This window comes from Bos indicus, chromosome 20 (assembly GCF_029378745.1).
Source record: "Bos indicus isolate NIAB-ARS_2022 breed Sahiwal x Tharparkar chromosome 20, NIAB-ARS_B.indTharparkar_mat_pri_1.0, whole genome shotgun sequence".
Classification (NCBI taxonomy): domain Eukaryota; kingdom Metazoa; phylum Chordata; class Mammalia; order Artiodactyla; family Bovidae; genus Bos; species Bos indicus.
Genome location: NC_091779.1, coordinates 21,912,063 through 22,056,241, shown reverse-complemented (window position 1 = coordinate 22,056,241; position 144,179 = coordinate 21,912,063). Strand labels below are relative to the sequence as shown.

General features: G+C 39.2%; 2 protein-coding genes across 4 annotated transcripts; one reads left to right on the top strand and one right to left on the bottom strand.

The window, feature by feature from the left end:
* Nucleotides 1-33,986: 33,986 nt before the first annotated feature.
* Nucleotides 33,987-34,394, bottom strand: LOC109574753 (small ribosomal subunit protein uS8-like). The gene has a single exon (XM_070774956.1). The coding sequence runs from the start codon at nt 34,392-34,394 to the stop codon at nt 34,002-34,004; it is 393 nt and encodes a 130-aa protein (XP_070631057.1). The 3' UTR covers nt 33,987-34,001.
* Nucleotides 34,395-73,689: 39,295 nt separating this feature from the next.
* On the top strand, nt 73,690-139,032 carry GPBP1 (GC-rich promoter binding protein 1). 3 transcript variants are annotated; one of them, XM_019982838.2, is made up of 13 exons: nt 73,690-73,908; nt 75,103-76,079; nt 108,293-108,412; nt 120,154-120,277; nt 120,410-120,633; nt 121,511-121,577; nt 122,623-122,682; nt 129,537-129,721; nt 130,328-130,468; nt 132,269-132,436; nt 132,892-133,079; nt 136,282-136,384; nt 138,063-139,032. In XM_019982838.2, exons 3-13 carry the CDS (start codon nt 108,350-108,352, stop codon nt 138,219-138,221), a joined length of 1,482 nt encoding a protein of 493 aa, XP_019838397.2. In that variant the 5' UTR covers nt 73,690-73,908; nt 75,103-76,079; nt 108,293-108,349; the 3' UTR covers nt 138,222-139,032. The 3 variants fall into 3 exon arrangements, with proteins under 3 accessions (XP_019838397.2, XP_019838395.2, XP_019838398.2); XM_019982836.2 differs by having other exon boundaries at nt 73,693-73,908; nt 75,103-76,065; XM_019982839.2 differs by lacking the exon at nt 122,623-122,682 and having other exon boundaries at nt 73,703-73,908; nt 75,103-76,065.
* The last annotated feature ends 5,147 nt before the right edge of the window (nt 139,033-144,179 follow it).

The following is a 144,179-nucleotide window of genomic DNA, read 5'->3' as shown; positions in this document are numbered from 1 at the left end:
AAGGTAATGCATACTTAATAGATAAGGTCCAAACTGAACCACCGAAGTAATTTAGAATGAACATAAACAGCTTCCGATATTAGGATCGAGTGTGATGTGTTTTGAGAAAACAGCTCTCTCCGTTTCTGACAAATACCACATCTGAGATGACATCTGAATAATATATTTAGCATCAATAATACATTTTTAGAAGGGATGTGTTATCCTGGATGCAAATTTTCAAATAATAAACAGCACTTCTTATTGCCACCTCCCATTATGTGTCTTTCGTCACCTATTTAGCCAGATGTGCTGCTATGCAAGCAAAAGCAAACATGTAACAGATGTTCCTAGAACTCAAAGCATGAGATGTTTTCAAACATGGCTAGCTACACTGGTTGGAGATGAAAGGTGTCTGCACTAGAGAACAGCTTAGTTTATCCATTAAGACTGGTAGATAATGGAATAAAATCCACCACTTGCTAGTTATGTGATCTTGAGCTAAGTTACTTAACTTTCCAAGCCTCAGACTTCTCATCTATAAAATGAGAAAATAGGACTTCCCCAGTTCTCCAGTGGTTGAGAGTGAACCTGCCAACGTATGGGACATTTGTTCAGTCCCTGGTCTGGGAACTAAGGGACTAAGTCAGGGGGCAACTAAGCCTGTGAGCCACAACTACTGAAGCCCATGTGCCTAGAGCCCGTGCTCTGCAACAAGAAAACCACCGCAATGAGAAGCTCACCCATTGCCAAGAGTAGCCCCTGCTTGCTGCAAGTACAGAAAGCCCATGCACAGTAACAAAGACCTAACACAGCCAGAAATAAATAAAATAATTTTTAAAATAAACTGAGAAATTATCTCTAATAATAGTATGTACTTCCTAGGATAGTTGTGACAATTGAACAAGTTAATCCATGTAAACCCTTAATAACAAACACACCTGGTACAGAGTAAACGTTCCACAGACGTTACCTGCTTATTCTTCCACGTTTCTGAATTGCATATGTAAGCGCTTTGGCTTCCCAGGTGGCGCAGTGGTAAAGAATCCGCCTTCCAGTACCGGAGATGCAAGAGACTCGGGTTCGACCCCCGAGTCAGGAAGATCCCCTGGAGGAGGAAGTGGCAACTCACTCCAGTATTCTTGCCTGGAAAATTCCATGGACTGAAGAGCCTGGTGGGCTACAGTCCATGGAGTCACAAAGAGCTGGACCGGACTGACTGAGGATACACACACAAGAGCTTTAAACAGCAAGGCAAGGATGTGAAGAAAGCAAGTTTGTTTAATGCAATGGTTCTATAGAGCTGCTGCTGAGGCTGCTGCTTGGTGGAAGAAGGAGAAGGAGGGGAAGGAGAAGCAGGAGGAGGAGAAAGCGGGGGAGGGGAGGGGCAGCAGAAGCCAGAAGAGGAGGGGGAAGGAGTGTGAGTGGAGAAGCTCAACTTCTATCCTCTATATATGACAGTTCTGTGTAAAATTTCAATTAAAAAATAACTAGTTATTTTAAAATAATTCAAAATAAGGGATAGTGGGAACAGCCTTTGACTGTAGATCTGCAATTATATGTCTATAATAAACTCTAAGAAAACTAGGGATTAAAAAGGACTTACATAATATGACAATTGATATCTACAAAAAAACCTAGAACAACTATATACTTATTAGTAAAACGTTGAAAGATTTCTCTCTGAGGTAAGAATGAGAAAGGGATGTCTGCTCTCCATTCAATGTTGCACTAGTCAGTGATGCCAAGCAGGGCCCTGTGGGACTCCCAGGCCCAGAGAACTTTTCGTCCCCCATTTCTTACAGGTAAAACTTCAGTCTTCATGACCTTCTCTGAGTTCCAAAAGACAGAACAGTTGCTGTTCAAGGTAGGAACAGTCATGAACCCACCTGAGACAAGATTAAAGGGACCAGAGAATCTCATCAAGGTTAGGAGACCTAACCACCTGATACTCTTCACACGCCCTGTCATAAACCTGTCAGCAAGCCCATTCTTTCGAAACTTTGCAGAAGAAAGAACACAAAACTGTTACTGCCTTAACCCTTATCACATAGCCCTGACTGACTATATAACCTCTCCCTGTTTCCCAGGGAGAGGGATCCCAGTTCTTGAGGCACTAGCCTACTGTGTTCCCCCTTTCTCCTCCATAACTCTGTCTCCCTATTTCTGTTTGGCATCAGGGCACAGACAGCCAAGATTTTGACAGCACCAAGAAAAAGAAATAAAAGTTACAAAGATTGGAACTGAAACAATGTGTGATTAATTTCAAATAATATAATTTTAAACATACAAATTCAAAATAGCCCATAGATAAATTGGAATTAATAAAATTTCATTAAAATTGATGGGTACAGGACTTCCCTGGTGGTCAAGAATCCGCCTTTCAATGCAGGGGATGTGGGTTTGATCCCTGGTTAGGGAACTAATATCCCACATGACGAAGGGCAACTAAGCCCACAAGCAGCAACTGCTGAGCCTGCTCGCCACAATGAAAGAACCCACATACAAAGATCCTACATAGCCAAATAAATCATTTTTTTAATCAAATAAAATTGATGGGTGTGAAATCAATATACAAAGCTCAATTCTATCTTGATACCCAAGCAACAAATAGAAATAAGTTTTTTTAAAGACAATTTTCTACACTTTCAAAACATCAAATATGTGGTAGCAAATTCAGCAAATGAAATGTTATTGGGATAAATTAAAAAAAAAACAAAATAGAGAGATATAACATGTTCTTAGATTAGCAGGTCTAATGTTAAAAGGATGTCAAGTCTTCCTAAATTGACTTTCAGTTTAATGTAAATTCAATCAAAACCTCAACAAGAATTTTGTCACTTGAGAAGGTAATACTAAAATTTACATGAAATTACAAATGGCTAAGAATAGTCAAAAACCTTTTAAGAAGATTGGAGGGACTTCCCTGGTGGTACAGTGGATAGGAATCTGCCTGCCAAAGCAGGGTACAAGGGCTCTATCCCTGGTGCAGGAAGATTCCACGTGCCACAGAACAACTAAGCTTGTTGTCATATGTCAGATATGTTAAAGAAAAAAAAACTCCCATTAAAAAGCTCAATTTTTAAAAATTTATATCCATGAAAAAATGGGCAGGAGACTTGAAAGTCACCTCACACAAAAAGATACACAAATGGCCAGTGACATATGAAAATATGCTGGAACTCATTAATAAAGAAATCCAAATTAAAGCTCTAGTGATATACTCGTTGTGTTTAGTTGCTCAGTCATATCAGACTCTTTGTGACCCATTGGACTGTAGTCTGCCAAGCTCCTCTGTCCGTGGGATTTCCCAGGCAAGAATACTGAAATGGGTTGCCATTTCCTCCTGCAGAGTATCTTCCCAACCCAGGGATCAAACCTGTGTCTCCTGTATTGCAGGCAGATTCTTTACCCACTGAGCCACCAGTAAAGTTCCAACATTAGACTACACCTTTAAATACAGCTTAAAATTAAAATGATTCACAGTATTATGTTTCAACGAACTTAACTCTAACAGACAAACTTGCTGAAGCTGAAGCTCTAGTACTTTGGCCACCGGACACAAAGAGCGAACTCATTTGAAAAGACCCTGATGCTGGGAAAGATTGAAGGCAAAAGGAGAATGGGGCAGCAGAGGATGAGATGGTTAGAAAGCATCACTGATTCAAGGGACATGAATCTGAGAAAACTCCAGGAGATAGTGAAGGACAGAAGAGTTGGAGCCTGGCATGCTGTGGTCCATTGGGTTACAAAGAGTCGGACATGACTTAGCAACTGAACAACAACAAAAGTTTTAACAAGGATGTGAAGCAAAGAAAACTCATCTGCTCCTAGTGGGAGTGCACAATGGTAGAAATATGGGAAATATTTGGCATTCTCTACCCACTCCAGTGTTCTTGCCTGGAGAATCCCAGGGACAGGGGAGCCTGCTGGGCTGCCGTCTAGGGGGTCACACAGAGTCGGACACGACTGAAGTGACTTAGCATAGCATAGCATAGCATAGCATTAAAGCCAAACATGTACATACCTATGTCCCAGCAATTCCATTCCCAGATACATATCTAATAGAAAATTAACCGAGACATGTACTGAATTGTCTATAGCAATATATTTATGATATTCAAAAAATAACACAATGCCCATCAAAAATGTAATGTATAAATAAAGTGTGGAATGTACATACAGTGAAATACTACATAGAAATAGCTACATGAATCAATATGGATGAATCTTACAAACATGAGTAACAAGAAAAGTCAGACATTGATTACGTACTGCATAATTCTGCTTACATAAATATTGATGAAAAATTAATCAGTTGAACTAAGAAAGGAAAGGAAATTTTTATTTGAACTAAATTTAGGGATTATTACCCTGGAAGAGCATCTCAGAAAGCTCTGAGAACTGTTCCACTTTAAAGAAGTCAAGATACAGTTATATAAATTCCTTGACACAGAGGGCTGTACATCAAATGGCATATTATTGACAGTTTACATAATTCAGATCTAATCGCCATCATGGTGGGTCATGTGTCCCTTATAAGATCAAGAAGGAATGTTATCTTCTAAGGAGTTATTTTGTTGGAACTGGGAGAATGTTGCTCTTTATGGTTGAGCAGGTATTCTTGCTGGTGGGAAAGAAGGTCTGGTTGATACTTAAAATGCAGATACACACTGCATAGTGGGAGAAAGGAGGCCAAAGGGCAGAGAACTTTATGTTTAAATTTTTTCTTGTCATGCCACAAAATATGAGTTTTATTTCATATAAAGTTTAAACAGGCATAGCTAAGCTGTGGTGTTAAAGTCAAGAGATTACTTTGGGGGGTAACTGGGAAGGAATATGAGAGGGGCTTCTTGGCTGTTAGCAATATTCACGTTTTTGACCTGGAAGATGGTCAGCTTTATTTTGTGATAATCCAACACTGTTCTCTGATGGCTTGTACATTTTTCTGTATTTATTATTTCAAAATATTTTTAATTTTTAAAAGCAACTTCATTAAGAAATCATTAGCATACAATAGAATGTACCATTCTAAGACTCAGTTCCTTGAGTTTCAAGAAATATATACAAGCTGAGTAACTACCATTACAAAATCAAGATATAAAACATATCCATCACTCTCAAAAGCTTCTATCAACCCCACCTGCTCCTTAGCCCTGGGCAACAACTGACATGAGATAGATTAGTTTTAGTTTTATGGAAATGCAAGCATACACCATGTACTCTTTCGTGTCTGGCTTCTTTCACTTAGTATAATGTTTTTGAGATAATCCCATGTGATAGCATTTTTCAGCAGTTTGGTCCTTTTCACCTCTGGGTAGTATTCCATTGTATGGATGTACCACAATTCATTGATCTTTTGATTTATTGACAGACATTTATTTCCGGTTTGGAGATATTATAAATCAAGATTCTCTGAACCTTTTTACACATCTTTGTGTCGACATATATTTTCATTACTCTTGGGTATATGTTAACTTTTTAAAGTTAAAAATAATAAAAAGTAAAGTAATTCAAGTGTGAAAAGGCACAGAGGGCTGAGAGTGGTGGGAGAGACTTGAACACGTGTAAATGTGGCTGGAGGCAGCCCTCTTTGCATGGTGAGCAGCACCTGTCTCATAAACACTGCTGATATCTCCACTGATTCATCCTGTGACACTTGGTGACATTGGGTCTCAAGTGCCTCCTTTTTGAAATGAGAATGATTGCAACCCTTGACCTATTCGCCCGACAGCTGGAGGAATCAAATAAGGTTAAGTATGAGAAACTGCTGTGGAAATATAAGGTTTTCCAGTGCTACACGAAAGTGTCAAGTTGAGCATCTGTTTTCTTCAGAGGGTTAAAGTACAGAAGCAAAAGCAGGAGCAGCTTTGAATGGGAATGCAATATATGTGACCTTTGAGGCCCTGTCATATCTGTAACTGAGGCCCTGAACCAACAAATTACTTATGCCTGACATAAATCAAAACAGTTTTGCCGAAGTGTGAGTCAGCTAACAAATGACAAAGCTGTGTTTAATATATTAATACAGTGAATCTAGAGGTAGACCGAGGTCCAGGTATACGCACTCTTTTTGAAAAATAATAAAAAATCATAGCTCTTATGATTTTTATAAGGTACAGAGCTTAGCAAGCTTTTAAATGTATTTTTATTGTATTCAACCAAAGTTCCACTCTGCTGAACTTCTTAATGCAAAAAATGGACCATGTTGTAGAAAAGGCTATACTGAGAAACTCAAACAGAGGACTTCCCTCATGGTCCAGTCGTTAAGAATCTGCCTGCCAATGCAGGGGACTTGGGTTCAATCTCTGGTTGGGGAACTAAGATTCCACAGGCCAAGGAGCAGCTAAGCCCGAGGGCCACGACTACTGAGCCCGCACTCTGTAGCTCATGCTCCGCAACAAGAAAAGCCACTGCAATGAGAAGCCTGTGAACCGCAAGGAACTAGAGAAAGCCCACACGCAGCGGTGAAGACCCAGTGCAACCAAAAATTTAATTAAATAAATAAATCTTAAAAAAAAAAAAAGGACTAACAAAACACCAGACTTTCTTATACCCCAGCAAGCAATTGAAATTGCCTTCTTAAGAGTCTGACTTGAGCAAATCCAACACTGCAGCAAACCCACTCACCTTGGTGCCTTTCTCACAGTTTCAGGAAAGCAACTTATAATCCGTCAGGGTTCATCTGCCCCCTGTGAGAAGTCAGCATTGGATTCCGGAACTAGCCCAGTTCTGGATGATCGTAGTCACAGTTTTTCTTTAGCAGCGCATTTTCCATTCTCACTAGCGTTTGTCACAAGGTCCCATCCAGCAGGGATGGAACTGGTCTTCCGGATGTTTATCCTCGAAGGTTTCAGTCTAGAGGGTCATGGTCTCTTCTTTAGAAGAGTCATTTAAAGGGTTTTGCTAGCAATTCAAAATTGGGGATCCACGTGGTGGCAAACCCAGCCATCCCCTGGAACCTAGGCAGTTGTCCTGGTGGGACCTGCAATCCTGGCTCAAGCGTCCCTCCCATCAGGCAGCAATGCCTGTCTTTGAGTTCAAAACTGCAAAATATTTAAGAACAGGGTGAGAGATATGCCTTTTTCCTTCAGGTGACTCCGCAGCCAGGGTGCACATATCAGCATGCAGGTGTCAGCAGGGGAGATGCCTTTGACCAGAGCTGGGCCACACTGATGTGGAGTCGGTGAGCCAGAGATGGGGTGTGGAGGGGCACTTGACCTTGTGCCCGGAAACACTTAACAGGGGTTGTGGGGGAGGAAGCATGAGACCCTGAGATTGGAGGCCAGGCGAGCTTGTGACCTTGGAAGCGGGGGAAGTGTGCTCGGGCGCACATGTGCATGTGTGTGTAGGGGGGCGTGAGAGGGGATGGCGTGTGCCCCAAGGCCAGGGAGGCACGTGACCCTTGGAGAAGGGTGGAGGGTATATGACCTAGAGGCAGGGGTGGCGCACGTGACCGGGATGCTACGTGGAATGTAATCCCGAAATAGGCGTAGGGGAGCACGTGAGCCAGAAGTTGGGGGTGGAGGAGTAATCTGGAGGCCAAGGGGCCTGTGACCCGGATATAGGAGTGTGGAAGTACACAACTCCTGGAGATTGGAATCACGTAACACAGACCCCAGGGGTACGTGACCTGGGGATAGGCGTGTGTGTGCACATGACCTAGAGACCGGGGAAGCACATGACCGGGAGAGCCAGGTGAGCGCGCAATCCCGGAGCAAGTAGACCTGACTGGGCAGGGGCATGAAGGTGAGCCGCACTGGGCATGGAAGCGTTTAAACTTAAATTCTCCTCCAAAAAGTCCAGGGGCTGGGATATTTATTATGTGGAAAAATGAGTGAATGAATGAAGAATGAGTGATACTAAAAAGGGAGTGACATCTCCCAAATTGCTATTGAGTCTAGTAAAGAAGTCAAAGATTGAAGGGGTGATGATAACCACCTTGATGCATAATGAATTTGATTTCATTTCTGTTCCTGATGGCAGGTTTATGAACAGTTTGCAGTGGTATGAGATATAATGGGATATACAGTTATCCTTCACTTAGTACAGATTTTCGATAACTGAAAGAAATCCGATGACAATTTCCTTTTACATGAAAAAAAAAAAAAAAGGCAAAAATAGCATTCAGCGTTTGCTTTGTGGCAAGCAGGGCGCCCTCAGCAGCTAGAGTGACACCGCCAAACTCATTCCCAGGAGCTTACATTCATATCTCAGCATCAAGCCGCCCTAGCTTTGAACTGTGTCTGTGAGCATCCTTGCTTTTTCTCCATTTATTTTGTGCATCCCTTAGCAAGATGTGAAGTAAGATAATTGCTTCTTCGCTTTATGCTGTTTCAATTTAGGAAAAGCTTCATAGGAACTCTACTTGTGGATAGCAAGAGAAACCTGTACACAGTAAGGAAATCAGTGCTTGTTTTATGATTGCTTGGCTAAGGAAATTGCCTGTCTGGAAAGAGAGACGCTCTGGGTCTCAGCTTCCAGTCTAGGCTTTGAAGGCTTCTCATTTGTCTTTTCTCCCTGAATTGTCTCAGTCCTGCCAATGTTTCCAACTGTAACCTTTACATGGATATGCCCCTCTCTATGAAGTCACTAACTTCATCTACTCTCTGAGCTATAGACTTAATGTCACAAATAACCTCCTGATTATAGGGTGACCAACTGTCTCATTTTGCCCAGGAATGAGGGGACTTCCAGGACATGAATTTTCATTGGTAAAACCAGGCAAGATCCAAGCAAACTAAGATAAGTTGGTCACCTTACTATTAAATAACTCAAATGACTTTGGAGGCACCTAATACTCAACATAGTTGAAATTCATTGATCTTCTTCCTCTTCAATATGATTTCTCCCAGTATTCTTTCTAGCAGTGTGCAGCATCATTGTCCACACTGACTACCATGTTAGAAACTTTGGGGAGTCTTCACAAATCTTTCTCATTTACCTCTCCCACTAAATGGAGTCCTTTTGTGGCTATTTTAGAAACTGTATCTTTTTAGTTGGTTTAACTTCATCATCTCTTTCATGGACTCTTGCAAAGGTCTCCTATTATGAAATGATACCAAAAATATTCTCCCCAGCACATCTCATTACTTATATTATTTGTGTTGTGTTTATTCATAAAAATTATTAATATATCTTTCAATGAATATTCAATGAATATCTTTCAATGAATATTCAATGAATCTTTCAATATATCTTTCAATATTTCAATGAAAAGTTGAAGAAGTGTTCCAGAGTAATGAGACAGGACAGAATTCTAGATTAGGGGGAGAGGGGAGTTGCCATTAAGGATAATATTGAAGCAATCAGCATAAAGTGAATATGGACATATATTAGATAATAGTATTTTATCAACATTAAATTTCTTGAGTTAGATCATCACCCTGCAGTTATTTTTAAATGTTTAGATTTTTTCCCAAGTTAATTAATTTATTAACTGCAACACACAAGATCTTTCTTGGTCATGCCAGATCTTTGGTTGTTGGACACAGACTCTCTAGTTGCGGCACAAGGGCTCAGTAGTTGCAAGTCAAGGGCTTAGATGCTCCAAGGCATGCAGGATCTTAGTTCCCCAACCAGGAATCTAACCCATGTCCCCGGCATTGTAAGGCAGATTCTCAATCACTGAACCACCAGGGAAGTCCCCACTCTGCAGTTTTCTATCTGAATATTCTTGTTCTTGAGATTTACTATCAGTGGGAGGAGGGGATAAGTCAGGAGTTTGGGTTTAAAATATACACACTACTCCATAGTGTAGATAACTGACAAGGACCTACTGTATAGCACAGGAACTATACTCAGTATCATGTAGTAACCTATATCAGTATCCAGTAATAACCTATAATGGAAAAGAATCTAAAAAAAAATATATATATATATATTAATGTATTAAAAGAATATATATGTAGCTGAATCACTTTGCTATATACTTGAAACTAATACAACATTGTAAATCAACTACATTTTAATAAAAAAATTTATGAATATTTACCAGCTGAGTGACAGGCCATGATCTCAGCAACTTACTCTCATATTTCTAACAAAATAATAATAATTGGAATAAAAAAGGAATGAAATAGAAAAGGGTATCTTAGGTGTGTGTAAGTACTTGGCAACATGGGTGAAACATTAACTAATCACAAACTACTTAGTGCCCAAATGTCTTGTGTCAGGCAGTGTGTTCAAAGCTCTCACTCATGGCAAATGCAATGAAGATCTGAAGTCTAGTGCCAGATCAATGTAAGCTGTAAAGTCAGAGGTATACCAGAAGGCTTTTCCTGGCCTAAATGAGAACGTTGGGGTCCCATGAGCCAAAGTTCTGTGGAAGAACAAAAGGATTTGCCAAGTAAGTGCTTACCAAAGTAAAGCTTAGAAGAATAAAATAAAGGCAGAAGTAGCAGATATTGTCTGTTGCAACACTGCCTTCCACTTCCTGTTGCATCCATTCACCATTGCAACCCAACTTTCTGCTTTCTGAATTTTTTCGAATCTTTGACACTAAGAAGTAAAATCTTAAAAGGGTATACTGCTACTGTTACTGCTAAGTCACTTCAGTCGTGTCCGACTCTGTGTGACCCCATAGATGGTAGCCCACCAGGCTCCTCTGTCCCTGGGATTCTCCAGGCAAGAACACTGGAGTGGGTTGCCATTTCCTTCTCCAGGGTATAAAAGGGTATATAAAAGGGTGTATCTAACATATAGGGTCAACTAGCTTTATGTCTTAAAGAAACCAGAGCAGCTGCTAAGTCGCTTCAGTTGTGTCCAGACTCTGTGCGACCCCAAAGACAGCAGCCCATCACGCTGTACCATCCCTGGGATTCTCCAGGCAAGAACACTGGAGTGGGCTGCCATTTCCTTCTCCAATGCATGAAAGTGAAAAGTGAAAGTGAAGTCGTTCAGTTGTGTCCGACTCTTAGCGACCCCATGGACTGCAGCCTACCAGGCTCCTCCGTCCATGGGATTTTCCAGGCAGACAACCTTGCTAATAATATAGCACCCATGAATCACTGAACCATTGACTAGAGATCAGCTCTCATGGGGCTGACCCATGAGAAAAGCACCTGTTTTGTGAATCTGAGGCCTTCAACAACTACCTGCACAGAGAGTCACTTTCTAAGATGTGGGACTGGAATGACAATGTGTCATCCTGACACTGCATTTGAGTTTCTCTAAAGCTCAAGTCTAAAGCTTAAATGTTCTGCTGCCACATTCAAACTCTGAATAACCCGGCTTTGAACTCTGCCCTATGTCTAATCTCTATGCCTACTATCCCTGCAAACATAGCTTAACTTTCAGCCATATCTAAATACCCTGCCCAACACTTAGCCGTGTATGGCCCCATACTCTTACTCCCATACTCTTACTTCTACTGGATCACCCTTGTCCACCAGATACGCAAGAAACCTCACTTTGCTTGAAGTTTATCCCAAATACTTTTCTGTCTTTGAAATATTTTTTTCTTTTTATTTGGCTTATTTTTATTTTTTATTGGCCCCACAGTGTGGCACATGGGATCTTAGTTCCTCAACCATGGATCAAATCCATATCCCCTACATTGGAAGTGCAGAATCTTAATCACGGAACTGCCAGAGAAGTCCCCTGCTCTTGAAATCTTTACTAAACATTTTTCTAATTCTTCCAAACAGAGGTTGACTCTCTTATACAAAATTTTATACAAACTTTTATTAAAATTTTATTTTGTATTATTGTAAGTTTTCCTGTCTGCCTCCTTTGATAACTCCTTCAAGGCCCAGACTGGGTCATAGCAATTGTTCAGGTCATTTCCATTCCTCTCCTACAGCACCTTTAACCTCTCATAGCTCTGTCCTTATACTGATACAATGCCAGCTTTCCAGTGTTTTGTCCTGCCCACTTCAATATCTATACCAGTCCTTTTCAGGGAATTTGTTCTCTTCTTATCCAGATCTGGTGTTTTACTAGCTACTGACCTCCATATACTTAAAGTGAGGGAGAAACAAGTATAACTCCATCACTCCAGGTAGCCGGAACCTCCCCGGCGTGTGGTACGCTTTCCTTTAGCACCGCTCAGCCTGAAGGTTCTCACGGTTCGCTGACTATTGCACCAGGTATCTGTGGTGCTTAGCTCCCAAGCTGGTGTGAAACCTACCCATTTCCCTGCTTATTACAGCAGACTGGATACTCGGTGTGGGATGGACCCCCTCAGTTAGATGAAGCTATAAACAAGCACAGAAATGCAAATAGAAGTGGAGACTGTAAGTAAAAGTCCGTTGTGTAATCAGTTTGATTGCTGAGTATGTACAAAGCCAAGCATGAGACTGGATCAATCCCTGGGACAGGAAGATACCCTGGAATAGGAAATGGCAACCCACTCCAGTTTTCTTGCCTGAAAAATCCCATGCACAGAGGAGCCTGGTAGGCTTCAGTCCATGGGTCAAAAAGAGTTGGACACGACTAAGCGCAAGCATGAGCCACTGCCGACTGGAAGAGACAAGAGCCATACCAGCCCATCACCCCCACCCCACGCCACCCTCCCACCCCACCACTGCCTGTTGCTTGGACTAGACTTGTCCCTTGCTTTCTCTTGCAGTCACTTGGAGGATGGTCCGTGAACCTTATAGTGCAGCTTGAGTTTTCTCCAGAAACAGATTAAAGGGTGGAGCCCTATGGAATAGAAAATACTGGGATGTATGCCATGGTTACAGTTAAAGGAGTGTCTGGTTTGGGGAGTAAACTATACGGCAATTCTGCCATGGGTGTATGGATAACCAGTTTTCTTGGCAACAGATGGAAGAAAAGAATAATCAGTTCTTATAGTATACCAACCCTTTGCATTCATGACCTGATTGAATCCTCAAAATAGTCCAATGAACCATGAATTATTTTGATTTCACAGATGTGGGAAGTAAATCTTAGGCCAACTTATTAATTATTCTAACAGCAAATTCGTGATAGAGTCAACACTGAAATTCAGATTCATCTAACTCCAAAATCACCATGATGTAATACATATCCAAACATAGTTTATCCAAACATATCCAGAACACATATCCAAACATAGTTTATTCATTTATTCAAAAGATATTTGTTGTGCTCCCACTGGCAGCAGGTACACTCTGGGGATTTAATAATAAGGTAAAATAAAACAAAAACATACTTGTCCAAATGAATCTTACAGCCTAGTGGAAGAATACACATTAATCAAATCATCACACAAATAAAACTATAAAATTACAGCTGTGAATAGTACCAGAGGGAAAAGTCCATAGTGCTATAAGAGTGTGTAATAAGATTCTAACCTAACAGAGTAAATGTTTATCTTCACCCCTTCAGCATTCCCTCTTCTAGAAACTACCCTTCAGTTTTCTTCTAGAGAAACTCTCTTCCTCATCTTCCAATGGTACTTCAGGTGGAACTGACCTCAACACTGACCTCACTGGTGGTCACATGACCTGGTCCTGACTAATGAAAGTGGAGGTATATCACATTTTAATGCGCTTCACTTTATAGTGCTTCCAGATATTGCTTTTTTAATAAACTGAAAGCTTGTGGGAACTCAGCATTGTCAGATGATGGTTAGCATTTTCCAGCAATAAAGTATTTTTAAATTAAGGTATGTACATTTTTTTAGACATAATACTATTGCACACTTAGTGGCCTACGGTATGGTATCAGTTCAGTTCAGTTCAGTCTCTCAGTGTGTCTGACTCTGCAACCCCATGGACTGCAGCACGCCAGGCTTCCCTGTCCATCACCATCTCCCAGAGCTTGCTCAAACTCATGTCCATGGAGTTGGTGATGCTACCCAGCCATCTCATCCTCTGTCGCCCCCTTCTTCTCCTGCCTTCAATCATTCCCAGCATCAGGGTCTTTCCCAAGGAGTCACTTCTTCACATCAGGTGGCCAAAGTATGGTATAAACATAACTTTCATATGCACTAAGAAATCCAAAAATTAACAAGTTGCTTTATTGCAATATTTGCTTTATTGTGGAAGTCTAGAACCAGACCTACAGTGTCTTTCAGGAATGCCTGTACTGCAGCATGACCATGGTGACTTGTTCAAAAATGCTACCTGTGAGCTGTGGTTCATATATACAATGGAATACTACTCAGCTATAAAAAAGAACACATTTGAGTCAGATCTAATGAGCTGTGTGAACCTAGAGGCTATTATACAGAGTGAAGTAAGTCAGAAAGAGAAAAACAAGTACTGTATATTAAAACATATATATGGAATCTAGAAAGATGGTACTTATGAACCTATTTTCAGAGCAGCAATTTGCAGAAACACAGACATAGAGAACAGACTAATGGACAAGGGCGGAGGAGAGGAAGGAGAGGCTGAGATGAGTGCAGAGAGTAACATGGAAGCATATACACTAACACATGTAAAATAGAAAGCCAGTGGAAATTTGTTGTATGATTCAGGGAACTCAAACTGGGGCTCTGTGACAACCTAAAGGAGAGGGGACGTATGTATCAGTTCAGTTCAGTCACTCAGTTGTGTCCAACTCTTTGTGACCCCATGGACTGCAGCACGCCAGGCCTCCCTGTCCATCACCAACTCCCAGAGTTTACTCAAACTCATGTCTGTTGAGTTGGTGATGCCATCCAACCATCTTATCCTCTGTCATCCCCTTCTCCTCCTGTCTTCATTCTTTCCAAGAATCAGAGACTTTTCAAATGAGTCAGCTCTTTGCATCAGATGACCAAAGTATTGGAGTTTCAGCTTCAACATCAGTCCTTTCAATGAACACCCAGGACTGATCTCCCTTAGGATGGACTGGTTGGATCTCCTTGCAGTCCAAGGGACTCTGAAGAGTCTTCTCCAACACCACAGTTCAAAAGCATCAATTCTTTGGCGCTCAGCTTTCTTTATAGTCCAACTCTCACATCCATACATGACTACTGGAAAAACCATAGCCTTAACTAGACGGACCTTTGTTGACAAAGTGATGTCTTTGCTTTTTAATATGCTGTCTAGGTTGGTCATAACTTTCCTTCCAAGGAGTAAGCATCTTTTAATTTCACGGCTGCAAGCACCATCAGGGAAAGTCAAATGTAACAGAGAAAGAGCACACCCCAGGAGCAGACCTCAGCCAGTGACAGACAGGAATTGGTAACTAACTACTGCCAGTCCCTTGCTCCTTAGGCTGCTGGCTAGGAAGTGGTCAAACAGGAGATGGCAAGAGTGAACATCGACATTTTAGGAATCAGTGAAATGGACTGGAATGGGCAAATTTAATTCAGATGACCATTGTATCTACTACTATGGGCAAGAATCCCTTAGAAGAAATGGAGTGGCCATCATAGTCAGCAAAAGAGTCCAAAATGCAGCTCTTGGGTACATTCTCAAAAATGACAGAATAATCTCTGTTTATTTCCAATGCAAACAGTGTCACAGATTACTGTGATTCAGTGTCACAGTAATCCAAGTCTATGCCCCAACCGGTAACGCTGAAGAAGCTGAAGTTGAACGGTTCTATGAAGACCTACAAGACCTTTTAGAACACCCTAAAAAGATGTCCTTTTCATTATAGGGGACTAGAATGCAAAAGTAGGAAGTCAAGAAACATCTGGAGTAACAGGCAAATTTGGCCTTGGTGTACAGAATGAAGCAGGGCAAAGGCTAATAGAGTTCTGCCAAGAGAAGGCACTGGTCATAGCAAACACCCTCTTTCAACAACACAGGAGAAGACTCTACATGTGGACATCATCAAATGATGAACACCAAAATCAGATTGATTATATTCTTTGCAGCCAAAGTTGGAGAAGCTCTATACAGTGAGCAAAAACAAGACAAGGAGCTGACTGTGGCTCAGATCATGAACTCCTTATTGCCAAATTCAGACTTAAATTGAAGAAAGTAGGGAAAACCACTAGACCATTCAGGTATGACCTAAATCAATTCCTTTACGATTATACAGTGGAAGTGAGAAATAGATTTAAGGGACTAGATCTGATAGACAGAGTGCCTGAAGAACTATGGACGGAGGTTCGTGACATTGTACAGGAGGCATGGAGTAAGACCATCCCCAAGAAAAAGAAATGCAAAAAAGCAAAATGGCTGTCTGAGGAGGCCTTACAGATAGCTGTGAAAAGAAGAGAAACAAAAAGCAAAGGAGAAAAGGAAAAATATAGCCATTTGAATGCAGAGTTCCGAAGAATAGCAAGGAGAGATAAGAAAGCCTTCCTCAGTGATCAGTGCAAAGAAATAGAGGAAAACAATAGAATGGTAAAGACTAGAGCTCTCTTCAAGAAAATTAGAGATACCAAAGGAACATTTTATGCAAAGATGGGCTCGATAAAGGACAGAAATGGTATGGACCTAACAGAAGCAGAAGATATTAAGAGGTGGCATGAATACACAGAACTGTATGAAAAAGATCTTTACAACCCAGATAATCACGATGGTGTGATCACTCACCTAGAGCCAGACATCCTGGAATGTGAAGTTAAGGGGGCCTTAGGAAGCATCACTATGAACAAAGCTAGTGGAGGTGATGGAATTCCAGTTGAGCTATTTCAAATCCTGAAAGATGATGCCGTGAAAGTGCTGCACTCAATATACCAGCAAATTTGGAAAACTCGGCAGTGGCCACAGGACTGGAAATGGTCAGTTTTCATTCCAATCCCTAAGAAAGGCAATGCCAAAGAATGCTCAAACTACTGCACAATTGCACTCATCTCACATGCTAGTAAAATAATGCTCAAAGTTCTCCAAGCCAGGTTTCAACAATATATGAACCATGAACTTCCAGATGTTCAAGCTGGATTTAGAAAAGGCAGGGGAACTGGAGATCAAATTGCCAACATCTGCTGGATCATCAATAAAGCAAGAGAGTTCTAGAAAAACATGTATTTCTGCTTTATTGATTATGCCAAAGCCTTTTACTGTGTGGATCACAATAAACTGTGGAAAATTCTGAAAGAGATGTGAGTACCAGACCACCTGACCAGCCTCTTGAGAAATCTGTATTCAGGTCAGGAAGCAACAGTTAGAACTGGACATGGAACAACAGATTGGTTCCGAATAGGAAAAAGACATATGTACACCTATGGCTAATTTATGTTAATGTATGACAAATCAATATTGTAAAGCAATCATCAATCAATTAAAAATAAATATAATTTTTTTAAAAATGCTTCATGCAACTCAGACCAACAAGAGCACTGGGACTTTCTCTGGAACCATTAAGAATGAGACTATTCAACGACCAGCAATGTTAAAACAAGGCATTCGGGGACGTCTGTGGCCACTGCATGAGGCAAGAAACCTGAGACATGAGGCCTAGACCTGAGGATGAAGCTAACTGAGGAGAGCAGAGCCAAGAAAGAGAGAGTCCAAAGATACCAGTTAAACACATGGACCTCGCATCGCATCAACTACCAATAAAACAATAAGCAGTTTAGAGGTGTCAGCCAACTCATTGCCTTCTTCCTACTTACGCCAGTTTCACTGAGTGACTGCTCTTTCTTTTTTTCTTTCTTTCTCTCTCTCTTTTTCTTTCTTCTTTCCTTCCTTCCTTCATTTCTTTTTCTTTTTTTGTCACTTGGAACTGAAAAAGTGAAGACTCCTAACTGGGTAGTCAAGGATGGCTTCCAGAGGAACGAAGGTGATCTGAGATCTGAAGAAGTAGACGTGAATTAGACAAAAAGGAAAAGGAAGAATGTCCCAGTCAGAGGAAATACCAAGCTGTGGAGCCTTGAGTAAGGAAGGAGCCTATGACTGAAAGACGGAGAGACGGTCAGTGTGGGTGGAACACAGTGAACGTAATGAAATGAAGATGGACTAAGATGGAAAAGCAGTTTTCTGCACACCATGTTCATGGTTTTTTGATCTCTGGATTTACAGCCACAGGACACACCTGAGGGTTTTGAAGCATTGCAGGAGTAGTGTAGTGGTGATATCTGATTTACATATTTTTAAAAGTCACTTGGATGTTATCTGGAGACTAGCTTGCAGGGTATCAAGAACAGAGTGAAGGTAACATTTCTTTTTTATGCTCTTCCCTCAAAGAGTAGACACAGTAAAGCAAATTAGAACACCAGTATCGTCATCGAGTGAAGGGACAGCCTGGACTGGGGGAGTGGCAGCGGAAAATGCATAGGTTTATTTTTAAAGGGACTGATGAAATAGAATTCATATTTCATGACAAGATAAGAAAAATTTAGAGATAAAAATTTTCTTTGCCTGTTTTGTCCTCTCTTCCTGTCAGTGTGTATTCTGCATCCGCATTAACCAGAGCTCCCTAGGAGATAACATTCCTTATTAATCTCATCAAGGGTCACAATTCCTTAGAAGATAACCTTCCTTCTTAATCTTCTAAAGGGCCATGATGACCCGTGACCCACTACCCGCTTTGTACTATAGACCTGGATTATATAAACTGTCAAAAATACATCGTTAATGTACAGCCCTGTGTCTCAAAAACTTATACAACTGTGCTTTGACCTCTAACAGGCCTGAGCAATTCTTGGAGGTTTCTGAGAGGCTGTTCCCAGATATAATCGTAGTTCAGTTCAGTCGCTCAGTCGTGTCCAACTCTTTGCAACCCCATGGACTGCAGCACACCAGGCTTCTCTCTGCATCACCAACTCCTGGAGCTTGCTCAAACTCATATCAATCAGGCAGGTGATGCCATCCAACCATCTCATCCTCTGTCGTCCCCTTCTCCTCTCGCCTTCAATCTTTCCCAGCATCAAGGTATTTTCCAATGAGTCAGTTCTTCACATCAGGTGACCAAAGCATTGGAGTTTTAGTTTCAACATCAATCCTTCCAATGAACATTCAGGACTGGTTTCCTTGAGGATGGACTGGTTGGATCTCCTTGCAGTCCAAGGGACTCTCAAGAGTCTTCTTCAACACCACAGTTCAAAAGCATCAATTCTTCGGCGCTCAGCTTTCTTTATAGTCCAACTCTCACATCCATACATGACTACTGGAAAAACCATAGCCTTGACTAGATGGACCTTTGTTGGCAAATTAATGTCTCTGCTTTTTAACATGCTGTCTAGGTTGGTTATAACTTTTCTTCCAAGGAGTAAGCGTCTTTTTATTTCCTGGCTGCAGTCACCATCTGCAGTGATTTTGGAGCCCCCCAAAATAAAGTCTGCCACTGTTTCCACTGTTTCTCCATCTTAACTTTAACTCAAATAAACTTTTCCATTTCTTGGACTGATTAGCTTTTTCATTGACAGTACTGTTTACAAAGTTGTGGATGTGGGAAAACCCACGAGGGATAGTGTAGTGCTGGTGGCAGCCTGGAGGCGGGTCCCTTATGTATGGAGATTTGAGAGGAGGCAGCATTAACTGGGAGCCAGAGCGGAGAGTCATGTGAAGTTGGCCTCCTTTAGAAAAGCAATGACCTGTAGTGAGGAGCACAGTCAGCTCACTGCGGGGGAATCAAGGGAATCAGTGCCTTGACCCCAGCTCATCCTTTTGTCCTCTTTGGGGTAACCAGTGGCTGAAGCCCAGTGAAAAACAGGCACAGAGCCCATAGTACAGGCCTCACGGGTCTGCCTCCTGGGCACTGAGCAGGGTGGAGAGAGCATTGAGAGGTACAAGCACAGTATCCAGCACGGGCGTCAAGCCTTTAGCATGACCTATGTTATGAGGTTCACTGCAATCTTGTTACTGAAAGCTCAGCCTCTCTGTATACTGGTGTGGAACTAAATCCTAAGAGACAGAATTTTGGGTGAAGTAGAAAAGGACAGTTTTATTGCTTTGCCAGGCAAAGGGAGACACGGGGGCTTCTGCTTTGTAAAACTGTGTCTCACCTCCAAAGAACTTGATGAGGGTTTTTGTAACAATGGGTCAAAGGTGGGATCTCTGACAAGATCAAGGCTTGGACTCCTTTAATCTCATCTCAGGTGAAAGTGAAAGTCATTCAGTCCTGTCTGACTCTTTGTGACCTCGTGGACTATAGGGTCCATGGAGTTCTTCTAGGCCAGAACACTGGAGTGGGTAGCCTTTCCCTTCCACAAGGATCTTCCCAACTCAGGGATCGAACCCAGGTCTCCCACATTGCAGGCGGACTGTTTACCAGCTGAGCCACAAGGGAAACCCAAAGATGACCCAGCATCTCAGGTGGTTGGTCTTCAGATCTTGATGTGCTTCTCTGGTCCCTCCAATCTTGCCACAGGTGGTTTCTTGGCTGTCCTTCTCTTGATTGACAACGTTCAGACCTGCCCTTTGGAACTCAAGGAAGGTCATGGAGGCTGAAGTCTTGCCTACAAGAAATGGGGGGCAGAAAGGCCTCCATGCCTGGGAGCCCCACAGGGCCCTGCTTGGTTTCCATCTGAATACCATCTATTTGTCTTGCCTCTTCTGGCCTGTCAAATGCGGATGACAAGGGATGTGTGCATGTATGTTAGTCGCTCAGTCCTGTCCGACTCTTTGTGACCTCGTGGACCGTAGCCCACCAGGCTTCTCTGTCCATGGGATTCTTCAGGCAAGAATACTGGAGTGGTTGCCGTTTCTTCCTCCAGGGGATCTTCCTGACCCAGGCGTTGGACCTGAGTCTCCTGCGTCTCCAGCACTGGCAGACAGATTCTTTACCACTGAGTCACCTGGGAAGCCAATAACAAGCTATCCCAGTGACCAATTCATGACTGCTAATCAAACAAGCCTGGCCGGCTACAGTCCATGGGATCACAAAGGGTCAGACACGACTGAGTGACCAACACACACACACACAATCATATCATACAAGAATTAAGCCAGTTAACCTGTATAAAGCATTCAACTTGCCACAGTTCTTGGCAACAATAAGCACTCTAATATATTATCAGCAAACTTTTCTGGACATACTCTCTCTCTGAATTTTTGTTTCTTCCAAAATACCCTAGGATACAGATCTTTTTTTCTTTTTGTTTTGTTATGTTTTGCTTTGATTGATATGACCACCATGCTGAAGCTCCAGTACTTTGGCCACCTGATGGAAAGAACCGACTCATTGGAAAAGACCCTGATGCTAGGAACTATTGAAAGCAAAAGGACAAGTGGGTGACAGAGGATTAGATGGTTAGATAGCATCAGTGACTCAGTGGACAGGAAGTTGAGCAAACTCTGGGAGATAGTGGAGGACAGAGGAGACTATTGCTTCAGTCCATTGCGTCACAAAGAGTCAGATGTAACTTAACTACTGAACAACAACCACCAACATCATTTAGCACAGTACCTAAAAGAATAGGTACTCAACAAATGTTTGTTCAGTGAATTAATGCTCACTCAGTATCTGTGCAGGCATTTAATCTGCATTATCTCAAAAATCCTATAAGGTAAATGCCATTCCATTTTACAGATGAAGCTCCTAATACTTGGTTCAGCAATGCTCAAACTTGCCCAAAGCAGATGAAATTCAAAGTCAGGCCAGTCTTAGTCCAACAGCCATGCCCTTTGCCCTATAGCAGTGGCCTCTGCAAGGCGGGCTTTCTGCACAAAATGACTATGCACCGGTGAAGTGTCACCCTGACCCTCACTTCCCCGTGAATCTCAAAGGATGGGTCTCCGCGCACCAGAAGCCAGGTGACCATATGCTCCTTACCTGCCATTAGACTTTTGGGACAGAGGGTCTCAGTCTGAATTATCTTTGGGTCCCCACAGGTCACCCCATTTATTAGGTGCTAATTAATGTCGGTTGAATTAAATAATATAATAAAAGATAGGCCATCTTCTGCTATTGCTGATGCTGTGTCCTATGCACTTTGCTCATTCCTGGGGGCTTAGGGAGGTCAGCCTCCAACTCCCAGTCTAGAAGGGCCAGGCCTAACATTCATTTGGGGCTTCTCAGATGGAAAGAATCTGCGTGAAATGTGAGAGATGTGGGTTTGATCCCTGGATGAGGAAGATCCCCTGGAAAAAGGAATGGCTACCCACTCTAGTATTCTTGCCTGGAGAATTCCATGGACAGAGTAGCAGGGCAGGCTACAGTCCATGGGGTCGCAGAGAGTCAGACATGACTGAGCAATTAACGCTTTCACTAACATTCATTAAGCAATTTCATAGCTGGGCATTGCTTCAGGTGCTTTAGTGGTAACAACTCATTTACTCATCTTGACTAATTTACAGAGTAAGACTTGTCCTTATCCTTGTTTTAAGTTTCAGGAAACTAGTTCAAAAGAGTTAAGTGACCTTGTTCAAGGTCACACAGCTAGAGACAGAACCAGGATTCTGTATCCAAGCAGACTAATCTAGAACCTGTACCCTTAAATGTTAATAATGAAGAGCTTTCAGTCTTCCTGTTGGCACCCTGACCTCTCCTGTGCTGTCCACCTCCTGTAGCTCCACGGCCTCTCATTGCTGGCCTTTGGCACATCCCAGCTCACCATTAGCCTAGGGGGCCACCTTCACGTTCCCTCTGCTCTTACTTACTGCTCACAGTCAAGAGCAGAACAGGGTAGAAGGATCTTGCCAGCATCTTTGTTGCCCACTTGCTTGACATAGACGAGTCTTCTTCCTTATCTTTGTCAAGCACATTTAGAGATGAAGCTACTGAAAGGGAATTCACTTAATTTTTTTCCCCCAAAGATGTTTGGCCAGGATGCTCCCGGGAACAAACCAAACCCCAATTTTCATGGCAAAGAGCTGTCGATTGGAGAAAATTGAGGAGAGAAACATAAAGCAAATGGCACAACTGTTAGAATGCTCTGTAAATTTTGCTGAACACAATGTTAATTTTATTGAAATGATCACTGACACACCAAGTTATTTTATGGAACAAAACAGTAATAAACAATTTTAAATTCATGACACTAATTTATGTTCTTTTACAATTCAGTAATCGCTACCTATTTTCCCACTCTATGTTTTCATCTTTCCTTCTTTTTACTCTTTCACTGAATTTATGTTACAAAATAAGCATAATTAATGTGGATTTGACGTGTCTGTTGTCTGAATGAACAGCAGTAAATTTACAAGATAATAGTAGCTAATTGACATGGAACCTTTTCCAAGCTGGGTTTCTCAGAAATAGACTCTGTGGCAGAAGTTAGCATGTGATTTCCATTAGGGAGTGCTCTCAGGATCAACACCTGAGGAAAGGAAGGTGGAAAGCAAGATTGGGAAATCTAGCAGATACGCAGGTCCAACAAGGGCGTCAGTGGGCCACGCAAAGTTATCCTGTAGCTTGATGGCCCTTCAGAGTTATCCAAAGCTGGGGAGAAAGAGTCTGTATGCTCCAGATTTATTAGTCATTGGCTGCAGAGCAGCCCTGAAAGGACAGGTGATCTGAAGAGAGACAGTTTTCTTAAAGTCCCAGATCAGATCAGATGAGATCAGTCGCTCAGTCGTGTCCGACTCTTTGCGACCCCATGAATCGCAGCACGCCAGGCCTCCCTGTCCATCACCAACTCCTGGAGTTCACTGAGACTCACGTCCATCGAGTCAGTGATGCCATCCAGCCATCTCATCCTCTGTCGTCCCCTTCTCCTACTGCCCCCCATCCCTCCCAGCATCAGAGTCTTTTCCAATGAGTCAACTCTTCACGTGAGTTGGCTAAAGTACTGGAGTTTCAGCTTTAGCATCATTCCTTCCAAAGAAATCCCAGGGCTGATCTCCTTCAGAATGGACTGGTTGGATCTCCTTGCAGTCCAAGGGACTCTCAAGAGTCTTCTCCAACACCACACTTCAAAAGCATCAATTCTTCGGCGCTCAGCCTTCTTCACAGTCCAACTCTCACATCCATACATGACCACAGGAAAAACCATAGCCTTGACTAGACAGACCTTTGTTCACAAAGTAATGTCTCTGCTTTTCAATATGCTATCTAGGTTGGTCATAACTTTCCTTCCAAGGAGTAAGCATCTTTTAATTTCATGGCTGCAGTCACCATCTGCAGTGATTTTGGAGCCCAGAAAAATAAAGTCTGACACTGCTTCCACTGTTTCCACTGTTTCCCCATCTATTTCCCATGAAGGGATGGGACCGGATGCCATGATCTTCGTTTTCTGAATGTTGAGCTTTAAGCCAACTTTTTCACTCTCCACTTTCACTTTCATCAAGAGGCTTTTGAGTTCCTCTTCACTTTCTGCCATAAGGGTGGTGTCATCTGCATATCTTAGGTTATTGAGATTTCTCCCAGCAATCTTGGTTCCAGCTTGTGTTTCTTCCAGTCCAGCGTTTCTCATGATGTACTCTGCATATAAGTTAAATAAACAGGGTGACAATATACAGCCTTGACGAACTCCTTTTCCTATTTGGAACCAATCTGTTGTTCCATGTCCAGTTCTAACTGTTGCTTCCTGACCTGCATACAAATTTCTCAAGAGGCAGATCAGGTGGTCTGGTATTCCCATCTCTTTCAGAATTTTCCACAGTTTATTGTGATCCACACAGTCAAAGGCTTTGGCATAGTCAATAAAGCAGAAATAGATGTTTTTCTGCAACTCTCTTGCTTTTTCCATGATCCAACGGATGCTGGCAATTTGATCTCTGGTTCCTCTGCCTTTTCTACAACCAGCTTGAACATCAGGAAGTTCATGGTTCACATATTGCTGAAACCTGGCTTGGAGAATTTTGAGCATCACTTTACTAGTGTGTGAGATGAGTGCAATTGTGCGGTCGTTTGAGCATTCTTTGGCATTGCCTTTCTTAGGGATTGGAATGAAAACTGACCTTTTCCAGTCCTGTGGCCACGGCTGAGTTTTCCAAATTTGCTGGCATATTGAGTGCAGCACTTTCACAGCATCATCTTTCAGGATTTGAAATAGCTCAACTGGAATTCCATCACCTCCACTAGCTTTGTTCATAGTGATGCTTGCTAAGGCCCACTTGACCTCACATTCCAGGATGTCTGGCTCTAGGTCAGTGATCACACCATCGTGATTATCTAGGTCGTGAAGATCTTTTTTGTGCAGTTCTTCTGTGTATTCTTGCCACCTCTTCTTAATATCTTCTGCTTCTGTTAGGTCCATACCATTTCTGTCCTTTATCGAGCCCATCTTTGCATGAAATGTTCCTTTGGTATCTCTGATTTTCTTGAAGAGATCTCTAGTCTTTCCCATTCTGTTGTTTTCCTCTATTTCTTTGCATTGATCGCTTAAGAAGGCTTTCTTATCTCTTCTTGCTATTCTTTGGAACTCTGCATTCAGATGTTTATATCTTTCCTTTTCTCCTTTGCTTTTCGCTTCTCTTCTTTTCACAGCTATTTGTAAGGCCTCCCCAGACAGCCATTTTGCTTCTTTGCCTTTTTTTTCCATGGGGATGGTCTTGATCCCTGTCTCCTGTACAATGTCATGAACCTCATTCCATAGTTCACTCTGTCTATCAGATCTAGGCCCTTAAATCTATTTCTCACTTCCACTGTATAATCATAAGGGATTTGGTTTAAGTCATACCTGAATGGTCTAGTGGTTTTCCCTACTTTCTTCAATTTCAGTCTGAATTTTGCAATAAGGAGTTCATGATCTGAGCCACAGTCGGCTCCTGGTCTTGTTTTTGCTGACTGAATAGAGCTTCTTCATCTTTGGCTGCAAAGAATATAATCAACCTGATTTCGGTGTTGACCCCCATCTGGTGATGTCCATGTATAGAGTCTTCTCTTGTGTTGTTGGAAGAGGGTGATTGTTATGACCGGTGCATTTTCTTGGCAAAACTCTATTAGTCTTTGCCCTGCTTGAAGTCCCAGCAATCACCAAAGAAGGCTGACAGCCCAGGGCTGACTCCTCCCAACACCCCTGGCAGCTGGGGGAATAGGCCCTTCCTTTCTGAAAGGACTCTTACGTGCTGCATGGCAGTGTCCATTGCAGAAACAATGGAATTCATTGTTTGGTTTCCAAACTCCAAGGAAAATCACACAGCTGCATCTCCTAAGCCACAACACATTGTGTGATTCAAGTCCAGTCAGCCATCATTTTTCAGGCCTGTTCTGAGACCATGGCAGAAGCAAAAATCTTAAGGCAAGGCTCATCCATAAAGCAAAGGGAAACATTTATGACTCAGTGTCAGGCAAGGCCCCTCCCTTAAGAGCCACAGTATAGACAAGGCCACTTGCTCTTGAGAACAGACAGGAAAAAGATGGATTCTGAATAGATGATAGGTTTCATATATATCTTATCACCTTTTGAAGAAGCCCAGAATTCTATTTGCAGGGCATGAATAGAGATGCAGATGTAGAGAAAGGGCTTGTGGACACAGTAGGGGAAGGAGACCTATACACCATCATGTATAAAATAGACAGCCAGTGGGAAGCTGTACCACACAGGGGGCCTGGCCTAGTGCTCTGCGACAAGCTAGAGGGGCGGGATGGGAGAGGGGAGGCAGGTTCAAGAGGGAGGGAATATATATATAGTTTTATCTGTAACTATATATCATAACTATATTTATATATAGTTATATACATAACTATATATCATAACTATTCCTGTATAGCAGAAACCAACACAACATTGTAAAGCAATTATCCTCTAGTTAAATAAAAAAGATGATAGGTTTTTATAGGCAGAAATGAGGATGGGGAAGGGCATTCCAAGAGAAGGACCAGAGTAAGCGCAGCCCTGGGCAGAATGTGAGGGTACATAAAGGGAATGACTGTTCTGGCTTTGTCATCGAAGAATATGATATGAGTGCGTTCAGTTAACCGGAGCCTGAAGTGGAGAGGAGGTTGTAAGTAGGACATAGGCCTGATCACAGGGGGGTTAAGTAAGTGAGTGAAGACGCTCAGTCATGTCCAACTCTTTGCGGCCCCATGGACTGTAGCCTACCAGGCTCCTCTCTCCATGGGATTTTCCAGGCAAGAATACTGGAGTGGGCTGCCATTTCCTCTTCCGGGGATCTTCCTGACCCAGGGATCGAACTCGGGTCTCCCACATTGTAGGCAGATGCTTTACCATCTGAGACACCAGGGAAGTCTTTTTAAACCACAGTGGGGTTAGATACCTTTAATTGTGTAACAGGCGTGAATCTCAGCCCATGAACTCACACCCGAAAGATATGTCACAATCCATTAATTTTCATGAATGAATTTAATTATTTCTTTAAGATCGATCATGTTGGGCTGACAAGAGATGAACAGTCACTCTTTAGTTTCACCTAGGTATATTCAACAAAGAAAGTGCCAACAAAGTCAAAGCTGCAGAGGTGGAGTAGGGGCCTCTGGTCACTGACTCTCTCTCTGTGCACAGACCACAGTGGAGCCGGCCCTTGTTCCTGTCCAAGTAGCTTGTTCCAGTCCAGTGGCTTTGTGCAGTCCTGTCACACTTGACATATGGGACTCAGTGGATGATTTTATTTGGGCCCATATAGTGGCATTTAGACATGTGCATTAACTGCAACATTAACAATCAGGAGATTTGTTTTGTAGCATCCAGATTTATTAATTGTTTTAATTGAGAGAGATGGTAATTTGGATTCCACATTCTCACATGACAACACTAGGCTGGAACTAAGTAGTGGCTTCGTGCTGGAGAGCCTTTTTGCTGATTAGTGGAAACTTCCTGGCCCTACAGCTATTTGAGTTTGTAGTCCCTGCCCTACATGTCCCCTGCAATCATTTCTCTTGGAAATCTTACTGCATCCTCCGGAGATGCTGCCTGGGACCACCATGGGGCTCTCTGCTACTCAAACAAGCTCCAGAGACGCACCCTGTCTGCCCTGCAGCCTGTGACATCTGTCTGCACCCTGGATGAAGAACCATCTCCCTCTCAACAGCTTTATCCAAACTCTTTGTCCCACACACTCTTTCCTTTCTACTTCTGGAAAACTCTCAGTTCCTCATGGGATTGATTGAGATTTTGGAGATATACAGGATATCTTATGGGCTTGTGTTTTCTGACCTGTTGCAGAAATGAAGAAACAGCTATCTGCTTGAATGAGGAAAGAACAAGTGGAAAATATGGGGAGAAATTTGAAACTAATATCTCAAAATATTATGAGCTGCCCATATTAAAGAGTTTGGGGACTTCCCTGGTGGTACAGTGATAACAACCTGCCTACCAATGCAGGGGACATGGGTTCCTGGTCCAGAAGATTCTACATGCCACAGAGCAACTAAGCCCTAGTACCACAACTACTGAGTCCATGCTCTGAAGGCCTGTGCTCTGCAACAAGAGAAGCCTCCACAATGGAAAAGGCCTGCTCACCGCAACAAACAGTAGCCCTTGCTTGCAGCAACAAGAGAAAGCCCACACACAGCAATGAAGACCCAGTGCAGCCAAAAATTTGGCTTCTCTGGGTCTTAGTTGCAGCATGTGGGATCTAGTTCCCTGACCAGGGATCAAACCTGGGCTCCCTGCATTGGGAACGTGGATTCTCAGTCACTGGACCACCAGTGAAGTCCCTGTTGGCAGCACTAAGTCACCGGAATCAAAGGCCAGGTGAATGTATGTTCCATCAAGCCTGATCAGGATGTCAATTTCAGCCATGTCAATGTTGTGAGGATTTTTCAGAGAATGCTTGATCCAAGGCTTGTTGACCTTGGCAGATATAGGAAACACCAGTGTGCCGTTGTCCATCTTCTTCGTGTGTTGTTCCTGGTATACTCCTTGGCCCTTGCGCTTCCTTTAGAGTCACAGTGTGTTATACATCAAGAAGACAAGTAACTAGTGGGCCTTCTGTGGCTGTCTTTCCATTTGCCTTCTTGGCCTTAAAAGTCCTTACTTTTATTTTGATATCATGATAGGCTGTGTTATCCTTTGTCTATGATGTCATCTTTGTATAAAAGTCAGAACTCATTTCAACTTCCATTTAAGATGACTTTACATTTATGATGTCTTTGCTTTGTTTATAAGAAATGCCCAGTGAGAGAGACAGATGGTGACTGGGGAATAGCCACATATAACGGCAGAACTTTGCTGTGTTCACCACAATCTAGAATTGAGCCCTCAAGTTCAAAAATTCCATCTTTTTGTATATACCAAGAGAATGAACTTCTCATTGTCCAGAAAATGTACAAAAAGCTAGAACCAGCATCCTAAATGTGCAACTGCCAAATGGAGAATGTATTAATATTGCCTGGACAGAATACTCTGTATCTTGAAAATATATATGCATAAGTACATATACATATAACTGTTTGAATGTGGTATTAATAAAAGGGAAATTGTATGGTTTTAATATGTACTGTGATCAGGCTGTAAAAAAAAAAAAAAGACAGGTCTATGAAAGAAAGATACACATATGTATTAAAGACAGACACATATGTATGGAATACAGGTACACCAGTCTGCATTATAGGGGGATCCTCTCGGTGGCTAGTGTGCCCTTTTGGCTGCTCAGATATGGAGGCATGATACCCACTTTAGCCCCGAGAAGGCAGAATAATTCCCTCTTCAAAGATGTCTATATCTTAATCTCTAGAATCTTTAAGTCCTTTTGCGTTCTATGTAAAAGGGGAATTAAAGATAATAGATGGAATTAAGATTGCTAATCAATTCAGTTCAGTTCAGTCACTCAGTCGTGTCTGACTCTTTGTGACCCCATGGACTGCAGCACGCCAGACCTCCCTGTCCATTACCAACTCCCGGAGTTTACTCAAACTCATGTCCATTGAGTTGGTGATACCATCCAACCATCTCATCCTCTGTCATCCCCTTTTCCTCCTGCCTTCAATCTTTCCCAGCATCAGGGTCTTTTCAAATGAGTCAGCTGTTCGCATCAGATGGCCAAAGTATTGGAGCTTCAGTTTCAGCATCAGTCCTTCCAATGAATACTCAGGACTGATTTCCTTTAGGATGGACTGGTTGGATCTCCTTACTGTCCAAGGGACTCTCAAGAGTCTTCTCCAACACCACAGTTCAAAAGCATCAATTCTTCGGTGCTCAGGTTTCTTTGTAGTCCAACTCTCACATGACTATAGGAAAAACCATAGCTTTGACTGTATGGACCTTTGTTGGCAAAGTAATGTCTCTGCTTTTTAATATGCTGTCTAGGTTGATTATAAATTTTCTTCCAAGGAGCAAGCGTCTTTTAATTTCATGGCTGCAGTCACCATCTGCAGTGATTTTGGATCCCCCCCAAAATAAAGTCTGTCACTATTTCCACTGTTTCCCCATCTATTTGCCATGAAGTGATGAGACCAGATGCCATGATCTTAGTTTTCTGAATGTTGAGTTTTAAACCAACTTTTTCACTCTCCTCTTTCACTTTCATCAAGAGACTCTTTAGTTCTTCTTCATTTTCTGCCATAAGGGTGGTGTCATCTGCATATCTGAGGTTATTGATATTTCTCCTGGCAATCTTGATTCCAGCTTGTGCTTCATCCAGCCCAGTGTTTCTCATGATGTACTCTGCATACAAGTTAAATAAGTAGGGTGACAATATACAGCCTTGACGTACTCCTTTTCCTATTTGGAACCAGTCTGTTGTTCCATGTCCAGTTCTAACTGTTGCTTCCTGTCCTGCATACAGAGTTCTCGAAAGGCAGGTCAGGTGGTCTATTCCCATCTCGTTCAGAGTTTTCCACAGTTTGTTGTGACCACACAGTCAAAGGCTTTGGCGTAGTCAATAAAGCAGAAGTAGATGTTTTTCTGGAACTCTCTTGCTTTTTCCATGATCCAGCGGATGTTGGCAATTTGATCTCTGGTTCCTCTGCCTTTTCTAAATCCAGCTTGAACATCTGGAAGTTCACGGTTCACATACTGTTGAAGCTTGGCTTGGAAAATCTTGAACATTTCTTTACTAGTGCATGAGATGAGTGCAATTGTGTGGTAGTTTGAGCATTCTTTGGCATTGCCCTTCTTTGGGACTGGGATGAAAACTGACCTTTTCCAGTCCTGTGGCCACTGCTGAGTTTTCCACATTTGCTGGCATATTGACTGCAACACTAGTCAGACTGCAACAGCAGACCTTAAAAAGAGAGAGAGAGATTATTTCAGATTATCTTGGAGGGCCAATGTACTCACAGTGTCTTTAAACATGAAAGAGGCAGGTGGAAAGCTCAGTGTCAGAGTGACACAAGATGAGAAAGACTGAATCAGCCATTGCTGGATTTGACTATAAAGGAAGCAGCCACAAGTCAGGGACTGCAGGCAGCGTATAGAAACTGGAAAAGGCAAGGCAATAGATTCTCCCATGGGGCCTCCAGAGGGACCACAGCCCTGCTAAACATCTTGATTCTAGCCCATTCTAGACCAATTGGGATTTCTGACCTCCAAAATTTTAAGATAATATATCTGTGTTGTTTTAAGCCACTAAGTTTATGAAGCAATAGGAAAAAAACTGGTCTCTGAACTCTTTTTCTTAACTGATCTTTTATACAGGCAATGCAGACCATTCTGTATATGCTAAATATTTCTTTAGAAAAAAATAAAGCACAATTATACAGCGGTAGTGTTAAGTGTCCAACACAACACCTGCACAGGCACTATTAAAAGGTATGTTTCCTTCCTTCATTTATTAATTCCACAAACATGGACCGACTTTCTACTGTGTTCCCAGCACCATTCAAGTCACTGAGGTGACATCCCTGCCCTCACGGAACTTGTGTTCTACAGTGCTTAGCACTGTAATTATAATTTATAGCCCATGGCTAGCTGACATATTTTATTTGGCCGAGATAGGCTTTCTTTTTTTATTTAACTTTTTACTATAAGAATTTCAAACATACAGAAAAGGAGAAGGGATATATAGTGAGTCACTGTATGCCCATCACCTAGCTTCTACATTTGTCAACATTTTGCTCATCTTTGCACAGAATTTTTAAAATATTTAAATTGGTTAATGATAAGTGTCAGGGTATTTTAATGAAATTTCAGATTTTAAAAAACTAGAGCATTAGACAATACTGGACCCACATTCCTGTGCAGCAACAATTATCTAAACCCAAGAAACCTCTGACATTAGCTTATCTCAGCTAATACATATGTGTGATTATCTTATTTATCACTTCCAATTGTCTCTCCTTTACTGAAGTCTACTGACAGATACAATGTTGTTGTTGTTGCTGCTGTTTTTAATTGTGGCAAAATACACAGAACATAAATTTTGTCATGTTAGCTATTTTTAAGTAGACAGTTTAGTAGTGTTGAATACATTCACATTGTTGGGCAGCTAATCTCCAGAACTCTTTTCATCTTGCAGTTCTGAAACTCTGCACCCATTAAAAAACAAGTCCCTGTTATTACTCTCTTCCTCAAGTCCTTGGCAACCATATTCTACTTTCTATCTCTATGAGTTTGACTGCTCAAGCTACCTCAAATAAATGCCATTATCCAATATTTACTTTTTGGTGACTGGCTTATTTCTCTTAGCATAGTTTCCTTAAGATTCATCACTGTGACAGTATGTGTCTGAATTTCCTCCTTTTAAGGCTGAATAATGTTCCATTGTATGCATATACCACATTTTGTTTATCTAGTCACCTGTTGATTGACACCTTGGTTGCCTTCATCTTTTGGCTCTTGTAAATAATGCTGCTAGGAACATGGGTGTACAGATATCTTTTGAATGAGTGTGTGTGTGCATGCGTGTTCAGTTGCCAAGTCGTGTCTGACTCTTTGAGACCCCATGAACTTAGCCCACCAGGCTCCTCTGTCCATAGGATTTTCCAGGCAAGAGTACTGGAGTGGATTGGCATTTCCTCCTCTAGGGGATCTTCCTGACCCAGAGATTGAACCCATGTCTCACGTGTCTCCTGCATTCAGGGGGATTCTTTATCCTCTGAGCCATCAGGGGCACCCTATATTTTGAGTACCTGCTTTCAATTCTTTTGGGTATATACTTACCCAGAAGTGGAATTGCTGAAATCATATGGTCATTCTATTTTGAATTTTTTGATGAGCTATTATATTGTTTGACTGTACTTTACATTCCTGCCAGCAATACACAAGAATTCCAATTTCTCCATATCCTTGCCAGCGTTCCTTATTTTCTGCTTCTTAAACAGTAGCCATTCTAATGGGTGTGAAAAGCTATCTCAGTGTGGTTTTGATTTACATTTTTGTAACAATTAGTAATATTGAGTGTTTTCTCAAGTACTTATTGGGTTTTTGTAGGCATTCTTAGAAATATCTAGTCAAGTTCTTTAAGTGAAAGCGCAAGTCGCTCAGTCATGTTCGACTTTTTGAGACCCCATGGACTATACAGTCCATGGAATTCTCCAGGCTAAGACACTGGAGTGGGTAGCCTTTCCTTTCTCCAGGATCGAAATCCCAACCCAGGATCGAATCCAGGTCTTCCACATTGCAGGCGGATTCTTTAGTAGCTGAGTCACAAGGGAAGGCCAAGTTCTTTAACCATTTTTTAAATTGGATTATTTGTGTTTTTAAATTATTGTTGAGTTACAGGTTTTTTGTTTGTTTGTTTGACCATGCCTCACAGCTTATGCGATCTTAGTTTCCGAGCCAGGGATTGAAACTGGGCCCTCAGCAGTGAGGCCACAGAGTCTTTTTTTTTCCCCCCATATTATCTATATGGTGAAATTTTAACTTTTGAACACAAAATGTTATTTTAAGAAAAAAAAAAAAGTTTCTCTTTCCTTGTTTTAATGTGGCTTCCAGAAGTTTTGAATACACATGTGGCTCTTGTTAGATGCCTACTGCACAGCACTGCTCTTACTAATTCTGCCCAATTCCAGAATACACTTGGTGATAGGTTTACAGTACTGGTTTTTTAAAAAGAATGGCATTTTATAAGCACATACTGCTGGCATGTCCCCAATATGCCATCCAAATTTACTTTGAGTCTTAGTGAGCTGTAGAGCTCTAATTATCTGCTTCCTTATGAGTACTTACATAGTCAACTATAACTGTTATCATATTTTTAGGGCATGAAATGTGAATTCTATCAAGCTAAAAATAGGAAAGGCACCACTCATTCAAGGGTTAATTTAAGACTCCAGAAGAGGCAGCTTCACCATTTGGACCCCAAACCAGAGTCAACCATCCAGGGCCAGACACACCTTCCTCTGATGAGCCACAAGGATGATGGTGAAATTTACGCCAAGTCAAAACTTTCTTGTACTTCAAGGAAACAGCATTCACCAATTAACACAAAGGCTGTATGCTCCTGAATACGCTCTTGCTATTCTGCTGTACAAAGTTCAAAATGACTTAAGGAAGCACCAGAATCCTCTGAGGCATTTTATTTGTATGTGTTAAATCCCTAGAAAAAGAATCCAAGGATTTTCCCTCCTGTATGTTTTCGTCTTGCTGCTTCATGGTCCATGATGCCAGCTGAGGTTGTCAGTACAATGAAACCAAGCTGATAGGATGGGAGCAGTTTATTCTGCCATTTTTCTAGATCTTTAAGTTGCACATCAAATCTGGGGCTGATCGCTCCACACTTATTTAGCCTGCCTGTGAGGTTCACAACAATTTTCCCAGCCCTGTGATCATCAATGATTTCAAATTCGCCAATGTAACCATGCTTCATCATCACTGTTAGAAACTTGACGATGACTTTGGAGCATGGCCTAATAAGGACCTGGCATTTGCCTTTCTTTTTGGCATTGTTGATACTCTTGAGAACATCAGCCAGGACATTCATGTGCACCATTCTGGTGGCACAGAAAGATGGTGGAAAGAGGCAGGCCACAGAGTCTTGTCCACTGGACTGTCAGGGAATTCTCAGATTTTTTTAATATATTCTAGATATTAGCCTCTTATAGAATCTATGATTTGCAAATATATCAGTCTGTAGGTTGCTATTCTTTAATGGCTTTTAAGAATATGCGGCACTTCGTTGCAGCATGTGGAATCTTTAGCTGAGGCATGCAAGCTCTTAGCTGTGGTGTGTGGGACCTAGTTTCCTGACAAGGGATGAAATCTGGGCTCCCTGTATTGGGAGCAAGAAGTCTTAGCCACCAGACCACCAAGGAAGTCCCCAGTAGGTTGCTATTTTTTTTTTCATCTTGATTTATATTTATATTAACTGCCTGAGTCTTTATATTCTCTTTGGGTCTTTGAATTTTTGACCCCTAGCTGATATTTTCTGGGTCACAGCAGTTAACATGCCTTCCTGAAACACAAGACTCTTTGACTGGATTTAGATATTTTCTGAATTCTTCAGTTAATATTAAAGACAATTTCTTTGTTATATCATTTGTACAAGTGGTTGAACTCATCCATTACATTCTTGAATCTATCTAATTTCATTTCTCATTAACTTTAACTTGGGAAGTACCTTGCTATAATCCCCATGCATATGATATTTTAGCTTCATTGATCTTACTCTACCAGTTCTTTTAATTTTGTTCTAGTTTTTAACCACAGTACTTTCATTTTAATTGTTCTCCCCAAAGACAGAGATAATTTTCATACTGTAATTTCAGTGATAACTGATACCTGCTTGGTTAAATTTATTTTTATATATTCTTAAGTTATTGGAGAAGGAAACGGCAACCCACTCCAGTATTCTTGCCTGGGGAATCCTATGGACAGAGAAGCCTTGTGGGCTGCCGTCTATGGGGTCACACAGAGTCGGACACGACTGAAGCGACTTAGCATGTATGCATGCAGTGGAGAAGGAAATGGCAACCCACTCCAGTATGCCTGGAGAATCCCAAGGATGGAGGAGCCTGGTGGGCTGCCATCTACAGGGTCGCACAGAGTCGGACACTACTGAAGGGACTTAGCAGCAGCAGCAGCATTTTTAAATTATAAGCAACTAATTCTTCTGGAAGCAAAGCTACATACACAATGGGAAGCTGAAGCCATGAGCTAACAGAACTCTGATGTGCTTTTTATGCTGTCATTTCTCCTTAAAAAAATTATCTGTGGTATCTGTCCCATAGAAAGCACAGACAAATACAACTCACATAGCTCCTGGCCAAAAAGATACAGATTTAAAGCACAATTTGAGGGGGACAAAAACAATTTAGTAGAATAATCAAGCAAAGTAACAAAATTTAAAGAACATTGATTTTGGATCTCATGAGAAATGATAGCATTGGTTCTTTTAATCGTCATAGCAAAGGCATACAAACTTCTTCAGTTGCCAAAATCAGTCTTCAGAACAAAATTCCATTATTAGGACCTTCAGTAGACCTATTTTTTTCATTTGGAAACAGCCCTAAGAAACATTCTGGATACCATTACAATACTTGTATTCAAGACTGGATTTAAATGAAAGTCTTAGAGTTCCCAAAGATCTTACTTAGATCTCCAGTAAATTTTCCCTCAAGGTATAGCCAATTTATATAGTCATTATTAGTGCTTGGATTGACAGCAGAAATTGATTTCTTCATAGGTTGGGCACAGAAGGGAGAAAACCTCTGGGAGAGAATGACTTTCATTCCAACCAACAAAAGGAATAAAGACACATTGGGGACATTTGTGTTAGGCTGATTAATGATATTTGCAGACAGCAACCAAAAATATAGTCAAAAAAATTTTTTTAAATTTTCTTTGCTTCAGTTTTTCATCTATAAAATTATTATAATAATTATGCCTATTTAAAGAGTTATTGAGGGTTCCCTCATAGCTCAGTGGGTAAAGAATCTGCCTGCAATGCAGGAGACCAGGGTTCAGTTCCTGGGTTGGGAAGATCCTCTGGAGAAGGAAATGGGAACCCATTCCAGTATCCTCACCTGGAGAATCCCACGGACAGAGGAGCCTGGCAGGATACAGTCCATGGGATCGCAAGAGTCGGACATGGCTTAGCGACTAAATCACCATCACCAGAGTTATTGTTAAGAGCGAATGGAACACTATATGTAAATTACTTACAAGAGTTGATTTTAAAAAGAAAATATTCTTCAAATTTATTTTGGTATTTATATAAGGTATGGTTCTCACTTAAGTTTCTCTAGATTATAATCTAGTTGTCTTATGAAATCTTTCTTTCCTTTGCCTTTATTTTGCAGTATATTTTTAATTCTATAATTATGGTATGTAATAGTGTTCTGTTTCTGAAATTTCTATTCACTTATGTGGATCTGTTTTGTGCCATTATATAAATTTTTGTCGTATCATACTATCATTTGCCATCTTGAAAACTACTGTCCTCTCTTTGCTTTTCTTTTTGAAGCTATTTTTTGAGAACTTATCCTATTTAGTACACTTTAGTGAACTTTCCATCAGCTTTATCTTCTTCGAAGAAAAATCCTATTGGTGTTTTGATTGGAATAATGTTAAGCTATAAAATGACTTAGAAAGAATAACATATTTATGGTATTTGTTTTCTTTCTTTTTCCCCCTTCCAAAATCCTTTGGTGCATGTTGTCTTTAAATATCCAGTAATGCAGTTTTTCCTAAATATATCTTTACTATGTTTGTTGTAATTATCTATCACTTTTACTATAATATTTTCAAGGTGGTTATTGCTCAGTAAGCGTATGTTTTCATCATTTATCTTCTACTTTCATATTAGACCTCGGTTATAGAAAATTTAATCATACCTCTCAATTCATTGCTTAATATCAACATCATTTATGTAATGCTTATTCCTGGTCTATTTTAGTTTCTTTAACCTCAATCCAAACCCATGTTCCTCTCCTCACTCTAATGTGTTTAATACAGATTATAAAATATGCATATGTTCTTGTGAAATACATAGTTTTATACAGTATATCTCTGTGTTTTTAATTTACACAAATGATATATGCTATTTTTCTGTTCTATTTCTTACTTTTTTCCCTCAGCATTAATCTTCTGTGATGTACCCATATTGCTGTATATATCTTGCTCCTACCTGCATAGCATTTCACATTCACTGCATTTTATGTACCCATCCCCTAGCATACTTCTACCATAAACACTGCAACAGATGTCCCTGTATAACTCTCCTTCAGATCCATGCAAGAATTTCTTTGGTATGTATATTCCCTGAGATAAGTGAGTCTGAGGCATGCACTGACATTTTTACTGAATTCTGCCAGAATGCCTTCCAGAATACCTGTACCAGTTTACATTACTTCTCCATATCCTTGCCAAACTGATATGCATCATCTTTTCCAATTTTTGCCAATTTGATGGCTGTAAAATTGGTGTATCATTTTTGCTTCAATTTTGATATATCAGCTTACTAGTGATGTTGAGTATCTTTTTATTATTTGTTAGCCCTTTGGGCTTCCTTTGCTTCAAATTGCCTATTCATATCTTTTATCTATTTTTATAATCAGTTTCCAATTTTATTCCTGCTGATTTCGTATATTCTAGCTTTTCTCTTTTGGCTGCACTGCACATCGTGTGAGATCGTAGTTCCCAACCTGGGATTGAACCCATGCCCCTTGCATTAGAAGCATAGCGTCTTAACCATTGGACCACTGGGGAAATCCCTCTAGTTTTTTGTTTTTAATTGAAATATTTATGTTAGTTTCAGGTGTATAGGAAAGTGATTCAGTTGTATATGAATGTATGTGTGTGTATATATATATATATATATATGCATATATACTTTTATGACAGCTTCCCAGGTGGTGCTAATGGTAAAGAATCTGCCTGCCAGTGCAGGAGACATGAGATGTGGGTTTGATCCCTGGATCAGGAAGATCCCCTGGAGGAGGAAATGGCAACCCACTCCAGTATTCTTGCCTAGAGAATCCCACTGACAGAGGTGGGCTGCAGTCTGTGGGGGGTCACAAAGAGTTGGACAGACCTAAAGTGATTTAAAACACACACACACATATACTTTTACAGATTCTTTTCCCTTATAGGTTATTACAAAATATTGAGTATAGTTCACTGTGTATACAGTAGGTCCTTGTTGTATATTTTAGTTTTAATGCCCTGTAGATTTTAGTCATTGCTGATAGATATCTCCTCTTAGTCATTTGTCTAAGTTTATACTTCATTGAACAGAAATCTTCAAATTTTATGCAGTGATAATAATTATTTCTTTATCTCATGTTTATTATTTTGGGGTCTTGCTTAAAAAGATTTCCCCCTGGTTCATAAAGATAGTCCTTTCATAGTCTATTACGTTAATAGGTTGTAAAATCCAGTTTGAATCCTCTTAGCATATAGTAAAAATGCAGGATCAAGCTCAATTTTTCTTTGTACAGTGATCCAGTTTTCTCATACTACCTAAGAAGCCATCTATTTATTCATTCCAGATTGTTTTGTGGTGCTGCTGCTGCTGCTAAGTTGCTTCAGTCATGTCCGACTCTGTGCGACCCCATAGAGGGCAGCCCACCAGGCTTCGCCGTCCCGGGGATTCTCCAGGCAAGAACAGTAGAGTGGGTTGCCATTTCCTTCTCCAATGCATGAAAGTGAAACGTGAAAGGGAAGTCGCTACAGTGATCCAGTTTTCTCATACTACCTAAGAAGCCATCTATCTATCCATTCCAGATTGTTTTGTGGTGGTGGTGCTGCTGCTGCTAAGTTGCTTCAGTCGTGTCCGACTCTTCGAGACCCCATGGACTGCAGTCCACCAGGCTCCTCCGTCCATGGGATTTTCCAGGCAAGAACACTGGAGTGGGTTGCCATTTGTCAAATATCAAGTTTATATTTTTAAGCTCTCCATTGTGTTCCTCTGCTTTGTCTGTCTGCCTACACTAACGCTATACTATCGTTACCATAGATTTTCAGTGAAGTTATACTACCACTATATTTTCTTTACCCTTGTTGTATTAGGAACACTTTATCTTATAGTGAATTGCAGAGTGATTAGTGTGGCTTCCTTAAGAGTAATAGAGAGCAATAAGTTTTTAATGACACATATTTTCTCACAAAATGGAAGAAATATTGATTACATCATGAGTGTCAGAGAGTCTTCAAATCCATATCAAGCAGCTAGGTTGTTTACTTAAATCCTTTTCACATGGATTTTTCAAGGTTGGGGTTTCTTCCACATCCTTTCTTCTGGCCCCACAACACAGGTACCAGGAATATGGATGTGCTTTATCAGGTCCCCTAGGGCAGTCAGCCCTCTGTATCTGTGGATACCGAGACCAATTGCACTACACCATTTTATATAAGGGACTTGAGCACCACCAAGTTTTAGTACCCACAGGGGCTCTTGGAACCAATACCCCATGGCTATCAAGTGAAGACTATAATTACATGGAATTGGTTGATTATCTTACCTATTAGCTTCATTTTGGGGGTCTTGTCTCTACTCTTTCTTTAATCTGCTTTGGATAAAAGTCTTAGTATGTATTAGTAGCAGTGAAGTTGCTCAGTCGTGTCCAGCTCTTTGTGACCCCATGGACTGTAGCCTACCAGGCTCCTCCATCCATGGAATTTTCCAGGCAAGAGTACTGGAGTAGGTTGCCATTTCCTTCTCCTGGGGATCTTCCCAACCAAGGGATCGAACCCATGTCTCCCACATTGCAGGCAGATGTTTTACCATCTGAGCTACCAGGGAAGCGCTTAGTATGTGTTATTCCCTACAAACTGAATTCCTCTAAGTTTGGGGCTTCCAGACTGAAACTACCATGTTACTACAGATACTTTTGTCCAAATGTTAATCTCTTCGCTAGGATGCTCCACTTCTCTCCCAGTGTGTCTTCCTCCCTGTTCAGTTCAGTTCAGTTCAGTTCAGTCGCTCAGTCGTGTCCAACTCTTTGCAACCCCATGAATCACAGCACACCAGGCCTCCCTGTCCATCACCAACTCCTGGAGTTCACTCAGACTCATGTCCACCAAGTCGGTGATGGCATCCAGCCATCTCATCCTCTGTCGTCCCCTTCTCCTCCTGCCCCCAATCCCTCCCAGCATCAGAGTCTTTTCCAGTGAGTCAACTCTTCACATCAGGTGGCCAAAGTACTGGAGTTTCAGCTTTAGCATCATTCCTCCCAAAGAAATCCCAGGGCTGATCTCCTTCAGAATGGACTGGTTAGATCTCCTTGCAGTCCAAGGGACTCTCAAGAGTCTTCTCCAACACCACACTTCAAAAGCATCAATTCTTTGGCACTCAGCCTTCTTCACAGTCCAACTCTCACATCCATATATGACCACAGGAAAACCATAGCCTTGACTAGATGGACCTTTGTTGGCAAAGTAATGTCTCTGCTTTTGAATATGCTATCTAGGTTGGTCATAACTTTCCTTCCAAGGAGTAAGCGTCTTTTAATTTCATGGCTGCAGTCACCATCTGCAGTGATTTTGGAGCCCCCAAAAATAAAGTCTGACACTGTTTCCACTGTTTCCCCATCTATTTCCCATGAAGGGATGGGACCGGATGCCATGATCTTCGTTTTCTGAATGTTGAGCTTTAAGCCAAGTTTTTCACTCTCCACTTTCACTTTCATCAAGAGGCTTTTGAGTTCCTCTTCACTTTCTGCCATAAGGGTGGTGTCATCTGCATATCTGAGGTTATTGAGATTTCTCCCGGCAGTCTTGATTCCAGCTTGTGTTTCTTCCAGTCCAGCGTGTCTCATGATGTATTCTGCATATAAGTTAAATAAGCAGGGTGACAATATACAGCCTTGACGTACTCCTTTTCCTATTTGGAACCAATCTGTTGTTCCATGTCCAGTTCTAACTATTGCTTCCTGACCTGCATACAGATTTCTCAAGAGGCAGGTCAGGTGGTCTGGTATTCTCATCTCTTTCAGAATTTTCCACAGAATTTATTGTGATCCACACAGTCACTCTACTTGCCTGGAGCAAAAAAGAAGTGGAAAATGAAATTTACAACCACAGTGTAAGGAGAATGTTGTTGTTTAGTTGCTAAGTCGTGTCCGACTCTTCTGCGACCCCATGGACTGCAGCCTGCCAGGCTCCTCTGTCCATAGGATTTTCCAGGCAAGAATACTGGAGTGGGCTGCCATTTCCTTCTCCAGGGGGTCTTCTCAACCCAGGGATCAAGCCCACGTCTCTGGCATTGGCAGGTGGATTCTTTACCACTGAGCCACTGGGGAAGCCCAAGAAGGAGAATGGAGCATGGCAAATAAGAACATTTTTGCTTTGTTGAGTATTTCTATAGGTTTGGATATGCAAAAGTGGGTCCGGACCTTAGCTTGGAAGTAGACCCCAGCCAGAACTGTGTGCTCTGCATAAAGAATTAAGAATTTGCATGGGAGGCTGCAAGCCAGGAAGGAGAGGATGCTGAGGAAATAGCACCCAGGGGAAAGGAAGAGAAACAAGCTAGCTAGTGTGTTGCTGAGCCCTTATATGGATGAAAAGCCAATAGAACAATTCCTGGGAAAAGAACTTTAAATAAGAATCAAGTTTTCAAGTGGAAGGAGTTCATTTTTTAAAAAATTTATTTTATATTGGACTGAAGTGACTTAGCAGCAGCAGCAGCAGCACAGCTGATTAACAATGTTGTAATAATTTCAGGTGGACAGTAGGAGTTCATTTTTGAGTTGTAAATACTCATACTCCATTTGTCACCCTCAATTTGCACTGAATTCTGATAAAACAAAAAAATCTCATGTTAACAGATATATACACATCTGTGTGTATTGAGGGGGAGAGGGAAGTGGTAGTGTTATTAGTGTGTATCAACTATGAAAGGAAATGAGATTCACAGATGGATTTGCCTGGTGCAGAACATGACAACTTGAGTAAGAAATAGTGAAACATGGGCCGAAGAACTAAATAGGCATTTCTCCAAAGAAGACATACAGATGGCTAACAAACACATGAAAAGATGCTCAACATCACTCATTATCAGAGAAATGCAAATCAAGACCACTATGAGGTACCATTTCACACCAGTCAGAATGGCTGCGATCCAAAAGTCTACAAATAATAAATGTTGGAGAGGGTGTGGAGAAAAGGGAATCCTCTTACACTGTTGGTGGGAATGCAAACTAGTACAGCCACTGTGGAGAACAGTGTGGAGATTCCTTAAAAAACTGGAAATAGATCTGCCTTATGATCCAGCAATCCCACTGCTGGGCATACACACTGAGGAAACCAGAAGGGAAAGAGACACGTGTACCCCAATGTTCATCGCAGCACTGTTTATAATAGCCAGGACATGGAAGCAACCTAGATGTCCATCAGCAGATGAATGGATAAGAAAGCTGTGGTACATATACACAATGGAGTATTACTCAGCCATTAAAAAGAATACATTTGAATCAGTTCTAATGAGGTGGATGAAACTGGAGTCTATTATACAGAGTGAAGTAAGCCAGAAGGAAAAACACCAATACAGTATACTAACGCATATATATGGAATTTAGAAAGATGCTAACAGTAACCCTGTGTACGAGACAGCAAAAGTGACGCTGATGTATGGAACAGTCTTATGGAATCTGTGGGAGAGGGAGAGGGTGGGAAGATTTGGGAGAATGGCATTGAAACATGTAAAATATCATGTATGAAACGAGATGCCAGTCCAGGTTCAATGCACGATACTGGATGCTTGGGGCTAGTGCACTGGGACGACCCAGAGGGATGGTATGGGGAGGGAGGAGGGTTCAGGATGGGGAGCACATGTATACCTGTGATGGATTCATTTTGATATTTGGCAAAACTAATACAATTATGTAAAGTTTAAAAATATGGTATGGGGAGGGAGGAGGGAGGAGGGTTCAGGATGGGGAACACATGAGAAATAAAGGAATAAAAAATTAAAAAAAAAATAAAGGCAGAGAATGATGTCAAAAAAAAAAGTTTAAAAATAAAATAAAATAAATAAATAAAAAGAAATAGTGAAACAATCTATTAACTGACCAGTGTCCAGTGGAAGCAGGAACTCATAACCAGAGGTCATCACAGTAACAAGGGGAAGGAGGAAGAAGCAAAAGAGAAGGAGAAAGGAAGATGAAGGAGGGAAATAATGGTCATTTGTAAAGTGTGCCAAGATTTGTCCAAATGCTTTGCTTTTAACAGATGAGGGTGACCACAAGAATGTAATACCCAGCACTTGCCTCTTCTCTCCCAGAGATTGCCAGCAGTCTCAGAGAGGGATTGGACTTCCCACAGTAAGCAGGCCAATCCTGTCTATTAAATATAGAAGGCCTCAGTTAACATCTGGGTGGCTTTTAACTAAGCATTAGCCCTTACTTACTCCCAAACATACTCCAAGGGAGCTTGAAGGCCTGGTACTGTGATAGATCACAACTATCTTCTGGCTTCAGGCCCTAAAAGCATCCCCAAATTCATCCTTAGAACAAACCTTTGTTGTAATTTCCAGTGTATCATAATGACTGTGAATATTTTTAAAGGAAAAATACTTTATTAAAAAATAGAAAAAGCCAAAAAAAGAAAAAGCTTGTGAGTCGATCTGTTCTTTTTGTGGAGCTTGATCTTGTATCATCTCTCAGTTGACTTTGATTTAGGCCAGCAACCTTCTGCTTTCTCTTAATCTCACTCTGGGGTACCTGAGCTGGTACCCTAGCTTCCACTACTAACCGTCATTCCTGGTCGAGTCAAGTTGGAGCTCATCAGGCCCCAGACTCTGGGAACTTCCATAATGGACAAGAGTCTCTTTCATAGTCACCCTCAGTCTCAACCGAGTCTCTCCTCAGCTCTTGGCTGCCCTCTTCTGGGACAGGTCCCTCAGCCACTGCTGTGGGCCAGAAAGCCCCTTCTCCCAACTTCCCTCTGACCTGGGACAGGTGGGATAATCACAACCGTGTATTTGTGCTGCCATAAGATCGAACAATGCTATCTTACCTGTATATTCACCTCTTAAATGTTGTAGCTATTTCACCAACAAAGAAGATTTTATGGAAGAAAAAAAGAAACGCTAAGACCTCTAAAATAATAAACCATTGTGTGTGTGTGTGAACGTGCTCAGTCGTGTCTGGCTCTTTGTGATCCCATGGACTGTAACCTGCTAGGCTCGTCTGTCCGTGGGATTTTCTCAGAAAGAATACAGGAGAGGGTAGCCATTTCCTCCTCCAGGGAATCTTCCCAACCCAGTGATCAAACCTGTGTCTCCTGAGTCTCCTGCATTGGCAGGCAGATTCTTTACCACTGAGCCACCTGGGAATCTCAATAAACATTAAGTGAATTCAATAAAAACAGATAATATTATCTGGTACTATCTGTTATCTCTTCTAAAAATGTCACTTGTAGGTTGCACATCATCACCATTGATAAATATCTGAACGTTTTAAATAAAATAATTTCTTGCATTATTCTGGAATGGCTAATATTTTAAGATTAAATTGAAATATGAAGAGTAGGGGAATATGCTTGATGTTTTTAAAGTTCTCAGTTGAGTGGGAACTTTAGAAATATTTGTTCCTAAAGTTAGTTGGCAGTATGAATTATCTAAGAACACATGAAATACACATGCTCCCTCCATACACACAAACACACTCACTCACACACACGAGTGCATCTTTTGTACATATACACAATGGATTATTACTCAACTATAAAAAAGAATGCATTTGAGTCAGTTCTAATGAGGTGGATGAAACTGGAGCCTATTATACACAGTGAAATAAGCAGAAAGAAAAACACCAATACAGTATATTAATGCATATAAATGGAATTTAGAAAGATGGTAACAATGATCTTATATGCAAGACAGCAAAAGAGACACAGATGTAAAGAATGGACTTTTGGACTCTGTGGGAGAAGGTGAGGGTGGGATGATTTGAGGAATAGCTTTGAAACATGTATACTACCATATGTGAAATAGAATGAGCGGTGCGAGTTCGATGCATGAGACAGGGCACTCAAAGCCAGTGCACTGGGACAACCCAGAGGGATGGGATGGGGAGGGAGGTGGGAGGGGGGTTCGGGACGGGGGTATACATGTGCACCCCTGGCTGATTAATGTCAATGTATGGCAAAAACCACCACAATATTGTTAAGTAATTAGCCTTCAATTAAAGTAAATAAATTGTTTAAAAGAAGAATTAATTGCTTAGGACCCTCAGATTTTCAAATCCTCTTCTTAGCCATGTACGTAGTTTGTTCCTAAATTAAGACCTTTCCTCTCAATTATATGGAAATGATTATGAAGCTGGGGAAGCAAGGAGGCAAAACAAAAGGAAAAATAAAAAGAATTTTCATACATTGCTAGAGTATTTAAAAGTTTTAAATTTTTATTTATTTGTTTATTTTGGGTATGCTGGGTCTTCACTGCTTTGAGAGGGCTTGCTCTAGTTGCAGCAAGTGGGGGCTACTCTCTGGTTGCGGTGCTTGGGCTTCTCATTTTGGTGGCTCCTCTTGTGGTGGATCATCCAGCACTCTTGCCTGGAAAATCCCATGGACGGAGGAGCCTGGTGGGTTGCAGTCCACGGGGTCGCAGAGTCAGACACGACTGAGCGACTTCCCTTTCACTTTTCACTTTCATGCACTGAAGAAGGAAATGGCAACCCACTCCAGTGTTCTTGCCTGGAGAATCCCAGGGACAGGGGAGCCTGGTGGGCTGCCGTCTATGGGGTCGCACAGAGTCGGACACGACTGAAGTGACTTAGCAGCAGCAGCTTGTGGTGGATCATGGGCTCTAGGCACATGAACTTCAGTAGTTGTAATGCATGGGCTCCAGAGCTTGGACTCAGTGGTTGTGGCCCAAGGGCTTAGTTGTTCTGTGGCATGTGGAATCTTCCTGTACCAGGGATCAAACCTATATCCCCTATGCTGGCATGCTGTTTACCACTGGACCACCAGGGAAGTCCAAGAGTGCAAAATTATATAACTACTTAGGCGAAGTGAAGTCTCTCAGTCGTGTCCGACTCTTTGCGACCCCGTGGACAGTAGCCCGCCAGGCTCCTCTGTCCATGGGATTCTCCAGGCAAGAATACTGGAGTAGGTTACCATTTCCTTCTCCAGGGGATCTTCCTGACCCAGGGATTGAACCCGGGTCTCCTGCAGTGGAGGCAGATGCTTTAACCTCTGAGCCACCAGGGAAGCCCACTTGCAATTTCTACTCAAGTACAATATATGCCACTCTATGACATGCCTGAGGCCAGGGGCAACGGCCATGAGGAGCTACCCCACGCCCACACGCCCGAGGTCAGGGGCGGCGGCCGGGAGGAGCTACCCCACGCCCAAGACCAGGGGCAGCAGCCAGGAGGACCAACCCCACGTCCAAGGACCGGTGGCTGCATGGGCATAGGAGGGCCTAGAGGAGCTATCCCACTTTGAAGGTCAGGAAGGGCGATGGTGAAGAGATACCCCTCGTCCAAGGTAAGGAGCAGCGGCTGCACTTTGCTGGAGCAGCTGTTAGGAGATACCCCACGCCCAAGGTAAAAGAAACCCAAGTAAGATGGTAGGTGTTGCAAGAGGGCATCAGAGGGCAAACACACTGAAACCATACTCACAGGAGACTAGTCAACCTAATCACACTAGGACCACAGCCTTGTCTAACTCAATGAAACTAAGCCATGCCCGTGGGGCAACCCAAGACGGGTGGGTCATGGTGGAGAGATCTGACAGAATGTGGTCCACTGGAGAAGGGAAGGGCAAACCACTTCAGTATTCTTGCCTTGAGAACCCCATGAACAGTATGAAAAGGCAAAATGATAGGATACTGAAAGAGAAACTCCCCAGGTCAGTAGATGCCCAATATGCTACTGGAGAACAGCGGAGAAACAGAAAGAATGAAGGGATGGAGCCAAAGGAAAAAGAATACCCAGCTGTGGATGTGATAGAAGCAAGCTCCGATGCTGTAAAGAACAATATTGCGTAGGAACTTGGAATGTCAGGGCTATGAAACAAGGCAAATTGGAAGTGGTCAAAAAAGAGATGACAAGAGTGAATGTCGACATTCTAGGAATCAGCGAACTCAAATGGACTGGAATGGGTGAATTTAACTCAGATGACCATTATATCTACTACTGCGGGCAGGAATCCCTCAGAAGAAATGGAGTAGCCATCATGGTCAACGAAAGAGTCTGAAATGCAGTACAATTGCAAAAATGCAATCTCAAAAATGACAGAATGATCTCTGTTCATTTCCAAGGCAAACCATTCAGTATCACAGTAATCCAAGTCTATGCCCCAACCAGTAACACTGAAGAAGCTGAAGTTGAACGGTTCTATGAACCTACAAGACCTTTTAGAACTAACACCCAAAAAAGATGTCCTTTTCATTATAGGGGACTGGAATGCAAAAGTATGAAGTCAAGAAACACCTGGAGTAACAGGCAAATTTGGCCTTGGGATATGGAATGAAGCAGGGCAAAGACTAATAAAGTTTTGCCAAGAAAATGCACTGGTCATAGCAAACACCCTCTTCAAACAACACAAGAGAAGACACTACACATGGACATCTCCAGATGGTCAACACTGAAATCAGATTGATTATATTCTTTGCAGCCAAAGATGGAGAAGCTCTATTCAGTCAACAAAAACAAGACCGGGAGCTGACTGTGGCTCAGATCATGAACTCCTTATTACCAAATTCAGACTTAAATTGAAGAAAGTAGGGAAAACCACTAGACCACTCAGGTATGACCTAAATCAAATCCCTTATGATTATACAGTGGAAGTGAGAAATAGATTTAAGGGCCTAGATCTGATAGAGTGCCTGATGAACTATGGACTGAGGTTCGTGACATTGTACACGACACAGGGATTAAGACCATCTCCATGGAAAAGAAATGCAAAGAAGCAAAAAGGCTGTCTGGGGAGGCCTTACAAATAGCTGTGAAAAGAAGAGAAGCAAAAAGCAAAGGAGAAAAGGAAAGATATAAGCATTTGAATGCAGAGTTCCAAAGAATAGCAAGAAGAGATAAGAAAGCCTTCTTAAGCGATCAATGCAAAGAAATAGAGGAAAACAACAGAATGGGAAAGACTAGAGATCTCTTCAAGAAAATCAGAGATACCAAAGGAACATTTCATGCAAAGATGGGCTCGATAAAGGACAGAAATGGTATGGACCTAACAGAAGCAGAAGATATTAAGAAGAGATGGCAAGAATACACAGAAGAACTGTACAAAAAAGATCTTCATGTCCCAGATAATCACGATGATGTGATCACTGACCCAGAGCCAGACATCCTGGAATGTGAAGTCAAGTGGGCCTTAGAAAGCATCACTACGAACAAAGCTAGTGGAGGTGATGGAAATCAAGTTGAGCTATTTCAAATCCTGAAAGATGATGCTATGAAAGTGCTACACTCAATATGCCAGCAAATTTGGAAAACTCAGCCGTGGCCACAGGACTGGAAAAGTTCAGTTTTCATTCCAATCCCAAAGAAAGGCAATGCCAAAGAATGCTCAAACTACCGCACAATTGCACTCATCTCACAGGCTAGTAAAGTAATGCTCAAAATTCTCCAAGCCAGGCTTCAGCAATATGTGAACCGTGAACTTCCTGATGTTCAAGCTGGTTTTAGCAAAGGCAGAGGAACCAGAGATCAAATTGCCAACATCCGCTGGATCATGGAAAAAAGCAAGAGAGTTCCAGAAAAACATCTATTTCTGCTTTATTGACTATGCCAAAGCCTTTGACTCTGTGGATCACAATAAACTGTGGAAAATTCTGAAAGAGGTGAGAATACCAGACCACCTGATCTGCCTCTTGAGATCTGTATGCAGGTCAGAAAGCAACAGTTAGAACTGGACATGGAACAACAGACTGGTTCCAAATAGGAAAAGGAGTACGTCAAGGCTGTATATTGTCACCCTGCTTATTTAACTTATATGCAGAGTACATCATGAGAAACTCTGGACTGGAAGAAACACAAGCTGGAATCAAGACTGCCGGGAGAAATCTAACCTCAGATATGCAGATGACACCACCCTTATGGCAGAAAGTGAAGAGGAACTCAAAAGCCTCTTGATGAAAGTGAAAGAGGAGAGTGAAAAAGTTGGCTTAAAGCTCAACATTCAGAAAACTAAGATCATGGCATCCGGTCCCATCCCTTCATGGGAAATAGATGGGGAAACAGTGGAAACAGTGTCAGACTTTATTTTTGGGGGCTCCAAAATCACTGCAGATGGTGATTGCAGCCATGAAATTAAAAGACGCTTACTCCTTGGAAGGAAAGTTATGACCAACCTAGATAGCATATTCAAAAGCAGAGACATTCCTTTGCCAACAAAGGTCCGTCTAGTCAAGGCTATGGTTTTTCCTGTGGTCATGTATGGATGTGAGAGTTGGACTGTGAAGAAGGCTGAGCGCCGAAGAATTGATGCTTTTGAAGTGTGGTGTTGGAGAAGACTCTTGAGAGTCCCTTGGACTGCAAGGAGATCTAACCAGTCCATTCTGAAGGAGATCAGCCCTGGGATTTCTTTGGAAGGAATGATGCTAAAGCTGAAACTCCAGTACTTTGGCCACCTGATGCGAAGAGTTGACTCACTGGAAAAGACTCTGATGCTGGGAGGGATCGGGGGCAGTAGGAGAAGGGTACGACAGAGGATGAGATGGCTGTAGAGATTTTGGAGCCCAGAAAAATAGTCTGACACTGTTTCCACTGTTTCCCCATCTATTTCCCATGAAGGGATGGGACCAGATGCCATGATCTTTGTTTTCTGAATGTTCAGCTTTAAGCCAACTTTTTCACTCTCCACTTTCACTTTCATCAAGAGGCTTTTGAGTTCCTCTTCACTTTCTGCCATAAGGGTGGTGTCATCTGCATATCTGAGGTTATTGAGATTTCTCCCAGCAGTCTTGATTCCAGCTTGTGCTTATTCCAGTCCAGAGTTTCTCATGATGTACTCTGCATAGAAGTTAAATAAGCAGGGTGACAATATACAGCCTTGACGTACTCCTTTTCCTATTTGGAACCAGTCTGTTGTTCCATGTCCAGTTCTAACTGTTGCTTTCTGACCTGCATACAGATTTCTCAAGAGGCAGATCAGGTGGTCTGGTATTCCATCTCTTTCAGAATTTTCCACAGTTTATTGTGATCCACAGAGTCAAAGGCTTTGGCATAGTCAATAAAGCAGAAATAGATGTTTTTCTGGAACTCTCTTGCTTTTTCCATGATCCAGCGGATGTTGGCAATTTGATCTCTGGTTCCTCTGCCTTTTCTAAAACCAGCTTGAACATCAGGAAGTTCACGGTTCACATATTGCTGAAGCCTGGCTTGGAGAATTTTGGGAAACAACCCAAACGTCCATTAACACTGGAATGGATGAACAATTTCTACCTGCAACAGCATGGATGAATCTTAAAAAACATTACACAAACAAATACTCTGTTTTCTCTTTTTTAAAATTATTTTCTTGCTGTTGTTGTTTTTAATTACTTTTTGTTTCTTTTGTTTTTGTGAAGTTCTAGAAAAGCCAAATAGGCAAAGAACACAAACTTTGGATAGTGATTGGTGGCTACTGACTGTTAATGGGTACAAGAGAATTTGCTTGGGTATGGAACTTTCCATATTGTACCTATACATACATAGTTGGATATATAGGTAAAAAGTCAGTCAACTGTACACTTAAGATCTGTGTTTTGTACTAAAAGTCAATTATATTTCAATTTAAACTAGAGAAATAGAATATATAAAGAAACAGAAATTAGAAAATCAAACAGTGACAGGAGTTAAGGGAGAGAGTTGCCAGTTAGCAATATCTAAATTTTTGACCCATAATTCTATTAAATATTCTATCCCATACTAAAGTAAAATGATTTTAAAAATTTATTTTGATTCCAAATGATGTCGCCAAATATCACAGTAATTTCCCAGGCTCTTCTTTTTGCTCAGGACCTGGTCAATGTGCTGAGAAGGCTGAATCTGAGCTCTGGAATGAGAGTGGGCTTCCTGGACATACAGCCTATACAGTTACATGGGATAATGAGCTCCCAAAGAGTCTAATGCTCTGCTGTCACAGTCTTGAAATTCTTAAAAATTTTATCTTTGAACTTGTGTTTTGCAAGAGAAATTTGTTGAGACAATGAAGCCTGTGTGTCAACAGAAGAGATATGTACAATAGATGTGTCTGCTACTTGTTGCTGTTCTGTTTGCACATACAATTTGTGAGGCCCATGGTCACAAAATTTCCATGGGTTCACAATGTGTGAACGTTCCATAAGACTCAAACCAAGGGCAAGATAGCATACTGCATCTATGACTGAGTAAGGAATGAAGCCCCCAGAGCCCAGGTTATCTGCTTGAACTGGAACTAGTTTCCAAAACAGGAAAAAAAAAAAAAAAAAGGCAGTGGTGTTCTAAGAAACAATAATCCTTGTATTGTGGTGGTGGTTTAGTCACTAAGTCATGTCTGATTCTTTGCAGCCCCATGGACTGTAGCCTGCCAGATTCTTCTGTCCATGGGATTTCCCAGGCAAGAATACTGGAGTGGGTTGTCATTTCCTTTTCCAGGGGATCTTCCCAACCCAGGGATCGAACCCATGTCTCCTGCATTGTAGGTGGCTTCTTTACCAACTGAGCCACCTGAGAAGCCCAATTTCTTGCATAGCCAAGTGAATGGTGGCATAAAAGGAAAAGGAAATATAAGGCAACTCATGTTTTCTTTTTCTTTCCTTCTTAGTCACTCCTTATTTATCAGAAAGCTGAAAGTAGAATGTGTTGATAGACTGTATGCAAATCAAGAAGTGAAATACGGGACTTCGCTGGTGGTCCCGTGGTTAAGACATCATGCTGCCAATGCAGGGGGTGCAGGTTCAATCCTTGGTTCAGAAACTAAGATCCCACATGCTGAGGGGCATAGCCAGAAGACTAAAAACACAATGATAAAAAAATAAAGAAGTTAAATAATTGTGCAGTCAATCTAGTTCTAAGACATTTCTATCATTCCAAAAGAACCTGTGTACTCAGAGAAGTAGTCATTTAGTAATGATCTCTTTCTTCAGATTCCGCTGTCATTCTGGCTTTTTATGTTCTACAAGATAAAGTTTTATTTTATTTCTAACCAGAAAAAAGAAAAATCAGCAGCACAAAGAGTGGAGGTCATGCTGAAAGCCCACCTGGCGGATTTGAGCCTGTCAGATAAGTGTGTCATCTCATGCTTCCATTCTGTAACTGTTACTCATTTTATATTACTTGGTAAATTATTAATATAAATGTTATAGATGAACTTAAGATTATGGAAACATAAGTATTATGTTTTTGTCTGCACTATTCTGTACTTTTACCATCTCAAAGTTAAAAATGAAACCACACAATACCTGTTTATTGTTTGAAATCTGGAAGATACAAAATAGTAAAATAATTACTCATAATTTAACCACCTGGAGGTTACTCTTAAATGTCAGTACCCATCTCTTCAGTTCAGTTCAGTTCAGTCGCTCAGTCGTGTCCGACTCTGCAACCCCATGAATCGCAGCACGCCAAGCCAAGACTCACGTCCATCAAGTCAGTGATGCCATCCAGCCATCTCATCCTCTGTCGTCCCCTTCTCCTCCTGCCCCCAATCCCTCCCAGCATCAAAGTCTTTTCCAATGAGTCAACTCTTCACATCAGGTGGCCAAAGTACTGGAGTTTCAGCTTTAGCATCATTCCTTCCAAAGAAATCCCAGGGCTGATCTCCTTCAGAATGGACTGGTTAGATCTCCTTGCAGTCCAAGGGACTCTCAAGAGTCTTCTCCAACACCACAGTTCAAAGGCATCAATTCTTCGGCACTCAGCCTTCTTCATAGTCCAACTCTCACATCCATACATGACCACAGGAAAAACCATAGCCTTGACTAGATGGACCTTTGTTGGCAAAGGAATGTCTCTGCTTTTGAATATGCTATCTAGGTTGGTCATAACTTTCCTTCCAAGGAGTAAGCGTCTTTTAATTTCATGGCTGCATTCACCATCTGCAGTGATTTTGGAGCCCCCAAAAATAAAGTCTGACACTGTTTCCACTGTTTCCCCATCTATTTCCCATGAAGTGATGGGACCAGATGCCATGATCTTTGTTTTCTGAATGTTCAGCTTTAAGCCAACTTTTTCACTCTCCACTTTCACTTTCATCAAGAGGCTTTTGAGTTCCTCTTCACTTTCTGCCATAAGGGTGGTGTCATCTGCATATCTGAGGTTATTGAGACTTCTCCCGGCAGTCTTGATTCCAGCTTGTGTTTCTTCCAGTCCAGAGTTTCTCATGATGTACTCTGCATATAAGTTAAATAAGCAGGGTGACAATATACAGCCTTGACGTACTCCTTTTCCTATTTGGAACCAGTCTGTTGTTCCATGTCCAGTTCTAACTGTTGCTTTCTGACCTGCATACAGATTTCTCAAGAGGCAGATCAGGTGGTCTGGTATTCCCATCTCTTTCCACAGTTTATTGTGATCCACACAGTCAAAGGCTTTGGCATAGTCAATAAAGCAGAAATAGATGTTTTTCTGCAACTCTCTTGCTTTTTCCATGATCCAGCAGATGTTGACAATTTGATCTCTGGTTCCTCTGCCTTTTCTAAAACCAGCTTGAACATCAGGAAGTTCATGGTTCACATATTGCTGAAGCCTGGCTTGGAGAATTTTGAGCATTACTTTACTAGCCTGTGAGATGAGTGCAATTATGCAGTAGTTTAAGCATTCTTTGGCATTGCCTTTCTTTGGGATTGGAATGAAAACTGACCTTTTCCAGTCCTGTGGCTGCTTCCAACAACACAAGAGAAGACTCTACACATGGACATCACCAAATGGTCAACACTGAAATCAGATTGATTATATTCTTTGCAGTCAAAGATGGAGAAGCTCTATACAGTCAGCAAAAACAAGACCAGGAGCCGACTGTGGCTCAGATCATGAACTCCTTATTGCCAAATTCAGACTTAAATTGAAGAAAGTAGGGAAAACCACTAGACCATTCAGGTATGACCTAAATCAAATCCCTTATGATTATACAGTGGAAGTGAGAAATAGATTTAAGGGCCTAGATCTGATAGATAGAGTGCCTGATGAACTATGGACTGAGGTTCGTGACATTGTACAGGAGACAGGGATCAAGACCATCCCCATGGAAAAGAAAGGCAAAAAAGTAAAATGGCTGTCTGGGGAGGCCTTACAAATAGCTGTGAAAAGGAGAGAAGCAAAAAGCAAAGGAGCAAGGGAAAGATATAAGCATCTGAATGCAGAGTTCCAAAGAATAGCAAGAAGAGATAAGAAAGCCTTCTTAAGCGATCAATGCAAAGAAATAGAGGAAAACAACAGAATGGGAAAGACTAGAGATCTCTTCAAGAAAATCAGAGATACCAAGGGAACATTTCATGCAAAGATGGGCACAATAAAGGACAGAAATGGTATGGACCTAACAGAAGCAGAAGATATTAAGAAGAGATGGCAAGAATACACAGAAGAACTGTACAAAAAAGATCTTCATGACCCAGATAATCACGATGGTGTGATCACTGACCTAGAGCCAGACATCCTGGAATGTGAAGTCAAGTGGGCCTTAGCAAGCATCACTATGAACAAAGCTAGTGGAGGTGATGGAATTCCAGTTGAGCTATTTCAAATCCTAAAAAAAAAAACCCATTTCTTAGTGAAGGGAAAATGGACCAACCATCTAAGCATTTTATGAAGGTTAAAGTGGTGGCATCTGAAAGCAAAATATCAATGACTAGTGAAGTCACTCAGTCGTGTCTGACTCTTAGCGACCCCATACACTGTAGCCTACCAGGCTCCTCTGTCCATGGGATTTTCCAGGCAAGAGTACTGGAGTGAGGTGCCATTGCCTTCTCCAGGGGATATTCCCAACACAGGGACCGAACCCGGGTCTCCCACATTGTAAGCAGATGCTTTTACCCTCTGAGCCACCAGGGAAGTCCAAGAAGGAAAGTGAAAGGGAAGTCCCGTCTGACTCTTTGCAACCCCACAGGCTGTAGCCTACGGGCTTCTCCGTCCAAGGTATTTTCCAGGCAAGAGTACCGGAGTGGGTTGCCATTTCCTTTTCCAGCGGATCTTCCCGACCCAGGGATTGAACCCAGGTCTCCCACATTGTAGGCAGACGCTTTACCATCTGAGCCACCAGGAAAGGAGGTTTCAAATCGCGCTTGACCAGCTAGCTGGAAGCAGAAGCTGCTGAAAGTTAAGCTCCTCAGGCAAATGTCCTCCAGCCCCACCCAGTCCTTGGGCACAGCAACACTGTCCTAAAACATGGTAGGGACTGTGGCTTTTGGCTTTAAAATAGGACTCCATTTTCTCTCTCTCCAATTTCATCCACTGGAGACCACACTCAGCTGGGTTGGCATCCTCCTGCTTGGCAGTAGAAACCTTCCTTCAGCATTCCACCTTGTCCTCCATAACAGGGTGCCAGGATGCATGCTACTGTAGAAAGCTGTTGCTTTGGCAGGTGAGAAAAGCAAGGAAATGGAAGGATTATACAACTTTTTCTCACTGAAGTAGGAACTGAGGTAGGAACTTTACCAAGAAACATTCAGCTGACATTCAGCTGGAGTGGAATTGGTTAGAGGGTTTGGGGGTCAGAGTTGACGAAGATGAGAGAAGCTGACGTGAGAAAATATGCTGCTCCAAGGGACCTGAAACGGAGACAGGTAAATCTGTAATAAGGTCAGTCAGCATGGTTCTGGGATTTTCTGCAGGAGAGTCCCCAAATACAGACAGAGAATCTCCTAAAAGCAAAATCACTAAAAAGGGAGGGTTGAGAACCTGGGTGACTTGGGGAGTTTTAGGCTTCCTCTGGTGGCTCAGATGGTAAAGTATCTGCCTGCAATGCAGGAGACCCAGGTTCGATCCCTGGGTTGTGACAATCCCTTGAAGAAGGGAATGGCTACCCACTCCAGTATACTTGCCTGGCAATCCCATCAACAGAGGAGCCTGGCGGGCTACAGTTCATGGGTCAGACAGGACTGAGCGACCAAGCACACACAAAGCATCTAAAACATAATCAAGATTTGGCTTTCTGTGTAAGATGATCAGATGTCAAGATCTTCTCAATTTTTCTAAAAGAAAAATACTACAAAGTGGTTTCTCTTTAATCCAGAAATTCCCCTTAAACTGGAAAGGTAGGAGGGAGGGGGAGGCAGGAACTGAAAAGGCCAGAGGGAGAAGTGGGACTAGATGACCTTAAAGGGCCCTCCCAGAGCAATAGCACCCAAGGGCAGGATAGTCCCCTGAGGGTGAGCTGGAAATTTGTGATAGTGTTTTTTGAGCGTTACAAAGATAGCATTTAGTAAAGCTAAATGTAATCAATGTAACTTCTTTTAAAAGATAAACACCAAATATTTCTTGCTTGACTGTAATGTACGTTGAATTTTCTGGGATTGCAGCTACTGAATATACTGAAGGAAAATTATACCTCCTTTTATGCAGAACGTTACCAAAAAACATTCAGAACTTTTGAAATAATACCAGTAGTAACATGTCAGCTAATGTTTTTTAAATCAAAATAATACACTTGTTTTAGTGTGCATTTATAGCTTTTGCAGTCAAAAATTCCACATACAGAAACTGTTAAGAAATTACTGAGCTATATAAAAAATTTTAAGTTTGGGCAAAAAATGCTTAGAATTGGGCAGCATCCAATCTAGCAGATAGAAAAGAGCTCCGAGGAGCTGTACAACATGAAAGATTCATCCGTAGAAGGGTGGAGGAACAAGGAAGTTAGAGGAGGCAAAAAAATAAAAGCATTGCAGGGTTACTTTCCTTCAGTTGATGGCAGGAGTCTGTCAAGCAGTTTACCCAACTGGTGCTGATCAGATGATTCTTGATTAACTAGTTTAAGATTCCATTTCTGGGAGAACAGAAACTGTAATTAGGTTTTGGTTTGGCAACATGGGCCTTGGCATAACTGATTCCATTTTGGGCCTGTTGTCTTATTTTTTAACACTACAGACATATGACGATTCCATTATGCATTCCAGTAAAACTGTGACTAAGCATTTACACATCCAACTGTGTGTTTTATTACAAATTACTTCCAGTTTTTTAAAGTAAAGGGGGTGACACAAAACACTTATTATTTAAAAAGGGAGGAGGGTGTAGATATGTAGAGCTTAGACCCATTAGCCTAGGGTAAGATTTTTTTTTTTTTTTACTTTGGGATCAATAGACCTTTAAGAGCATCATGAAAACCAGGAGACTTCTTATACATTTACATTTAAGCATAAACACTTGCATAAGCACCTTACCCTTTGAATATGCAAATAGATTCATTCTAAAGGGACATTTGGAAGAGGAGGTACTGGATGAATGCGTGTGAATAGTTTACTAAACTATTAAAATTGGACCAGTGTAAACAGAAAACAACCCTTATTCCTTTGCAGCCTTATGTTTAAACTCTACTCCTGCTGCGTGCTAGGTCATTTCAGTCGTGTCTGACTCTTTGCGACCCTATGGACTATAGCCCTTCAGGCTCCTCTGTCCAGGCAAGAATATTAGAGTGGGTTGCCATGCCCTCCTCCAAAGGATCTTCCCGACCCAGGGATCTAATCCACGTCTCTTAAGTCTCCTGCACTGGCAGGCAGTTTCTTTACTAGCGCCACCTGGGAAGCCCCTTCAACTCTCTAGAATGGCCCTTGTCTGTCTCAGTACAATATCTTGGGCAGTATTTTCACTGTCACTTTCACATGAGTTTTGACGAAGTTTCTCTTCTGGACTACATTTCAGCCAGGCACTTCTGAGCCCTCTCTTGAGTAGGCCTCAACCTTGGCCTGCAAAGATTAGAACAAACACAAACATAGTTTCTAACAGCTCAAGGCCATATCCCTAGGATGAGTCTCACTCCCTTCAAGTGCCTCCCTAGAAAACTCCATGCTGCCAAAAGAATTGACTGTTGCGGCCAACACCTGAAGATAGAGCCTTGCCTCCCTCTCTGTGGGAGAAGAGACTTTGATAAGGGCCAACTAACAAACACAGATGGGTTTCACAGGCACCACCCCACCCTTCTAGTTTTTTATAATTTTTCACTTCCCTGACTCTGCTAAGGCCCTCCCCTCTCCCTATTCCATTTTCTCCCCTTTAACTGCCCAGCCACCTCTGCACAAATTCCACTAAAAGTTGGGTTCAGTTTACACTGGAATCTTCTCCCTATGGCAATGCTAAGTCACTTCAGTCGTGTCCGACTCTGTGCAACCCCATAGACGGCAGCCCACCAGGCTCCCCTGTCCCTGGGATTCTCCAGGCAAGAACACTGGAGTGGGTTGCCATTTCCTTCTCCAATGCAGGAAAGTGAAAAGTGAAAGTGAAGTCGCTCAGTCGTGTCCGACTCTTCGCAACCCCGTGGACTGCAGCCCACCAGGCTCCTCTGCCCATGGGATTTTTCAGGCAAGAGTACTGGAGTGGGGTGCCACTGCCTTCTCCGCCTATGGCAATAGTGTAATACTAATTAAAATTTGTCCTTACCACTTTAACTAGCATCTGGCTTTGTTTTTCTTTGATAGTTTTTAGGATTCAGGCGACCCACCCTTTTGCTGAAGTCACCACACCCTTTCGGGTGATCATCTTGGGCCAAGTCCAGCTCCCTTTCCTACGTCTACATCTGGTTTTTGGGTCACTTATGCACCCCCTAACCCACCAAACTTCAGGTTCAGGCCATTCCCAGCAGAGTTCTCTTGCTTAACTCTGTTGTCAGAAAAGCAGCTCACCACAACACTGAGACCCTCAGGTCTGAGTCAAGTGTCCTGTCCTCCAAGCTTCCTTCTTGGTTGGTTTCAGAATGGCCTAAGCACCCTCCTGGGATTAGGAGAACATCAACACAATGATACAGTGGACTCTTGCTATTCATTTCTCTTTCCTTCCTACAATCAATTTTTTTTTAAACTCATCTGGTCTTTATTTAAACTTTTTTTTTCTATGTTTTATTGATATATAATTGATACAGGATGCTCTGTAAGTTTCAGCTGTGCAGCATAATGATTTGAAATGAAAACGAATATCAGGAAATGATTACCACAGTAAGTTCAGCGGGCATCCATCATCTCATATAGAAACAAAATTAAAGAAATAGATATATTTATAGATGTGTAGATATATTTTTCCCTTGTGATGAGAATTCTTAAGATTTACTGTCTTATCAGCTTTTATATATAACATACTTTACCAATCCCTGATGGATCAATGATCCTTTAATTTGGGTCCTTTGCCTGGAGTTGTAAATGCCAATCAAAGGAAACGGAGTTTGGTATAGCAGAGCAGAAACTTTATTCATTGACCAAGGAATGGAGAAGAGAGAGTTCATGCTCTAAAAACACCTTCTTCCCAAGGAAATTTTCAGGGGTAGGAGGGAGACCTGTCATCAGGGCTCTAGAAAAGTGGTGGAGATAGATTTCCTTGAGCAGCCAGGGGCAGCTGGGGCTCACACAGTCTTCCACAATTCTTTGCACATGGTACAAATTGTGCCTAGCAGAGAACAAATCCCTCCTTGGGCAGAGATCTTAGCATGGTAATGAAGCAAAGGTAACTTTCGGATACCTCCAGGTCTCATCTGCTCAGGTATGTTTCTGTGATTAAATCAGAGCCAGCTGGTTCAGAGCAGTTGACCACAGCATTTCTCTTAAAGCACAGATGGAAAACATCTCTGTCAAATGCCAGGTGCTTTAGAAACAAACACAGGGATAAATTAACACAAGCATACTTTAGCTCTCAGGGGCTGGTATGGATGACAATGCAGCAGCATTGATTATGTTTATCATGTTGCACATTACATTGCTAGGACTTATTTACCTTATAACTGGGCGTTTCTTCCTTTTAAGCACCTTCATCCAGTTACCCCTCCCCCATCTCCTACCTCTGATAACCACAAATCTGACCTCTTCTTCTATGAGTCTATTTGTTTATTTGTTTTGAAATATAATTGACATACAACACTATTTAATCCCTGGTACAATATAGTGATTCTGTATTTCTATACATTTCAGTATGATCACCATGACCTTTATACCATATGAGGACACAGTGAACCAGAAAACAGACTCTCAGCAGACAGTGAAACTTCTGGTATCTTGATCTTGGACTTAGCCTCTAGAACTTGGGTAATAAATTTCTGTGGCCTTCTGGGAAGGCCACCCAGGTGGGCTTCCTCTGTGGCTCAGCTCGTAAAGAATCCACCTGCAATGCAGGAGACCTGGGTTCGATCCCTGGGTTGGGAAGATCCCCTGGAGAAGGGAAAGGCTACTCACTCCAGTATTCTGGCCTGGAGAATTCCATGGACTGTATAGTCCATGGGGTTGCAAAGAGTCGGACACGACTGAGCAACTTTCACTTTGACTACTTTCAGTTTATGGTATTTTGTTATAATGACCCAAACAAACTACCGGGATTTCAGTTTTTCTGTAATTGTTGAAACTTGCCTGTGATCTAACGCTAAATGCTGAGGATGGGTGTATTCAGTTGCTCGAGTGCAGCCCACCAGGCTCCTCTGTCTATGGGATTCTCCAGGCAAGAATACTGGAGTGGGCTGTTGTTTCCTTCTCCAGGGGATCCAGTGATCAAACTCACTTCTCTTGCGTCTCCTGTATTGGCAGGTGAATTCTTTACCAGCTGCACTCAATATGCCAGCAAATTTGGAAAACTCAGCAGTGGCCACAGGACTGGAAAAGGTCAGTTTTCATTCCAATCCCTAAGAAAGGTAATGCCAAAGAATGTTCAAATGACCGCACAATTGCACTCATCTCACAGGCTAGTAAAGTAATGCTCAAAATTCTCCAAGCCAGGCTTCAGCAATATGTGAACCACGAACTTCCTGATGTTCAAGCTGGTTTTAGAAAAGGCAGAGGAACCAGAGATCAAATTGCCAACATCTGCTGGATCATGGAAAAAGCAAGAGAGTTCCAGAAAAACATCTATTTCTGCTTTATTGACTATGCCAAAGCCTTTGACTGTGTGCATCACAATAAACTGTGGAAAATTCTGAAAGAGATGGGAATACCAGACCATCTGGCCTGCCTCTTGAGAAATTTGTATGCAGGTCAGGAAGCCACAGTTAGAACTGGACATGGAACAACAGACTGGTTCCAAATAGGAAAAGGAGTTCATCAAGGCTGTATATTGTCACCCTGTTTATTTAACTTCTATGCAGAGTACATCATGAGAAACTCTGGACTGGAAGAAACACAAGCTGGAATCAAGACTGCCAGGAGAAATATCAATCACCTCAGATATGCAGATGACACCACCCTTATGGCAGAAAATGAAGAGGAACTAAAAAGCCTCTTGATGAAAGTGAAAGAGGAGAGTGAAAAAGTTGGCTTAAAGCTCAACATTCAGAAAACGAAGATCATGGCATCTGGTCCCATCCCTTCATGGGAAATAGATGGGGAAATAGTGGAAACAGTGTCAGACTTTATTTTTCTGGGCTCCAAAATCACTGCAGATGGTGACTGCAGCCATGAAATTAAAAGATGCTTACTCCTTGGAAGGAAAGTTATGACCAACCTAGATAGCATATTCAAAAGTACAGACATTCCTTTGCCAACAAAGGTCTGTCTAGTCAAGGCTATGGTTTTTCCTGTGGTCATGTATGGATGTGAGAGTTGGACTATAAAGAAAGGTGAGTGCCAAAGAATTGATGCTTTTGAACTGTGGTGTTGGGGAAGACTCTTGAGAGTCCCTTGGACTGCAAGGAGATCTAACCAGTCCATTCTGAAGGAGATCAGCCCTGGGATTTCTTTGGAAGGAATGATGCTAAAGCTGAAACTCCAGTACTTTGGCCACCTGATGTGAAGAGTTGACTCATTGGAAAAGACTCTGATGCTGGGAGGGATTGGGGGCAGGAGGAGAAGGGGACGACAGAGGATGAGATGGCTGGATGGCATCACTGACTCGATGGACGTGAGTCTGAATGAACTCCGGGAGTTGGTGTTGGACAGGGAGGCCTGGCGTGCTGTGATTCATGGGGTCGCAAAGAGTTGGACACAACTGAGCGACTGATCTGATCTGAAGACACCTGGGAAGACCAGTTGATGATTTTTAGTGATGTTCAGTATATGCTTGAAAAGAATGTGTAATACTGCTTTTTTCAGTATTGCTACTGCTACTGCTAAGTCGCTTCAGTCGTGTCTGACTCTGTGCGACCCCAGAGATGGCAGCCCACCAGGCTCCCCTATCCCTGGGATTCTTCAGGCAAGAACACTGGAGTGGGTTGCCATTTCCTTCTCCAATGCATGAAAGTGAAAAGTGAAAGTGAAGTTGCTCAGTCCAAATTTATATATAAAGATACATACACAAGTAATCTATTACATATAATAGATCACATAATTATGCATTATAATACTAGATTATATTATTATACAATATATGTGTATAAAATGTTATATATTATATATAATATGCTAAAAATTATCACTATATTAAACTTAGTTAACATCTGTTACTATACACAGATATTACATAATTATCAACCATATTTCCCACACTGTAAATTTCATACCCGAGACTTATTTTGTAAGTGGAAGTTTGCACCCCTTAATCTCCCTCACCTATTTCTCTCCTCTCCTCAATCCTGCCTACAATCAAACTTTGATTTTTATAAATATAGATGGTGTTATGGGTATCTTATTCCTTATTGCATCCTCAGCATTTAGCCTCTGCCTAGGTCGGAATAGGCTTTATAGGACTTTGTTGTTTGTTTTTAATGGATGAATGATTATGGAATTGATAAATAAATTTTTTACATGTAAGTTAAGGCAAAGAACAACAAAGAAAATTCTAAATAAGGTTATTTTTCTGTTTCAGTTTTCTTCTCTCTTATCCAGTTTATTTTCTTATTCCAGTTATGCTTTTCTCTCACTCTTTGAGTCACCAACTTTTTCCCCTTAAAGTGATTGCCTTCCTTCACCTATTCATTTTACACTCCAGAAGTCTGGCTGAATTCATTCTTTACAGTAGAAAAGAATGCTAACTGTAGGGAGACTTCCTAGAGTCTTTCTCAGATGCCCTTTTCATTCTGTGGAAGTGAAAAGAGTGTCTGCCCTGGGTAATAGAGGAAAATTGGATAGGATAAATTGCTTCCTTTTCAATTTATTTTCCACAAAAGAAATCCTGCTTTAAAGGGAAACTTATTTATAGATAGGATAAGTGAATTTGATTCTTCTTTGGGTTAGCCACAGTGTTGACACAAAAGGGAGAAAAACACCGGAATTGTTACACTTACCCCATTGGTGGTTTCAGATGGCCAGTTCCTTTACCAGAAACTGAAGGTCTTTCACAACTGACTTTGAATATCACGGATGAAAGAAAACATTGCATAGTATCAGCCAGCCTACAGGACAAAGACCCTAAATTCATAGACACTCCTAAACTGAAAGTGACAGAAATGTAAAGCAAACTAGTAAAGCAATAAAGAAAATTTGTTTGCATTACTCTTAAACCCAGGGATGGTCATTATTTCAGGTAGGACTAGGTCTAAGGACTGAAAGGACGTTAGGGTTCTGACTATGTTTACCTGTAAGAGCCACATAGTAGGCAGGATGAGAATTCCAGAGTTTCTGCACTGGAAATTCCAGATTTGGCCTCCCTCCGTTTTTAGTAACCCTAATAGAGAATGTTTTCTTGATAGTTCCTGTAAAAAAGTCTCAGAGAAGGTTCTGATGAGTCTAGCTTGAGAGAGGTGCCTCAAATCAGCACTGTGGCCATGGAGATAGTATTCCGATTAGGCAGGGATAGGATCCAGCTTCATACCTGTAACTGAGGGGTGGGGAGGCTAATGGCTAAGGGGTGGGGTCAGCCCCAAATCGTACAACACAGAATGGGTCCCTTTCGGAACAGACATTCTAGAAGTTTTCAAAAGAAAGGAGTACTGGCCAGCTCCCACTCTTCCATCAATATTTTTTTTATTGGTCTCCACTTTAAACTTTTTTCAAGTTTGACACTTAAAAGATGGCAATTTCTTAAAGTATCCTATTATTAATTCCAATATTTAGTAAATTTTTATCAGAAATCATCTCTATTTCCAATCAAGATTACTCATGCTCTAATTTACTTTTTTGTTGGAATCTTGAGAGATGTCAAACTTTGACAACTTTGTTTTAGCGACTTTATGGCCTGGAAAGAGAGAAAATTAGGAAAAAAAAAAAAAGACACAAATAAAACAGATGTAAAATAACTCCAAGAGTGCAGCAGCATAATTATTACTGAGAAAATTGGTAGCCTTAGTTATCATTGGAGTCAGCAAGGGAGATTCTGAAATTAACTGGGATATAGGGCTTTTTGTGGAAAGCTAGCTGAGTTCTCATTGCTGTCCACTGGAGTTTGTGATCTGAGATTCAAATTCACAGTAAGTCTCAATCTGAATTGGGATTCCCATCTTCCACCTAATTTGTTTCTCTGCCTTGATTTCATAACCCAGAAAATGCTACCAGCATCAACACAGATGACCAAATTAGAAGCTAGTTTTTACTTGCCCATCTTCACAAACATTTAAACATAACATTTTCTGCATCCACCCTTGAATCTGTTCGAATCTTTCCCTGTCCATTCACCTACTCCACTCACTCAATTCCTCAAGAAATCTTGAGTCCACTGGGCCAGGTATATATCAAATGAATAACCATAAAAATAACTTTAATTTATAGTTATGATCAGTGCTATGAGGGTGAGTACAAGGGGAACAAGGAGCTCAGGAATGACTACCTAAGGAAGTGACATTTAAATTGAACCTTGAAAGCTTGTAAGAACTGGCAGAAAGTGGGAGATCACCTGTGTTCCAGCCAAGAGGAAGTTTGTGTGATGACCATTTACACAGTTGTGATGTGTTATACGCAGAAGGCAATGGCACCCCACTCCAGTACTCTTGCCTGGAGAATCCCATGGATGGAGGAGCCTGGTAGGCTGTAGTCCATGGGGTCGATAAGAGTCGGACACGACTGAGCGACTTCACTTTCACTTTTCACTTTCATGCATTGGAGAAGGAAATGGCAACCCACTCCAGTGTTCTTGCCTGGAGAATCCCAGGGACGGGGAAGCCTGGTGGGCTGCCATCTATGGGGTCGCACAGAGTCAGACACGACTGAAGCGCCTTAGGAGGAGTAGGAGGAGGATGTGTTAGAAGGATCGTGGAGAATTACGGGGTGTAGGAGAAACTGAAAAATGGCTGCAGCAATCTCAAGATATCATTGTCTTTCACCTGGATGACTGCCATAGCATTTTAGCTTTTCTCTTCGTGGACTTTCATTTTCCTAATCTTTTCTTCAGAGGATCACAAGGAGGCTCTTTGTAAAGCATGAATCCAACATGTTTCTTTCTTACTTAAAGACTCTCCAAAGCCTTCGGGATAAACACCTAATCTCCCTAGCACAGAGTCAAGGCCCTTGGGATTTGTTCTCACGTGTTTTTCTGCCTTCCTCCCTCATGGTTCCTAGCAGTCTATGTGGTGGCAGTCGCTTCATCTGCGTCTTTGGAAATGACTTGCGTGTGTGTGTGTGTGTGTGTGTGTGTGTGTGTGTTAGTCGCTCAGTCGTATCTGACTCTTTGTAACCCCATTGCTCGGGCTTATTTTCATCCATGTACCTCTGACTGTGCAACAGATTCTAACTAGGAGGCCCTTCCCTCCTGGAATTATGTTCAACTCATCAGACTCAGTTTTTTAAAGGTTTCTTCTTGGAAAGCCACCTCACAGCACTCTGCATGCCTCTAACATAACACTTGGCACAAAGTCTTGTGATCCATTCATTTGACAAATATTGAGTGGTTACTATTGCTAGCACTGTTTTAGGCACTGGAGGATACAGTAGTGAACAAAACAGATATTAGGTCAGCTTTGCCCCTCAGGTTATGAGAATCTGGAGCACTGATTGTGTCTTAATCATTTCTGTATCCTCAACAGATGTACAACAGTGCCAAATATAATTAAATCTGAATTGAATTGAGCTAGTATTCAAGCCCAGGTCTGCCTAATTTCAAAGTCCATGATCTTTCCACTACTATGTGGAATCCAGATGAATCCGAGTCTATTAAAGTAAAAATAGTAACACTATTAAAGAAAAATGGCATGGATCATAAGTAATCAGGACCTGGTTCATTTTAAATGCTCAATAAATAATTTTGCCAAATCGTCCTTTTAAACTACCATCTTTGGCTCAATGAGTCACCCTCTGGCATATTACCTTAATTTTCCAACACTTCTCTCTCCTTCCTCTCCAGACACACTCTCTAAATTCAGAAACATTTATCACTATACAGTTTAATAGAAGAAAAAATTAGATACAATCTAAATGTTCTTCTATAAGGTACTGGTTACATAAGGTAAATTCTTCCAAAGGATTATTATACAATTCTTAAGTTAGCACTAAGTGCAACTGACAAAGAAAGATGACCATATATTACTAAGTTGAAAAAACAAGTTGCAGAATAATGTGTATAGACCAATTTTATTAAAATATATATGGATATGATACATACATGAATAAGAAAAAATCTACAAGGATCATAACTATTGACAAAATCTTCATTCTGGAGGTATAGTAGGATCTTCTCATTTATATATACTTTTTCAAAACAAACAACTTTTTACTAAAGTATAGATGATTTACAATGTTGTGTTAGTTTCAGGTATACAGCAAGGTGATTCAGTTATACATACGTGTATACCTGTTCTTTTTCAGATTATTTTCCATCATAGGTTATTATAAGATATTGAATATAGTTCTTTGTACCATGTAGTAGGTCCTTATTGCTTATATGTTTTATATATAATAGGGTGTATATGTTAATTCCAAACTCCTAATTTATCTATCCCCTGTCCTTTCCCCTTGGTAACCACAAGTTTGTTTTCTATAAGTAGGACTGAGATTCTTAGTTTAGAGACACCCCTGACTCTCCTAGAGCTTTGTCACCTGGGCTACGGGGGACTGGCTGTGCACCCTCTGACAGAGCATATACCTTTTGCATGTATGTAGAAATGTGCTTTTTTCCCCCGGGGATGGTGTGCATTATCATCATTAGGTTCTCACAATGATCCTTGACCTAAGATACATTGAACCATCTATGCAGAAGACGGATGCTTAGGAAGTCCTCCATGAACGTCTTTTATCTCCATTAGGTTTTTAAAATTTTTTAATGTTTTATTGAAGTATCATTGATTTTCAGTTTTTTTAAGTTTTTGGTACATAGCAAAGTGATTCAGTTGGTATGTATATGTATTTTTGGATTTTTTTCCATTATAGTTTATTATGCAGGAGACTCAGCTTTGATCCCTGGGTGGAGAAGATCCCCTGGAGGAGGAAACGGCAACTGGCTCCATATTCCTGCCTGGAGAATCCCATGGACAGAGGAGCCTGATGGGCTACAACAAAGAGTCGGACACGACTGAGTGACTGAACACAAGATATTGAACATAGTTTTCTGTGTTATATAGTAGGAGATGGTTGTTCAATTTATATACTTTTGTATTGTTTGATTTTAGAATAAACTTGTATCGTTTTCATAATTAAAAAGGAAGATAAGGGTGAAAATATAAAAGATGCTCTGATAACATAAACTATTACCATATTAATTCCTATGATTTTGTTTTAAAAGCTGGTTAGTTTGAGCATAGCTTCTAGTCTTAGCAAAGTTGAAGTGATCTAGTACTCTTGCCTGGAGAATCCCAGGGACAGAGGAGCCTGGGAGGCTGCTGCCCATGGGGTCGCACAGAATCAGACATGACTGAATTGACTTAGCAGTATTACTTAATTCTGAAACTTAAATGAGAAATCTTTAGTTTTACTTCCAGATCTATTTGACTGACTTTTGACCAGGCCATTTAGCCTCCAGTCTGTATCCCTATATGCTTATTAGGCAATTAGACTTAGTGTTACAAGTGGCATTAACACATTTAGAATTATTTGCCGGGGTGGGGTGGGGGGGGCAGTGTTGCCACTCATTTTTACTGGGAAGCTATTGATTCAATAAACCTTCTAAAGTACGTGATGGATTTCCTTTCACTGAATGAATATTCAGAGCCAAAAGAGGATGGAGCTACCCCAAGATGAACTTGGAAACCTAAGAGGAAAAAACCAGGGAAATTTCATAATGGAGAATATTCCTAAGCAGTTTCCCACATATTGATTGTACCTAGAGTCAAGAGGTAGCAGAATAGCCCAGATCTTGACTCAGTTTCTCTAAAGTCACTCAGTCAGTAACAAGGTGCAGGGGATGGTGGCTATTGTACCTCCAGGACTCCTCATGTTTCATTTTCAGAGATCACAGAGGAACATATTGAAATAGATTCTAAGACTTTTAAAAACTCTACAAAGCGTTTTCTTCACTTTATCATCAGTGATTTACATGCATTTACATGTTATAGCTTTAAATTATAGATACCATGCAAGAAGAGTCTGTGTTTTGAAAGTCACATATTGGAGAGAACATTTAAAAATTTTCTTGACAATTGTGCCCAAGCTAATGGTGTTCCTCCATATCTCCTAGAACAAAGAGAGGAACACAGATGTGGAAGTGCCAATTAGCAAAACTGGGCCACCCATAACTGGAGCCCAGAGAATATTTGTCAATTCACATATATGCTTTGAGTAAGGAGTAAGTGGTCAGTTCTCCAGCAATTAGTTCTATGCTCAGACAGTAAAGAATCTGCCTGCAATGCAGGAGACCTGGGTTCGATCCCTGGGTCAGGAAGATCCCCTGGAGAAGGAAATGGCTTCCCATACCAGTATTCTTGCCTGGAGAGTTCCATGGACAGAGGAGCCTGGCAGGCTACAGTCCATGGGATAGCAAAGGGTTGGACATGACTGAGTGACTAACACTGTCACAACTGAAAAACTCATCAAAAGGAGAAAATACATGGTAAATTTAAATTTATAATCATGAATTGAGTGAAACTTAATAGGAGCAGGGACCTTTTCTAGGGAAAGGTAGGTTAGAAAAGTGGCTCAAAAATAATGACCATCCTTATTGTGTTAAAATAAACAGATCATAAAACTAGATATCAAATGTTATGCTAATCCTGAAAATGAACCGTAGACAAAAGGAAGAATTTTTTAAATGTGGGAAGTTTTGAACATATGGAATAAAAAAGGGATATAAAGGTTAGCTTTACATATACGATGATACAAAAACATACTAAGAACAAATCCTTGAAAGGAATACATTAATAAAACTTAAGAACCATTATTTCTGGGTCATGGACTACAGGTAATTTTTATTTCTTTATACTCTTCTGTATCTGTCAAACGTTCTGCATGTACAACTTTTGTACTTAAAAATTGTTATTGGTGGTGGTTTAGATGTTATGTCGTGTCTGACTCTAGTGACCCCATGGACTGTAGCCTGCAAGGCTCCTCTGTCCATGGGATTCTCCAGGAAAGAATACTGGAGTGGGTTATCATTTCCTTCTCCAGAGGATCTTCCCAACGCAGGGACTGAATCTGGGTCTCCTGCATTGCAGGCAGATTCTTTACCAACTTAGCTACAAGGGAAGCCCACAAGTATAATAGTATGTGGCAAAAACAAAGAATAAGGCGGGGAAGCCATGCATTTAACAAATATTTATGCTGTGGCCAAAACTATACTAGTTGCTATGAATAAATATGAAAAACATAATTGCTGCTTTCAGGGACCTTTGAGTTCTGTGGTAGAGACAAGTAAGGAAACCAGCAACTGTAATTATATGTAGAGGGATGATAAGGAAGTTCCTAGACACTTTCCAGGATCAAGATAGAGGTAAAAATGGGTAATCATAGATATGAACACAGGATTGCATAATGGGAACACAGAAAAGGAACACTGGATATAGTTTGGAAAGATTCAAGGTTTCCTGCAGAAATATTTTGCTTCCCAACTGCTTTAGATTTTTGGCAATTAAGTTTTAAACATCAAATTATTATAAAATAGTATATTCAAATAGCACAAAAGTGAATAAAACAAAAAAATCTTGATCTGATGAATAGTAAAGTTATTCTTTCACTATTGCTATATACATACTTTAAAAAAGATTCTGATGCTATATATATATATATATATTGTTTTGTCACATACTTTTACCTCTTGACATATTGAATATCTTTGCATATATTGGCCTACCTTATTCTTAGCAGCTGTTTTCTACTATATGTATGCACATTAATTTTTTAACCAGTACTTGGCTGGTAGGGTCTTCCCAGGTGGCACAGTAGTAAAGAATCCTTCTGCCAGTGCAGGAGATGCAAGAGAGGCAGGTTCATTCCCGAGTTGGGAAGATACCATGAAGTAGGAAATGGCAACCCGCTCCAATATTCTTGACTAGAAAATCCCATGAACAAAGGAGCCTGGTAGGCTACAGTCCCTGGGGTCGCAAAGAGTTGGACACCACTGAGCGTGCACTCACACACACATTTGGTTGGCAGACATTTAGGTTTTCTGGTTTTCACTATTACATATAAGTTGGAATGAATACCTTCATTTACACATCATGTATACTTGAGCTAACATTATTTTGAAGCAAGTTACTTAATCTCTTTATGACTAATATTTATAAAATCACTGAAAGAGTTGTCAAATTTATCACTATTTCTTATATAAAGTGAAGCGTGTGTGCATGCTCAGTTGTGTCCAACTCTTTGCGATGCCATGGACTGTATCCCGGCAGGCTCCTCTGTCCATGGAATTTTCCAGGGAAGAGTATTAGAATAGGTTAACATTTCCTACTCCAGGGTAATCTTCCCTACCCAAGGATCGAACCTGCATCACTTTAATCTCCTGCATAGGCAGGCAGATTCTTTACCACTGAGTTACCTGGGAAGCCCTTATTTCTTATACGGGGGTTGGTTAAAAAAGCATTTTTCAAACTATTATAATGTTATGCTAACTAATAAATTAAAATAATCTATTATGTGATAAATCCTTTGTTTACATTTCACTAAATGAATAAAATAATGGAAACCATATTACTGGTTGAAGACAGATTCTTGTATTTTTTTTAGTTAGCTTGTTTTTTAATGACTGGAAAAGTTAACACAGTATAAAGATTCTCTACCTGGAAATAAACATTGGTAACATTTTGATATCTATTCAGACAATCTTTTGATGTAAAGTTTTTCTAGGTGACAGAAAATGGACAGTCCTGTCACTGATTTACTTTTCAGTAATGTCTGCTGTGAACATCTTTTAATGTTATCATTTTTTACAAAAAGTGTATCATCATTTTAAATGGCTTTTGTAATTATAAGCAATTTATCAATGGATATCTTTATAAATTGTTGGACACCTTTCCTTTTACTAATAAAAATTCTCAGATGTAGAAAGGCTGTTGATACACAAATGCCTATTCCTTATACCTTCATCTAGTTTTTATTCTTTTTAAATCTTTGCCAGTCTGCTAGGTGAAATGTAGTACAGTAGGTCACTATTAGTATTTTTTCATTTTTTCTGATTTTTAGTGAGGTAGAACATCTTTTCATATAATTACTGACACACGACTGGCTTCTTCATGTACTTTGACCTTTTTAAGAGTATGGTTGCCTGTTCCTTAATAATTTGTAAGAGCTCTTAATGTATTTATTATGTAAATTAAACATTATTAGATATTTCGAATAGTAACCAACTGTATATAATTAAATATTAACACTTTCGTCATCCATGTTACAACTGTTTCTCCATTCACTATTGGGTTTTCAGCTTTGTATCTTTTGCCATATGAAAGGTACAATTCGTGTTTTCAAAGCATCAATATTTTCCTTTGTTGAATTGACACCATGCTTAGAAACAGAAGCAGCAGCAGGTCTTGTCCCAATACGTAAGTTATTTCTATGGAAGCAATGTGGTGTGGTGTAAAGAACGTGAATTAAGACCCAAACACATTTGAGTTCAAGTCTGGTACAGCCAAGTGGTGGCACCCACATTCTATGTTGTGTAACCTGAACCAGTTTCCTCATCTGCAAAAAGAGGAAAACAACACCACTTCAGAGACTAGAATAAGAATTAAGTACTTGGCACAGACAAGGAATCCAGCAAGTGTTAATTCTCATTTCTATGCACTCAGCGAGGCATTATTAATTGCCAAGTGTTCACGAAAACGAAAAGATTGGGAGGTGTAATTTTTGGTGAGTTTATATTCAAACATTCTTTCAGGTAGCTTTTAGAAGCATTTCATTAAACTACAAACCCCATAATGCACATAAAAGAACCATAAAGTTTCCGTGTATGAAATCTTCATGGCTTGGAGGAGGGCGAAGAGCCAAGGATTTTTTCTTCTCTGGTTTTTCCCTCGTTAAGACACCCTTCCCCCACATACTTCCTAAAGAAATACGGTTACTTTTCTTACTTCGCGATACCCCTTGAAAGGCTGATTTCACAGGTTTCAACGTGAGTCTTCAGTTTCAAGGCAAAAAGGTATCGCGATTAGAAAACGGTGACGCCCACAAAATTCATTATACCGAATCTTACGAGCTGTGAGGGACCGAGACACTGCTGAAATAATCCTACCCTGCTGTAGATTTAATAAAAAGAAAAACGATAATTAACACGGTCATATCCAGTAGCCACTTTTATCCCTGAGAATCTGGGCTTCGTTCCCAACCAGCGAGTCTCGTCTCCTCAGTCACTGGCTTCGCGTATATTATTTATGTCCGACACTCTCGTATTTGCATACGACAGTGAATCCACTGCTTCACGGCGCCGGATTAGTCCTGCGCCAACTCCGCCGGCGCTCCGCCCGCGCAAGGCTGTGTACCGCCGAGCATGTGATCTCTCAGCCTCGCAGGCCTGAGAGAGGTATCCGGCGCCTCGCGCGCGCCGTGGCTCCTCAGAACATCCAGCCAGGGTAGACGCCGCGGCGCGAGCCACTCGAGCCGGCGCGGCCGCCTCCCGAATCGGCGTTCCCCTCTCGCCCTCCCGCAGCCCCACCATCCCAAGCTCCCGGGCGGCCGCGGACCCGGGGAAGGGCGGGAGGAGGGGCTCCTCAGGGAGCAGCGGGGAATTCCCCCTTCCACCGAACGTTCCCGATTGTTCACCATCCTCACGTCAGCAGCAGGGGGTAATCCCCGACTCCAGCTGCTCCTGACGTCACCGCGCGGAGCCACCGCCCCCCGCGCGCCCCTGCCTCCGGGACCTCCTCGAAGCCCCTCCCCTAAGCATAACCACGCCCTCTTCCCCTCCCCCAGCCGCTCGACGTAGCGGGCGGGGCTTCTTTGGCCGAGGCGTGAGCGGTTGCTTAGGCCAGAAGGTTCTCTGGTGGAGACGCTCCTCCTGCTGCCCCGCCCAGTAGGTTTGTTCGCACCGCTTCTTCCACACCCTATCTCCCTCCTCCTTCTCCTCGCCCCGCCTTTCCCCTCCCTTATCCTCAGCCCTTTTAGTTTCTTCCCCGCCTCGCCACCGTCCACGATCTCGCGAGACTTGGCCCAGAACATTGCGGATCGGGTCGGCGCCATTTTGGGACTGAGACTGGTTGTGGGGGAGGGAAAAGCGGCAAAAGGGGATTATTCAAAGTACCGAAAACCTCCTCCCGGGATCGAGCGCAGCGGCACCCCTAGGCCAGGGGCACCTCTGGTGTGGCAGAAGGTAATAGCGTTCTCTGCGCTCGGCGCCAGGGTCTAGGGATGGGAGGGGGTACCCGTGTCGGCGTTGAGGTTTGAGGGGTCGGGAGCGGCGTTGGCGGCGTGAGGTGTGAAGCTGCCCGAGGACGGGGGGAGGGTGGCGGGAGAGCGAGGACAGAGAGGGAAGGACGGCGCGGCGAGGCCCCTCTAGGTATTGGCTTGGTCCGGGTGGAGCGGAGGTGGCGGTTGTGGGAGGGGGTGGGTGGCTTAGCCCGGGCGGCTTGAGGGTGGGGGGTGTTGTTTGGCGGAGGCTGGGAATGGGTCCGACGCCTTTCGTGCTCGGTCTTCCTCCCTCCGGCCTCTCGCAGGCGCCCGCCTCCTTTTGCACCGCTGCCGCTGTCGGAGGGTTGAGAGAGTCGAGGCCGAGTTGTGGCCTTTGGTGATTTCTCAGCGCACCCGCTCAGCCCGCCTCTCCAGGTCCGTGGCTGTGGACCGAGGCGAGCGCAGCCTTGCCCCTCTGAGTCCTGTAGGGTCTGAGGGGACTCGGTCTGGTTGGGGAGAAAAGCACTCTTAACGTGGTATACGAGAAGGGCTCAGTACCTTCCACCCCCTCAGTGTTGAGAGAAACCTGTTTTCTTAATTCAAGGAAATGGGAACCCTCACATCTCGTGGCTGCCGGGTAAGTCTCACCCTCGGGCGAATTTAAGGAATGTTCTTGTCCCACTTCTCGGCCACTTACCTTCCTACTCTGAATGGGGGAAATGTGCCCCTTTCCTCTGGACATTCTGGTTTGGAGGGAGCGTCTTTCTCTTTATATCCCTCATTCGCTAAGTTGCATTTAGTAATGCTCGGTAGCAGCACACCTGTCTTTGCGTTTTCTTTTGGTAGATTTGAATAGAAAATACGGAAGATCTCTTAGAAGATTGTTTGCTCGTTTGTAACATTTACTCAAAGTATAGGAAGGTTTGCTTATATAATCCCTCTACCTTATATCCGCACACCCTTCCCAGTTGGAATCAGCACTTGTCTTCCATAATACCGTTTCCCACCGTTTTTTCTCCCCCTCAACATATTTTGAAGTCCTTTTCATACAGTAGACCTTTTTTGGGTGCGGAAGTGCATTTCTCTCCAGAGGTTGACTGTTGAGGATGGGGATTGATTTTTAGTTCAAAATTAAAATTCAGTGTGTAATTTAAATTTTTTTTTATAACTTTTACAGGTGATTGAATTACTCAGATATGAAGATCATCTTCTAGGTTTTGTGTAAAAGGCCCCGGATATTTCAAGTGGCCATTTTGGAATTACAATGTTTTTGGATAATTTTACCCCAGAAGTTTATTAAAATTGGCAAGAATCATCTCTGAAGTGAATTGATAGTAGTGAACAGTTCTGCAAGCTACTTAAAAAGAGATCCAGGCATTTCTTCAGTATTTTGGTTCAAACGGATTATATAACTGGTTTAAAGTGTTTTCAGCTGGTGGTATTTTTGCCTTCCCCCCAACCCCTCCCCTCTTGTTGTTCTTCAGCCAAAACTGTAAGATATGTTTGATTTGTGTACTGAGTAGTTTCGGCAGTTTCAAATTACTGTTTAAATATTGCTGAAGTTTCATGGCAGTTTATTTTTACCTTTATTAAAAGTTTTAGGAATTTTTGACCTCAGCCCTTTTCATGTCACAATGGGACCGCTTTTCTAAATGAAGACATTGAATGAATACAGAGTTTTTTTGCTTTTATCTTTTATTTACGTGGAAATTTAAGATGTGGCAGTTTCCCAGCAGCATGGTAGTATTGAGATAGCTGTGTGTCTCTTGTTTATGCTGATGTTTAGGAATGCTCTTCAGATGTGAAATTTTCTTTTTGTTTTTTCTTTTTGACTCATAAATTGGATTATTTCATCTGGAGTGGATAAGTACAACAGTGACAAATACATGGAATAATAAAGAAGACTTTAAAATCTTAAAATCCAAGGAACTTGGCTAATTCTGGCGATAGCCATATGAAAACTTTAAAACAGAAGTATGGGTAGCTGACTGAAGTAACTCTATGTCAAATAGCCATAGGTTAAGTGTCTTCAAAGAACTTGGATATTATTTCAGAGGATACAGAATAAAAAAACAAACTGGAAAACATAAAGATTACAGAGACAAATCCAACACCTTCCTGTGCAGTCCTGTTGGAATTTGTAAGTACTATATGGTGAGCAAATCAAATGTTCATTTGTAAACTGTAATGAGTCAACTTTATCCTGTGTTATTCTTTGGAAGCCTTTCAGTTTCTTGCAGTACGATTCCTTGGCTTCAATTTCCTGGGCAGTCTGAAAAGAACTGTTAAGTAAATTGAAATGCAGAAAGAATTGTTAAGAATATTTCAGATGAAACTGTTCACATTTGAAGTTTTTGTACTTCTGAAGTAGACAAATCCATACGGTCAGTATGGCTTTATGGATTAATAGAAAGGTAGGAAAAAAATCAACAAATAGTCATTTTACTTCCTAAATATGACTGTAGATTACATTCTGAATGCAGTTTAGTGTTCCAGTGTAGAATTAGGTAGTTGTTTAAACAAATTACAGGGCTTGACTTTTAATCTGGTCTTTCATGAAGTAAATTGTTTTAAGGGATAACAATTCCTATCCATTACAGAAATTTTTTGAAACAAATTTTGAAGTGGCTTTGTATTTCAGATTGTTCCTTAAGTTCCAAAAAGTTTCAAAAAGTCATTACTAGGAACAGAAACTGAGAGGAAGAGAAGGTACACTAAGAACCTTTAACTTAAAAAATGAGTATACAGTCTCTGCCTCCAGAAGGTAATGTTGCCTTAAGTTATAAACAAATCTTGGTTAAAAAAAAAACTTGTGAATATTAATTGCTGTAATGAAAATCCTTTGACAAGAGTATCTTTTAATTGTTTATTTGAGGATTGACTGGTATTATGATTTGTTACTGCATTTAATTTTTTTTAGTGAGTCATAGGCATTCAGTAGAAGTGTTTGTTTTTAAAAAATTGACTAAAATTTATTTTTGAAGCAGTTTATATTAACAGACGAATGTAGCTAAAGTTAAGGTTATTTTTTTTCACTTAATTATCTCTCTGAAATTAAAAAATACCATAATATTTGCACACTTTGCCAGGATAGCCTAATAACTGGTCATTTGGCTCATTTATTGTCTTGTTGTTGTTATGCTGTTGAATCCTGTTAGCTCCCTTAAAGCAGGAGAGGTAGGAGAGTCCAAAAGATGGTAGGTATTTAGATATACGTGGTATTTTATTTTCTGATACAAAATTGAGATTAGAGTTAAATAAATCTGTCAGAAAAGAATAGGATATTTCTTGTGTTCTTTGTCAGAGCTTTGTGTAGTACTTCTAATTGAGTTTCCACTTTGATTTATATAAACCTGTGATGAGAACAACCCCCCTTCTGCCCTTTTCTTTGCTTCGGAGAGCCTGTATTTTATATATTCCTCAAACTTAGTGGGTTTTCAAGTTACTTATCTAAGAACATACATTTTGAATGTGATTAGGAATTTGAACTGGAAGTGAATGGCCTTTTTTTTTTAATAGAAAAGAACCACATAAGATTTACTGTTTGTGATTATTTTTCTTTAAATTTCTCCTGTTGCTCCAAGCAGTAGTATCAGGATAAAGATGACTCTAGTGACCAGGATTTTTAACAATTAACTTTAATCCTTGAATAGTAACATTTGCTTACAGTAGTTGTTCAAGGGCAGCTTTATTCGACTTGAGTGTTTTCATAAATATTTCATTATTTTCTTGGCATTGAAATATACAGTACCAGAGTAATTGAAATAATGGCTGGGTTCTCCCCCCTCACCCTAAGTACCTCTATCTCCCTTCCTCCCATTTTTTCCCCTACCTCTGTGCCTGAACAATATATAGGTCTAAAATAACAATTACAATGATTAACATTTATAGATGATGATTGTGTGATACATAGTAGTGTATCGTAGAGAAAACTATTAGTTGTATAGGTGAGAAATTAAAAGTTTTAGAGAGACTGAGACTGGTGTAGGAGTCTTGACCAAGTCTCCAAGCTGGACTAGAGAGACCCAAACTTAATCACTAGCCATGTTTAATACTGTCTTCATGTGGATTTTATGTTTATTAATTCAGTTTGAACATTATCACTGATGTTTTTTTCTTCTCTTTTACTGCTTTTCTTTGGTAAATAATGATTACTGGTGGAGCTTGGAGACCAGCTAAAAGAAGAAAAACCACTGTTTTACTATTTGTTAGTAGCTATTTGAGTGCTAACTTTGTTTAGCTAAAGATTAAAATATGGTTTCAGATTATGAAATGTGAAAAGAAGAGAGAAGAAAATAAAATTCAACAAGGGAAGGGAATAAGGATGGGAACCTTTAATCTGAAAGTAAAATTACAACTGAGGATAGAACCTAAACAGGCCAGATTATCTAATTGTCTTTAACTCAACCACTTTTTAATAAACGGGTTTAGATAACAATTTAGATCCAGTTAGGGGTAGTGATGTAGGAAAAGGGTAGTTTTGGGGAATTAGGAGATTTTTGATCTAGGATTTGGAATATTAGAAAAGGGTCTTTGTGACCTTGCGTATTTACTTAAGGGCTTCCCAGGTGGTGCTAGTGGTAAAGAACCTGCCTGTCAGTTCAGGAGACCTAAGAGATGGGAGTTCGATCCCTAGGCAGGAAAGATTCCCTAGAGGAGGGCGTGACGATCCATTCCAGTGTTCTTGCCTGGAGAATCCCATGGACAGAGGAGCCTGGTGGGTTGCAAAGTAGTCCTTTGGGTTGCAAAAAAAAATAGTCCTTTGGGTTGCAAAGAGTCAGACATGACTGAAGCGACTTAGCATGCACGCACATATTTACTTAATCTCTTGGCTTTACTTTTTTCATAAAAATGATGGAAATAATGTATGTGAAGGCTTTTTTGTTAATTGTGAGGTGTAATTAATATACAGGTAAAGTTTTATTTGTAACATAAAATTCTGTTTAATATATTTTACATGTTAAACTAGTATTATGGGCTCTGAAATTATTTCTGTCTCTTGTTTCTGTTAACAGTATTACCTGCATCCTAGTCACGCTTTCCTCATTTCCAGTTTAATCTATCGTCCTAGCTTGATCTTTGGCTAAGGAAATACCCTACTTTAGTTGAGTTTGTGTGTGTGCGCTTCGTCGCTCAGTTGTGTCCGACTGTTTTCAACCCCATGGACTGTAGCCCACAAGGCTCCTTTGTCCATGGGGATTATCCAGGCAAGAATACTGGAGTGGGTTGCCATGCCCTCTTCCAGAGAATCTTCCCAACCCAGGGGTCAAATCCAGATCTCCCCCATTGCAGGCAGATTCTTTACGGTCTGAGCCACCAAGGAGGTCCTTAGTTGAGTTTACAAAGTCTTTTCCTGTGGCCAGAGAAATCTGCCTAAATTACAGTTCTTGGTTTTGTTACTTTAGCAGCCTTTCAGCTAATGTTTTTGGAATATTTCGGAAAGAGCAAGTTGCAAAGAGATTATCTTATGTCCTCCCCTCTTTTAATGTTTCATGTGTGAGAGGCTCCTAATATGAATTCTTTTTTGGCTATGTGGATGGGAGACTGATTTGAGAAGTCTTTGAAATAGATGTATTTGAAGGTGCTTCCATGTATTTTTTTGGAGAGCAGTTTCAACAGCAGGATCATGAGACACAAAATGTTATAATTACTGATAAGACCTTTTATGATTGGATCTCCTTTTCAGTTTTACCTGCCTGCTTTTCCCCTATTTGTTAGCTGTCCCACCCAGCAGAATACTTAAAGCTTATGTGCTGTATCTCTTAAAGTAATTGCTGTTTTCTGCGTCTTTTTATGTAAGAGATCATACTCAGTTTCTTTAAAAAGTTTTTATTTATTTATTTTTGGCTGTGCTGGTTTTAGTTGCTGTGTGCAGATTTTTTCTAGCTGTGTTGCTTGGACTCCAGAGCACTGGAGTAGCTGCGCTCCTGCTGTGAGGCATGTGGGATCCTCCCAGGCCAGGCCAACACATGTCCTGTGCATTGGCAGGTGGACTCCCAACCACTGGACCACCAGGGAAGCCCCAGTTTCTTTAGTCATCTTTCTGTTCACAACTTGGGCAGTGCAGTGTTTTCATCTTCATTTCCTACCTGTTAATTCAGTTTCCAGGTTATGTATTTTTAAAACCATATTTAGAAGTTGTTCCATACTTGTTTTTTTTTTTTTAAGCAAGATCTTAAAAATTCTAGTTAAATGGATTGTTTTGGTTGTACCTCGCAGATGCCTTTAGAAAATTATTTAACTGAAACATTGTCATTTTTTTTGTCTCTACGTATGTATGTATACTAGTAAAAACAAGTTAGCTTTCAGTGAACATAAATAACACAGTTGACTCTCGAATGACACGGGGATTATAGGCACCTGGATGGCATCACTGACTCGATGGACGTGAGTCTGAGTGAACTCCAGGAGTTGGTGATGGACAGGGAGGCCTGGCGTGCTGCGATTCACGGGATCGCAGAGTCAGACACGACTGAGCGACTGATCTGATTGATCTTTGAATTGGAAGATTTGCATATAGTAGGCCAGACGTCTATATCTGATGTTTCTTGATATCTGCAGTTTTGCATGCACAAATTGAACCAGTTTTGGATAGTGTAGTAGTCTAATATTTAATATTGATAAAAATCCACATGTAAGGTGGCCTGCACAGTTCTAATGACTATGTTTAAGGGTCAACTGTATGTTCTTGTTTTTTTCTTTCTAATGTCAAAACTTTTTTTTTTTTTTTTTGCTTAAAACTGTATTCTTTAAACAGGGGAGTTAAAAGAATACTATTGCACGTGGATTTTCTGTGGGTCAGAAATTTGATCGCAGTTTAGCTGAGTGGTTCTGGCTTCTTCTATGTCTTGCATAAAAATCTCAAAGGTTGCTGTCATTTGGAGGCTTGACTGGTGCCTAGAGGATCTCCTTCTAAGAAGGTGTTCCTCTTTGGGCTAGCAGGTTGCTGCTGGCTGGTGTCTAGAGGACTCAATTTCCTTAGCATATGTAGATCTTCAGCTGTTTCCATGGCAGCTGCATTTCCAGAGGAAGTCATCTGAGAAGAAAGGTAGGTAGAAGTGTGCAGTGCCTTTTATGACCTAGTCTCAGAAGTCACTTCTGCCACATTCTTTGCATTAGAAGCAGCCTATTAAGTCTAGCCCACAGTCAAGGAGTGAGAAATTAGGTTCCACCTTGTGTCAAAAGATTTTGTGGACATAGTTAAAAAAAACTAGGGGGTAATTCTTTACAACCTGTTGTTGTCAATATGGGGGCTTCCCAGGAGGCTCAGTGGTAAAGAAATCTGCCTGCCAATGCAAGAGGCAGGGGTGCGTTGGTTGATCCCTGGGTTGGAAACATTTCCCCTGGAGTAGGAAATGGCAGTCCACTCCAGCATTCTTGCCTGGAAAATTCCATGAACCCGAGAAGTCTGCAGTCCATGGGATTACAAAGAGTTGGATACTACTGAGTGACCGAGGATACCCACATGTTGTCAGTATAATTAGCTAAAGTCTTCACCCCCACAAATAGGTTGTTTTAAGTTTAGAGAAGAAAATAGATTCTAAATTTGTATCAGTTTAGCAGGTATAAGTCTTTTCTGCCTTTTGAGCCACTGTATGAGATAGAGAAGTAAAATCTTCGGCCCCCTTTGCACTAATCTCCCAATCTGTGTAATGAGGAACTGTTCTATCATGGTAAAATAAACATAAAATTTACCATTTTAGTTATTTTTGAGTGTACACTTCAGTGACCTTGAGTACCTTCACATTGTGCAATTATCACCATCCATCTCCAGAACATTGTTTTATCTTAAATTGAAACGCTACCCATTAACTGTCCATTTTCCCTTCTCCCAAGCCCCTGGCAAGCACTGTTGTATTTTCTATGAGTTTGACTACTCTGGGTACCTCTTACCTATTGATACTGTACTCTTTGAAACACTTCTTAAATATTTTGAAGGATATCTTCAAGGAAATCAGGTATGTTTATAATAAAATAGACCTTTGGGTTCTAATTAATTTGTGGCAAAATATGCATAACATGAAGTTCAGCATTTCAGTTATTTTTAAGTGTATCGTTGTGTGGCATTTAGGTACATTCATGTTGTTACGCAGTCATTACCAGCACTCACCTCCGGAGCTCTTTTCATTTTGTAAAACTGAACCTCTGTACCCATTAAACCATAACTATTCCTTGCTCCTCCCAATCCTTGGAAATCACCACTCTCCTTATGTCTCTATGAACTTAACTACTTTAGGTACCTCATATAAGTGGAATCATGCAAATTTGTCCTTTAGTTACTGGCTTATTTCCTTTGAATGTCTTTGAGGTTCATCTGTGTTGTACCATGGGTCGATCAGAATACCCTTTTTTTTTAAGACAAAATAATCCATTATATGTGTACGTACCACATTTTGTTTATCCATTATCCGTTAATGGACACTTGGGTTGTTTCCACCTTTTGACTGTAGTAAATGCTGCTGTGAACATGGGAGGACAAATATTTGTCTGCATCTTTGCTTTTGATTCTTTTGGATAGATACCCAGAAGTGGAACTGCTGATCATACAGTAATTCTATTTTTAATTGAGGAACCACCATATTGTTTTCCATAGAGGCTGCACCGTTTCTTATTTCTACCAGCAATGCACAGGGGTCCCAGTTTCCTCAAATTTTTCTCAGCATTTGTTGTTTTCTGTGTATTGTGTTCTAATGGTTGTGAAGTGATATTGTTATGGTTTTGGCTTGGATTTCCCTAATGATTAGTAATGTGATAAGTGATGTCTGGTGTGCTTATTGGTCATTTGTGTCCTTTAGAGTGATACCTATTCAAGCCTTTGGCCCATTTTTAAACCAGATTGTTGTTGAGTTATAGAAGTTCTTTATTCTTGATATCAACATCTACCATAATGGGTGGGTTAATCCATGTTAATGCTTACCGTGTTTCAAGCAGTATTCAAAGCTTCTTAACTATATAAACTAATTTGATCCTCATAGGTGCAGCTTGTGGAAAGGTTCTATTCTCATTTTATAGGTAAGAAAATGAAGTCAGAGGTTTTAAATTGCTTATTAAGGTTACACAGCCTGTAAGTGGGATTTCTGAATCCGTACATTCTGCATCCAGAACCTAGAACTCCCAACCATTATGGTTCATAATTTTAGGATGACAGTAGGAAGAAAGTAAAATTCTATTCTATTTCAGGAATTTAGAAACTTTATTCTTAAGCAGCAACTAAATTTATTTTCCTTAATGTGATACAGTTGTGACTTGTTAATAAAATGCTCACATAAGTTCTTTTTCAGGAATATTTTCCTTTAGAATCACCTCATTACTAATGTTTATATAGCAGTTTAATTTAGAAAGTGTTTTCCCCAATTATCATGTAAAATAAATGTTATTTCCGTTCAGTGGTTTAAGAAGGTCAGTCTGAAATTAAATAATTTATGTAAGCTTCTCACTAAGTGAGGGAACCATAATTTGGATTATTTGCATTGTTCTGTTACAGTCAGCTTCCTTAGCATTCTAAGGTTCTAAGTAGTAGGTCTTATTCTATCCAACAGAACTTTGTGAAAAGGTGTAAGATTCTGTGTCTCTTCTTTTAGTATAATAATCACTAGCTATGTGTCATTGGAGAAGGAAATGGCAACCCACTCCAGTAATCCTTGTTTGGAAAATTGAATGGACAGAGGAGCCTGGTGGGCTGCAGTCCATGGGGTTGCAAAGGGTTGGGCACGACTGAGCGACCAACACTTCAAGACTTCATATGTCATTATGGAGATTTGAAATGCATCTAGTGCAGATGTGGATTTGAATTTTAAGATTTGTTTAATTTTTGTTTAAATTTAAATTACAGCCTATGGCCACTAGCTGCCATATTGGATAGCACAGCTCTAGAGCAGTGGTACAGAATTCTGTCAGATTCCTAACCGTTTGTGACAAATACTTTTTAAAGTGCTCCTGAAATAAAATAGCCTATGCATATAGTAATATCACAATGTTATACAGCTGTAATAAGAAAATAGACATTTATGATAATGTATTTGAATATATAATAGCGTAAGTATGATCAGATACCCTCCTCTCTGCCCCCTAATTTCCAGACCATACTCTACAGGTTATTTGCCCTTCTTAAAAAGAAGCAGATGATCTAATAAATACTCTTGTCCTTTAAGGAAGAAAAGTTCCTCAAGTTGATTAATTTTTCCTTTAATAGTATTTACTGCTAGGGTAGTTGAATGGGTAGTTAGCCAACATTAAAGCTATCATACAGTATAGTAACATGATAAGCATCTTTTAATGTGCTTTGGTGAAGTGTCTATTCAAGTCTTTGATCCATTAAAAGATTATCTTGTTTCATTGTTAGAATTCTTTGTTTTGGCTATAAGTGTATTAGATAATGTATTTTGCAAATTTCTCCCATCTATGGTTTGTCTTCATTTTCTTAACTATGCTTTAGAGATCAAACATTTTAAAACTTGTAGTAAAATTGGTTATGTTTCTTTCATGATTTGTGCTTTTTGTGTCATAAGAAATTTGTACTTAACCCGAATTCATAGGATTTTCTCCTTTTTAGCTTTCTTCTGAAAGTTCTGTAGTTTATATTTTTAGGTCTGTGATCCATTTGGAGTGAATTTTTTTTTTTTTTACTTGTGAAAGGGTTGAGGTTCATTTCTTTCTTTTTTAAATATAGATGTCCTACTCTCCTGTTTGTTGAAAAGACTTTGTTTCCCATGAATGATGTTGAAATCCCTCTGTTGAATGTCAGTTGACTTTATACATGTGGAACTATTGTGGCTTCTCTGATATATGTCAGTTCCACAAAGCAGTAGTCGATAAATACAAATGGTAGCTTTTGACTTTTTGCTTTATTTTAAAACCTGATTGACATCTTTTATAGGAAATTTGGATTAAAAGGGGAAATTGTTTTTGTGGGGATATGAAATATGACCTGTTGCAAAATAATACCATCTTGAATTCATGGAGCAATTGTCTTTTGAATGGCTTGTGATGTTAGATATTATCTAATTTATACGTAAGCGTACTTGAAAAATAAATGACAACATTTTCATGTGGCAAATGAGAAAGTAAGATACAAGCATATCATCTTATTTATGGTAAAATATTGACTCAACAGTGGATCTGGGATTTTTATTTGAGTGTTAGTCTGTGCTAGAGATGTTTATTGCCTGGTAGATGTTTGTCTGTTATGTGCCTGTACTTTGGTGCTGGGCATTTAGTAGCAAACAAGGTGATAATATAAGATTCCTAAACTCATGTAGTTTGTCTTCTCTGAAGTTCTGTGAATATAGAGTAAACACAGTCCTTAAATTTGAATGCTGATTTCATATCATCTAGTAAATAATAACTGTTTAATGTTGGCCAGGCCAGCCTTTTTAAGACTTTATTTTCTGCTCAGGTAAAACTAGTTTTTTTTTTTCCTGTTTCACAAAGTTATCATTACAATCAAGTGAGATAATGAATGTTAAATGCTTTGAAATTGTAAAATGATGGCAACATAGTATTGTTATGGCTGGGCCATATAGATAGTAGTATTTGAGGATCATGTGATCAGCCAGGAGGGAGATTGTAGGTAAGGGAAAGTAGGGAACTGAGCAGAAACCAGGTATATTTAGATTGCATTTATGACCTGTTTAAAATTGTTGAGCCATAGTCGTTACACTCTTCTGAGGTAATTGCTTAACTTGCAATATGGTACCATAATTTTAAATGGCATCTTTATGCAAAAGATCTCAAATTTAAATCTCCAGTCCAGGCCTCCTCCCCATATTCTACGCTTGTAATTTAACCAACCTTGACCTCTTTAACATATCCAAAACTGAACTTGTCTTTGAGTCTTTCCCAGCCCCTTTGTCCCTGCTTCCATTGCTCAATAAATGGATACAGTATCCGCCTATTCAGACTAAATAATCAAGTCTTATGTTTGATTTATTTTCCTCCCATCTAGTCAATTGACTAGATGGGAGGAAGTCTCTTTGCTCTCCCAAATATATCCATTTCTGGTCCACTGTCACTGGGCTTGTTACAAGCCTTGATTTTCTCTTACTTGAACTACTTGTTGTAGCCTCGTAACTTTGTGTCATTCTTGCATTCTTATAGTTCATTATTCCCAGAGGATGGTCTTTTCATCGGACCTAAGAATAACACGCAGAGGATATAGCCTACAAGCAACTTCATTGTCCCTTCTTTTTCTCTGTAACATTGGTCACTGTCATCCTAGACCATTGACTTCCGGCATTTTCTTCCTTAAATACACCAGGCATTTTCCTTCCTGTCTTTGGGCCTTTATGCTATGCCTCTTTTTCCTTTTTTTAGCTGAGTTTTGACTCATATGTTATGTTCTGAATGACTGTCTCTAATCATTCTGTGTGAAGTGGGCAACCCCCTTCCTATAACCTTTGATTTCTCTTGTTACTGTATTACGTTCAGATCAGTCTCTTAATTATCTCCTCTCACCTATCTTTATTGCATAAACTTCTGAGGAGAGGTACCTTGTCTCGTTTGTTTATTGTTACATGCTCCGTGCGTTAATGTAGAGCAAAGACATCTTAGATAATGTAATCCATTCCCCACCTACGTCACCACCCTCGGTATTTTATTGTAGAACTTCTATTTAACTGCCTGGGGGCTAGGTAAAATTTGTTAGGGGATTATTTACAGGTGAATTTCTTTGTTGTCTGACCATTTAGAAGCGGTTTTATCTGCCTGAGAGTAAGTGTTAGTTGCTTAGTGGTGTCTGACTCTGTAACCCTATGGACTATATATAGCCTGCCAGGCTACTCTGTCCCTGGAATTCTCCAGGCAGGAATACCGGAGTGGGTTGCCATTTCGTTCTCCAGGGGATCTTCTGAACCGATGAGTCAAACCCAGGTCTCCTGCATTGCAGGCAGATTCTTGATGGTCTGAGCCACCAGCAAAGTTCTTAATGTGCCTGCTGCTGCTACTGCTGCTAAGTCACTTTGGTCGTGTCCGACTCTGTGCGACCCCATAGACAGCAGCCCACCAGGCTCCGCCGTCCCTGGGATTCTCCAGGCAAGAACACTGGAGTGGCTTGCCATTTCCTTCTCCAATGCATGAAAGGGAAAAGTGAAAATGAAGTCGCTCAGTCGTGTCCGACCCTCAGCAACCCCATGGACTGCAGCCTTCCAGGCTCCTCCGTCCATGGGATTTTCCAGGCAAGAGTACTGGAGTGGGGTGCCATTGCCTTCTCTGCTTTATCTGCCTAGACTTAAATAATTGTTACATGAACTTCTAGTCTGCTTGCTAGATTGAAGGCTAACTTTGGGTTTGCTGTAACCTTTCTGAAGGGACTGCTTGATAAAGACTTCTTTTTATTATAATCCTGGCCTTTTAAAAAAATTTCCATAGTTTTGAAATGTTCAGTCAGAGGGGTTGGAATCTAGTGGAATTGGCCTCTCAGGCTTAAGGAGATAGAACACTTTACATTTCAAGAAGTGACCTTGAAATACGTGGGTAGCCAATTTTGGGCTCATTTTCAGAAATCAGAAAGGCCATGACAATTCATTTATATTAACTGATGTCTTTATTTAAGGAGGAAACATAATCCTTTTACGTTCCGTCCTCAGAGATGGCAAATGCAGATTTATGTCCATAGAGCTTTAATTATTTTTAGTATTGCAGATTTTCTCAGTTTGGTTTTGGCTTTGAATCTTTTAGATCCCTTCCAAGGGGGCTTATTTAATAAAACTCTGGTAGGATGGTAGACTTAAGGCTGCTGTAGCAGATGTCATTAGGTGAGTAATGAAATCATTGCTTCATGAACACTAGCTAGGTTGAAAACTACTTGATTATCAAGATGTCTTAAGGACTTTTCCTATGCAAGCTTAGTTGCCTTAGGTTTTTTTTTTAACTCATAGTTTAGATCTTTCACATTATGTACTCTTTGATCTACATTTAAAATGAGTTCCTTTTATAGGCACTTTGTGGAAATGGAGAAAAGTGAGTAAAAATGTTTTCACCTTAGTACTTTAAATTAGGGCCTTCCAAGGATTGAATCTGATGAGAAAATGAGTCTTATTTGAAGATAAAGTTGGCTAGGTTAGTGGAAAGCAAGTTGTGACTGTTGTAGAAGTTTAGACTATTTGTCTTCTTTTTGCCACCTAAAAGACTTTTTGTCTAGGAGATTGAGATCTGTATTTTCTATGGTTTGATATAAAGCTATAACTCAAGATGGTGCCTGACAGGTAAGGCAGAAACTTAAAACTCAGAAAATAGAGACTGACTGAAATACTTGTTAAACTTAAAGCTAATATTTTATATAACACACCGTCTCTACCTGATGTACCCTGGGTTATTTACAGTACGTGTAGGGTGTATATAGAGGTTAAGAATTTGAGCTACCACTGATTAGTACTGTGACCCTGGGAACTTCAAAATGTACTTCACATCTAAAAACCTGTTCTTCTTGTTTGAAGAAAAGATAATATCAACCTCCTGGGGATAGTGAGAACTAAATGAGATAATACTTGTAAAATCCTAAGCAGATTGCCTAACAAATTGTGTGCGTGTGAATATATATATTTATTGTATATTTTGTCTTCATAACCAGTTTGCTGTTGTTGCTGTTGCTAAGTCAGTTAGTTCCTTTAAAAAGTTCCCTGAATTATTTTCTAAAAAATTAATTTTTTACTTTTAGCCATGTTGTGTAGCCTGAGGGGTCTTGGTTCCCTGAGATTGCCCCCTGCAGTGGAAGCAGAGTCCTAACCACTAGACCACCAGGGAATTCCCCAAATCTTTAAATTAAAGATGGATTATATTAAAGTGTTTGAGGAGTCAAGAACTGGTAAAGCTGAGTCAGACTTAAGAGGATTTAAAATTATTTTGAATACATGCACCTAGTGCAAATTACAAATCGTACACGAGTTTTTTTTTTTTTTAATAGAAAAGTCACCTCCTTTTATCCAGCTATAGTTCTTGTCTGAAGAAACTGTTTTCTATGAATTTTTCTAGAGATTTTATAGATATATAAGCACATGATATTTTTCTTTCTAATACAAGTAGTAGCATGATGTCCACTTGGCTTTTTTTTTTTTTTTTGGTCTGAGTTGGGTTTCATTGTGGTGTGCACGTTTAGTTGTGCTGCAGCATGTGGGATCCTAGTTCCTAGACCAGGGATTGAGCCTGTGTCTCCTGCATTGCAAGATGGATTCTTAACCATTGGACCACTAGGGAAAGTCCCTCCATCTTGCTATCTAACCTTTTTTACTTAAGGAATTATCTTGGAAGATTATTCCATATTAATACCAGTAGACCACCAGGAAACTCCTGAGAATGAAGATTTTATATATAAGATCTTTTTCTGTGAACTCTTTATATCCTTTTCTCATTTTTCTCTCTTTTCTATGAGTTCTTTTTCTGTTGATTTATAGGAACATTTGTGTATAAAGGTAAAAGACCTTTATATATGCTTTGTGTGACAAGTATTCCCTGCCCTCCTCCAGTATAATGATGTTTTATTTGACATTGATTGTGATTTTCATCAAATAGAATGCTTTTTGAGTTTATATGTAAATATGTTTTTATTCTCTTCTTGTGTGTCATACTTAGGAAGGCCTTTCTTCCCTTTTCTGAGATAATAAAAATTTCTCTTTTTCTGTAATGACTTTGCCTTTTTTCTCCTTTAAATCGTTAATCTGTTTGATTATTTTAAGTAAACTTTGAAGTAGGAGACTTGTCCAGACTTTCCTCTTATACTAAATTTCTGTATGTGTTGTCTATGTGGACTTTTCTTTCTTTCACTGAGGTTTATTTCTGTTCACATATTAATGTTATGGTGCCTTAAAGTCACTGTGACTTTTAAAGTTGAGTTATGTTAAATAAAAAAGGAGTTAAAAAGCCATTTAATCCGTAATTAAGGAACTGCATATTTAATGTTTAATTTATTATTTCCTAATTTTAGAAAATTGATTTGCCTTTGAAATGGAAATTATCAGGCCCATTATTCTCTAAACAGGACATGAATTCTTCCCTCCCTCTCTCCTGTTCTCCATCCAGTTCTTCATTCATTCCGTACTATTATGTGTTCTTTTGAAGGATGTTCTTTAAAGTGTTGGTTTGGAGTTTTGACTCCCTAGATTTCATTTTTGTTATACGAAAACAAATGTCAGATATTTCTTTATGGGAAGCTTAATTGTTTAATAGAATAGCATATATTTATGCTGAATCTTTTGATAACTTGTGAAATGATTAAGGTTTTTCTTATGAAAAATTTTTATGCCTTTAATCTTTTCTAAGTTTTATTGAGATATAAATTGACATATGTAATTTGTGTAAGTTCAAAGTCTACAACAGCATGTTTTCACTTAACATATATTGTGAAATGATTACCACAGTAAGTTTAGTTAGCATCCATTTTCTCATGTTGTGCATAACATCCTGAGTACTTATCTTGTAACTGGAAGTTTGTACCTTTTGATTATGCTTCTCCATTGGGTTCCTCATTCCATCTCTGTAACCACAAATCTGATCTCTTTCTAGTTTTTTTTCTTTTTTTTTAAGAGATTTCACATAAAAGTAAAATCATATAGTATATGCCTTTCCTTGACTTATTTCACTTAGCATCATGCCCTTAAGGTCTACTCTTTTTTGTTGTCACAAATGGCAAGATTTCCTTTTTTTTTGTACCACATCTGCTTTATCCATTCATCCGTGGATGGAAGAGTTTCTTAGAAAGGTAATAGTTGTTTATCACGTTGAGTTGAATTTTGAATGCTTGATATTTAAAGCACAATTTAAATTATAAACCAGTCTTAATGTATATTTATTTACTTTGCAGTACTGTAGAGTTCATATTGATACTTCCAGTTCAAGTTTAGGACCACTGGGTTTTTATCGCCTTCTGTCTTACATGTGTATTTTCCTTTTTTCAACGTTTAGAATCTTCGTTCTCAAGGACACTTTAGTCTGTGGTTTTTTTTTTTTTTTTTTTTTTTAGTAATGGGATGCTTTCATGGTAATTTGTTTAGATTTTCTCTTTACTGGGGATATTTTTAGTAAATTGTCTTTTTCTAAAAATTGTCTATTTCTGTATTTTCAGCTTTAATTACATAGAGTTGTTCAGATGGTTTATGATTTTAAATGTTGTCATTTTTTATTTTATATATTGTGCTAGTAGCTTCTCTACTGATCTGTCCGAACCCCCACCCCACAGCAGTTTTGGATTTATAGTTCTTCAGCTTTTCCAGTGTATTAACTATTGGTTTTGTGACTTTGCTTCTTTTTATTTTGTTTTAAAATTGCACGTGGAAGAGGCTTGATTTTGTTATTTTTAGTTTAATTGAATTTTGGTCAGGTAATGTCATTTGTAGGTATGTTTGAAATTTATTAAAGATTTCTTGGTGACCTGAGATGGGTGCTTGAAAAGAAGATATACTTTCTCTGTTTAGGGGTTTAGCATTTGATACATAAAATCTGTTAAAATTTAAATGAGTATGGTTTAAATCTTCTGTATGCTTACTAATTTTTTATCCACTAGGTTTGTATTGGAGTGAGCAAGATGTGTTCAAGTCGTCTGTATTTTTCTTGTATTACCTGTATTTTATGCTTTATGAAAGTGTATCACTGTTATTGGGATCATAAATATTAGAATTACCTTGTTATTGTACATTTCAGTTATAAAGTCTGTCTTTGTCCACTGCTTTCTAGTTTGAATGCTACCCTGTTAGTACACTTACTGATCATTTTCTTGTACATTATCTAATCTGCTGTTAATCCTGTCCAGTGTTTTTCACTTCAGATATTACATTTTTTATTTCTAGAAGCATTATTTTATGTTCTCTATTTCTCCTTTATGTTCCTATTTTCCCTGTCCGTAAATATTTTTATAATAGTTGGTTTAATGTTCTTGTCTGCTAATGCTGTCATATCCATCATATCTGGCTATCTCTTTAAGTAGATTCTTCCTCTTGTTATTGGTAGTATTTTCCTGTGGGGGAGCCACCCCCCCCTTTTTTTTTTTGCATGACAGATACTTTTAATTATTTTTGTTTTGTTTATTTGGCTTCTCTGGGTCTTCATTGCTGCAAGCAGGTTTCTGGTTGTGGGGAGCTGGGGCTAGTCTAGTGCGGTGCGTTGGCTTTTCATCATCGTGGCTTCTCTTGTTGCGGAACACAGGCTGTAGGTGTGCAGGTTTCAGTAGCTGCAGCATGTGGGCTCCAGAGTGCAGTCTCACTAGTTGTGGCGCACAGGTTCAGTTGCCCCACGGCGTGTGAAATCTTCTCGGACCAGGGAGCAAACCTGTGTCCCCCTGCCTTGGCAGGCAGATTCTTTACTGTTGGACCACCAGGGAAGTCTTGAGTGACTGATAATTTTTGACTGAATGCTAAAGATTATGAATTTCATATTGTTAAGTGTTAGGTTTTGTCATTGGACTTTGCTTTGGGAAACAAGCTGGAATTAGTTGGATCCTTTCAAGAAAAGTTCTAAGAGGAAATTTATACAAGTAAAACTTTGAATTTCGTGAAAATCCTGTAATAGTAAAATTGAATTGGCATGCAGTTTTTAAATTCTGGCTATGACAGAGTAACAGGTAACCAGATAACCAGATTTACCCACTCATCTCGGAAATTTAAAAAGCCAGACAAAACGTATGTTGCAGGCTTTTATACATTGGGTAACAGGAGGTGGTCAGTCTTATAAAAGCCCTCATTGCTTGAAGAAAAGTAATAGGTTGTAGCACGGGGCGGGGGAGTGGTGGGTTGAATTCAAACAGTCTGGTGGTCTTACTACAAGTTGAGGAGACAGCTGAAAATTTGGAAAGGTCAAAGTAGATAGAATTTGTGGGGCAAAGTAATAGGAAACTGTTGAGTGGAGAGAGAACTCAGAAGAATCTACTCAAGGCTTGTGACTTACAACTGGACCTGCATGTGCATGTTTGGAAGTGACTGAAGCCAGGGAATACAACCACCAGAAAGGAGTAGGTGTACCAATTCCAAAGATTTACGTAGGGTCAGGAAAAGTTTATGTTTACATCAGCTTCAGTGGAAAACCCACCTAAGATTTGGAGCATAGGCAGTAAGTAGAATATAGGCAAAATCTTCAAAAGGATTAGTTCCAATTAGTGGTGCAAAATTAACTCTAAACTACAAGCTTTTCTGGACCCACTCTAACTGGACATGGAACAACAGACTGGTTCCGAAGAGGAAAAGGAGTACGTCAAGGCTGTATATTGTCACCCTGCTTATTTAACTTGTATGCAGAGTACATCATGAGAAATGCTGGGCTGGAAGAAGCACAAGCTGGAATCAAGATTGCTGGGAGAAATATCAATAACCTCAGATATGCAGATGACACCACCCTTATGGCAGAAAGTGAAAGAGGAGAGTGAAACAAGTTGGCTTAAAGCTCAACATTCAGAAAACGAAGATCATGGCATCTGGTCCCATCACTTCATGGGAAATAGATGGGGAAACAGTGGAAACAGTGTCAGACTTTATTTTTGTGGGCTCCCAAATCACTGCAGATGGTGACTGCAGCCATGAAATTAAAAGACACTTACTCCTTGGAAGGAAAACTTATGACCAACCTAGACAACATATTGAAAAGCAGAGACATTACTTTGCTAACAAAGGTCTGTCTGTTTTTCCTTTGGTCATGTATGGATGTGAGAGTTGGACTGTGAAGAAAGCCGAGTGCCAAAGATTGATGCTTTTGAACTGTGGTGTTGGAGAAGACTCTTGAGAGTCCCTTGGACTGCAAGGAGATCCAACCAGTCCATTCTAAAGGAGATCAGCCCTGGGTGTTCTTTGGAAGGAATGATGCTAAAGCTGAAACTCCAGTACTTTGGCCATTTCATGCGAAGAGTTGACTCATTGGAAAAGACTCTGATGCTGCGAGGGATTGGGGGCAGGAGAAGGGGTCGACAGAGGATGAGATGGCTGGATGGCATCACCGACTCGATGGATGTGAGTTTGAGTGAACTTCGGGAGTTGGTGATGGACAGGGAGGCCTGGCGTGCTGCGATTCATGGGGGTTGCAAAGAGTTGGACACAATTGAGCGACTGAACTGAACTGAACCAAGAGTTTTGTAAGTTTGGTAGCTGAGTAGTTCCAGTATTTTAATTTGTTATTAAAATAGCTGGACATCTTTTCCCGTCTAATAGTTTTTTTCTTTTTTAATTTGCCTCGGGTTTTTAGTTGCAACATACAGGATCTTTGTTGCATTGTATGTGATTTTTGTTGTTGTGCCTGGGTTTTCTAGTTGTGTGTGGCTCAAGGCTTCCAGGAGTCTTCAGCCACTCTCAGTCTTTAGAAGTTGTGGCACTTGGGTGCTCTAGTTGTGGCACACGGGCTCCATAGTGGACCGGCTCCGTAGTTGTGGTGCCTGGGAGCTTAGTTGCTCCATAGCATGTGGGATCTTAGTTTCCTGACCAGGGATTGAACCTTCATCCCCTGCATTGCCAGACAAATTTCTTAACCACTATACCGCCAGAGAAGCCCCTAATGGTTAATTTTTTTAATGAACTGTCCATAAAGTGACTAGAAAATGTTGGTCACTGGTCTTAGTCTTTTTTTCTTTTGGCTGCGCCACACTGCATGTGGGGTCTTAGTTCCTCCATCAGGGATCAAACCTGCACCCCCTGCAGTTGGAACCCTGGAGTCTTAACCACTGGATAGCCAGGGAAGTCCCACTCTTCTTTTTCTTTCCTCCCGGTTGTTAGGAATTGCTTGTCTAAGAATGTATTTATCTGCTTCACTTTTGATACTTTGAGTATAGCTTTCATGATTCAAAATACTTTTTCCCTCAGCACCTTGACTGCCATTTTGTTGTCTTATAGCATGAGATGTTTAAGTAGTTTGATGCCGTATGATTTTTTTCCCCTTCATGTGGAAATGTTTTTATCTCTCAAGAAATTGTTCTGTATTTTTGGGGTTCTGAAAATTCCATTTTGCTAGTTATTTCTTGAATTATGTGTTTCCTCTGTGTTCATGGTTTTTAGTGGTCTCCTTGCTGTTGCCACTTGTCTTAAAATGTTTGGTTATTACTTCACATTTAAAAATGGTTAAAAAGTTCTTTGGGACTTTATGTGTGTAAACAGTGCTTTTTGAATGGCTGTTATGTTGAAGGACTCTGGAAAGCCAAATATCTTTGTGGTGTTAGTGCCCATTTTAGCTCTTTATTTGGAGAATCTACCCTAATTCCGTTCTTTTCGAGTACTGCTCCATACTCTATGTACATTCGTATACCAAGCAGCAAGCAGTTCTCCAGTTTTTTTTTGTGGATACTCAACTGGGTTTTCTACAATTGAATTCAGTTCGGATTTTCTGACACTTATCACCTGGAGTTAGTTTAGACTGTACAGGTTAAGGGCTCAGTCCCATAGGACTGCCCTTCTGGTCCCACTTCAGATATGAATCTCAAGTACTAGATTTTCAGGTTACCCACACTTCTGTCTGATTTGGTTTTAAAGTAGAGATGCCCATGGACACCCCTCCCACCACCACCAGTTCCCCCCTGCCATCCCCCAGGTTTCATATTTTTCTGTAATGGTTCATGGAATGCAACAGAACACTACTGTTACTGGTTTATTGTAAAGGATATTCTAGAAGACACAACTGAACAGCCAAATGAAGCAGTACATAGGGTGCTGTCTGGAATAGTCCCTTTGGAGTTTGGGGTATACCACTGCCTCAGCAAGTAGGCACATTCAGCAACCTGGAAGTTCTGTAAACCCGTTCTTTTAGGGTTTTTACAGAGGTTCTAGTACCTAGGAGTGAGTGATTAAATCATTGGCCTTTAGTGATTTGCTGCAAGTTGCCCAGTAGTTCTTGAAAATTTTGTTTCTGGTTTTCTGTTGGTAAAAAGTTTTCATTTGTAACACACATGCACTAATGGACACTGCACACAAAATTTTAAGTATGCAGTGTGTTCACAAGTGAACACCCTGTATTAACACCGTTTACCAGCACCCCCAAATGTTTGTGTCCTTCTCATTTTCTAACTTTGAAATGTTTTTCATCTTCCCTTTCTGTCTCCACATCCAGTTTCTGTCTTCACATCCAGTCCTTTGCAATCACCCACCTATAGGTTGTGTTTCTGCAGTCTCCCTCTGTCTCCCCCCCTGCACATCATTTCCATCGTTAATACCCCCTTATTCTTTGTTGTTTTTTTCTTTACTTGAAGTATAGTTGGTTTACATCCTTGTTGTTTATTTTATATATGGTGGTGTGCATCTTTTAATACCGAAATCCCAGTTTATGCCTCCCATTCACCTTTGGTCACTATAAGTTTTTTCTATGAATCTGTTTTGTAGTAAATTCATCTGTACTACTGTTTTTTAGATTCTACATATAAATGATATATAATATTTGTCTTTCTCTGACTTACGTCACTTAGTTTGATAATCTCTGGGTCCATCCATATTGCTGCAAATGGTATTTCATTCTTTCTTATGGCTGGGTAATACTCCTGTGTGTGTCGGTCGGTACATGTTCTTTATCCTTTCATCTGTATGGATAAATGTCCATGGTTGCCTCCATGTCTTGGCTATTGTAAATAATCCTTCTATGAACATTAGAGTGCATGTATCTTTTGGAATTAGAATTTTTGTGTTTTCCATATGCATGCCCAGGAGAGGGATTTGCTGGTCATACAGTAACTCTCTTTTAGTTTTTAAAGGAGCGTCCGTACTCTTTTCCACAGTGGCTGCAGGAATTTGTATTCCCAGCAACAGTGTAGGAAGGTTTACTTTTCTCCACAACCTCTCCAGCATTTGTTATTTCTAGACTCTCTGACGGTGGCCATTCTGACCAAGTAAGGTTGATAACTCATTGTTTTGGTTTGCGTTTCTCTAAGAATTATTGTATTGGGCGTCTGTTGATGTGCTTTTTTGGCCATTTGTATATCTTCTTTGGAGAAGAATATCTCTAGATATGGAGGACAAATATCTTATTTAGGTCTTCTGCCCATTTTTTGTTTGGGTTTGTTTGTTTTATGTTACTGAGTTGTAGAAGATGTTTGTGTGTTTTGGAAATTAAGCTCTTGTTGGTCACATTGTTTGCAAATATTTTCTCCCAGTCTGTAGGTTGTCTTTATGGTTTCCTTTGCTGTGTAGAAGCTTATAAGTTTTATCAGGTCCCTTTTGTTTATTTTTGCTTTTATTTCTATTGTCTTGGGAGAATGGCCTAAGAAGACACTGGTACAATTTATGTCAGAATGTTTTGTTTATGATCTTTCCTAGGAGTTTTACGGTGTCACGTATTATATTTGTCTATAAGCTATTTTGAGTTTGTTATTGTGTGTGGTATGAGAGTGTTCTGACTTCATTTATTTGCATGTACTATCTCCTTATTCTTGCTCTCTTTACTTCCATTCTTTATAAGAGAGCTTTGAGTTTGGCTTTTATATTACAGTTTTTAGAAAATTGAAGGAAGCTAGCTCTTTTCCACTGAAATTGGAATTTTTTAAGTAACACATCTTTTGAAAGCTTCTGTTATGAGTGAGTGGTAATGGGAACCAATACCTTTCCTCTCAAGGTGATTTTCTGAATCCTCCCTGCCCCCTTTATTTTACAACAAACTATACCAGATTTGTTTTTTCTAAGCACATTTCCAGACATACAGTTGTAACTTTAAAACTTCTGGGTGCTTCCTTTGCCTGCTGAATTTAGTTCCGATTTCTCATTCCTGTGTGCTGTTCAAGGCAGTACGTAGTGTCCTCAGAGTACTTTCTCTACTTGGTTTTAGATATACTGGCGTGTTGAGTGGTGTTGGTTGACATTTTCATTACTGGGTTGATGTGTTGAGAGTCTATTGGCTAGATTCATTAGTTCAAAGAAGTTTGTAACAGAATGACTTAGTACCATTGAGAAAGGAAACCCCTAGTAGTAGTGGTTGTTTTTTAAATTACTTATTTTTGGTTGTGCTGAATCTTCGTTGCTGCTCACGAGCTTTTGCTAGTTGCAGCGAGCCAGGGGCAACTCTTTGTTTCGCTGCTCAGGCTTCTCATTGTGGGAGATTCTCTTGTTGAGGAGCACAGGCTCTGGAACGTGGCCTTCAGTAGTTTCAGCACTCGGTCTCCGTGGTTGTGGCCCACAGGGTTAGTTGCCTGCATCATGTGGAATCTTCCTGGACCAGGGATCAAATTCATGTCCCCTGCAGTGGCAGGCAGATTCCTATCCACTGTACCACCAGGGAAGTCCCCCAGTGGTTTTAAGAGACCTGTTTAGAAATATTCTGTGCTTACTCTAAATTATTCACACAAAATGATTCCTTCAGGTTTTTTATTTTTTAGGATTATGTTACTGGCCAAGGTGTGGGGACAGACAAGGAGAAACAGTGATAAATTCCATTTCCTTCCTGTGTCAGTGCCAGAGAGTGTAATTTGTTTTCTGCTTTGTACTTAATTGAAACATGACATTAAACATTATGGTTTTGTGTCTTGGGCTAAATAAATTTGAAGATTTTAAATAACAAGATCTTTAAATCTTAAGGGATGGTAATTTAGAAGCTTCTTGGTAATTATTCTAATTTATAATACCGTTTTTTTTTAAAATATTCTATATTATATGAAACATTGTCAGTTGTGTCTAAGATATATATCTATATTTAACCATAGTTATACATCTTTCTGTTTTTTTTCTCATGTTTATATTCCAGTTGAACTAAGTCATCTTTGGGATTTTACCTTGTTATAGCAGTGTTTTCTCAAACACACGGTTTAAGAAACCTTAAGGTAAACCAATCATCTCTGATCCAAAGTTATTTTAGTTGAATAAGTAACTTAAAATTTTTTATATTGAAACATATATAAAGTACCGTTCAGAAATTTCATGAGTTTGTACAATAGGACTTGAGGACGAGTTGTTTTGGTTACTTTCTGAAAATACATTTTGGAGGGTGCAGGTTTGTTAACTTTGTAAGTAACTTCTGTGGGAAAAAGTTTGAGAAATATACTGATAATGAACAATGAGCATGGTTTTGAGGCAGGAAGATTTGAGTTCATATCGTAACAGGCTCTGTAGTTTTTTTTTTGTTGTTTAGTTGCTAAATTGTGTCTGACTCTGTGACCCCATGGATTGTAGCCTGCCAGACTCCTCTGTCGGTGGCAAGAATACTGGAGTGGGTTGCCATTTCCTTCTCCAGTGGTTCTTCTGACCCCCAGGGATCAAACCTGCTTTCTCCTGCATTGGCAAGCGGATTCTTGACTGAACCACCTGGGAAGGACCTAGTCTGGGGGTAAATTATCTCTTCCTATTCTGCGCCCCACCCCACCCCTTTCAGAGAACATATATAAACTGATGCCACATTTATTTTTTAAAGTATATCTGTTTACTTTATTTGAACTCTAACAATATTGGCATTTTTTTAATGGCAAAACATCATTTTTTTTCCCCTTAAACTGTATATTCTTTTAACAAGGGAGTTAAAATACTTTTGCACGTGAATTTTCTGTGGGCCAGAAATTTGGTAGCAGTTTAGCTGAGTGGTTCTGGCTTCTTCCATTTCTTTCATAAAAATCTCAAAGGTTGCTGTCATTTGAAGGCTTGACACTGCTGCCTAGAGGATCTCCTTCTAAGAAGGTGTTCTTCTTTGGGTTAGCAGGTTGCTGCTGGCTGTTGTCTAGAGCACTCAAATGTCCTTTGCATATGTAGATGTCCAACTGTGTGCCTGGCTTCTGCATTTCAAGAGGAAGTGATCTGAGAAGAAAAGTAGGTAGAAGTGTGCAGTGCCTTTTATGACCTAGTCTTAGAAGTTTCTTCTACCACATTCTTTTCATTAGAAGCAAGCTATTAAGACTAGTCCACAGTCAAGGGGTGACCTGGGTTGGGAATATTCCCCTGGAGTAGAAAATGGTAACCCACTCCAGTATTCTTGCCTGGAAAATTCCATGGACAGAGGAGCCTGGTGGGCTGCAGTCCGTGGGGTTGCAAAGAGTTGGATGGGGCTGAGTGACGAAGTGCACGTGCGTGCGCACACACATACACACACACACATAGTTTGCGCTTTTCTTTGGTTAAATACTTCAGATGGATAATTTGCTTATACCTTAACTTATGAAGGATATGAGGCAGCAACCTTGTTTCCATTTGTTAGCTGTTAAAGAGGGAAGACTGCCCTTTTAAATCTAGTATCTTCAGCAGTGTTTAGTGCTGCTTGTTTTTGCTTACATTGGCTGTTTAGTAAATGAGCTGATTTGAATTAAATTTTATCCTATATAGACCATATTGTTTGCAGTATAATTCTAAATTAAAATGTATCTTTACCAGCCCTTAAAAAAAGATCTCATTCAGGGATGACTTAAACTGTTTAGTATTGTGAGCTTGACAGAGAAGCTCAGTGAGTAAAAATTTGTTTATAGAGTAGGGGTTGTTTTTTTGTAGTGGTACATTTTGTATGAAAATTGTTAGCTCATTATAAGTTTTGGAGTACTTCAGTTATATTTTGTGTATTAAGCCTTTAGTAATCTAAAATCTCAAGAATTGAAAGCATGCTGTTTCCAGTCTTTTTTTTTCTCCTTAAATAGAATTCTTTTTGTAGGGGTGAAAGTAGCAATTTTCACATGTAGCAATTTAGCAAATAACAATTCTCATAAAATTCTTCTGTTTTGTTTTTTATTTTTATATGTAAGTAAAACAGGTTCTGAGCAACTTAATAAGAGATAAGCTGAGGGAGGTAGGGAACCTAACAAAACTCAAGGTTAAAGCAAGCCAATAATATGAAGCTTTTTAAAGGATGGAAATTTCTAATACTCTAGATTTCTTGTGAAATTTGCTGATGTTTTATATTTGAGAGTCTAATCTATAATTGAGAGTTTGATAACTAAGAAAAGATACTAGACACTTTGTTTCATAACTGAAACTGCAAAAAACAGTAGAGCAGTAGATTATTTTCCTGTGTTTAGAGGCCATGTTCCTTAGGCAAGAGTTTTTTTCTTGGTAAATATTACAGTACTTACCATCTTTTCCTGATTATCGTTACTTAAAGTACTCAAGAATAGAATTCTCAGCCTTAAGAACCGCTGAGTCAGAATCTATAGTGAAAGGATCTTTTACTTTTTATTAGGGAAATCTGGAAATCACCTACGCTTACTAAATGTTAATCAGACTTCATTAGTGGTATTGCAGTAGTGAAGCAGACACAACAGTGGAATAAGATGTCAGAATATACTTTTCAAAAGTTAAAAATATGAAACTTCCCTGGTGGTCCAGTGGTTAAGACTTCACCTTCCAAAGAAAGGGGGGTTCAGGTTGGGGAGCTAAGATCCCACATGCCTTAGGGCCAAAAAGCCAAAACATAAAACAGAAACAATATTGTGACATTCAATAAAAATTTTAAGAATGGTCCACATCAAAAAAAAGAAAAAAAACTTTAAAAAGTGTTAAAAACATGATGCAAAAATACAGAATAAACATGTCACAGCCTTATCATTTTAGAAAAATGATTTTTAAAAAAACCTGATTCTTGAAGATTTTGAGCTAGTTGTTAGAGTACATACAATGTGTCTCATATAATATCACCGCTCCAGGAGTTGGTGATGGACAGAGAAGCCTGGCATGCTGCAGTCCGTGGAGTCTCTCAAAGAGTCGGACATGACTGAGCAACTGAACTGAACTGAATGTCTCTCAAGTTAGTGCCTCTCCTGTTGAAGACAGGCTGTGCTTTGGTTAGGATATTACAGAAGTGAAATGGTGCCCTGTCTTGCTCATTGGCACACAATTTCAGTTTGTTCTTTTACTGATGATGCTTACTTTGGTCTGTTGATAAAGGATTTCCCAGGCTATGTGCCAGGCCATTTCATTGCAAAATTGTAGTAACCTTTTTTTTTTTTTTTTTTTTTTTGAGGTACTTAGAAATTGTATAAATAACCTCTTCCTTCTAAAATTTTTCAGTTGTATATATATCTGGATTCATAGTGTTTTATTCAGGGGGTTATAATATAGCACATTTATTTTTATGGGGTGAAAGCCATGTTACATGAAATTAACCATTTAAAAATGTATAATTCAGTGTCATTTAGTACATTAACAATGATGTGAAACCAAGTTCCAGAACATTTTCATTACCCTCTAAGAAAAGTCTGAATCCATTTAGCAGCCAGTCCCATTCCTCCTTCCCAGCAGTCCCTGGTTAGGTCTCTGCTTTTCATCTCTGAATTTGTCTGTTCTGGATATTTCATAAAAATTGGGATTGTATAGCATGTGATCTGGCTTCTGGATGTTTTTGGTGGCTTAGCATATTTTCATGGTTAATCATAAGAGAATATGTCTTCTATTGAATACGTACACGGTTTGTTTTTTATTCATTTATCTATAGGTGGACATTGAGATGTTTCCACCTCTGGGCTGTTGTAAATAGATCTGCTGTGGACATCAGCATTCAAGTATTTAAGTATCCATTTTCAATTCTTTTGAATGCAGTGGTATTACTGAGTCATGTGCTATATGCTTTTAGCTTTCTGAGGAATTATCAAACTGTTTCCCCAGCACTTGCATCAGTTTACCTTCCCATTAAAAATGTACCAGGGTACCAGTTTCTTCATATATTTGACGACACTTGTTATTATTTTATGTACTTTTAAGTTTCATTTTTATATTATTTATATATATATATATTTAAATTTATTTATTTTCATTGGAGGCTAACTACAGTATTGTAGTGGTTTTTGCCATACATTGACATGAATCAACCATGGGTGTACAGACACTTGTTTTTTAATTAATTAATTTTTGGCTGTGCTGGGTCTTTTCTGCACTTGGGCTTTCTGTAGTTGCTTCGAGGTGGGGCTACTCTTGCTGCAGTGGGCAGGCTTCTCATTGCAGTGACTTCTCTTGCATTGTGGAGCACAGGCTCAAGGCATGCAGGCTTCAATAGTTGCGACGCATGAGCTTAGTTGTCCTGTGGCATGTGAAATCTTCATGGACCAGGGATCAAACCCATGTCCCCTGCATTGGCAAGAGGATTCTTAACCACTGGACCACCAGGGTTGTCTAACACTTACTGTTTTACTCTTTTGTTTCCTTTCCCCTTTCTTGGAGGGATGCTGAGAAATGTCTGTTCAAGTCCTTTGCACATTTTTACATTGTCTTCAAGAATTCTTTATATTCTGAACACTGGACACCTGTTAGATAAAATTTGAAAATATTTTCTTCCATTTTGTTGTCTTTCCACTTTCTAGATGATATCCTTTGTATAGAATTTTTAAATTTTAGTGAAATCCAAAGGTGCTGTATCTAAAATTCTATTACCAAATCCAAATTAGTGAAACCTTACTTCTGTTTTCTTCTGCTAGTTTATAATTTTAGCTTTTGTAGGTCTTTGATCCATTTTGATAGATATCAATAGGAGTTTATTGGGTATCCACTTGTTGAAATCCATTTGTTGTGGTCTTAGCAGTTTGGTTTAAAAAAAAGTCAATTGGCCATACATGTATGACTTTTTCTGGATTCTCAGTTCCGTTCCATTGGTTTATATATCTATCCCTTACACTATACCAGTAAGACATCATTTTGATCATTATAGCTTTGTAGTAAGTTTCAAAATAGGGATTTGTGAGTCCTGTAACTGTGTTCTCCTTTTCCAGTAGTGTTTTGGCTATTTGGGGTTCCTTGCAGTTCCAAATGAATTGAGAATGGCTTTTCTGTTCCTGCAAAAAGGGTTTTTGGAATTTTAATAGAAGTTATGTTGAATCTGTTATTGCTATCTTAACAATACTTAAGTTTCCCAGTCCTTGAACAAAGCGTGTCTTTATATTAATTTGGATCTTTAAAATTTTCCTGTAGCAATGGTTTGTAGTTTTTAGTGAACAAATCTTAAACCTCCTTGGTTAAATTTATTTCTGGATAATTTTTGAATAGACTTGTTTATTCATTTCCTTTTGGATTGTTACTGCTAGTATATAGAAATGCTACTGAATTTTCTTTGTTGATCTTGTATCCTACAATATTGCTGAGTTTATTAGCTCTTATAGTTTTACCCACAGATACAGAAATCAGGGTTGTTTTCCTTTAGGATTGACTGGTTTGATCTCCCTGCAGTCCAAGGGACTCTCAAGAGTCTTCTCCAACACCACTGTTCAAAAGCATCAGTTCTTCGGCACTCAGCTTTCCTTATAGTCCAACTCTCACATCCATACTTGACTACTGGAAAAACCATAGCTTTGACTAGATGGTTATGTGTCTTGGTGTGAATCTTTTTGTGTTTATCTTTTTGGAGTTCAGTTAACTTCTTGGATATGTATATTTTGTGTTTTTAGCTAATTTGCTAAGTGTTTAGCCATTATTTCTTGATTTCTTTTTCTGTCCCCCTTCTTTTCTCTCCTGAAACTTTTGTTATGTGTATGTTGGTATGCTCGATGATGTCCCACAGGTTTTTGTTCAGTTTTCTTTTCTTCTAGCTCCTTAATCTGGTAATTTTAATTGACCTCTTCACTCTTCAGGTTCTCTGATGATTCTTTCTGCTGGCTCAAATCTGCTATTAAACTGTGTAGTGAAATTTTCATTTCAGTTAACGTACTTTTTAGCTCCAGAATTTGTTTGGTTCTTTTCTGTATTTCTTATCTCTTTATGATACTGTTTGTTGAGACATTGTTCTGGTTTCCTTTAGCCCTTTGTATTTAAGACAATTGATGTCTGTTTCTCATCAGTGGCAGTTTCTGCTAATGTCACAGCTCCCCCCCGGCCCCCCGGCCCCCCCCACCCCCCCACCCCCCCACCCCCCCACCCCCCCACCCCCGCTGCCCCATGGGCTGTACTGTATTGTTTCTTTGCATGCTCTGTAATGTTTATTAGAAAATCAAGCATTTTGAATACTGAATAAGTTGGAGACTCTAGGAGTCAAATATTTTTTTCTTCCCATCGTTGGAGTTGCTTACTATTGGGTTGTGGTTGTGTGTTCATTTAGTGACTTTTCTAAACTATTTCTGAAAGTCTGTATTCTTTGTTTTGGGTAGTTTCTGAGGTCTCTGTCCCTCAGATTGTAATCACCTAGTGTTTTGTTGTTTGAGAGAAATAATATTTTAATAAAGTTTAATGCAAAAAGTCCATGGTGAATAAGAAGTTATCAGGCTCAGTATATTGTCTAAAGGTTGCAAATCCTTCACACATAGGCAAGCAAGAAATCAACTTAGTGCTCATAGCACAGCTGAGACAGGTTGCAGCCTTTAATAAGACTTTACTAAAGGTTCAGTGGTTATAGAAAGTAGTTTCAAGGCAATATAATAGTTTTATTTCAGCTGTCCGTAGATATGGCTGTTGTCAGAGCTCTTCAAACAAGAGCCATTGTTACCTTGTCCAGCTTGTGTTTTGTTGCAGATACGTGTCTGGAACCTAAAGGGAATGAAAATGAAAGAAATAAGAACTCTCCCAGTCATTGTTTATTGGATCTGTGTTAGGGTACTCTGTCTTTGCTTTAAATATTTATTTATTTTTGGTTGCATTGGGTCTTAGTTGTGGCAGGTGGGATCTTTCTTTGTGGTGCCTGGGCTCTTATTTGTGGTATATGGACTCAGTAGTTGTGACTGTAGGCTTAGTTGCCCTGCAGCATGTGGCATCTTAGTTCCTCTGTTGTTCAGCCGCTAAGTCGTGTCTGAGTCTGCAGCCCTACAGACTGTAGCCTGCCAGGCTCTTCTCTCCATGGGATTTTCTGGGCAAGAATACTGGAGTGGGTTGCTGAGCCTGCCACCAGGGGATCTTCCCTGACGCAGGGATCAAACCCATGTCTCTTGTATCTTCTGCACTGCAGGCGGATTCTTTTACCCCTCAGCCACCAGGGAAAAATTTCTTTTCTCCGTTCCTGTGTTCTCTGGCTGGGGCTCTGTAAATTAAACTGAGGAAAGACATATTAACAAGAGAAAACAAACAAGTTTATTAGCATGCGGTCACTTGGCAGTACCTCTCACCGTGAGTAACTCAAAGAGGATGAGTAGAACTTGGGGTCTGTGTGTATACGTAACTTCACAGGGGGAAAGAATACTTAGTAGAAAAAAGCAAATGATTTTTGAGACAAAATGGATAACGGGGTCCTTAGGCGTTTGTGGCAGTGTCTGAGTATGGTGCTGAATTTTTTTTTTCTTTTTTGTTCTCCCAAAAAGAGAAGATGAGTTGCTCCAGGAGAGGGGATTAATAAATTCTTTTGGCAGTTTCTGCATTTAGGTTGATAAGAAATTTTAGGAACTCGCATGCCTTCAGCTCAATTTTTCTTATATCAAGGTGGCTTGTTTAGGGGATGGCATAAATGTGATATTAACTAGTATTGCTCTTTACCTTTTTTCAGAACAGGAAAACTTATACCATTAGCTATCTATGCTTTATTATTTAAGAATTGATTTAAATTAGAATTCATAAAGACACACAGAAAGAGATAATAGTAGTGGTGTGTCTCTTAGGAATAAGTTTAGTGTGTAACTTACCATTTAATCTTTGGTTTTCTGTGGTTCCCGGGGCTACTCTCTAGTTGCTGTGTGCAGGCTTGGTGTTGTGGTGGCTTCTCTTGCATAATGCAGGCTCTAGGGGCGCAGGCTCAGTAGTTGCAGCACGCAGGCTTAGTTGCCTTGTGGCATATGGGATTTTTGAGGACCAGGGATCAACCAGTGTCCCCTGCATTGACAGGCAAATTCTTAACTACTGGACCACCAGTGAAGCCCTGCTCATTTAATTATGTAAACATTTTCTTTACCTTAGTGAGTTAACCAGTTTCTGTTTCTTATATCTGACGTTTGTTGACCTTCACTCCGCCCCTTCCCCTTTCCAGTACATTGGATAGTAGAAGTGGAGTTTTTGTGTAGTATCTCGAGAATTTTTATTTTAGGAAATACTTTGGTATGACTTAAATTCTGCCATAGCACTTACATTTGAAAGAATTTTGAAAAAGGATGATTATCAGTAGTATTGATACTTTTGCTTCTTAAAATTTCCCTTTTGAGATTATTCCGCAGTTGTAATTATAAGACATTAGTAAATTTAGACATTAATGTTCAGAAAATTTTATTTCTTCATTGACTAATTTCTAAGCTCTATATTGAAATGAGTACAGTTGCCCAGTTGGCTTCTTCCCCATTTTAAAAAAATCTGTGAATTTACTGTGTTTAGATTGGGCTGGTGACTTGAAATTTTTGATGCAATTGAGAAAGGCTTCCAAAAAGTTAAATTTAGAATGTAGAAGAGTAGTGGATGCCCATTGTGATGATTGTAATTTTAAAAATCATTTTAACTGTGGAAATTTTCAAATATACATGCAAGTAGAGAGACTACTTAGGTACCACCTTGTACTAACATTTATAACACACGGACAACTTTGTTTCAGTGACTTCCATATTCCTTGTTTTTTTCCCCTAAAGCAAGTTCCAGATACATGGATTTAATTGCAAAGACTTCAGTATATGTCCTTTTATATACAGTTGACCCTTGAGTAGCATAGAGGTTGGGGTGCTGTCCATCCACGCAGTTCAAAAGTCTGACTTGAGAAATCAAAAAATCTTTACAGTTGGCCCTCCCCACTTGCTGCTCCACATCTTTGGATCCAGCCAACCTCAGGTCATGTAGTGCTGTATTACATATTTAGTGAAAAAAAATCTGTATATAAGTATCTCAAACCATGACAGTTTGAGACCTTATTATTGAAGGGTCCACTGTACCGTCATTGCACTAACAGTTACATCTACAGTGACTAATAATTTCTTAAAGTCATTTAATATTCAGATCATGTTCAAATTTTGGACTGTTTCATAATTTTCACTTTTTGAATTTGGTTGGAATAAGGATCTATGTAAGTAAGGTCCACATGTATTTGATTGATCTGTCTGTGAAATCCATGTATTTGTTGAAGAAGCCAGGTCATTTGACCTGTAGAATATCATGTCATCTCCATTCGATGGGATTACTTCCCTCAGTTGTCCTTTAACTTATTATCTGTGTTGAATTTCCTGCAAATTGGTAATTAGATCAGAATTCAGATTCTGTATGGGCCAGGGGGAAGAACATGTGCTGTGTACATAGGTAATGCTGTGTGCATCATATTGTGTCACATCAGGAGACACTTTATAACTAGTCTGTTTCAAGACTATTATAATTTCAAAACTAAGCTTCATTGAGGTAGTTTATAATAAAATTATCCAGTTTTAAGTGCATAATTTGGTGAGTTTTAACAGGTGTCTACATTTGTATAATAACCTTCACCACAATTAAGATAAATACCCAGTTACCCTTGAAAATTTCTTTCTTCCCTTTGTAGTCATTTCCCTTCTCTCCAGGCCCTTTACCCTCCACTGTGCTGATCTGGTTTGTCACTATATTTTTGCCTTTTCTAGAATTATAATTGAAATCTTATAGTAGTCAGATCATTGTAATTTAAAGGAGGTATAAGATACTTTGGCCAGGAACTATATAGATCTAATGTTTTCCGCTTTTGTATGACAGGGACTTGCCATGAGGTGTTGAAACCTTGTTTCGCTGAGTTGGAGAGACTGGACCTAAATGGCGCAGCATGACTTTGCTCCAGCCTGGCTTAATTTTCCTACCCCACCATCATCAACAAAGGTATTCTTTCTTGCATCTCTCTTTTCTTTTTGTCTTTCTATCTGCTTTTATTTAGTTCATGTTGTGCACAGATGTAGTTAAACCAAAGCTTAATGTTTTGCAGAGAAACACCTAAACTTTCTAAATTATTTCATATTTAATGTGTTGGTTTATCTATATATGTCAATTTTCAGTATACCATCAACATTCTTAAACCATTTACTTCAAAAGTTATCTTTTGTGCTAAAGTTCTGCATTTTACAATTCAAGCCAGTTAAATACATTGCACTTTACTTTTGCGGCTTACCTCTCTGTGTACTATTCTTCTGATAACTAACTTTGCTTACTTTCCTATAGATAACATTAAAAAAACATCAGAAGTTTTTTAAGTCTTTCCTTACAACTGGAAGAATTCTTTTTCAAATAATAAGACTTTGGCATATTACTCAGTTTTAGGAGTTATGAGAACATTGCAGTGTTGCTACATATCAGATGACTCACTGATTTTAAAATGTTCATTTTATATAACCGAAACAGAACTTAGTGTATAAGACATGCTTGACATGCTTGAAATTGTCATCTGCTTATAAGCCTTGCTGAGAGGGATGTTGAAATGGATTAGAATCAATCTATCTGGCTCCATACTATCTTCCACTTCGTTTTTTCCATAGTGCAAAGGAATCAAGAGGGAGGTCTTAATCATCTGCTTACCTTTTAATCAGTCTCTACCATGCTAAAGCATTCATCTAGGACCTTTTGGGGGTCCAAGCAGTTCTTATAGAACAGTTTGCTGAAACAGCTTTTATGGGAACAATTTTAAATTTGTAGAGTTGTTCCCCAGTAAGGACTTGTCAGATCATAATATATTGGAAAAGTTGCATTGGAGAAACAGCATGTGAACTGACTTTATTTTATGCAGATGGATTCTCTGGAAGGCTCATTGACTTGCCTCTTTTCATATGATTAGTGTGAGCCTAGACTAGAATCTAGGATGCATTTTCTATTTTGTAGTATTTTCATTTGTGAATTTTGTAAAATGATTAAACATTTTATTTCATAGATTATAAAATGGGATCACAGTTGTTAGGAAATGGGAAAACCATTTCTTAGTTACAGACTCTGTTTGCCTGCCTTTCCTCTTCTATTTAGGTCTCTGAAATTTGCTTTGCTCTTGTTGTTTATGTCTACCCCACCCCCCTGGTTGCTGTCAGCTATGCTTTTCCTGGATTCAGTTTTTTCCAGACCTACTTCAGAGCCTGGAAGTACATGAATTTCTTGCTCCTCCGTTTGTTTCCCTTTTCTCTTTGAAATGAGTTAAGATTTGTTTTCATTTTTAAACATATCAATAAAAATTATCAGCACCTGGAAAATTAGTTACAAACATTATTGAGGATAATTCTTGTCTTCATTGAAGTGTTGATTAAGGTTGATTAAGATTGACTTTGTTTTGTGTGGTGGAATTCTTAATGTTTTCTAGAACCAGACATTTGATCTGAATATAGGCCCTCATGAAACGAAGTCTTGATTTTGCCAATTCTAAATTTTCAATTAATTCTAATTTATTTTAGCTTACCTACAGAAAATAATGTCACTTTGAACTCTTAGCTAGCAATATTTGAAATTACCTTCTTAGACCTTTCGCAAAGTGGTTTTAACAAATAAATAAATACACACATCATTAGGTATTAATGCTGTCTGTATCACTCAAAATCACTATTCGTGGGTTTTCAGTTGTAATTCTTGTTTTCTGACAGAGCCCTTTTAATCTTTTCCTGAATAAATGGGATAGTCATAAATAACTGTTGGGTTCTCTTTTTCAACTTTGTGTTAAGTCTTTTCTTTTATTATTTGAAGAGATGATAAGAGTACTTGAATTAAGGGTTAACAATGTTTTCAACACTGCACCTGAGCAGTTTTCTAAGGTGTGCAGAATTTTAGCCCCATCATGTGGTGGAATTTTAAACTGCATGTGGTTGTTTCTGTCTATGAAATAGACATACTGGCATTTGAACTGTTCATTAGGACCCAGTAAGAAATTTTACATCATGTTTTCATATTCACATAGCTGTAACTAGAAAGTCATTTACCTATGTTCTTCTTTCTCTTGGGGTCTTTTTATTCCAATCAAAAAAAAATGCTAAAAACAAATTGTTACTAATTATGTGTCTTATTTATAATGAGACCTCACCTGCAGTTTGAAAAATAGAATTGTAATTACTTGCCTTCAATAATATAAGTAGTATCAGTTTGCATTGAAACTGTGCTTTTTAAACTTTAGGCTAAGAAAGGATGAGAAAATTTAGACTGGTAGCTGAATTCATTGAAACTTCTTGTTTACTAAGTAGTTTTTAACTGTTGATTCACATATTCTGGGAATCAGAAAATTATGCTATTATTTTTAAAAATTCAGTAAAAGATTTAAAATGTGGTAACTAATATTTCTCAAGTCATTACTGTATACCAGTCACTGTGTAAAGCGCTTTATAAAAAGGCAAACAAAAGCATAAAAGGTAAAATACTGTTCGGCTCTTCCACCACTACTTGCCCCAATCCATGTAAACAGATGGGGAACTGAGGTTGACAGAGACAAGTAACTTGACCCAAAGTGCTTGCGTTAGTGTAGGAACATATGTGTGCTTGACTTTAAATATTTATGTTTAATAACTTCCTTTTTTTGATTATTAAGAAATAGACTAATTTTCAGAAGTGAAATACTGGGATGTTTTAATATATATATCAGAATATAATTTTATCTTGGTTTGGGTAAGCGAATGAAATTAAAAGCAATTTTTCCTTCAAGGGTAGCATCTCCAATAATCTATTTCTGGAAAAAAAAAAAAAATCTATTTATGTAGTTAGTACATGGGTGTCTTCACTCTGCAGTAGCTGTGTACAGTTGACCCTTGAGCAATATGGGTTTGGGCTATTTATGTCCACTTATGTGGATTTTTTCTCCCCAATAAATATATGTACTGTACAGCTCCGTGATCTGTGGATACTGATTTTGACCATACATAGAGTCGGCACCCCTAACTCCCTGCATTTTTCAACTGTCAATCTTAATCTTTTATTGAGTGAATCTACATAGATTAATTGGACCTATTAATGGACTAAGTTGCAGGAATGCTTGGCCATCTCTTGAATGTATTTGTAGGGGAAATTCCTAGCAGCAGAATCTGTGAATTAGGAAGTTTATACCTTTTGGTAGATAGTGCCTAATTGTTGTCTAGAAAGATTGTACCAGTTTATAATCCTATAAAAATTATATGGAGGGGGGCAGATTTTTCCCTATTGGCAATGCTGGCTGTTGCCCCATTTTTTCATATTTGTGAAATTCAATGAAAAACGACACTTCATTGTTTTGATTTGCATTATTTAATTATGACTGAGCATAGTTTTGTCTTACGAAATGTTATTCATGTAATTTATTTCTTAGTGATTTATTTGTAATAGCTCTTTTCATATTGAGGGGTTTGTTGCATATTCTGCATATATTTTCCTACAGTATATTTGTCTTAATAATTCTAAAAGAACCATGTGGATAGTTCTAAAGAAATATTTAAACGTACAGAGAAACATGGAGAATAAGTCACATCATAACATTTTGCAGTTTTATCTTTGTGTCTCTTACGGAAATAGACAATTGAAGTCTGCTGTTGACTTCTTCACAGTCCTTTTTCTGTCTTCGTTTTTTCCCCAGAGATATTCTCAGTGCATGTTCTTATATTGTTACTAGGTATGTGAATATCAAAAGAGTTTTCTGTATATATAGAACATTAATATAAATGATTAACATTTATATTCTGAACCTTGTTTTTATATTTGTTATTTATATCTTTTAGATTTCCCCCCATGTTGATATCTGCAGATTTGCTGTAATTATCTTAAAAACTGTTCCCGAGTCTCCTACATTTCAGGTGGATTCTTCAGTCTGAACCACCAGGGGAGCCTCAAAACTCTGTATTCTATTTTTTGCCTCTGTATCACACTGTGTTTATCTCATTAAGTTGAGATTGTTTATATCGCTGGGAAGGATTGAGGGCAGGAGGAGAAGGGGACGACAGGATAAGATGGTTGGATGGCATCACCAACTCACTGGACTGTGCTGTGGTTCATGGGGTCACAAAAAGTCGGACATGACTGAGCGACTGAACTGAACTCTATAATGAATACTGTATTGACTATTCTTTTACTGTCTCCTAGCATGCATAGATAAGAATTCTTTAGACTCCTGCTTCTCAGACTTTAATGGCTATGAAAGTAACCTGGGGATTTTGTTAAAATGCAGATTCTAATTTCAGTAAATCTCTAATGGGGTCCTAGTCCTGACAATCTTCAAAGTATTGTTGATTCTGCTTGTCTCTGGACCACATTTTGAATGGCAAGGCTCTTACCTATAGTTAGAAGAAAAATTGCTGGAATTCAGTTCCATACTGCCAAATTTCTTTTCCATCTGGTATACTGATTTATACTCCTGTATGCTGTACATCGGAGAAGGCAATGGCACCCCACTCCAGTACTCTTGCCTGGAAAATCCCATGGACGGAGGAGTCTGGTAGGCTGCAGTCCATGGGGTCGATAGAGTCGGACACGACTGAGCGACTTCACTTTCACTTTTCACTTTCATGCATTGGAGAAGGAAATGGCAGCCCACTCCAGTGTTCTTGTCTGGAGAATCCCAGGTATGGGGGATCCTGGTGGGCTGCCGTCTATGGGGTTGCACAGAGTCGGACATGACTGAAGTGACTTAGCATAGCATAGCGTGCTGTACATAACTATTCTTTTTACTTTGTACTCTTGTCAAGACTTTGTCAGATTATCAGGGTTAACATTTTTGCCGGTCTTTGTTATGAAATGTATTTTTACTGTTTCTTGGACATTGGGTTATATTTCTGTGAATTGCCTATTCACGTTCTTTGTTTATTATTTCTTATGGGCTGCCTTTCTGGGGGGAGTACTGGTTTGGCGGGGGAGAGAAAAAGAGAGTGTGTGTGTATGTATGTCTGTGTGTGATCTTTAACTGTTTTACATAAAGTTGCATAGTTCTTTTTCAGTCACCCAGGTATTTCTCTCTCTCTCTCTCTCTACACACACACACATGTACCCACCATATTCAATTGCTTTATAGTAGCTGTTCCTTTTTTTTTTTTTCTTTCTGTAAAAGTCTTATTTATTTGGCTGTGCTGGCTCTAAGTTGTGAAATGCAGGATTTTTGGTCTTAGTTGTGGCATGTGTGATCTAGTTCCCTGACCAAGAATGAAACCTGGGTGCCCTGCTTTGGGAGCATGGAGTCTTAGCCACTGGACCACCAGGGAGGTTCCTATTTGTTGCTACCTTAAATGCTATTTTAAAACGCTTTCTTATTAAGTCTTTCTAGCATATATATTGTATCTTGAAGTATTAATGTTGTTGCTAGCAACATTGATTAATTTTTACTTGAATGCTTTTGGAATTTTTAATGTGGAAAATCAATCATTCACAAATAATATCAGTTTTCTTTCTATATTTTCAATCCTGTTTTGTGTTTCTTATTCATATTTTACTATGCTGGCTATATGTCAGAGTCTGAAAGGTCTGAAATTTTATCCTGCTTTCAAGATAACTGTAATAAGCTAGCTTGTTACTGTCATGGATGCTGGCAGAAGATGAGACTTCCAGGTCTCATGAGATGAAGTGCATTATTGCCACTATAAAGCCTGCCACCAGATGCGGCCCTGTTGTGACTTGACATTCACTGATAGGGTTTTGATGATAATCTGCAAGCAGTTGATTTATTATGGTCTCTGTGCAGTCAGGAGTCCATACCTTGTGGCTCAGCTGGCAAAGAATCCACCTGCAGTGCGGGGACCTGGGTTTGATCCCTGGGTTGGGAAAATCCCCTGGAGAAGGGAAAGGCTACTCACTCCAGTATTCTGGCCTGGAGAATTCCATGGACTGTATAGTCTGTGGGGTCACAAAGAGTTGGACAGGACTGAGCAACTTTCACTGTGCAGTCAGACCTCTCTGCTAATGGTAATCTGTATTTGCAGATGCTCCCCAGTGCTAGCATCACCATCTCAGCTCCACCTCAGATCATTAGGCATTAGATTCTCATAAGGAGTGTGAAACTTAGGTCTGTTCTGTGCATGGTTCGTGGTAGAGTTCGCAATCCTATGAGAATTTAATGCTGTCACTGATCTGACAGGAGGTGGAGCTCAGGCAGTAATGTGAATGATGGGGAGCAGCTGTAAATACAGTTGAAGCTTCTCTCACTCACCCACTGCTCACCTGCTTGTGGGTTAGTTCCTTACAAGCCATAGACCTGTAGTGGTCCGTGGCCTGGCGTGTTGGGGACCCTTGTTCCAAGGGATAAGGAGATCATTAATTGTTCTCCTTTGTACCTGTGCTTTCTGGTGTTAAAGATGTTTCTTCTCCCAATTGCTAGGGTTTTTGCTCTCCCTCTATAGCCATGTAATCTGTATGCAGTGTGTCCCATTCCCATAGCTCTAACTTCACTTAAAAACTCTCCTTGTACCTAGATATTTTAATCTAGAGGAACTGGATGTGAGTGGGACAGGGGCATTTTAAAATAATTTTCAGAGACCCCATTTTAAAGATATCTCACCCTCACCTTCGTCTACTTTGGATACTGTAGGCAGGGACTCTGTGAGAAGTGTACACAAGCAAATGGCTGTTGTCTACATGTCTAGGACCATGCCAGTTCAACAGGAGAATCCAGATGGCCAAACTAGATTTGTTTGAATTTCATTTTGGTTAGCCATCACCCTGTGGGTTGGCCTGGCCTGTAGTTGTTCTTAGGGAAAAGAAAGAAACATTATATCTAGGGATAATCAGAGCAGAATTTTTAGTGTAAGTCTGTTTACTGTCATAACTCTTCCACTTCTGTCATCCTGATTACTACACAAGAAGTGGCCAAGAGGAGATGATCCCCTTTTGGTTATGCTGCATTCATTCATCTTACTAAGATGTGGGAAGAGATGAGGGGTGTAGAGGTATAGTATAAATGGTTCTGAGTTGAATTTTGAGGGGACTGTTAAAATGCTTGTCTATACTTGTGAATAATAGTATGAAACATCCATTGAGTACTTTGAATATTGATTCATTGCAGGATGACCTTTTTGACAAAAGATGCACTGTTTAATGGACTGTTCCTGGTCTGAATATACCCATTACGTGAATTAATTTCAGGAGACACAATACTGTGACCAGAGTTTGCCCATCAGACTGCAGCAGTAATAATGTAACCTGAAAAAGTTTCAGTAGTGATATAACTCCGTTGAGGACTCCATGAAGAAGTCAGATCTTTGATGTAGTTCCGTGTGATGTGGTGTTCTTTACAGTGAGACAGATGGATCAGCTTTTGGCAGGAGTCACAAGCTGGCATGCAGTAGAGGTTTCTGCATCAGAAAGATAAAGTCCTTTCTTTTGTAACCAGTCTGTGATAGTGGGTGTGTTCCATGTCTGGTGTGATAATGGGTCTAGGTGGTATGCTGAAGATTTGATCAGCATTCTAATTTCAGTCACTCTCAATGCCATTCACTCTCATCAGATAGCAAGCCTTACTGAATCAACATAAATGACTCAGATTGTCTCAGCAGCAGCTGCAGTTTCCCATCATGTGTGACCCCAAGAGATGTTTTTAATTGGCTAGTCTATAGTTTTTCAGTGATAGATGATGAGGCCATTGGCAACAACACAAGAGTTAGAAAAATATAAAATGTCTTGTCCTTAAGAATATCTAAGGCAGGGATCATAGCTTTATTCCATTGAGGTGATTGGCACTTAACCATTTGGTTTTCCAGAGTTGTTGGGGCTGGGTGGCTACTGTGTGTACCAGCATCTTTTAACTTAGCTGAACTATCAGTGAACCAGGCTCAGTCATTTAGGGGAACTTTTCTGATTTGAGAGCTTATTGAAACACTGGTTTGTCATGGTGGCAGGAAGGGGAATAAAGTATACTGCAAATTTATGGTTGGCACTTCAAGGGCGAGGCCAGCTGTGTTGTTGAACACATGATTTCCATTTGATCAAGAGCCCTCTTGGGTTCTTTTATTGGTTAGTCCTTAGTTTAAGTTTGCTTTCAGTAAGAGCTCAGCATTATGGCAGGAGCCACATTCTTTTTTTTGGCCGACTAGGGATTGAACACTGAACCTTGGCCATGGCAGTGAAAGCCTGGAATCCTAACCATTAGGCTACCAGGGGAACTCAGTTTTTAAAAGGAGTGTGTACTTGGTGTGTGTGTCAGGCAGATGGTATTGCTGTACTGGAAAATAGTCTTTCTGAATACTGCAGAGCCAAGTCTTCAGCCACATATGATTTTATTTTCTTTCCTTCTGGAAGCTGTACTTTTTATTAGACCATTTTGAAGGGGATGGGAATCATCTTTCAACCTGTGACATTTCCTGAATGGGAGAATCTAGAGCATTTTTAGTACAAGCATGTAACGTTAGCACCAACTATAAAACACACTGGTACATTGAATTGGCCTAGTGGCTCCACCTGCAGGATCACTTTAATTTCCCACTCTTACTGCTGAGATTTTTCCAAATTTTTATCAGCCATGTTGGGATACTAGGGTCCATTCCATTCCCACCATGGGCACACAGACTAAGGTGTTTGTTTATTTATTTATTTAAATTAATTTATTTAATTGGAGGCTAATTACTTTACAGTATTCAGTGGTTTTGGCCATACATTGACATGAATCAGCCATGGGTGTACATGTATTCCCCAAACTGAACCCACCTCCCTCCCCATCCCATCCCTCAGGGTCATCCCAGTGCTCTAGCCCTGAGCACCCTATCTCATGCATCAAACCTGGACTGACGATCTATTTCCCATAAGGTCATATACATGTTTCAATGCTGTTCTCTCAAATCATCCCACCCTCGCCTTCTCCCACAGAGTCCAAGAGTCTGTTCTTTACATCTGTTGTCTCTTTTGCTGTCTCACATATAGGGTCATCGTTACCATCTTTCTAAATTGCACATATATGCGTTAATATACTATATTGATGTTTTTCTTTCTGACTTACTTCACTCTGTATAATAGGCTCCAGTTTCATCCACCTCATTAGAACTGAATCAAATGTATTCTTTTTAATGGCTGAGTAATATTGCATTATGTATATGTACCACAGGTTTCTTATCCGTTCGTCTGTCGATGGACATCTAGGTTGCTTCCATGTCCTGACTATTGTTAAATAGTGCTGTGATGAGCATTGTGGTACATGTGTCTCTTTCAATTCTGGTTTCCTCAGTGTGTATGCCCAGCAGTGGGATTGCTGGGTCGTATGGCAGTTCTGTTTCCAGTGTTTTAAGGACTCTCCACACTGTTCTCTATAGTGGCTGTACTAGTTTGCATTCTCACCAACAGTGTAAGAGGGTTCCTTTTTCTCTGCACCTTCTCCAGCATTTATTGTTTGTAGACTTTTTGATCGCAGCCATTCTGACCGGCGTGAGATGGTACCTCATTGTGGTTTTGATTTGCATTTCTGTGATAATGAGTGATGTTGAGCATCTTTTCATGTGTTTGTTAGCCATCTGTAGGTCTTCTTTGGAGAAGTGTCTGTTTAGTTCTTTGGCCCATTTTTTGATTGGGTCATTTATTTTTCTGTAATTGAGCTGCATGAGCTGCTTGTATATTTTTGAGATTAATTCTTTGTCAGTTGCTTTGTTTGCTATTATTTTCTCCCATTCTGAAGGCTGTCTTTTCACTTTGCTTATGGTTTCCTTCGTTGTGCAAAAGCTTTTCAGTTTAATTAGGTCCCATTTGTTTATTTTTGCTTTTATTTCCATTACTCTGGGAGGTGGGTCATAGAGGATCTTGCTGTGATTTATGTCAGAGAGTGTTTTGGTTATGTTTTCCTCTAGGAGTTTTATAGTTTCTGGTCTTACATTGAGATCTTTAATCCATTTTGAGTTTATTTTTGTGTATGGTGTTAGAAAGTGTTCTAGTTTCATTCTTTTACAAGTGGTTGACCAGTTTTCCCAGCACCACTTGTTAAAGAGATTGTCTTTTCTCAGTTGTATATTCTTGCCTAGACTAAGGAGTTTAGTATGTATATGCATATCAGAGTTACAGTCTAAGCTTTCAGGACCGCTCATGATTTCTTTAGCATGGAATGTGGGAAAGTTCAGGGTGGAGGGGGAGACTGTTCCTTTGGGGGTTGCATGGGTGGCCTGGAGGCTTTTTTCTTTTGTGGCTTCTCAAGCCAAGATTGGTGTTGATTTCTCTTTTATGTACCTCCTGGCCCCAGGAAACACCCCAGGCTGGGACCTTTCATGCCCCCGTGTACCACAATGCCATGGCTTTGCCCTGTATGGAAAAGTTTGAGTTACTCTTGTGCTTAATGCTGTCTCCCCTCCATGGGAGTGGGTAGGATGGTAACTTGGATACCTGTGTGTAAGAGAACTATAAGAGTTTGTTTCTTTCTTGCCTTAACTTCTGGCGCACACTGACTTTCTTGTTAAAGCAGCTGAGTTTGATGTGGGGAAGAAAGGAGTCAGAAAGTACAAAGAGCACAGAATACATCCACTCCAGAAAGCTAGGCTTTGCATTTTTCTTTGTTTCCAATGTCAGTAGCAGTTTGGCCTTAACAGATTTACTTCTAATATTTTCAGTCTTTCCCAAACTCTCTATTCTCATTGCTGTTCGGCTTTGGTGACCTCTTGACTTCAGCGGCTGAAGCTGTATTGCCTTTCAGATGGGACCCCATCTCATGATAATACATCTCTTCCTTTTACTCAGAGGAGAGTTTCATCATTAAAGCACTATTGGGACTATCTTGTTTCAGTCCTGCCCCTTGCCACTTACTTAGTTGCTAAACAGTGAGGAACCTTTACTTCTACCCATCATTTGGATGAGAACAATTGTTGCCAGGTCCTGAAGAATCTTATCCTGTGCCCCCGTCTGGCCTAAGAGACCCTACCCTTGTTTTTCTAGAAAGTTTTAGCTTTGAGAGCATGGTATCTTCATCACCATAACTGGTAGGGTTGTGAAGTGTTTGGGTTTTTACCCTGCTTAAAAGCTTAGCAAGCCAGGTTGTCACTGTTGTTTCATGGATGCTGGTGGAAGACAGATGAAGGGCTTTGTCCTTCATGCACAGAAGCAGCATGAGGATGAAGCCAGGAGCAGTAGGGGAACTTGCACCAGTAAGTCCCACAGTGGCCATGTGGAGGAGCCTAGTTAAATGTAAAGAGTGTGTGCAGTGTGTTTGTATTAAAACTGAGGAGCTTTTCTGTTTGTCCTGGAGAGAATTGTAGTAATTGTTTTTACAACATTCTTCCTTTGACAGATTTTTTAATTCACTTGTTTTGGGGAAGAGCAGTTTGGAAATAAATCTATAGAGAACTTAAAATAGAACTGTAGCTTCATTCACCATAATTTTCTGATCTTGAAGAAAACCTTGAGCTATTTAAATCAAAGAATGTGAAATACACGATACTATGTTTTATTTTAAAAGAAGTGTACTATATTTGTCTTGACGCCTTTATAGTGGCTTTACCTTTAAAGTTTTCTGGTGAATGTAGTTGTTAAACTCTTTAAGAATGGTGCTGTCGTTTATCTTAAGTAGAAAAAATAGATGAACAGTGGAATCCCTCTTACAAGTTTTCAGTTACCAAACACATTGAAATAATTATAAAATATTCTTCTTAACCATTTAAAATTCTTGGGAATTAATTAAGCCAATTTATTACTAGTTTCTAAAGTTAGTCAAATTTTATATGTATGTTTATCTGTATGCTTATACTTTGTTTCAGTCGTCATTGAATTTTGAAAAGCATTCTGAAAACTTTTCATGGACAGAAAATCGTTATGATGTGAACCGCCGACGACACAACTCTTCAGATGGCTTTGATTCTGGTATTGGACGTCCTAATGGAGGTAAGTTGCTGAGAAATAGTAGAGTTTAAGAAGAATTTTGTTCACATTCTTGCAAGAATTGTTTTGATTGTGATTGAGTCTTTAAGAATAACCATCTTTGAATTTGTAATACTTTGCCATTATTTTTCAAAGGTAACTTTGGAAGGAAAGAAAAAAATGGATGGCGTACACATGGAAGAAATGGTACTGAAAACATAAATCATCGAGGGGGATACCATGGTGGAAGTTCCCGTTCTCGTAGCAGTATTTTCCATTCTGGAAAAAGCCAAGGACTTCATGAAAACAACATACCTGACAATGAGACAGGGAGGAAAGACGACAAGAGAGAACGCAAGCAGTTTGAGGCTGAGGATTTTGTAAGTTGCTTGTAATTTTAATACGAATGAGGTTTCTACAAGTGCTATTTAAGCATCAAATCTCTCAGGAGATTTTATCAGTACATATCATTTTCTCCAGAGATCACACTTGACAGGTTCAATTATTTTTTAATTTTTATTTATTTATTTTGGTTCAGGTATCTTTAGTCTTTACATTTCGTGAGACTTTCTGTAGATAACTCTTTCATTCCCCAATCTTCTTCATTCCTTACATCTACTTATTCCTGTGTCTCACCATGTGGTTTTTTTAAACTTTGGATAAATTTGTCATATTATTCTTCATAGAAGTTTAAATTTCCCTTTTCTAAAGAGCAAACATCTACTAAGCTAATCTTAGAGTACACATTCAGCGCTCAACTCAGTTTCCTTTTAATAACCTGAGCATCACTATTTGAAGTAATAAACTTGTACTTTGCTTTGAGTATGAGCTTGTTAACTAAAGCATTCAGTGATGCAAACCTAACAGAAGAATTAAGGAATGGTCTGATTTCCTCTTGTCTGCTCTTAACCTTATGCTAAGAAAGGATGGTTTCTCATAATGATGCAAAGACTGCATTCTCCTACATTTGCTTTCTTCTTTTTTTTTAACAGTTTTTCTTCATGTAATTGAGGATGAGGAGAGCATTTAAAGACACTTACCTTGTTTTTTTCAACTTAGCTTGAGTATAGATATTAACCATTTTAATTGTTACAATAAGTAGAAAGTAAGGTTTATGAATAATTAGTGTTTAGTTGTTAAGAGTTCATTATGTCAAATTTGTCAGTATATTCTTGAGATTACTTTTAAAAGGAATTTTTTTCTTAAATAGGATTAGTTTAAACATTTGTTCTTTTTATTCCACCTTTTTTTTTCCAGCCATCTCTAAATCCTGAATATGAGAGAGAACCAAATCAGAATAAATCTTTAGCTGCGGGTGTATGGGGTAAGTAATTTTTGATCTATTGTTGAGGGGTATAAAATGTTATTTTTAGGTTTCACATTTGTGTTTTTTAAAATAGTAGGCTAGAATTAAACTTTATCTTTTAAATACCTGTTTTTGATGTGCTAAGCTATAAAAAAAAGGTAGCACTTTAAAAAAACAAGATATTGGGGACAGAAGAAAAGCTTGATTTGGATAATTATACATATTAGTACCATTAAATATATTCAGATATGAGTTTTTTTAAAGTAAGTTAAATGTAATGAATTGATATCATTTGGAGAGCAGCTTGATAATCTGTTGAAACAAAAAATTTACTTTAACTCAATTTATAGTTTTTCAAAGTTGAAAACTTAACTGGAAAGATAAGTACTTTTAATCATAGTGTGCTATAAAAATAATTTTTTACTTAATGAAAATGGTTCTACATAGACAGTATTAAAAGTAATTGTATAAATTTTGCCTAGAACTAGTCTATGTTTGAAATTATTTGCCTTTTTGGTTGTCAAATCTTGACAGTTTTTCTGGTAATGACTCCCTTTTCTTTAAAACTGCTGAAAGTTTAATTTGATAGCATCTACAGAAGATAAAACTGCACTTAGAGTAACTTAATTAGCTTTTTAGAGATTCAAGTGAAGTTTAAAATAATGGAATAATTTAAAATATGAAGATTTGATATCTGAAAAATAAATTTAATTATTTGATACCAAATTCAGAGGCGATGCATCCGCTTTGGAACTTGTACACACGTTCTTGTGTTTTTCTGTTGAAAATAAGCAATTTACCAAAACAAAAGGATCGTGGCTTATGACAGCATAATAGTCCTAATGATAAAGGCATTATTTTAAACTTTGCCACTTCCTGTGCTGTTCTTTATTGTATTTGGGGGTGATATGCTGGGGGAATTATTTTGTTTCTTTTGATCTCCCAATATATTTAAGGGCTTCTTGAGGGTGGGGGTGGGGGTGGTCAGACACTTTTGTTAGAACCATGTGAATGGCATTGTTTTTTCTGTATTGCAAATTAGTATTTCTACCACTCTCCCCAGGCCTACACGCCCAGACACACACATACCCAACCAAAAAAATCTCCCAAGCTCCTCTCTTAGGTATGTTTCCTTATTATTCAGTTTTTCTGGGAACAGCTGATTGCATAAGAATATAGAACCACCTGCAAGGTGTTAAATAAAATCTCTTAAGAAATTAGGAATAATTTGGATTTGATTAAAATGAAAGTAAATAAAATCAAGAATGTTAGTGAGCATTGTCATATAAAACTACCTATAGATACTACTGGTACTGATCCTTGGTTAATAATTTTAGAAATGATTTAGAAATACATTTTTGAAAATATTGAGCATAAAATGTATTAATATAAAGATTTTGGTACTACTGTTTCAGAGTTGGTCTAAGGATTTTGAGCATTAGTTGAAAAGATGTTTAAAAGGACGATGTACTCTTTACTGTGTCTTAGGTAAACTAAAAAGTGTGTCTGCATTAGGAAAAAAAACTGTGACTTGATTAATTGTTAAATTCCCAGTACTTCCCATAGGAATACAATGAAACTTTCACTGTGTTACACTTCACTATTCCTTTCTTAATTTATGCCCTGGGTTCCCAAATATTGTTATCCCCATTGCAACATTTAAAATAGCTTTGTTCCTGAGGAAGACAGAAAATTTTCAGTAGAACTTTTCTAGTGCTACTTCCTTCCAGGTAAGTCAAAATTTAATAATGGAAATGTAATATATATTAAAAACAAATACCACCAGTTTGTCCCTGGAACTGTCCTTTTGTAAATCAAAAATTGCAAGAGTCTAAACATAATATCCCAATTTAAAAAAATTGTTTGAATGAAGTATTAATAGTTAAGCTGTTTAAACCTGTTGTTAAATATGTTTAATTCTACCTAGAACTTAGTTTTATTGGAAACTCCTTGTAGTTTGTAATTGACTTTTGTAGTGTTTTTATCTTAACCAGGATTACTGTTGCTTGATTCATACTAAATTTATCTCCTATATCTAGCAATTTAAATCTAAAACAAAAAATCAAGGCACTTCATTGTTCCTTTGAGAATTTTAAAATAATTTAGCTGGGTGATTGATTTGAGTAGTGAGAAAGAGAGAAAATGATAAGTGTTTGTATGCAGTTTGAGACATTAGTAACTATCAAATTGACTTGTGTTTTTAGAAGTCCTACTGGCTATTCTGTGTTGACATAATATGTTAGCAACATAGTATTAACAGATCTAACATTTTGTGCTTAAGATACTAAATAATGAAAACCTTTAGTCACTATTAATTAGTTTTGTTGCAACTCAGCATTTACATTTGTGTTTATCCCTTGATAATTTGATGAACTTCCTAATTTTTGCTTGTTTTTGATACAGTACTATGAACTTTATTTGTTTAGCCTTCTAAATTAAAGCAAATTGTTGACCAATTCTTAAAGATGGATTGTTTTCTAGAGAATTCTAATGATACTAGCCACTAGCATACAGGTTGAGTGACATGATAACACTAAATGAGGTTTTAGGTCATGAAAACAAATGAAGTGTTTAAGGTGACTTTGTAAAGGGATTAAGAGAAGGGAATAATCTTTATCAGATTGCTCTATATAAAAGTATTCTGTAGGTAGATTATATATTGGTATGAGTCTATGTTCCTTCAGTGTCTCTGGTGAAAACAGTTGTTAACAGTAAGAAAAAGGTAACTACAACACATGTTCAAAGTTGAGAAGGGAAAATTAAGAGTTTGATTAGATGACTTGACATAAGTAAGAGTTAGAGTTAGAAATAGTGTTCGTCAGTTAAGTTGTTTTTGTTTTAAAAAGCCTCCTCTTTTTCATATGAGTAATGTGGGTACCTTGTTAAAGGAAAGAATATCATGCCCCTTCTTTGACATTATGTTAGTGAAACTCATGTGACTAAAAGCCTCATACTACTGTGAAACAAAATATTTGTACACTATATAAAATATCAAAAATAGCAATATTCAAATAATATCAATCTATAGAAAAATAATCTTTAAAATCTTTTTGTCTTTTAAAATTAGTGTTCAGATGGCTTTATTGCTATGGTACCGATTCTTTGCTTCTGATATTTGTATGTTATTATGTCTTATGTGATTGAGTTTCTTCTTCAAATTAATGTGAAAACAATTAAAATACTATTTATCCTTCACTTGACTACTATTCACACAGTAAAGTTGCCTCTTATATCACTACGAGGAAGCTAAACATAGTAATTGTCATCACTGTGATGAGGGGAAAGGTGGACCCTGACTTGGTAGTGTACACTTTCAAGCCTCCTATTTTGACCATTCAGTATAGACTTACTAGTAGTAGTTTAGTTGAGAATCGTATACATTTTGAACTGTTTGACCTAGCCAATACTCTAATCCATTTTCTCCAGTAATATAATATAGTGGTTAAGTGCATTATCAGATAGTTCTGGGTGCTAACATTAGGTCTTTTACTTTTTAATTATTTAGACTTTGGGAAGGTTACTTAATCTCAGTGAATTTTCTTGTCTCTGAGATGAGGATGGAGCACTATGCTAATACTAATGAGAAAAGCATTGTTAATATTAAGTTGTCTATTAAATTGGTATCCTTGATCATGTTAACAGCTGTTTAATATGAGTTAGCTAATTAAGTTCAAATCTAGTAAGTGAGGAAGATTCTTACAGATTTACGAAAAGATGAAAAGTGATAGATTCAAAAATAAAAGTGAAAACTGATTGACTCAGAATATAAGCCAACTGTATGGAGAGCATGAAAACAGAAAAGAGAATAAGGAATTGAGATGTCAGCTCTGACTTATGCGTGTGGCCAACTTACTTTGTATTATACGTGGCAGTGTTTTAATTCTGATTTTTCTTCAAAAGATTGAGCCTCTCCCCTCCACTATTGGCTTTGTATTTAAGGAACAAAACTTACTACAACATTCAAAGATACTGGGAGAGCATGAAATAACAAGATGATAAAACAATATTTAAAGCCAGGTATCATCAGATTACAGTTGTTGGTGAGGATAGAAGGAAGTAATGAAATGAAAATCCACAACTCATATTTGCCTTTAGGTATTTTGAAGGCAATTTGAATATTTGCTTTATATGAGCTTGATAAGTAAGCATATATGATTTATAGAAGGAAGTCACCGAAGTCACTAATTCTTCCTTATAAGTGTTAATGTCTTTCATCAATGCATAAATTTTCTCTTTAAAAAAAAATGAGCAGTTTGAATCTTTTTCAGGAAGTTTACCAGTTGATAAAGTGAAGAAAATATAGAAGGAGTTATTGGATACTGTTTGAATCCAACAGATTCAGCACCTAGCTCAGAAGGTTCATGTCAGGAGAATTTGTAGAGATAATCTATGAATAGGTAAACCAGTTTATAAGTAATAGAAATGATGCAGATTTAAGTTACTAGTGCTGCCATCACCTTTGCTATTGTTTAGATGTGATATTACCATCAAGAACCAGCTTTCCCATTCTTCCTGTTTCCCTTCTTCCTTCCCTCTCCCCCTCCCTCAGACCTCTTCCCCACTCGTCTTTTTGGCTCCTGTGTTCTTGTATTGATGTTTAACACATTAATTTGAGCGCTTATCAAAAAGTAGGGATTCTGAAGTCTGAATTCTCAATTTTGGTCAGCCAGTCTCATGATACCAGTTCAATAACCAGCATCTGCTGCTCTTGGAGAGTCTCCCAGAGCAGCAGGGAAGGCTGGTGGGAATTGCCTGCAGCTCACCCTGAGGACACAGACACTGGTGGCACACACAGTTGGGAACACTTCACCAGGTGAACACCTCTGCTGGCGGCCGCCATGCCATCCTGGCCCATCAGACTAAGGACACATTTCTTGTTAAGCAGGCAGGTTTATGTAGTGTGTTCAGCATAGATATATATGATATAGGTTAGTCTTTATTTTGTTTATTTCTGTTGTAATTTTTCTCATCTTCTATACTCTTGTGGTTGTTCAGTTTAAATTTTAGGTTTAAAATTCTTCAAAAAGACACCTTTAATTTGAAATACAGTTACCTATTACAGTGGAGATTGTATATGACTTTTCTGGACATTTTTCTTTAAAGAGACCATTTCACTGTAACTCTGAGACAAGAACTGTTGTTTTTCATTTTATAGATGAGATTAACTAGTGATGTTGGAGCAGGTATCAAAATTCTGTAAATCTGGTACAAAAGCACATGGTCTTAATTTCTATACTACTTGAATATGAATGCTTAGTAAGTAAATCAGCACTGTGTCTGCTTTCTTTTTCCTCCCAGTCCCTTTCATCATCTTTTAGGTACATTTATTATCTTTTACTTTACTACCTCTTGTCTGTGATTGATTTCTTAGGCTTCATCTTTCTTTGTAGGATTTCCTTTCATTCTTTGCACCAAAGACCTCTTTGAGGAAACTGTGAAAGTATTTCTTAGGTATCTAGAAATCCAGTTTTAGGAAAGGTGAACTTTGTATTCAGAAATTATATTGAGGCTTAATCATCCCTGCGTGCTTATCTGTTCTCCTCTTCTGTCTTCTATTTTTGATCAGTGATGACTTATGTACAAAAATATTATTTCTTATCTTGTATCCTCAGCCTTCAATGTGAAATCATTTACTTCTCCCTAAAGTGCATTGTTTAGGATTTGCTTTAGTAAAGATTTTACTTTAGTAGATTTACTTTACTTTTCTTGGTGATTAACTTTTGTCTGAAAAGATTTGATTTCCTCCTTTTGCTTTATATGGCATTTCCAAGTCCCACTCTACAATCTACTCTACAGCGGAAATTAGTCTCCTCCTCAGCTGTTGAGTTCTTTGTGCACACACTAAGCTGAAGTTTCTTTATTTACTGTCTAGAAATATGGGTTGATATCATTCATTGCTGAGGAACCTCCTCCTGTTCTTTATTGCTGTATTTGTTTACTCCCGCATAGTTTGGGGGGCTTCCTGGTAGCTCAGATGGTAAAGAACCTGCCTGCAGGCAATGCAGGAGACCTGGGTTAAATCTCTGGGTCGAGAAGATCCCCTGGAGAAGGGAATGGCAACTCACTCCAGATTCTTGCCTGGAGAATCCCATGGACAGATGAACCTGGCGGGCTACAGTCCTTAGGGTTGCAAAGAGTCAGATGTGACTGAGCGACTAACACTCATTATGGTAATTTTAACATAAGGATCTAAAAGGGAAGGAAGATAAACTTGTGTGCTTAATTGACGATATTGGAATAGAAGTCTTTGCCAGTCATATATGAACTTATTGTGGTGCACAGATAAGACCACCTCCTACTTCAGCACTTGGATTTTTCTGAGATCAGACCTTAGAGACTTAGATTTTTTGCATTTCCCAGCATCAGTCAGTCATCCCTCAGATTCTTGAGGTTCATTAACTTAGATTTTGAGTACTAGACTGTTAAGATTTTCTCTTATATTCTAATTTAAAGAATTGGTAATTTCAGGAGTCTTTTTATTATTTTATTTATGGTGTCACCTTCTGCTTACCAGAAGTAATCGTAAAACTTAAAATTGTTCAGCACTATTTCTAATGTTCTTCATTGGATCTCTGTGTAAGAACATTATTCTTCATTTTCGTTTTGACTTCAGTGTGCTAGTTTTTCAGAAAAACTATATACTGGTGATGTAATTAGTGTCCTTGTGTGCCTGAAAATATTTTTCTTAGCCTTCATATCTTGGGCCTTTGTAGGTAGCTGAGAAGTTGGAATGTTTGCCCTAGTAGATAAACTTTCAGTGTTTAACTTTCAGAAAGATGAATCTTTTCTCAGTTGCTTTAGGTTCTTGGGTGGTATGTTTTTTCATTTGTTTGCTTGTTTTTGCTATACCACAGGGCTTGTGCAGTGAAAGCACTGAGTCCTAACCATTGGACCACCAGGGAATTCTCAGGTTCTTTTATTTTTTTAGCATTACAATAAATGAACTACTTTATCAGCTCTATAGTTTGAAGAGTTAAGTTTCAGAGGGACTTTGAGAATGCCTCTGTGTCCCTAGTAGTCCTTGTTTAGTTTCTGAGATAAATCAGTAGAAAGTTTGTTTGATGTAGGCCATCATTATGTACATTTGTATTACTCACTGTTTCATAGGATCATATCTTAAACTAATTTTAATTTACATTTTCTGCAGTTTTGTTTCCAGTTAATTCTTTTCTTCAAAACTCTTCAGTGGCGAAACTGATGGCTTTCAGAGTATTTCTGTAGGCAGAAAGACATGTCACTGCCATTGTTGGGAACGTGCTCATTGTAACACCTGTTTAATTACACATTAACTGTTTGGTTACACATTAACTGATTAAACTCTAGAAGTTAAATTTCATATTTTAGCAAATTCAGTTGTCTTGAGAAAATCTTTCTAGTATAATCTTCAGAAGCAAAGATTGAGTTGGATCCCCTACAGCTTGCACAATGCCTTCAGTTTAGTTTGGATGGCTAGTAAATATTTGAATGAACTGGTATTGTGAAAACATAGTTCCCTTTTTCATTCGTCATAAATTAAGCAGGAATTTAGAAATAGAGGGACTGTAGATCCTTTCTTATTGGTAGTAATTTTATGAATGAAATAAAAAGAATTAGGAAAACTCTTTTCAAAATAGAAAAGAGGAAAATGTATCTTGTATCTCAAGTCTTAAGAGCTTGTTAGGATGAAATTTATAATCTAAAAATATACTCAAATGTAATTAATTTTGGCTTGGTCATAGCATTCTAGGCTACTATCTAACTGAATTCATCTCTGAATGTTACTTGACATTGCTCAGTTCCTTGCTGTGGTCTGATGATTGTTGAAGCTTTATTTCTCAAGCAAGGATATAATTCATACTTACATAGCTTAGTCATTTTATCCAAGAAGCAGCTGTTATTTTTAAATATAGTAAAGTTTGGAATATGCTTTTCTTTGGTGATTTAATTTTATGCTAAAATCTAAACTGTATAACTGTTGCTCGTGCTTTATTTATACAGAATATCCCCCGAATCCTAAATCTAGAACTCAAAGGATGCTGGTCATTAAGAAAGGTAATACAAAAGACTTACAACTATCTGGATTCCCAGTAGTAGGAAATCTTCAGTCACAGCCAGTTAAGAATGGGACTGGTCCAAGTGTTTATAAAGGCTTAGTTCCTAAACCTGCTGCTCCACCTACAAAAGTAAGTTCTAAATTGTTTAACATGCAAGTTACAGGTTGATATCAACTGAGTTACTTTGGCCAAATGTTGAAAAATTCACATCAAAGTGGGGAGGGTATTGATGGGCTGCTGATTTCTCAGTGGAAAGTGTTGGGCCATTGTGTATCCTTAATTATCTTTTAAGTGGTTTGTGTGTTTGTCTGTGTATGTTTTCTTGTTTTAGTAGTCAGTAGTAAATGAAATCTGTAAATACGTGTTTGCCAGATGGGTCTGTGATATATTTGCTTAATAATGGTATAAAATGCTGTCCTTCATCTTCAGTTTTAGGCTTTTGAAACTCTCACTTGTGTTCTCTTGGTATTAGGCAAAGGAAACCTAACTTAAGGTTTATAAAAGTTGGAAAAAAGGCAAGGTAGTTAAATGTTTTATCTGAATACCAGATTTTGATTTTATTTGTTTAAAAAAAAAGAAGAGAGAACCATGTAGAAATGATTAAGATACAAAATAATTGTTTTTTTAAGTCATATTTAGTCATCTTTATTTTATAGTTATTCATTTTGTTCTCTCTTTCCTCTATGTAATCTGTTTAGATACACATTAATTAATGTTTGTGTGTTTTTTCTTTAGCCTACACAATGGAAAAGCCAAACTAAAGAAAATAAAGTTGGGACTTCTTTCCCTCATGAGTCTACATACGGTGTTGGCAACTTTAATGCTTTTAAATCAACTGCCAAGAATTTTAGTCCATCAACAACTTCAGTGAAAGAGGTATGGCATTTAATGAAAAGTAGTCCTGAGAAGCCAAACGTATCTCAATCATGGTAATTTAATTAACAGTGAACAAAAGGCATAGATTCATTGAACAAATTCATTAAAGTAAGAGACTTTAGTTCTAGAATTCAGATACTTCTCTCTGTTTGCTAACTAATTTTGCAATTTAAGGAGGATTAATTTAAAAAATTTCTAACACAACGTCCAAATAACCTAAAGTGTAGCAAATTCTATGGTAAAATAAACATGTGTAACCCATTAACCAGAAGGAGTTTTTAAAGTATTTATTTTTGGTTCTGCTGGGTCTTACTGCTGTACAGGCTTTTCTTGAGTTTTGACAAGCGGGGGATACTCTCTAGTTGCAGTGCCTGGGTTTCCCTTGTGGAGCACGTGCTCTAGGGTGCTTAGGCATCAGTGTTTGCAGCATGTGGGCTCAGTAGTTGGAACTCCTGGGCTCTTGAACACAGGCTCAATAGTTGTGGTGCACACGTGTCGTTGCTCCTCGGCATGTGGAATCTTCTAGATCGGGGTGGAACCCGTGTCTCCTGCTAAGTCTGTGTCCAACTCTTCATGACCCCATAGATGTAGCCCACCAGACTCCTCTGTCCATGGGATTTCCCAGGCAAGGATATTGGAGTGGTTTGCCATTTCCTTTTCCAGGGGATCTTAACCAACCCAGAGATCGAACCCACGTCTCCTGCTTGGCAGGTGGGTTCTTTACCACTGAGCTACCAGGGAAGCCCCAGAAAGAGTAATTTTTAAGAAAAGAATTATGAAAACAGATGTTTTTACTTTTGTCATAAAGTTATGCTATGATGTAGGATTAAACCTTGACTAAAAAATCAGGATTTATATACTCTTCTTTTGGGGATTATGGACATTTTATTAGTATCAACACTCAGGATGGAGAGGAGGAAGAAGAGAGAAAGATGTATATTTACTGACTTTGAATACTTAATAGCTTACACATTTCTTTCTCATTTGGCCAGCTTTCTGAAACTTTTAGATGAGGGACTTTCCTGACCAGTTCAGGGACAAAAGACACTTGTGACTATATTGTAATAACTGAGATTGTTCTGGGTACTATAATGGAATATTATAACCCCTCATTGACTAGTTCTCAGTCATAGAATTTTAGAGCTATGCTAGAAGGACCCACATTACCAGCTGGTTAATTGTGGCTTCAATTCATTATAGTCTGCAGATGTTATTGCTAAGTTAAGCATTTTGATGTATTCCCAAGGCTTAAAATTCCTGTGACACAGAATTCCAACATTCTCTTTCCTTCTGTATTCCACTCTCAATATATGAAAAATAAAAGGACTCCAATACAAGTCCCTTTACCACGCTCCTCTGCTCTTCCACAAAACTTCCCTTGTGAAATTCTATATGATAAACCCTTAGTGTACCTGTGCATAAATAATTATACTAGTTCGTTTTGGAAACTATTATTAGAACCTTCGAACTCTGTGGAACACAGTTTTTAAAACTGCTTTTTAAAAAATATATATAAAAATATTTAACAATTTCAGGATCCATTTTATAAAATAGTATTTAAAACTCCTAATTTAGAATCATAGGTCTTAGTATTATCAGACTTTGTTTCTCAGATAAGAAAGATTTTATATTTAGTCATTCAGTGCGATAGATTAAAAATAACAAGGATAGTAGAAAATACAATTTAAAATCAATTTTGTATATTGTGAAGAAAGTGAAATAGAAAGTCATTATAGTTGTGAACTTTATGTTGATATTAGTTCTCTATGTATTTATCAACATTCTAAATTTTTTTCTTAGTGTAATCGCTCAAATTCTTCTTCACCTGTTGACAAACTTAATCAGCAGCCTCGTCTAACCAAACTGACACGAATGCGCACAGATAAAAAGAGTGAGTTTTTGAAAGCATTGAAAAGGGACAGAGTGGAAGAGGAACATGAAGATGAAAGCCATGTAGGCTCAGAAAAGGTAATTGAACGTGTAGTGTAATTCTTGGGCTTGACATTAGCATGTCATTGGAATAGTTGGACAGATATTATTTAGGATCTTTGAATATTTTCATATTGATGAAAGCAAGGCCTAGTTAGCTATTTGCATAAATAATGAATTCCTTTCTTAATAGATTTTTCTTACTCTAGTTGATGTGCAAAAATGAAATTTAAAAGATTGCTGTTCATATTTGTATTTTTGGTTTTCCCCATCTTGCCTGCCTTTGTCCTTTTAATTTTTGGTTGAATAGATGTGAATACTTGAAGTTAGTAAGTTGCCTTCACAACTTAGTTTTACATCTTACGAAACTGTTTTCTACATGATTATATAAACATTACAGTTATGTTTTATCCATGAAAATCTAACCAGGATCTATTAAAGTTTCCTTTTTTAATAACTATTCTCTAATTTTTTTTTAACTCTTCGAAAATCAGGATGACGACTCATTTAATTTGCATAACAGCAATAGTACTCACCAAGAAAGGGATATAAACCGAAACTTCGATGAAAATGAAATTCCACAAGAGAATGGCAATGCCTCAGTAATTTCCCAACAGATCATTCGGTCTTCAGCCTTCCCACAGACTGATGTTCTTTCTAGTTCACTTGAAGCAGAACACAGGTCAGTGTTTTTACATTTTTCTCTACCCAAACTTTTGATTTTACATGGCAAATTGATTTTTTTTTAACAACTTCATTGAGATATAATTTATATACACTCTTAATTTTTTTACTCGGTTCATTAATTTTGGGTATATTTGAAGTTATGTAGCTGTCACCACAGTCTAATTTCAGAACATTTCTTTCACTCCATAAAGAAACCCCTGCTCATTTACAGTTACACCTCATTGTTACTCTCTTTCCTGGGTAACCACCAGTCTACTTTCAGTAATACTTTCAAGGTTCATCCATATTGTAATGTGTTTCTCTGAAAATTGAGTGCTATTTATTTTCCATGGCTTCAGATTTTCTGTAAATCTCTTGGCGGGGAGCGAGGGGGAGGGCTGTGGGATATGTTTCCGGACCTGGGATTGAACCCAGCCCACAATAGTGAAAGCGTTAATCCTAACCACTAGACCACTAGGGACCTCCCTGTAAACTTTCTTAAGTTACATACATATTTAAGTACTCATGTTGCTTGATTTAAAAAGTTAGGTATCAGTGATACAGTTCTCATGGATGACTTTTTTTGTTCAAATGCGTAAATTAAAATTTAAAATGAAATAGTTTGGCATATATATTACTAGTTATTACCAAGTTTCAGTATATCATCAAAATATTGAGGATAGTTTCAACATCAGAGAGGTAATTGTTACCTTGTCTAAGTACCAAATGATTTAATAGAAATGAGTGCCAGAAAAATTCAAAGGGATTTGGGGTTAGATAGCATTATGGCTTGAGTACCAGTTAGAAAGTTTTAATTGGGACCTAAATTAAATCTTAAAGGCTGAGACAATACAGGCAAGGGTACTGGGTAGTCATTTTTAAATGGGGATATGAAAGGATGTTTAGAATAGAATACATGCATGGTTTGTTTTAGGGGTGATGTATAGCATAACTTGACAAGAGTGTGGAGTCCTAAATTGAGTTAGAGATACATTGCAAAGACAGGGTCTTAGAGATCTAGTCAAACTCTGAATGCTTTAGATGAAGGAGGAGCTCTGTCTTATACCTAGTTTTTGATAGAGTAGGATTTGTGACCCAGGTCTTCCACTTCTAGTGCTGTGCTTTCTCTAATGTAAGGAATTTGAATTTGTGGTCATTGTGTGTTACGGAGTTTGCTCTTTTAGGAATTGGGGAGCTGTTGAAAATATTTGGCAGAGGATGGTAATTGTGAAAGTGGTATTAGAGTGATTTGATAATAGTTTGAAAGAGAATGAGAAGAAATGCTAATGAAAAGGGACAGTGCAGATCACTGTTATGATCTGTTCCTAAGTGTGGGTTTAGTCCAGAGGCCACAGAGTTTGGTGCAGTGTATATTAACTTGGGAGGCAGAAAACCAGAATTCTGCTTCTTTGCTATCAAGTAGGCAAAATTTTTTACTTACATGATCATGGTTCTTGATCTGTAAAATGTGGGTATAGTGTGGTGGTGTTCAGTTGCCAAGTCATGTCCAAGTTCACAACCCCATGGACTGCAGCACTCCTTGTCCTTCACTGTCTCCTGGAGTTTGCTCAAACTCATGTCCATTGAGTCAGTGATGCTATCCAGCCATCTCATCGTCTGGTGCCCCTTCTCCTGCTTTCACTCTTTCCCAGCATCAGGCAGGGTCTTTTCTAATGAGTTGGCTGTTCGCATCAGGTAGCCAAAGTATTAGAGCTTTAGCAGTAGTCCTTCCAATGAGTATTCAGGGTTGATTTCCTTTAAGATTGACTGGCTTGATCTCCTTGCTCTCCAAGGGACTCTCAAGAGCATTATCTAGCACCACAATTTGAAGGCATTGATTCTTTACCACTCTGCCTTTATCGTCCAGCTCTCAAATCCATGCATGACTACCGGAAGGACCCTAATCTTGACTATATGGACCTTATCAGCAAAGTGATGTCTTTGCTTTTTACTGTACTATCCACGTTTGTCATAGCTTTCCTGCCAAGAAGCAATTGTCTTTTAATTTTATGGCTGCAGTCACCGTCCACAGTGATCTTATAGCCCAAGAAGAGGAAATCTGTTATTGCTTCCACCTTTTCCCCCTTCTATTTACCGTGAAGTGATGGGACCAGATGCCACGATCTTAATTCTTGTAATACTGAGTTTTAAGCCTGCTTTTTCACTCTCCTTTACCCTCATCAAGAGGTTCTTTAGTTCTTCTTCGCTTTCTGCCATTATCATTCGCATATCTGAGGTTGTTGCTATGTCTCCTGGCAGTCTTGATTCTAGCTTGTAACTCGTCCAGCCCGCCATTTCGCATGATGTTCTCTGTGTATAAGTTAAATAGACAGGATGGCGATAAACAGCCTTATTGTACTCCTTTCTTAATCCTGAACCAGTCAGTTGTTCCATAAAAAGGTTGTAACTGTTGCTTCTTGACCTGGATACAGGTTTCTCAAGAAACAGGTAAGATGGTCTGGTATTCCCATCTCTTTTAAGAGTTTTCTACAGTTTGTGATGCTCCACATAGTCAAAGGCTTTAGGTGAAATTGTGGGTATATTTCAAGTCTCTGAGCACTGATTTTTTATGAGATTGTTTGACAGTGTGTAAAGGTCTACAGAGTAGTCAGTTTGTGACAGGTTCAGTTTGAAAAATGAGTTAGGTATAAAAAGGAGTAAAACAAGTGCTTAAGGGATGTAATTATTAAAAAAAAAAAAACCAAAAAAAAAAGCAGAAGTAGAAAACCTAATGAATAGCTAAGAACATGATGAACTGTAGTGGCCCTAAAGAAAATGGGGAGGTGTATTGCTTCTACTTTTAGTGTAAGAATTTAGCAAATTTTCTTCAGTTTTTATCCTAAAGAACCTTTTGCAGGTTTCCAGCCTTAGAGAACCTCTTACACCAAAGATAAAGTAATTAGGCATTTCATTCTAATCTGATTATTTAAAAGTTTATTGGGCATAATCTTACCTATTCATTTTCAGAAAGATATTTAAAGCATAAACCCTAACATCTTTTGTGTGGACTTTGTATAATGGATCATATTTTCTTGCACAAAATATAAAATATAAAAAATGGATCATATTTTCTTGCATATAATGGATCATATTTTCTTGCACATAACATCTTTTGTGTGGACTTTGTATAATGGATCATATTTTCTTGCACATAATATAAAATATGGACTTAATTTGGGTGAAATTCTAAATTAAATGTATTCATTTCCCCTTTCCAGATTGTTAAAGGAGATGGGTTGGCAAGAAGACAGTGAAAATGATGAAACATGTGCACCCTTAACTGAGGATGAAATGAGAGAATTCCAGGTTATTAGTGAACAGGTAAGAACTGAATCATGTAAGCTCACTTTAAAAATAGCCCTTCCTTAATCAGAACAACATATAACTAAGCATTTTTAAGGGGTAAGATAGTTTTATTTAGGGATTTGTTGAGCATCACATTATAGGTCAGATTTGCCTTTGTTTTAAATAGGTCTTCAAGGCTAATTTCTTTAAATCCATGGATCCACAGTACTTAGAAATTAGTGTAAAGAATGTGTCTGATTTATCATTTTCCAGGCATTTAAAAAATGACTTGGTGATAAGTAGAAAACAACAGTAGCTTTCTCAAATGTAATTTCACTTTTATCCTTTTCTTGGCACAGGAATTTTGATATCCTATAACATCTTATATATATTTTAATGTCTGCATAGTTGCTTTTTTGCAACTATGTTGTTTAGTTGCTAAGTCGTGTCTGACTCTTGACCCAGTGAACTATAGCCGTTCTGGCTCCTCTGTCCATGGGATTTCCCAGGCAATAATATAGGAGTGGGTTCCCATTTCCTTCTCCAGGTCATCTTCCCAACCCAGGGATCAAACCTGATCTGCTGTGTTGCCAGGTGAATTCTGTACCACTGAGCCACCAGGGAGTGTTTCTTAGATGTATGGTAGAGTTGAGGGAAATCTGAGGGAGTTTTTCAAAATTTTTTTCAAATCCATTATACTTTTTGAAAATAGTTCTGGTCATACAGAAGTGATTTTCAAGTATTATTAATGTTAATAATCTTCCAAACACTTTTCACATGCTTTGAATGAAATTTTTGAGGAAATTAGTTATATTAGTAGATTCATCATCCTAAAAAAAATTTGTGCCAAAATGCAAATAGCATAAATTTTACCATTTAGATCATTTTTAAGCATACAGTTCTGTGGCATTTAGCTACATTCACATTGTTATGCAGATATTACCACCACTCACCTCCAGAGCTCTTTTCATTTTGTAAAATTGAACATCTGTACCTATTAAACCATAACTCCATTCCTTGTTGCTCCCAACCCTTGGAAACAACCACTCTGCTTTCTGTCTCTATGAATTTGACTGCCTTAGCCCCTTATGTAAGTGAAATCATGCAGTATTTGTCCTTTTGTGACTGGCTTATTTTACTTAGCAGAATATCTTCAGGGTTCATCCATGTTGTAGCATGGGTCAATCAGAATATCTTTTTTCCGAGACACAATAATCCATTATATGTGTATGTACCACATTTTGTTTATCCATTCGTCCGTTGATGGACACTTGATGTGCTTCCACCTTTTGGCTGTTGTAAATAATGCTGTGTGAATATGGGTGTATAGATATCTATCTACATGGCTATAGGTTGATAAGTAGTGTCTCTTTCTCTGTCTCTGTCTCTCTCTCTCTATACACACACACACACCCCCACCCACCCACCCACCCCAAAACATTAGAATATATATGTGTATATATATAAATGGTTTGGTATGCTGTAAATGCAGCTCTCCCAAGAGTAGTGATTTATTCCTAGGAAATATTTTGTTATATTGGTTTGATCTATAATTACCTATATAGCTAGTTTTTCAGAAATGATACCGTAATCTGTGGAGTTCTATTTACCTTTACTGTGTTCTTGATTATGTTTAATTACTAGAGGATTCTTAGTTTGTAGTAACTCTTGGAGGATAATTTATTTATTCAGTTTATTTTTGTTGATATTTTAGTTACAGAAGAATGGTCTGAGGAAAAATGGTATTTTGAAAAATGGCCTGATCTGTGACTTCAAGTTTGGACCCTGGAAAAACAGCACTTTCAAACCCACTATTGAGAATGACGACACAGAGACAAGTAGCAGTGACACATCAGATGACGACGATGTGTGAAGGATTTCCTAACAGCTTTAGAAATTTTAGTGTGATACATCTCTCATACAGTTTGGGGTGAATTGTAAAAATGAAGAACTATAATTTATGTAGTAAAATACCCCATTAGAAGATGATTTTTTGGGGGACTTCAATATGAAGAAAACCAAGAATGTTGTGTTGGGCTGTGTTGAACATTATTTCTTTGTAAATGAATGTTGTAGAAATGAGGACTTTGGTTGATCCAACATTGACTTTCTTCATCACTGCAGCATTTCTCTGACTAGCAATGTGACGATGTAACAAATGAGAGTTTCTCATTTAATAATAAAAAAATTGTGTAATGTTTTGCAAAGCTTCTGTCTTAAAATGTCCAGGTCTTAAGAAAAAAGGCAGCTTACACTGTTCTGCTTGCAGAGTCATATCTTTTCGTACAATGGAAATCCTCAAGTCCACTTTGTGTGGCGCTGTCCCCAGCCTTCCCCCTCGTCAAAAAAGGACAATGTAGCATGTTGGCTAAAACTGGAGCAGAGTGCACTAAAACGTTAATTTCCTGAACTCAACTGTTGTGCTAGTCACGTTTTAAAACATAAATTGCTCTTTAGCCATTTGTAGTTCAGTAAATATAACAGGAAAGACTTGCCACACTTTCTTCCAAATTTAAGGAGGTGATTTTCAAGAGCTTTATTTGGGTATGTTGTAAGACCAGGATTTTCAGAGTTGATGGAAAAGAGTCTGTGGGAAAACTTATTTTGATAAATTATTACACATGCAGAAAACTGATCACACTGACTGGATCTGTCCACATGGAAAATAAACTGGATTTTCAGAATATTGTCGTTCTCTGTAGTGTTCAAGATATTGGTCTCTAAACACATTGTGGTTTATTCACTTTTTAAAACAAAGTTATACTTTATTTCTTTATGGTGATTACTTTTGAGTTTAGAAAAAGAAAACTACTTAAAATAGCCCTTTTATTATCAACTGCTTAACAAGTTTATTAAATGAATGGTAAAAAAAAAAAGACACTTTATTTTTCATTTGCACATTAATTATAGAATTTTCTCTTTACTGCTCACTGTAAGAGTAATTTTGTTCTCCTTTTTTTAGTATTTTTGACTCTTCTAATTTTGTTTACCCACATTTGCTTTTAGCTTCTTCCATCCCATTTCCATGTTTAAATATATTCTGATTGTAAAGAGCCAACATCCTCAAGATGTCTTCTCAGAAAGCTGCAGTGTTTTTGCTGTTTTCCATTTTAGAAATCCTGTGCAGGATCCCCAGCTTTCACCAGAAGCCAGATTTTTTGGTTCACATTGAGACTGCTGGTGATGGGGAAATTGAAACAAAACACAAGTTTCACCCCCACAAAACTTCTGAGGATGGATTAAAGTGGATATTAGTATTAAATATATCTTAAAATTTATCTTTTATAATAGGCTTTTATTATATAATATGCCATAAATCAGTCTAATCACTTAAAGTGAATGGTAGCATTAGCTACAGTGAAACTGAAACAAAGCTTTGTCAGTATCGAATGTTTTTGGAACCCTTAGATTGCACTGTTTGGTTTATGGCTTAATTTATCAGATGCAAGTTGTATTTGCTAACACAAGCTCGAAGGGATCTGAAAAATGTGGTTTATGTTTGAAATTAATTTATTGTTTTCTAAATAGCTTTTTGAAAAGATTCTATAATTTTCAATTTTTTGTCGTTTTCTGCTTTCTGATAATTTTGCCTTAAGTCTCATTTTTCAGCAGTTACTGTTTATTGTGCATTCACATATTGTGATATTGAATGTTTCCATTGTGGTAAGATACAATGGTATGGTTATTCTGTGTATTTAATGATAGCATTAACCAGTTTGGCTACGGAGTAGATGGAGCCATATGGATGTATTTTATTTTGATAGAATGTTTAAAGCATAGCATGATTTAAACTTGCTTTTGAAATATGGGCAGCTGGTAGAGTTTGGACTATATTGTTTGAAAGGGAACCCGTGAGTATTATGGAAACTAGTTAAATTGTACATCTAGTGTGAAATTGTCAAACCCAGGACATGGAGGCCTGGGGGGAAAAGTTACTGCTTTTAATTGCTTCAAACTGTTTCTCTGTGGTAAGTTCTTTTTTACAACCACTTTATTGTGGTATAAATTGACATAAACTACATATTTAAAGCATATAGTTTATCTTTGCCTTGTGGAAACCATTGCTGGAGTCAGGGTACTGAATATATATGTCACGCTGAGAAGTTTTATGTTTCCTCCATTGTAATCTTCCCCTTTTACTACTACTACTACCCCCTCTTCCCAGCCTTTTTTTAATGAGCAAAATTCTTACGGTAATGGATTTTAAATAGCATTTCCAAAACTGTATCTTGTCTTATATTCAGGATTAGGGTAACTTATTTCCATAAATACATTTTTATTAAAGTTGAAATGAATATAGAAATGTTGAGCTAAAAAAAATCAGATTTGAAAGCATCAGGTATACCTTATTAAAATACAGTATGTTGAAGGGCTTGGTATCTATAAACATTTCAGATTTCTTGGCTAGTGTTTGTACTCTTGTTAGAATAAGATTACATAAGCATTTTAAAATTACTTAAGGATAAGTTTAAATACTAATGTCCTAAATGTCCTAATGTCACTCAGTCGTGTCTGACTCTTTGCGACCCCATGAACCGCAACACGCCAGGCCTCCCTGTCCATCACCAACTCCCGGAGCCCACCGAAACCCATGTCCATTGAGTCAGTGATGCCATCCAACCGTCTCATCCTCTGTCGTCCCCTTCTCCTGCCTTCAGTCTTTCCCAACGTCAGGGTCTTTACAAATGAGTCAGCTCTTCACATCAGGTGGCCAAAATATTGGAGTTTCAGCTTCAACATCACTTCTTCTAATGAACACCCGGGCCTGGGTGGACTGGTTGGCTCTTCTTGCAGTCCAAGGGACTCTCAAGAGTCTTCTACAACACCACAGTTCAGAAGCATCACTTCTTTTGCGCTTAGCTTTCTTCACAGTCCCAACTCTCACATCCATACGTGACTACTGGAAAAACCATAGCCTTGACTAGACGGACCTTTGTTGACAAAGTAATGTCTCTGCTTTTTAATATGCTGTCTAGGTTGGTCATAACTTTTCCTTCCAAGGGGTAAGCGTCTTAATTTCATGGCTGCAGTCACCATCTGCAGTGATTTTGGAGACCAGAAAAATAAAGTCTGACACTTGCCACTGTTTCCCCATCTATTTGCCATGAACTGATGGGACCAGATGCCATGATCTTAGTTTTCTGAATGTTGAGCTTTAAGCCAATTTTTTCACTCTCCTCTTTCACTTTCATCAAGAGACTCTTGAGTTCTTCACTTTCTGGCATAAGGGTGGTGTCATCTGCGTATCTGAGGTTATTGATATTTCTTCCTGCAATCTTGATTCCAGCTTGTGCTTCGTCCAGCCCAGTGTTTCTGTACTAATGATGTACTCTGCATATGAGTTAAATAGGCAGGGTGACAATATACAGCCTTGACGTACTCCTTGTCCTATTTGGAACCAGTGTGTTGTTCCATGTCCATTTCTTACAGTTGCTTCCTGACCTGCATACAGGTTTCTCAAGAGGCAGGTCAGGTGGTCTGGTATTCCTCTCTCTCGAAGAATTTTCCACAGTTACTGTGATCCACACAGTCAAAGGCTTTGGCATAGACAATAAAGCAGAAGTGGACGTTTTTCTGGAACTCTTTTGCTTTTATGATGATCCAGTGGATGTTGGCAATTTGAATCCTGGTTCCTCTGCCTTTTCTAAAATCAGCTTGAACATCTGGAAATTCATGGTTCACATATTGCCGAAGCCAGGCTTGGAGAATTTTGAGCATTACTTCATTAGCGTGTGAGGTGAGTGCAATTGTGCGGTAGTTTGAGCATTCTTTGGCATTGCCTTTCTTTGGGATTGGAATGAAAACTGACTTTTTCCAGTCCTGTGGCCACTGCTGAGTTTTCGAGATTGCTGGCTGATTGAGTGCAGCACCTTCACAGCATCATCTTTCAGGATTTGAAATAGCTCAACTGGAATTCCATCACCTCCACTAGCTTTGTTTGAAGTGATACTTCCTAAGGCCCACTTGACTTCACATTCCAGGATGTCTGGCTCTAGATGAGTGATCACACCATTGCCGTTATCTGGGTCATGAAGATCTTTTTTGTATAGTTCTTCTGTGTATTCTTGACCCTTCTTAATATCTAATGCTTCTGTTAGGTCCGTACCATTTCTGTCCTTGATTGAGCCCATCTTTGCATGAAATGTTCCCTTGGTATCTTTAGTTTTCTTGAAGAGATCTCTCAGTTCAGTTCAGTTCAGTCGCTCAGTCATGTCCGACTCTGCGACCCCATGAATCGCAGCATGCCAGGCCTCCCTGTCCATCACCAACTCCTGGAGTCACCCAGACTCGGGTCCTTCGAGTCAGTGATGCCATCCAGCCATCTCATCCTCTGTTGTCCCCTTCTTGTGCCCCCAATCCCTCCCAGCATCAGAGTCTTTTCCAATGAGTCAACTCTGCGTGAGGTGGCTAAAGTATTGGAGCTTCAGCTTTAGCATTCCTTCCAAAGAAATCCCAGGGTTGATCTCCTTCAGAATGGACTGGTTGGACCTCCTTGCAGTCCAAGGGACTCTCAAGAGTCTTCTCCAACACCACAGTTCAAAAGCATCAATTCTTTGGCGCTCAGCCTTCTTCACAGTCCCAACTCGCACATCCATACATGACCACAGGAAAAACCATAGCCTTGACTAGACGAACCTTTGTTGGCAAAGTAATGTCTCTGCTTTTTAATATGCTATCTAGGTTGGTCATAATTTTCCTTCCAAGGAGTAAGCGTCTTTTAATTTCATGGCTGCGGTCACCATCTGCAGTGATTTTGGAGCCCAAGAAAATAAAGTCTGACACTGTTTCTACTGTTTCCCCATCTATTTCCCATGAAGTGATGGGACTGGATGCCATGATCTTCGTTTTCTGAATGTTGAGCTTTAAGCCAACTTTTTCACTCTCCTCTTTCACTTTCATCAAAAGGCTTTTGAGTTCCTCTTCACTTTCTGCCATAAGGGTGGTATCATCTGCATATCTGAATTGATCTTATTGATATTTCTCCCAGCAATCTTGATTCCAGCTTGTGCTTCTTCCAGTCTAGCGTTTCTCATGATGTACTCTGCATATAAGTTAAATAAACAGGGTGACAATATACAGCCTTGGAACCAGTCTGTTGTTCCATGTCCAGTTCTAACTGTTGCTTCCTGACCTGCATACAAATTTCTCAAGAAGCAGATCAGGTGGTCTGGTATTCCCATCTCTCAGAATTTTCCACAGTTGATTGTGATCCACACAGTCAAAGGCTTTGGCATAGTCAAGAAAGCAGAAATAGAGGCTTTTCTGGAACTCTCTTGCTTTTTCCATGATCCAGCAGATGTTGGCAGTTTGATTTCTGGTTGCTGTGCCTTTTCTAAAACCAGCTTGAACATCAGGAATTTCACGGTTCACATATTGCTGAAGCCTGGCTTGTAGAATTTTGAGCATTACTTCACTAGTGTGTGAGATGAGTGCAATTGTGCAGTAGTTTGATATCTCTAGTCTTTGCTAGTCTGTTGTTTTCCTCTATTTCTTTGCATTGATTTTGAGGAAGGCTTTCTTATCTGTCCTTGCTATGTAGAACTCTGCATTCAAATGGGTATATCTTTCTTTTCCTCCTTAGCTTTTTGCTTCCCTTTTCACAGCTATTTGTAAGGCCTCCTCAGACAGCCATTTTGGTTTTTTGCATTTCTTTTTTTTGAGGATGGTCTTGATCCTGTCTCCTGTACAATGTCATGAACCTCTGTCCATAGTTCTTCAGGCACTCTGTCTATCAGGTCTAGTCCCTTAAATCTATTTCTGACTTCCACTGTATAATCGTAAGGAATTTGATTTATCCTTTATGATTATACATAGGAAGTGTATATTACTG

Coding starts and splice junctions, on each gene's coding strand:
- LOC109574753 (XM_070774956.1), bottom strand. CDS start 34,394: ATGGTGCACATGAATGTCCTGGCTGATGTTCTCAAGAGTATCAACAAT.
- GPBP1 (XM_019982838.2), top strand. CDS start 108,350: ATGGCGCAGCATGACTTTGCTCCAGCCTGGCTTAATTTTCCTACCCCA. Junction 108,413..120,153: donor CCCCACCATCATCAACAAAG/GTATTCTTTCTT, acceptor ACTTTGTTTCAG/TCGTCATTGAATTTTGAAAA. Junction 121,578..122,622: donor TTTAGCTGCGGGTGTATGGG/GTAAGTAATTTT, acceptor CACTCTCCCCAG/GCCTACACGCCCAGACACAC.